The sequence below is a fragment of the Zootoca vivipara genome, chromosome 4, assembly GCF_963506605.1.
Source record: "Zootoca vivipara chromosome 4, rZooViv1.1, whole genome shotgun sequence".
In the NCBI taxonomy this organism is placed as follows: Eukaryota; Metazoa; Chordata; class Lepidosauria; order Squamata; family Lacertidae; genus Zootoca; species Zootoca vivipara.
Window position 1 is genome coordinate 29,787,306 of NC_083279.1, and position 144,179 is coordinate 29,931,484.

At 43.7% G+C, this 144,179-nt stretch overlaps 2 protein-coding genes across 8 annotated transcripts; one reads left to right on the top strand and one right to left on the bottom strand.

Moving 5' to 3' along the window:
* The first annotated feature begins 21,610 nt into the window (after positions 1–21,610).
* On the top strand, positions 21,611–37,295 carry CNGA3 (cyclic nucleotide gated channel subunit alpha 3). 2 transcript variants are annotated; one of them, XM_060273452.1, is made up of 8 exons: positions 21,611–21,714; positions 22,873–22,992; positions 25,204–25,374; positions 28,001–28,054; positions 30,579–30,701; positions 32,907–33,014; positions 34,013–34,119; positions 35,080–37,295. In XM_060273452.1, the coding sequence occupies exons 1-8, from the start codon at positions 21,611–21,613 to the stop codon at positions 36,480–36,482; spliced, it is 2,190 nt and encodes a 729-aa protein (XP_060129435.1). In that variant the 3' UTR covers positions 36,483–37,295. The 2 variants fall into 2 exon arrangements, with proteins under 2 accessions (XP_060129435.1, XP_060129434.1); XM_060273451.1 differs by lacking the exons at positions 28,001–28,054; positions 30,579–30,701.
* Positions 37,296–53,738: 16,443 nt separating this feature from the next.
* Positions 53,739–87,660, bottom strand: UBE3A (ubiquitin protein ligase E3A). 6 transcript variants are annotated; one of them, XM_035114768.2, is made up of 14 exons: positions 87,151–87,659; positions 79,847–79,914; positions 77,082–77,245; positions 75,009–75,125; positions 73,423–73,467; positions 69,230–69,540; positions 67,186–68,438; positions 59,263–59,407; positions 58,108–58,313; positions 56,692–56,856; positions 55,525–55,680; positions 55,360–55,433; positions 54,413–54,556; positions 53,739–53,950 (listed from the first exon to the last, which is right to left on the bottom strand). In XM_035114768.2, exons 4-14 carry the CDS (start codon positions 75,026–75,028, stop codon positions 53,830–53,832), a joined length of 2,640 nt encoding a protein of 879 aa, XP_034970659.1. In that variant the 5' UTR covers positions 75,029–75,125; positions 77,082–77,245; positions 79,847–79,914; positions 87,151–87,659; the 3' UTR covers positions 53,739–53,829. The 6 variants fall into 6 exon arrangements, with proteins under 6 accessions (XP_034970659.1, XP_034970656.1, XP_060129437.1 ...); XM_035114765.2 differs by lacking the exon at positions 77,082–77,245 and adding an exon at positions 85,577–85,691 and having other exon boundaries at positions 87,151–87,238; XM_060273454.1 differs by lacking the exon at positions 87,151–87,659 and adding an exon at positions 85,577–87,133.
* Positions 87,661–144,179: the final 56,519 nt, after the last annotated feature.

Consider the following 144,179-nt stretch of genomic DNA (forward strand, 5'->3'; position numbering starts at 1 on the left):
TTGAGGATTCATGTCTTAGATATGTCTAAGAAAGGGATGGAGTATCTCTGATTTTGGAGGACTACAACTCCTATATACCCTGCCCATTGGCCTTGCTGGCCGGGACTGATGGGACTTGGAACCCACCAACATCTAAGCAGGTGAGTGTTACCATAAATGTTAATGTTTTTCCAATGAGTCAACAGTGAAGCCAGAAGAATCCGCACTTGGATCTTCCAGAACATGTGAGAGGGATAGCTCAATTGGGAGAGCATGAGACTTTTAATATGAGGGTCAGGGGTTGAAGCCTCATGTTGGACAAAAGGTTCCTGCGTTGCTGGGGGTTGGGCTAGATGACCCTGGTGGTCCCTTCCAGTTCTACAATTCTATGATTCAAACCCATTACTTTAGCTGCTAGATTGTGCTGACTCTGCCAGTCAATTTGAATTGCAGGACTGGCTTTCTAGCGGTCCTGGGAACTATAATGCAGAACCTAAATATCCTTGATTCTTTGCACTTGTTTTTATTGGCTAGGAAAGGAAGTTAAGATGGCTGGATCTCATGGTGTTTTCTTGGTTTTGTGATGGAAGCTGACTCTAAGCTAAAGTGCTAAGTTAGGATGTGGGTAACTGTTTAGAAAAGCTAACTGAAAGCCACACAAAACCACGGTGGATATGGCCGAATTCACAGAAAGACAAACACTTCTTGATGGCTTAAGCATGGAGAACAGGAAAGATCTGGAAATACTTGTATTCCATTGTGCCTTTAAAAACAACGGTGTAAGAGGAAGGGATTGCTGGTAAATTCTGCATCCGATTGCTGAACTCCAGGCACATCCCTGGTTTGTCACGCGCATTGCTACTGCAGATTGCATCCTCAATGGCAGCACAATATTATACCCTTTTAAATACCTGTGAAAGCAGTAGTTCTGTGCCCCAGCTGCAGGAGAATGAACACTAAAGGCATGACACAGTTCATGCTGGGATTTAGAACAACAACTGCTGTCCTCCTGGCCAGAAATATCATACCAGTACGGTGTCTTTACCTCTAATGCCTTTCCAGCTCCCCCTCCTTTTTATGTCACTAATGGGTGTCACTAATGGATTATTGGGTAGCCTGCAACCACTAGAGTTTGTGTACCTGTGGAGAGAAGTAAAGGTACCCTCAAACAGTAAGTAACCCCCCTGAAAGGTGAGGCTGCAATTCCAGCGTACAAAGAGGTTAAGGAGTTTGGGCTTATTATATGTTCTGGCAGCAAGCAATATATTTTTTTTCTTTGTTGAATTGTGACTCACTCTCCACAGAGCAACAGCTGAGCTGGATCCAATGAAGCTGAGTGTTGGAAGATTCAGACCAGGAAAAAATAAAAAAATAAAGCACTTATTCACACAGCACAAGGAAAACCAAGGAATTTGCTCGCACAAGATATAGTTACGGCCACCAACTTGGATGGTTTTAAAAGAGGATTAGACAAATTCATGGAGAATAAGGCTACCAACTCTGACGGCTATATTTTATCTCCACTGTCGGAGGCAGTGAGGTTTAAAGACTGTCTCAAGGCAAATTTTTAAAAAATGTAGTATAAATACCAACAATTGGGAAACACTTGCCTACGAGCGCTCCAATTGGAGAACAGCCTTTACCAAAGATGTCATGGGCTTTGGAAACACTTGAACTCAGGACATAAGGGAAAAACGTGCTCCACACCATGATCAATTCCCAAGAATACTAGAATCATAGAATCGTAGAATTGGAAGAGACCCCAAGGGTCATCTAGTCCAACCCCCTGCAATGCAGGAATCTCAGCTAAAGCATCCATGACAGAGAATCTTTAGAGGCCTAGTAGGAGTCTTTATAGGCCTAACTTGGTGCAAGAAGTAAAACAATCATTCCTGGGAACACTGAAAAGAATGGCATAAATACAAAAATCTTAAACACATGTACCTCCCTTTTTGAAACTGGCATTTTTTATTGTGTTCCAAGAAATGGGGGCTACAATGACTCTCACCCCTAGAACCCCTTCAGATGAAACCATACAGGCACCAGAGTAAGGTCATTTCACACATCACTTTCCTCAGGTGCGCACTAAGATGTTCTAAAGATCCCTTTCTTAATCTCGTGCCCTCTGGATATTTTGGAACACAGCTCCCATCATTTTGGGCATTGGCCTTGCTGGCTGGGCTGGGTCTGGTGGGAATTGGAATGTGAAACAGTTGGAGGTCACCAGGTTGGGAGCAGCAGTTTTAAAGTGTACACCTAAAAATGCATGAACACTGTGCAAACAAAAAGCCCTGAACAAAACAAGTTTGCAAAGCTAGCATCATGATAGGGAACCAGGACGCCTTGCAACTTCCTGTTGAGAGTATTTTCAGTGGCAAACCAAAGTTTTGCTTCTTCATTTTCTTCAAAGCTGCCAACAGTAAACTGGTGGTGGGAGCAGACTAGGTAGATTTTTTCCCCAGGGGCAAGAATTCAGAAGCTAGTTTAATGAAGACATTGGTTGAAAACAGACGCTGTGAATTCCCCCCTTACCCAAATATCACCGAAAGCTTCATCTCCGCCCTCCAAAAGCTTGGGGGAGAGATGGAGTTTTGCTGTCTGAAGGCGTCCTCGGACTCAATGAGCGCTGAAGGTGTGGGCGGGCTCGTTGGACTGCGTGCTGCCTTGCTGGGGCAGATTAAGGCGCAAAAGGACAGAGGGAGGAAGGCGCTCTTGGTAGCAGGAAGGAGAGCGCAGGCAACCGAGACTGACGAGGCTGTTGCGCCCGCCGCCGCCGCCGCCGCCGCCGCCGCCGCCGCCACCACCACCACAATAAAGCAAAACGCACGCGCAACGCGTCTGTTCCCTGCCTCCCGCTTGGAGCTGTCCAATGCTGCTGGTGCTGAAACAGCGCGCGGATCCCAACCCCTGCGCCCAGTGACCAGAGATAAAGAGGGAAGCCGGTCAGAATCTCCACTGTTCTGGGCAACGGGCGCCAGCAAGGTTGTGAGTTTCCAGAGAAGCGAAGTGAAGCGTTCCTGTTTAAAAAAGACTCCCGTCACAGAAAAGGACTCGGAGCTGCCTTCATAGGACCAGCGTGGGAAAGCGCCCCTCGGGATGGATCTGACCGGACGCGCTCCCTTAGGGCGAGCTTGAAGGCTGCCCTTGGATATTTTAAATATTATTATTATTAATCTCGCGGTTTCACCACTTTGGTTTTGTTTCTCCTCTTCCTTCCTCGTGTCGAAGAGGCCATGTCCCCGCAGTCTGCGCACACCAAGCAAGAGCAGGTAGGAAACTTCGTAACTTTTCTGCAAAGTAGCCGCGACGGTGCATGAGCTTAAGGGAAACGGAACTTCTCTACTTGCTGGTGGAAGGCGTTAAATTGAGGGGCTCGGCTGTATTGCAAAAAGCGGTGTGTATGTGTGTGTCGGAAATCCCAAGAGCGACAGGGTAGTAGACTGGGGGCATCAAAGACGCGCCTGTGCTCTTTTTTTTTATCTCAAAGAGAGGAGCACCATATAGTTCACAGCATAACTATTATTATACGAATCGAGTAGGATACAGAACGCCCCTAAATCTTTCTTTATTTTCAGTGCTACGGCTCAGATTTGAGACACCTGGAAGAAAACGGTGCCGTTGAGCACGTGCAAAAGGCTGGCATAGCGTAGAAGGGCTTGTGTGACTCAGTGGTGCTTTTTTAAAATTTTAGAAAGTAAACATTGGGGGCAAGTCTCTCCAACTATACCGAATCCTTCTCCAGGCAAGGAGAGCATCTAAGCCCATACATTGAAGGTGGCCAGAAATGTGCGTAGAACAAGCCAATTGCCTGACATTTTGATCCCTGTAAAGACCTTAACAGGATAGCAAAAGCCTAGAGCTGCTTTTCCTTTTAGCCGGTCTTACTCTTAGTCTCTCTCTGTAATCTTAATGCGCCAGGCACTGGGCTTGTCATGCAGAGCCCAGCTCTTCCTCAGCCTGCCTCCTCTGTTGCTCCGGGAAGCGGGTCGCTCCATCGCCACCCCTCCCTTCTCTCAGAGCTTAGCCTGGAATGGGACTTGCTTCTAGCCTCCCATTTGCTTTGGAGAACATCCCAGGTTCTCCTGCTAATTGAGCATGTGCCGCTGAAACGGACTCCTTCCAGAGGATGCCTCTCTCGTGTTACTTTTTGGTTGACACTGGTTCCCTTTTGCATAAAGATTTACTGTAAAGTTTTGCTGAGAACAGAATGCAGACAGAGGCAGTTCTGATGGGAAGGTTGCAGTGAATGGAGTTGGAAGGGTTACCCTTCCTTCTTTAGCTGGGACCCCACCCCGCAACCAAAATCCTCCCGATACACGACAATTGGGCTTTTAAAATGCCCAATTGACTCTAATTAAAACTTAACACCCCCCCCAAAAAAACCCTCCAAAAAACGAACCAAATTATTTCCTGGGAAGGGGGAAGACAAGATGAGAAGACTATCTGGGTCAAATGGGGAACTATTGAGGACCGCTGGTCAGATTGACCAACCTGCATTAAGGCAGATAAAATGAAGGGCAGGATGACAGGAGAATTTATTCTTCTTAAGAAACAAGTGTGGCACAAAGAAGATTGTGGAGTTTGCAAAACTGCTTGGAGTGTATGTGTGTTTTCTTCTGTAGCTGTCCATGTTGACTTCCCCCAAAATGCATGTCTTCCTGCAACGTTTTCACCCACTGCCCTTCTACCTTTCAGATAGCTATTTTAGAAGTGCATGAGAAAAGTAAAATGATGGTTTTTCAGCAATGGGGATTTCATTTCCCCCCCTGGATGCAGAATATAATGCAGAGATGGGGAACTTGTGGTCTTCCAGCTGTTGCTGGACTTATGTCAGTCCCAGCCAGCATGGCCAAGCCCATGTCTATGAGTTCTGTTTTGTTACATTCTGTCATTGTATAAGAAATTAAAGCCAAGGCAGTGCTGTTCCAATGAAGGAGCAGAACATCACAAAATAAAGGCTAATCCCTTATTGAGTTCCGTGGAACAAAAAAAGCAGCAGGGACATAATGGAAGAGAAGCAAAGCATTGTCCCAGGCAGTCTTGCCAGTAATATACTGGCCCTTTCTACAGTTGTCCCACCTGTCGAAAGGCCAAACCTTTCAATATGTATATATCTAAAGGTCCATTGTTTTTGAACTAGGAGTGAGGCTGTGGAAAGTGTCTGTGGCAGCCTTGAGAAGGCATTCTCCTCACCTATCTTTGCTGCCCATGTCTTAGGAAGATGGCGATGCCTTGGGTGAGGGTTGTGAGATGAGGAGACAAAGAAATGGCTCTGGACTCCATCCTAGGTATCACAATTGTCATATTGACTATGTTTGATTGAGGAAAGACTCTTTTCACCTGTCTTTCTGACATGGAACTGGGGATGGCAAGATAGCGGGAATAGCAGTTCCACCAATTCACTTCATTGCCATTCACTGAAGATACTGCCCACATCAGTAGTTGTGGTACCCATCCTGTTTTTTTGGGAACAGAGTTGGTTGCTGCCAGTGGAGGGAGCTGAAAGGCAGCCTGCTTTGAACTGAGTAGGAGGTGGGCAGATTTTCCTTCTCGCTTCTCGCTTCTCCCTCTCCCCATCCCCTTGTGCTTGACCTGGAGTGAAGGTGGGTTGGAGGTGGGTTGTCATGACCAGCCTGACTCCACAGTAAGCAGAATGCCAGAGAAGACTGAGATTGAATGTCTCTGGCTGATGTGTCTTCGCCACGCTTTGGGAATTCTTGCATTACACACTTAAGGTTTAGGAAATACAACTAAAAATTTAGGGGGAGGGCATGCCTTTATTTAAAAAGCAGATTACGTGACTATAAATAGCTACCCTCTTCCTGACTAGACAGTGGGAGGCTACAAAAATGCACAAACGTGCTTAGAACAGGCTTCCAAAAGTGCCCAATAATAGTTTTTGTATGTGTAAAAAAAAAAGCTATTATTTTGCAGTGCTATCTCTTTGACTAGAGAGAGGATAGCTGCATAGAAGAAATAAGAGGGTACACCAGAGTTGGGGGACTTGTGGTCTTCCAGCTATTTTTAGACCCTCAGCTCAGCTCCCATCAGCATAGCCAGTGGTCAGGAATGATGGGAGTTGTAGTCAAGCAACACCTGGGGGACCAAAGCAGGGGCAAACTTTGGCCTTTCAAATTTCAGTGGTGCCCTGTGTGAGGCCAAAATTGGGCACCTCCACCTCTCACCTTCCGTTCTGCTCAATTCACTATGCCATGGTTCCGATGCCCTGCAGTGCCCCTAGGCTCAGCGCCCAGTGTGACAGACCCAGTCGCGCTGCTCTAAATCTGCCTCTGACCAAAGTTTCCCCACTCTGCTTCCCCACGCAATGGGCAACCATAGTCCCAGGTAATCTTCACTTCTTTCATATACTATTATCTGTCTCCAGCCGATGTTGCTAATTTGAGCCACTTTGTTAATACAGTATGTGAAAAAAGACAACCCTCTCTCTTCATTTTTGTCTGATGTTGAGATGCTTTATGATGAGTTATGATGAGTTATTTAAAGGTTTCTTTGAGTTATTTATGTTTCTTTGAGTATTTAATTATGGTTATGCAATTAGTTAGTTCAGCTTCACTATATTCTTCACTTTAATTCTAGACATCTCATTTTAGGGTTCTTTCATGGTGTAGACTCGTTCTGTGCTCATTATATTCCCGTGATTGTATTTTTCGCTATCGTACAGTTTGGGAGTTGGCAACAAATACAGGCTTGGGTTCGAGTTTGCCATCACTTTGCTGATGGGAAATAGTGGACTCTGCTGATGGAAAACGAGTCACATCACTGGTTCACATTCCACGTATCTGAAGAAGTGTGCATGCACACAAAAGCTCATACCAAAATAAAAACTTAGTTGGTCTTTAAGGTGCTACTGAAGGAATTTTTTTATTTCACATTCCACGCTTTGCATTCAGGCAGAAAACAAATGGTTCTTTCATGCATGCGAGAAGCATATGAACTTAGAAAGCTCACAGATCTATCCCAGCTTTTCCAATATCTAATTTCTGTAATGAGAGCTTCCCAGACTAATAACACTCGCCTAAAAGTCATAGGGCTGTAAGTGATTAAATCTTCTCAGAGCAGAAATGTTGAAACCAGTGGACTTGAATCTGTTGTGACGAACATTAAGTCCATTGATTTTGGTGGATACCTGAGTATAATTTAGTGGACATAACCCATGCCATCTGAACTCAATGCCCTTCCTTCAGATTCTGATGGCTAGTTGTGGATATTCAGTGTGAAGAAAAGACAGTCCATGCATGCTTGAAATCACTCTCTTCTTTATTATTGCTCCATAGAAATTAGCATACACCCTGGAATTAAAGCTAGATTAAACCAAAGTCACATACATATTGTATCGTTCTCAACAGTGTTGGTAGTTGTGGAACTGAATTTGTACTAGTGCCACTGAGAAATGAGTACCACTTAGACCCTTGGGGTCTGCAATTTAAAGCAAAATATGTTCTACCTTTTTTCATCTTACGATAGACAAAACTGCCAAGGGAGTTTTCACATTTAAGGCTTCAATCCTATATCTACTCTTCTGGGAGTAAACACCACTGAACTCCATGGAATTTACTTCTGAGTAGAAATGAGTAGGAGTGTCCTCGCATCAGTATGGCAGCATTCTACTGATCCATAACACCTTGCCAATAGTGTGCCAGATAATATTTCACACCTGTGCAAATGGCACACTCCTCTTACTGTAGTGTGGAAGAAGCCACACTCTTAAGGAAAAAAAGCTCATACATTTTGTTTCTCTATAGTAAAACTAAAAGATGATCAGCAGGGTATCTTTAAGCTTTTGATAAGATTCCAAGGGACCCTAAGTTTCTCTGGGAAATGGCTGATGCAGAAGGTTAGCACAAACACATGCTAACTTGCTGACTTTTAAGTTCTGCTGCCCAGAAAAAGCTTAGCATGACTTCCCTATTCCTCTTCACAAGCCAGTGGGAAAAATGTTTTTTTCCCCTCTGTGTGATCCTTGGATTCTCGGTGTGATCCATGAGACATGGGAACTATGACAACCTGACAACCTTGTAGTAAATAGACTGCAAAAAGGGAGCTCATTATTCTAGAAATTGCTCACAGCCAGACACATCTGCTGTGACTGAAAACCCACAATCTATAATTTCTTATTGGTAGAAGTGTTTGCCCTGTCCTATCCTGTCCTAGTTTTTTTCCAGAGAGATTGTGAGTCCAAGCCACCTGAGGACGATCATCCTTCCCTATATATGAGGATCGCAATATTTGGACTGCAACCCCATAGCACCTTCTCTACAGCAATTCTCTTTGAAAACAGTGGGGCTTATTTCTGAGCAGGCACAATTGGTTTGCACTTTTCCAGTGGGTGTGTATATGCTTAGTTTTTCCTCATTTGCTCATCTCTCTCTCTTCTCCTGTTGTTTCCCATGTGTTACAGTTTAGATTCTATGCTCTGCAGGGCAGGGACCCAGTATCTTGCCCTCCATAAAGCGCTGTGCACACTGATTGATGGTGCAATAGCAAAACCAATGAGCAACAAGGACCACCTTAAAAGGTGGCATTTTCCTTTCTTTCTCTCACATACAGGAGAAATGCCTCTTCTAAGGTGCTGCCTGCTATGATGTGTTTGCACCATCCAAAACTGAAGAAAGTATTGCTTCGGAGATATTGGTTTCCCTGATATGCAAATATAATTCATAGGTGAATCAATTAGATGTCATGTGATGAATTGATTGGTAGTTCTTTAATCAGATTGCATTAAGGTCTGTGTGCCAAGGCTTGTTCCATATTCCCTCTTTTTCTATTGCCGTTTTAGCCATGCCCTGATGCAATAGACTAGAGTTTCCTTGGTCTTGGATCTTGCATTTATGCAGCACCCTGACTACACCACTGCCTGGGAACGACACTACAGCTAAAGTTCCCTGTGCCCTTACCAAACTAAGATTCCCAGGATTCTCTGGGGGAAGCATTGTCTGTTAAATACCGTAGTATAGAAGTGTGTTGTGTGATGTGACCATTCCATGCATAGTTTCCTCAGGCTACTGCTTTTTGTTGCTGTTTCATTGCTTTTAGCTCGCTTGCCTCTTCACCCCAACTTTGTAGCTCTCCCCTCTTGCTCTCTCCATGCAACATACAATACCTCCTGACTCCATTTCCCGCCCATTTCCTCGTGCCTCATTTGCACCTACCCTTCTTGCAGGTTCATCTTCCTCAGTACACTGTTCTGCACTCTTCTTTCAGTCTTCTTTCTCTTGGGTGTTAATTACTCAGCTTCCCAACCTCCTGGTATTTCTTCCCAGTTCCTTTGCCTGTGTGATATATTATTTCAAGCCAAGCTGACATTTTTTCCTTCCCTCACAGAATTTGAACTGCAAATGGTTTTGCTTTCTCGTGATAACTGAATGTTTCATGCCAGTCAGTGTCAGAGGCTTCTCTGATACAAGCACCACTAAACAATGTAGTTGTTTTTTTATGTTTTGTGCTTCTCTCTCTTTTTCCCCCAGTCTCTTTGAATGGAAAACACAATACACAAAACTGAAACCACAGAATGTGTGTGTGTGTGTGTGAGAGAGAGAGAGAGAGAGACTACCTATACCATACGGAAATGTGTATCTTGACCTATGTAGCTGATAAGACACAATAATATTGGAGGAGAAAGTTCTTCTGAAATGAATGGGATTGAGGTTTAGTCAAATAGGTATGGGCTTGAGAAGGATATTGACATAATGGGGTCAAGGCACCCCACATGGGCTCTCTGCAGTAGCATGTATGGATCAGCTGTTCTTTCCTCTGGTTCTCAAACATTTCCTGTGAGGTGTAATTTCAATGGGATTGTGACACTTGCCTTTTTCTGGCTTGTACTGTACTCAATAATCATTCTAATGAAGCAGGTTTTGCATGCATTCAGAACATGCTGGCATTAACACCTGGCATCTGTGGACAGCTGTTGGAGCTGCATCACTCCGACAGGGTTCACTGCGAACTCCTGCTCTACCCCCTGCCTTTATTCATTTTTTGGTCCAGGGGTGAGGAACCTGTAGCCCTTCGGATATTGTTAAGACTCCTGCTCTCATCCTGCTTTTAATGTTTGATTGATTTCTGTATTTTAATATTTTGTTGGAAGCCGCCCAGAGTGGCTGGGGGAACCCGGCCAGATGGGCGGGGTATAAATAATAAATTATTATTATTATTATTATTATTATTATTATTATTATTATTATTATCAGCCCCAGTGTCAGGGACTGGTCTGAGGAGGAATGGTGGAGACTGCCTCTCCCTCCTCCTGCACCTTCCCGGAGAGGAGGGAGACAGTATAGATTTAGAACAGTGGTTTGCAGAGGGTCATAGTTCAGAGGCTGCAGAGGGGATAAGCTAGGAAATATTGGGAGAGGTGCAGGAAGAAGAAGAACCAGGGGAGAGACAGCTGGCAGACTCGGTGTCTTTGGACAGCATTCCTGACCGCACCCCTCTCCCAGGACCTGGCATGCATTGAGAATGGAAGAACAGAAAGCTCAGAGGCAGAAAGCACAGATCAGCCGGTGCAGGGATGACATAGAATAGAAGAGACAGAGTGGGTGGGACTTTACTCGGAGCAATGCCATTACCTGAGAGGCAACAGCATCTCCATCTCTCTGTGAATATTAAATAAAATACCATGGTAAGAACATCTTGTTTTCCCATTTCTGGCTGCCAGCCGTGTCGGAGGGGATCGGATTCCCTGAAGCCTGACACCCAGTCAGCCTTGTTAATGGTCAGAGATGATGGGAGTTGTGGGCCAGCAATGTCTAGAGGAAGGCCACAAGTTATGCACTTCTGCTCTAAGGCATCATGAGAGATGAAAGCGGTGACCCTCAGGCACATGCCACAGCTGCAGTGCAAGCCTGCAAGGGCTCACCATCGGAGTTGGGGGGAAGGTCCACCAGAATGCGCTTTTGGGCAGAGCCTCTTCAAATCAAGAGGTATCTCTGGGAGATCAAGGATGAGCTGGATAAAGGAGGCACATTTTCACCCAGATGTGTGTTCCCAGCTTAATTCACCTAGCTGGACCTCAAGATCTCCCTCCCTCCTTCAAGCCTTCCATACCACATATAACTTTACCAATTAACAGGTTGTACCGGTTGGAGTTCACTTCGTTTAGTGGTCTGCCTGCAAATACACTAGCTTGAGCAATATGAACCAATTGTACTAAAGATCCTTGTGTTGGGCCCAGAGGGAAAGCTTCACAATGGGGGGAGGGGCGGCATCTCTAAATAAATTCCTTTGTCCTACAAAGCCCTTTATCTGCCATCTTCACGAAGGATAAAGTTATCAATGCTTCCTAGCCACGATAGCTATGTTCTGCCTCCATGGTCAGAGGCAGGAATGCTTCTGAATAACAGCTGCTGGAAACCATGGGAGGGGCAGAGGGGCAGAGGGAGGGTGCTCTAGTACACAGGTCCTGCTTGCGGTTGCTCTGGTTATCTCCTGCTTGAATTACTGCAATGCTCTCTACGTGGGGCTACCTTTGAAGGTGATCCGGAAACTGCAATTAAACCAGAATGTGGCAGCTAGACTGGTGACTGGGAGTGGCCGCCAGGACCACATAACACCGGTCCTGAGAGATCTACATTGGCTCCCAGTACGTTTCCGAACACAATTCAAAGTGTCGGTGTCGACCTTTAAACCCCTAAATGGCCTCGGCCCAGTATACCTGAAGGAGCGTCTCCACCCCCATCGTTCAGCCCGGACACTGAGGTCCAGCGCCTTCTGCCGGTTCCCTCATTGCGAGAAGTGAGGTTACAGAGAACCAGACAGAGGGCCTTCTCAGTAGTGGCACCCGCCCTGTGGAACACCCTTCCATCAGATGTCAAGGAAATAAGCAGCTATCCTATTTTTAAAAGACATCTGAAGGCAGCCCTGTTTAGGGAAGTTTTTAATATCTAATGCTGTATTGTTTTAATATTCAATTGGGAGCCGCCCAGAGTGGCTGGGGAGACTCAGCCAGATGGGCGGGGTACAAATAATAAATTATTATAAATTATTATATTGTGGATTCTCAGACTGCCCTTTCCTCCAGGCCCATACAACACAGAGTTGCTCATTCTGCTGTGTTTCCCTTTATTCATGAGTCCATTAAGGATTCACTGTAATTCGATGAACCAGTGGTCAGAAATGAAGATGGGGGAGGCTCTGAAAGAAACACGGGAATTTGGGCAAAACCATCATTTAAACAGCTGCGATGAGACAGCCAATTTAAATGCAAACAGGCCAAAGTTACATCGTCCTTATTAATGATGATCACTCCCAGGAACTGATCCCCTCCCTGTGGCAGGACAAAAATTCAGTGTTAGAAAGCAACCAGTTCTGCTCTGCAGCAGGGAGATTCAGTGTGGCACAAAAACTAATGTAGAGAAGTTTGCTTCGACCCCTGCCACAATGTGGAACTGCTTCAGAGGAGCTATGGCCTTCCTAAGTTCACTCAGCATCAGCAGATATCAAATCAGATTGCTTAATATCTTTGCTTTGGAACCTAAAGGACTCTTGGCAACTTAGATGTACAGTCATACCTCGGTTTAAGTACACCTCGGTTTGAGTATTTTCAGTTTAAGTACTCCGTGGACCTGTCTGGAACAGATTAATCCACTTTCCATTACTTTCAATGGGAAAGTTCACTTCAGGTTAAGTACAGACTTCCGGAACCAATTGCGTTTGTAAACCGAGGTACCACTGTACCGAAAATTGGGGAGGGGTTGGATTTTGCCAGGTGAAAACCTTGAGGGATTTCTAAAAATGCCCTTGAGGAGGAACAGAAGGGTGACAAGCAGTGCCACGCACTGGACTGGTTGTAAGTAGGAAAGTGGGCAGCTGACTGAGAGCAGAATGAGATAGGTGGGGCAGTACCCCATTTGCCTCAATAGACCAACCTTTGCTGTCTCAAGGTAATTCATACTGAGCGCCAAAGGACTTATTTCTCACCAGAAATGTATAGGATTTGACTGTGTGAATGAAGATATGAAATAGAAGTTATAGTGGCTCTTCTAAAACATTAATTAAGCTGCAATGTTTATCCAATCTTTGATTTAAAATTTGGCGCCCCCTGTGTATAAAAAAAGTATAAAAAAGGTAGATTAAATTCAGTCTTCTGCTGAATTCATTACGTCATAGTTAGAATGCCCTGTGGGGCCCCCACCCAGTGTGGCAGAACCAGTCTTGTTGCCCTAAACCCACCTCTGCTTTGGGTCTCTTCCCTTCTCCATTAGCCATTCTGTTTTTATCCACTATGGTTTTATTCCATGAGCTGTAGCCTGTAAGGTCAAAAGGGGTATGGAAGACAAAAGAGGAGTGTAGTGGAACACTCTGTTAATTTTCTTCATTTGAGGCCTTATGCCCTTATACTCCCTCCATGATGAATATAAATAAATATAAATAAATTAAAAGAGGATCAGAGATCAGAAAGCACGTTTGATTTGAACAATACAAATAAGGAGATGAATTCACAGGGAAGCATCACTTCCATATAGCAATGCACATCAGATCCAGAAGACAACAGAATTTTAAAAAGGTAGATTAAATTACTATTTACTTTTTTTTAAAAAAGAGCTTTTCTGGCCTTTATTTTAGTGAAAAATTTCAAATCACAGCATGAAAATTAATTGTTCTGGAAATGTTTGATTCAATATTTAGCCTGGCCAAATCTGCAAGACATTCCTGAGGCATTGTAGAGCTTAAATAATTCTTAATTAGCTGAAGTTTGCTAAATGACCTCTCTCCAGAAGCTGCTGTTTCTGACATGGTTAATAGCATTCTTAAGCAAAACACAAACATTTTGGAATCAGGCCACCAAGTTTGAACTCTGCTAACAAGTTCAACAGATCTAATGGCTTTAACTATGAATTTATGAGATTTGGTTTATGTATTGAGGATAAATGTTGCATTTCTTTCCCAAAATCATCAGCATTAAGGTCAGCAGGATATTGCTCTAATAAAGATAAAGCTTTTCTCTCCTCATCCCTTTTGGATGTGGTGATATATTTCCACAATAAATTACCCCCCCCCCCGGCTAACTGCTTAACAGCAAATGTAAAAATAATAATAATACATTTTCTGAAGTAGACTCCTTCTGGAGTACCACCTGTATCATTTCATTTCTTCCCAGTTTGCATAGGTGTCCTGTCATCCTCCAGCCTTGCCCTCTTGCACTAAACTCCATCACATTTACAGGAGAGTTTTATTACTGTACAGTATTTAGGTTGTTTGATGCCACCAATTCGGCTTCATTCCACAAGTGTTTCCTGTTGTTTTGAAGTTTTGTCAGCTGTGTGAGGAGAGCTTCTACAGTGGCTACTTCAACATCCAGTGTTGCCTCTCTAGTGTTGCAAATATCTATGCCAGCTAATATTTTGTACCACACAGATGACATTAACACACTGGCAAAAGATGTCAAGCATAGGAAAAACACTGTGGACTTTGTTTCTTGTTTTGGCCGTCAAATTTAGCTCTAGGAGGTTTTCCAGTACTAATTCACTGCCAGGCAAGTGAGCTGCAAAAAAGCTTGCACATTCATTTAGTACAGGGGTCTGCAACCTTTAAGACAAAAAGAGCCACTTGGACCCGTTTCCGAAGAAAAAAAATAAACTAGGAGCCGCAAAACAGGGACGTAATTAGAAATCAGATGGCCCCATAGCAAAATTTGCTATGCCCAATAATCAATGCCCCAAAATGCCATAGAAAATTAATCAGGGCCCCAGTGTACCATAAATCATAATCAGTGCCTGATGTAAATAATAATTAATAATGAGGGCCCAATGTCATCCTCGTCATTATAAAAATAACTTTGAGTTTGGGCTGCCTTGATTACTGGGAATGGGCACCAGCAACCACTGCCTTATGAGTTTGGGCTGCCTTGATTACTGGGAATGGGCAAAACTCTGACTCCCTTATTATGGTATGGTTTCATGTGTGTTGCTCCCATCAAGTGAACTTATAAAATTTCCTCATATTGAATCAACCCATTGATTAATACATCTACCTCAATCTCCTGACCAGGCCGGCAGGAGGCCACAGGCAGGCCGCAGGCAGGAGCAGCAGCAGCAGTAAACACGCGCTCCGAGCCCGCAAGCCTTTTCTGCTGCTGGGCGGGAAGAAGCGCGCCCGTTTAAAAAAATAAATAATTCCGCCCCCGCACCCCCGTGAGCCTATTGGCTGCAGAAATGTGGCGGGGAGGGGCTGATGCAGGGAGGGGGGCGACCACGCTCCCCGGGCTGCTAACGTCACCTTGCGTCGTTTTTGCACAGCGCACGCGCACAGCGGAGTTGTAGACTCCAGCGGGCGCCGTGCGGGGCGCAGGCGCACAGCGCGCCGCCGCAGCTGTGTGCTCCAGCGGCGGTGGGCACCACACGGGTGTCTGGTGGGCGTGGCGGGCGCCGCCGCATGGCTCAGGCGGCGCATGGCTCAGGCGGTGCATGGCTCGGACGCCTCCTCCCCTCGTATCCGCTCCGGAGCCGCAGCAAAGGTGTAAAAGAGCCACATGCGGCTCCGGAGCCGCAGGTTGCAGACCCCTGATTTAGTAGTAGAAGAAGTGGTAAAGACTAGTAGTAATATTTCGGTACTTTAGTAATCAAAAGTGTACCAAAGGTGGTGCTTTAGTACCAAATGTGGCAACTCTGTGTTAGATTCTATCATGTAAAATAGTGCTGAAGTGGTTGCCATGGTGACATAGAAAAATGGACCAGTGGTGGGGTAAACAGGACCCCACTTATCCATTTAAGTAGGGTCACTTAAAGTGATGCATTGATGCTATGATAAAAGAAAATAATACTATTCATTATACCTCCGCATTTCCCAATACTACACAATATTATGGATCGTAATTTCTGTGAATTACAATACATAAAACCATATAGGCTCACACAAAACGAGCGCGCTAGTATTTAAGACCTGCAATCAAAATCAACACCTTTTGACAGAAAAAGTCCAAATTAAAATACATGGAGAAAATACATCCAGTCTTCTATTCAATGTATTAATAAAGCAGAGCACTATTAAATATCGTAGGGGAGTGGGTTGGGTGGGTTATTTTGCTTTTGCCTTCATTACACCTTTGGAAATACAATTTGAACTGATGCAAATATTAACCACCTCCTGATTCTTAGGAGGGTTGTTTGGAAAAGGTAATTTTACCAGGTGTAGTCAGTTCTTCATCCATTCATGATAATGATGGTGGCAATGAGCTACTTCGCCCAGCGCTCTTAGTGCCAACACTCACTGCCCTTCCCTGGCAGATGACCATTTCCTTAGTAGGCGGAGTCTGTCGCCTGCAGGAGAGGCAAGGCAAGCCCACCTTCTCACGCTGTCTTTTGCCAGGACTTCAGCGCCACCTCTCTGGATAGCCTAGGCCCCAGGGGAAGTAGGCTGGGGCATGTTGGCAGAAGAGGAAGTGAGCAGGAAAAGAAATCTCATAGCATTTTATGTAGGCTTGCACAAAATGTAAATGCTGGTCTTCACACAATATGCACAAATGTTTTCTGAGGTTTCAGGGAATTTCTGGCTCCCCTCCTTTGGCTCCGGGGACCCCTTTTCTACCCTGGACAGGGTGATGATGTACCCCTTGTACCCTCCCCTCTTGGGCCCTGCATGGCATTTGAACTCAAGCTGCTGGCTGTTTTCAAGCTACCTGTGTGAATTCTCCATCCATCAGCTGATGGGCGGGGGTTTCAAGCCTGCTTTCTGCAGGGTTTGGGTACATGAGAGACTTCTCTATTTCACACCCCCAAGGCAAACAGTGTCCCCACCTGTTGTGTTCTTGGAATCACATATAATATCGGTTGTGGGGGCTGGTGCGCATGGAAAACAGCTTAAAGAGCCAAATGGAGTTAGGTGGGCCAAATTTGGCCAGCAGGCCAGAAGTTCTCTGCCCCTTTGGTTGAGCATTATCTGCAAACCAAGCCATTGTCTCCACAGTCTGGCAACTGCTCTTTCTTGGTCTTTCTCTCATTCCTTTCCCTTGGTCCTGCTCTCGTTCCACTTGTATTGTGCTGAGAGGATCCTTTGATTCCCATTCACAAGCAATGTGTGACCCAAAGGAAGTCGAAAGAAGTGGCAGGCAGTTCCTTCAGCTCTGGATTCCTTTCTTACATTTCTGCTCCACTTATTATCTTTGACGTGCTTTTCCAGCATTTGACTTCCTGTCTGTCTGGGATTTGCATCGTCAGTGGCTTCTTCTGGTTAACTAATAATAATAATAATAATAATAATAATAATAATAATAATACATTTTTATTTATACCCCGCCCTTCCGGGTTTAGAAACCGGGCTCAGGATGGCTAACAACAAATATAAAACATCAACCAAAAACAACTTTAAAACAATGTAAAATTCACATCAATATACCATCACCAGGGCAACTGGCCAAGTTAGTCCTGCTAAGGCCAGCAAGGAGACCAGGGAAATTTTTGATGTGGGGACCCAGAAGGGTTTCTTCATAAAAAAAGAAAGGGAGAATGGATGACAGATCAGGCTAAATTGAAGGCCAGGCAGAATAACTCTGTCTTACAGGCCCTGCGGAAGGAGGTCAAGTCCCGCAGGGCCCTAGTCACATTCCACCAGGTCGGTGCCATCACTGAAAAGGCTCTGGCCCTTGTGGAGGACAGTCTTTAGGGCCTGGGACCCTTAAGCTGTTTGTGGACCTTAAGGTCCTCTGCGGGGCATACCAGGAGAAGCGGTCCCATAAGTACGAGGGTCCTAGGCCGCATAGGGCTTTAAAGGTCAAAACCAGCACCTTAAACCTGACCTGGTACTCCACGGGGAGCCAGTGCAGCTGGTAAAGCACTGGGTGAATATGCTCCCATGGCAAGGTCCCTGTAAGGAGCCTCGCTGCAGCATTCTGCACCCTATTCTATACTGCCCTATTCATTTGGACCTGATTCTTGGCTTGTCAGACCTGAACCCCAACCTAAGGCACTTCCACACAACCCATTTATTGAGCTTTCATCCTGTTTTGTTTGTAGGCAGGTTAGATGATGCTGGCTACTCAATGAGCATTCGTTCTGATTTGTTTACAGGGAAATGATCCAGCACATTTCTCCATCATGCTTCTTATTGCACCACCTCCCCATTTTGGGAGACTGGGTGGGTTTGTGGTGCAAGACCACACAACCAGCTATTATTGTGCAACCTGAATTGGCGATTGAATCCCACCCAAAATAGTGACAGTCTGAAACAGCGTCCTATTCTCTGTGTAATCCAGACACTCCAATGACATATTGCCTTTGGTGAGACTGCGAAAAGCCCTGATACATAAATTAATAAGTGCTTTGCAGAGTAGCAACAACAAGCCCTCCATGTGTCCCTATTTTCCAGGGACAGTACCAGATTTACAGAAGCCATCCCAGTTTCTGATTTGATTTCGGAATGTCCCGCTTTTCCTTAGGATGTCGCTATTTTCATTGGAGAAATGTTGGAGGGTATGGTAGGACCAGGGCTTTTTTCAGCTGGAACTTGCCGGAACTCAGTTTCAGCATCTCTCAGGTGGGCGCCATTGCCATTATAAGAGAGCAAGGGAGGCATTCGTTGTGATTTCTGGCACCTCTTTCTAGAAAAACAGCACTGGGTAGGACGTCCCTATTTTCATCAGAGAAATGTTGGAGGGTAAAGATACAAGCTAATGACTGTAAAGCACTTTGTTGACTAAAAACTACTGTGGCAAGAGTGGGGAACCTCAGGTCTTGGACGCAAGTGCAACTGTCACGGTCCGGGCTGTTTACGAGCGAAGTCCCAGCAAGGAGCGTTGGGACCGGGGGCAAGATGGTAGGCATGAACGTCCGAAGAGCAGAGGTCCAAGGGTCAAGAAGCACAAGGGAAGAAGTCACAGTCCGAAGGTCGAAGCACAAAGTCACAGTCCGAGGGTCAAAGCACAAAGTCACAGTCTGGGGGTCAGAGCACGAAGTCAGTCCGGGGGTCAGGGCACGAAGTCACGGTCAAAAGGTAAGGAGGCACACGGTGAGGCAGAGAGTGTGTTGCTGTGGCAAAGAGCTGAGGGGAAATGCTGGCCTTATATCCCCTGCCGGCTCTTGCCACCAGGTGCAGCGAATACCAAGTGGCCTCACCTGTGCGGCCGTGCCCTGCCTCTCCGGAACAAGCCGAAGAGGATTCCAGTCCTGCAAAGCCCTGCTGGTCCCAGGGCCCAGCTCCTGCACAAACTCCTGACAGCAACCTCTATCTCTGCCCTCTGGGGCTCTCCTCAGACATCCTCCTTTCCTGATACCACACCCCTTATCAGCCCTATTTCATACCCGCCTTGAGTATGTACTGCTGTCCCTAAAACCCTGGAGAGCTGCTGTCAGTGGGTATAGATAACAGTGAGCCAGATGTGAAAAGCAACATCCCACATTCCTAAGTGATCAGCATGCAAATCAGGATCTCAGCTGCAAGGGGCATCTGTTTACTTACTCTGCGGTGAAATAAATGACTGCGACCTCAGGTGCCAAAAAAAAGCACTCTACTCCTTTCAGTAGGGTAAGTATCTTCCCTAGGGCTGCGGATAAACAAGGCCAGGATAAATTGGTGAGCGGCTTGTGCCTCTTGAAGCCGTTCTTATGTTGACATTCTATAAATTACATGGGATTTGTATTATGAGACACAGCACATTCTTTTCTGAAAGGTGAGCAGCAGGTTTTAGAAAGCAAGTCTTTCATTTTCAGCAAGACCAGTGACGCTACCTAATTTCCTTACAGGTACTTGGGCTTGTGCCTAGCCTTTCTTCAAATTCAATGGATTTTACAGAAAACAGAAGTGTTTCATGCAATTGATCTGCAGAGATTAGGGGGTGATGTGCTGATTTGCCTTGATATGCTGAGTCACCACTTGTTGATGCCATCATGGAGTCTTTGAATAGTTTCCTTTTTCTTTAGTCTGCAGTTAAAGATGGGAGAGGATTTCATTTGATCGGCATTTTTAAACACACTGATTTAATTCACACCTCTTGGTCTAAGACACAGATTGGAAAGTAATTATCCTTCAGATTACGCACTTCTGCAGAACTTTACAGTACAGTTCTCTGCTCAGGAAGAGAATGTGTAACTTTATTTTATTCATTGCATATTTTAGGATAAAATACATTTAGAAAGGCATACGTTGAGATAAAATGTATGCATTGAAATGGTGTTTTGAAATAAAACATTTAAATTTTCATATGGATTTTTAAATTATTATCATCACAGTTAAATGTGGAGACACCAGATGGGATTGATTTATGACTGAATATGTGAGAAACAGATCCAGACTGGAAACTGATCGATCCATCTGTATTTAGAGGCAGCCCTAAATGCGTGTGTTTATAATAATGGCATACCTTCCAATTGTAAACTGTGCACAGTACTTCAACGGAGCAAAATTTAGTGCTCCAGCTTATTCAAGCTGAATAATTTAAGGCAATGGAAGACTAATGCAGATGTTTTACTTCTTGAATGGAAAGTTTGCACAAGAATTGATATTTGTGCTGGCCTCTTTAAATGCAAACATTGCTTCCTGGCCAGGAGGCCCTAAGCCAGGCTTCCTACAGGTCCAAGGGGTCTTCCAACAGGGTTTGGGTTGACAAAATTGCTTTTTCTTTCATTTCTTGTGGCTGTTTCTCTCTTCTTACTGAGCAACGTTAATATTACATTGCTGGTTTAGAATTGCATTTTGTGTTCTTCTAAGTCATTATTTATTTTCTTCAGGGATGTGGAACATAACATTTTAAATAAATAAAACACATTAATTTGTGCAGGTCGAAGGCTCTTGCTTCGGTCCCGTAGAAATAAATGGGACAAATTCTTCATGTGACACAAGTCCCATTGGTTCAAATTGGACTAAAGAGTGTTGGACTTATAGGGTAAAATCTGCACTGTACATTTGAGACATTCACTCCTGGTTCTCTGCCTTCTGCCTGTTTTTATTAATCTCAGTCTTCTTGTTTGGGAGCCAGGTGCAAAAGTGGCCAGGGCTCTTGCATCTTTAACAACGGATGCAATTCCCTCTTCTATACAACTATTAAAAGTCTAGGAGCCCTACCTTCTTTTGCACCTGGCCACCCAAATTTTTGTTCTTGCTACTATTAAATGGTTGGAAGTTATAAGCCTTGCGAATCACTCAGAGATCTACCTTCTGTCCTCCTTGACGCCACCTTTATTCACTTGTGTTGAACATTCTCGGGGTAGCCAGTGTGGTGACCCCCAGATGTGGATTCCAGATGTGCATTATAGCTCCCACCATCCCTGATTGTTGGCTGGGGCCGTGGTCCAGCAACACCAGGAGAAGCAATCCAACAACATCTGGAGGACACCAGGTCCTTTGCCTGTGTTCTGTGCGATAGGCCTATTGAAGAGCCAATAACTAGGCGAATGATAAAAAGAAACATGCATGGATATGTAATGGTATGATTAATGTCACTTCTAGTTTGCTGAGACGGCTGTCCTAAATGTTAGGGAGCAAAGTCCCTTTGAACTTTAGGAATGACTTCTCAGAAAAATAATGCTATGATTTCTCTACATAAGTTCCCCGTCTCCTTTTGGTATTTTTATTCTGTTGATTTTTTTAAAAAAAGAACTTTAAAGTCTCTTCTCTGCAATGCAGGATTCACAATGCATTCTTTGTGTATTTCAGGTACGGTTTGGAGGCTGATATGTAAAGCAAAATGGCTAAAGTGGATACCTATCACTCCTGTCCTGCGATCCACAGGCTGTCTCTGAAGACTATCAACGATGACCCTGATGATAAGCTTGAAAATGGATTTTCCAGGTAAACTAGGTTCTGTATCTTTCAACATAGCCTGACTCCCAAATAAAGCACAACCTGAAACCCAAGCGTTATAGGAATATAGTTTACAAAGGTTGCCAACATGGTGCCTATAGGGACAATAATGCCCTTGAGGCCCACTGCCTGCTGCTCAGAAAATCTCTGAACCCCCCCCCCACTCACTGCCCACTTGGTCATGAGAATATGTCTCCTGGTACAGTCATACCTTGGGTTAAGTACGCTTCAGGTTGAGTACTTTCAATTTAAGTACTCCGCGGACCCGTCTGGAACGGATTAATCCACTTTCCATTACTTTCAATGGGAAAGTTCACTTCAGCGTTAAGTATGCTTCAGGTTAAGTACGGACTTCCAGAACCAATTAAGTACTTAACCTGAGTTACCACTGTATTCATTTGCTGTCTGCACACCCCACCACAGCCTCACTGTGCCTGGGCCCAGAAATGGCTACGTCAGATCATAAATACAAATGCCAGCCCACTAATTTATCTCGTCATGCACTCCTATGCAGATCTACCCAGAAATAAGCCCCATTTAAATCCATAGGATGCATTCTACCCCATCTACCGTAAGTAAGTCTCGAACTGTAGCCTTAACAGTGCAATCCTACCCATGGCTGATCAAAAGTATTGCATTCAATGGGACCGACTCCCAGATAAGTGGCTTCAGGTTTGCATTCTGAGCCATATAATGGATTTCCTCCTTTACCTTTGTCTCAGAATGGATTTTAGTATCTGTTGGTTTTTTGTTTTTGTTTTAGCATGTGGGCTTTGATTCTGACTGGCTGTCTACAATCCACAACCCACCCACCCACCCCGGCTCACCTATTGTTTTCTGCTTTGACCATCTAGGATGGGTCTGGCAGAAAAATCTAATACATGCGAAGACAATGCATCTGTCAGTAAGTTCCGCCTGGCAAAATTCTTGTGGACATCAAGCGATGCGGAACTGAGGCAGATTATTATTAATGTCCTGCGTTTTTCACAACGTCACCCGTGACAGTAATAGCACTTGTGACTTCGGAAGGAATGCATGTTCCTCCACGGTTGTCGCCTAATTGGGAGAGCTCGAGGAATAGCAAGTGCGCGTCAAATGGGGGCTGAATGTGGTTCTTCTTTCGTGTTTTACTCTTTGATTCTCAAGGACCCGCTCGCTGTGTGAGGAGGGCACGTCTCCCGAATTGCACAGAGTCATTTCCATGGAGACGGGCGGCCTGCCTGAATCTCGAAGAAGCTCGTTCGCAGGCAGCGGAGCGATGGCTAGGTAAGCTACGTTTGGGAGATGGCATGGCAGTGAGTGACCTTGCAAGAGGTTAATGGGATCTTGCACTGGAAGCAAAGGGGCAGGGCAGGGCTGGCCAGCGAAAATGCCTAAGGAACAAATTTTTGTTCATATCAAGCTATTATAAAAGAAATGGAAGATAAATTGATCACTATCTGCACTATTAGGATCATAGGAGCCAGCTCCTAGGGGCCAATGGGTCTTTGTCCCGTCCCCCCCCCATAAAATGTTTGAGTGTGCCAGGCCACCCCAAAGTTGATGGGCATTGCCATTCAAATGGTGTGTGTGCACTGCGTCATATGATTGACTATGCTTAGCTTCCCCTCCCAATATTTTATTGAAGTTGGCACCCCTGATCAGTATTGAGGACGTGCTGTATTGGGCGATTAAGGTGGTATTCGAAGCATGTTCTTTTTAGTTCCTAGAGAGAATGTAAAATTGAGAGTGAAATCTTGGTGAAACCTTTTTCGGTTTTCTATCAGAGGTCATGTTTTGTATTTGGCATAACTCCCACTTCAACAGTTTTTCCATGGGAGGTGGTGGGGGACCACAATCTTCTGAGAGGTCTCAATGCCACCATGGGGCTTGTCTCAACACCAGCTAAAATGAGGTTGTGTGGAGCAGCGCTAAGTCCTTGCAAAATGTTACGTTCTCTTCAATGTTTTGTTGATTGTGCGTCTGACGTATGGGAAAGCATCCAGCTTTGCAAATATTGGCACAAAAATGCTGGGGCGGTTCCCTTTTATCACCACGGGGGGTTTCTTTCTCCAGAATATAATTTGGACAAAAGCAAAATGTTCACTGTGCAACTTTGACAAAGAATTGTTACTTATCATGTAAGCGGTTTTAGGTTATGTGAAGGAGAGTGTTCTGTTATTGTTGTTGGAGAAACCCATGTTAGCAAAAATAGCTTTGTCTCTGCAACAGTAGTGGGGAGAACACAGAGTGTGAAAGCTTTTCATTGGCTTCCTTTGGACTTAATCCGTCCTATGAATACTTCAATAGCGCAAGGTTCAGCCACACATTTACAGTATGGGGCCATGCAGGAACAGCCCTACTTTTAGCCAAGTAGGGAGGCCACCTTGGGCAGATGCATTGGGGTGTCATGAAATGGTAAAGGTAAAGGTAAAGGGACCCCAGACTATTAGGTCCAGTCATGACCGACTCTGGGGTTGCAGCGCTCATCTCTCGTTATTGGCCGAGGGAGCCGGTGTACAGCTTCCAGGTCATGTGGCCAGCATGATAAAGCTGCTTCTGGCGAACCAGAGCAGCACATGGAAACGCCGTTTACCTTCCCGCTGGAGTGGTACCTATTTATCTACTTGCACTTCGACGTGCTTTCGAACTGCTAGGTTGGCAGGAGCTGGGACCGAGCAACGGGAGCTCACCCTGTCGCGGGGTTTCGAACTGCTAACCTTCTGATCGGCAAGCCCTAGGCTCTGTGGTCTAACCCACCAGCGCCACCCATGTCCCTGCTTCATGAAATGGTAGCAAATGCTATTTATTATCTTTGTTCCCTAGGAAAAGGAGAAATCATGTAGGATTTTCTGGCTGCAGTGCCATAATAACTTGAATAGCCCTGATTAGATGTGACAAATTATACATATATCTCCCTATGCACATATGTGTAATATTTACTTCAGTTGTTGAAATGTAAAGATGTTTTATATTGAGGTGTATAGACACCCACCTCATCAAATGGAAATACATCAAAATGGAAGGAGTCAGGTGTTGGTGCTGACCTTTAAAGCCCTAAACGGCCTCGGCCCAGTATACCTGAAGGAGCGTCTCTACTCCCATCGTCCAGCCTGGACACTGAGGTCCTCTTCTGAGGGTCTTCTGCTGGTTCCTTCACTGCAAGAAGAGAACTTAGAGGGAATCAGGCAGAGGGCCTTCCCTGTTTTGGGAAGCTTTTAATGTTTGATGTTTTACTATGTTTTAATATATGCTGCAAGCTTCCCAGAGTGGCTTGGGAAACCCAGCCAGATGAGAGGGGTATTAAATAATAATAATAGTAATAATAAAAAAATGGGTTCTGCATGCACCATGTGTTTAGTTTGTGAAAGTTTCAAACAGACCTTCAATGACACAATTACAAGGGAATGCTACCCTTAGGAAACCTTCTGAAGTATACAGTTGTTCACTTTCCCCTGGTTGGTTCGTACTGCCTAACTGTTCCCTCCATCCTTTCAGGTTATCATGGTTCATCTTATCATTGCGATCCTGGGCCAGGAGGAACTTACATCATGAAGACCAAAGGCCAGATTCCTTTCTTGAGCGGATCCGAGGGCCAGAGCTCAAAGACATTCCCAGTAGAGACAGCAACACCCAGCTGAACTACGATGAGGCAGATGGCTTGAAAAAGTAAGAGGATACAGCTTCTGTGGGAAGATATTTGCTTGGAATGTTGTGTTTACAGAGGAAGAATGATGCTGCCTGTGGCAGAGGGATACTTAGTGCAAGTGCTATTCTCCTAGGAAAAAGGGTGTTGGTACTCACCATGCAAGGGAAGATTCTGGGATCCTACCAGAACATCATGCCTCCTTCCCTAAGTAGGGCAGAAGCTTCCTGGGCTTTGTGAAGGAGGTACGATGCTCTGATTTCAAGAAAAAAAAAGCATTGCTTAGTGCAGTACTGATAGGTACTGAATATTGTATGGGGAAACCTTGGCCCTCCAAAAGTTTTTAGGTTTCAACTCCCATCATCCCTGACCACTGGCCATGCTGGCTGGGGCTGATGGGAGTTGGAGTCCAGCATCCTCTGGAGGACCAGAGCTTCCTTGGCCCTGCTGTAGACAATCCCGAAAATAAATTGGAAGTCTTGCCATTAGCTTTAATGTGATGTGACTTGCACCTGTCATGTAGAAGGGCTACAAGTCTATATCAATAGTTTTCGGTGAATGAACCCATTCAGTCATACTCCTGATCATGTAGATTTATGGCTGGATCCTTTCTATGACTCCCGCCCTAGGCTTCCAGACTGAACTTGCTTGCCCATTTTGAAATATGGATGGTCTGCAATGCATGGCAAACAGAGCTGTTTACTCAACCTTCCATATTTTACACCAGGGCTGAGGAACCTGTGACCATGCAGGTGCTGCTGGCTGCAACTCCCATAATCCCTGCCCTTTGACCCTGCTGTCTGGGACTGATTGGGCTTGCAGTTCACCAAGTTCCCCCAGTCCTGTTTGATGCCAAATGAAACCAAACTTCTGCAGTGAGAATAACAACGCAGATGAAATAAATTTGCAGAGATAAATAAATTTTGCCTCTTCTGCAAAAATGTCCATACATCCAAGATTCTTTTCTTTTCTCCCCCCCCTTTCCCCCCCAAAAAAGCTCACACTGTTGGGCAGGAAACAATGAGTGGAAAGTGAGAAAAGAGGGGCATAGAGGCTGGGATCTGACCATTGGTAGAATTGAGGGAGCAGAGAATGGAAGCTGCTGGGGAAAATGAGGACAGGACACAGCACAGGAAGCTGTGTTGTCCCAAGTCAGGCCATTGGTTCATCTTGTTCGGTATTGTCTGCACTGACTGGCAGCAGCTCTTCAGAGTTTCCCAACCCTAGCAGGAGATGACAGGAATTGAACCTGAGACTTTCTGGGTGCATATAATGTGCCCTACCAACCCATGCAACTACCATTCTCCGGCAGCCTTGTCCATTGACATTGGAACCTTGCCCGGGCCTCTGTGGTATCTCAGCTTTCCCCAAATATTGTTTATTTAGGTTTTCAACTGTTCCTCGCCACTTGGACTACCCAATCAGAAGCGAGTCCTTAGAATGCTGAATTGTGTGGCACAGGAATGCAGAGTCTGTGACCCCCCCTCCCCACAATGCTATTGGCTTCCATCTCCCATCAGCCCCAGCTAGTATGGTCCATTGTGAGGAATGATGGGAGTTGCAGTCCAACAGCATCTGGAAGGTCACATTCCTGGTGCAGTAGATATCACAGAATGTGCTCAGGACTGTTTGTCAGGTCCCTGAGCTTGTAGAATGTCTACACCTTATTCAGTCAAGGAGATATTTCTAAACGTTTGCTCTCTGTGTTGACGATATTCAACCATTTTAAGTAGTAGCCCCTGGATGATTAAAAGAGGGCATAGGATCTTAGAATTGTAGAGTTGGAAGGGACCAAGGGGGCCGTCCAGTCCAGCCCCCTGCAATGCAGGAATCTTTTGCCCAGCGTGGGGCTCGAACTCACGACCCTGAGATTAAGAGTCTCATGCTCTGCCAACCAAGGTGTGATACCCCAGTAATCTGTGTTCTGTATATCTAGCACTATCCGCTGTGGATTACAAGGTTTCAGAGACCAATCTGGGCGCTCCTTAACTGCAGGCTTCATATGTTCATTTCAGTCTAGAATTGTGAGTCTTCACCTATCGCAGGCACGGAATCAAAAGCGTGCACTACTGATGCTACCGCGATGTCCCTCTCTCCCACAAACGATAAGCGTTGAACTTGGACTCTCCAATAGATAACATTCCCCTTCCTTTCGAAGTTCCAGATTTGCAGCGTTCCAGCCATGTCTCTGCTCTGCCGCGGTGTTTGCAGCAGCAGTAAATATGTCTGCTTTCTGCCAAGCCAGTCTTGGCACTGCTCCTGCGAGGATGACTGGAACGGCTTGAGGAACACTTAAAGAGTCGCAGCCAAATGGATGCTATAAATAGCCGGATCCTCCACCGTCGAGCATTAGGGCGCCTGAGACCAGGCTAAAGTGCTTCAGGCACCAGGCATGGCCACAAACGTGTGTGAGCTGCACGTGAACATGGGTGCCCGGTGCCCTGGATAGTTACGCAAAGGAGCTTAGTGCTGCGGTCAAAGTTGACCTCCTTAATCTTGTCAGAATCTGGGAAGGCCTAACAGTGCAATGAATGGTGGAGGTAAGGATAGATGCACACAGTGATGACCAGTGTATTAAATGCTGCTTTCCTTTCTGCATTGCTCTTTTATTCATCCATGTATTTGCTTGTTAATTTCAACTCACGGTAGTCAATGGGCTCTGGCCAGATTTAACATCAACTACTCCAACAACACAAATGAAGAGTAAGTACGTAGATGACCTGTGCCTTGCCTAGTCCCTCCCCACTGCTGCAAAACATGCTCCTCACAACTGTAGACCAATTGTCCTCCCACCCCACCCCCTCTTTTTAAACCCTCTTTCAGCTGCTATGCTTTTGTGGAAAATCTCTTCCTTGTAGATCTATCCCTTTCCTTCTAGTTAGTGATGCTGCTAGTTGGCACACCATAGTACTTTTTTTGGGGGGGGGAACCCCATGCTCTTGTATTTATAGCCTTACTTTGAATCGTAGTCTCCTTGCTGATTTTGTGGAGCTTTTCCCATGTAAATTTATAGATAAAATCTATCCGTTCTTTTAAGTGGGCTGCGTTTTGGCATAACACTGGACTCGCACCACATTTAAGCAAACTGGCTGATGTGTTAGCTGTGTCACCCTCCTCATTTCACCCATTTCTTAGTTGTATGGGAAAAACAAGCCACTTGGCTTCGTATTACATCCAAACCTGGGCTCGTATTTTTGTTTCTCTCCAAACAAACCATGATCTGGAGCCAAGGTTTCACCCTTGGCTTTCCGATCATGGATTGTTTGAGAGAAGCAAACCATCAGCACTGGTTTGGATGTAATGGGCGCCAAGTCAGCTGCTCTGTAGTTTGTTTCACCACACAACTTAGAGGAGGAACAAAGTGGGAGTGCATGAGCTGTGTGCGCATCCGTGTGCAACTCATGCTCAGGCTAACTTGCTTAACTACGGTTCAATCAGGAATGTGGCTCCTCTCTGCTGCTGTGTGGGTCTCTGAGCAGCTTCCCCCTTCTCACAAAGCACCTGCATTGCTCAAAGAAACCATAGTACTGTTTGTCATGTTATCTGAACCCAGACCACAGTTTGTTTCAAACAAAGCGCAAGAGACAAGCCAGAAACACATCGAGGACAAACCATAGTTTATTTATGGCTTACCGCTCAAGCATTGTTTGAAACAAACAATAGCCTTGGTTTGGACAAGATGACAAGCAATCCTGTGTCTTGGTTGAGCTGCATGGGGCAGACAATGAACCCATCTGGCAGTGGGAAGGTACTTCCATGGGTAAGCCTGGTTTAAAACAAACTGCGGCTTATTGTGATGTTCGTGCCAGGCCTAAGTCTCTCTTTTACCATCTCTCTCATGTTTAATGTCTAGGGTTGCCAGACTCAATAGAGGACAGGACTTCTGTGCCTTTAATTGCCCTGCTCTCTTTTGAGTCTGGAAACCTTAAAGAGAAACCAGCAGACCCTTTGCTTGGAAATTAAACAAAGGGTCTGCTGGTTTCTCTTTAAAAGAGAGCTGGTTTCTCTTTAAAAGAGAGCAGGGCAATTAAAGGCACAGAAGTCCTGTCCTCTATTGAGTCTGGCAACCCTATCAATATCATGTCTTTTAGTTTGAGTAATCCAGAATGCTTTAAGGCAGACTGGATTTTCCTGGTATTTCTCCTCAATCACATACAAAATAGTCTTGTAAAAGGTAAAAGTAATGTTTACTCACTCAGAATACGTGTTGCAGAATCACAGATGGTATATCGGTTACAAAGTCCAGCTTAAAAAGGAGTCTGAGCATGGAGCTTGGATTTAGCAGATGTCACAGAAGAGAGGAAGAGAATGTGCCCAGGCAGGGAGGAGAATATATCGCTACATCTTCCCCCTGTCAGGGCACAGCAGGCGGGTCTCTCACAGAGTCTTCTCTAGCAAACTTACAGGAAGACTCTGTGAGCTTCAACTCCTATCATGCGCCTATCTAGCGAAACATGAAACATGTGGTTTGACCGCAAGTTAAATAACCCACGTATGGCTTTATAATTGTCAGAGAAGTAGATTGGGCAGGGAACAATCTTCAGGCGCTATTCATTCCAGCTGGGCAGACATTCTTGGTTTAATGATAGGAGTCTTACAGCTGCTCTGAAGAAAGAAACAGCAGCACATACTATCTAGGTCAGGCATCCCCAAACTGCGGCCCTCCAGATGTTTTGACCTACAACTCCCATGATCCCTAACTTACAGGACCAGTGGTCTGGGAAGATGGGAATTGTAGTCCAAAACATCTGGAGGGCCAAAGTTTGGGGATGCCTGATCTAGGTAATGGTGCAGAGGGACAACTTGACACAAACTCTCTATAGAGATTTCTTATACTTCATCAGACTTTATTTCCCCACCCCACCCCAAAGATAGGTGTCAGAATGATTCCTTAGCACACCAGGCCAAATAGATAAATTCTGGGCTGTTGTGTGAAAGATTTATTGCTGGCAAATGTATAAAGTGTGTACTAAGCTCTTTCAAAATCAGCCACATTTTGTGTGTGTGTGTGTGTGTGTGTGTGTGTGTGTGTGGTGTTGCGTTCCTGATATTCACCAACTATTGTGATGTGCGCAATATTTTGTAATAAACAATGCAAGTAGCCATTTGGGTAAACTTTAGACTGGCCTCCTCTAGTCTTCCTGAACCTGCTCCCTGCTTGCTAGCTCTCCAGCTGCTGATGAGCCAACCACGTTTTGCTAAGTTCGTTGCACACTGTGTTATGCAGAAAGAAGGAAGAAAAGAAAGATGATAAGGAGGAGAAAAAGGAGGAAAAGAAAGAGGAGAAAAAGGAGGAAAAGAAAGAGGAGAAAAAGGATGACAAAAAAGATGATAAAAAGAAGGAAGAAGAGTAAGTATAAATTAGGAGGACTGTATCTTTACAGCAAACTTCCTGCTCTGTACAGAATTGAATGGTATAATCAACTAACTGCTCCTGAGTCGTTTAGCTCTTGAGTGATTGTCGTGTCGAAACCTACAATCAGCTTTGGCTCTGGAATATTCAAACGGCGCATTCTAGAATGCTGCAGCCACTCAGGGAACCTTCCGCAACTTACAGAGAATTAGGGCCACCTCTCCCAGAACTTTGCGCAAACATGGGATAACTCTGGCGCCTATGCAGAAACATCGCAGCTATCATTTGGTGCCGAGAGCTCCTTTTACAGGTGACAGCAGGTCCCCTGTGCATTTTCCTCACCATGTTGCTTTCCTGTATAAAGGCTTGCAGCTCTGAGTGTTAGTGCACAACTCCTGTGACTCGCCCTGTCCAGCTGGCCACAGACCTTTTAAAACAGAAAATAGCAGCACCGCTGTAAGATGTATTTTTTAAAAAAAGGTGGCCTCCGGAGTGTAAACATATAAAGGATATGCAAGTCAGGCTTGGCACAGCCTGTGTTTTCTGGTTGTCCCCTTAGAGCAGTTTTAGGAAGCGTTGACCCCACTTTCCCTCCTCTCCCTACTTTCTGGTTCCTCGGCACATTGGCCAGTTAGGGCAGCAAAACGAGCTGTGAGGGTGAGAGAGGAATGTATTGCAGCAGTCTTTGGTAGGCTGCTGCACTCCAAATGAATTGGACTACAACTCCCATCCTCCCCAGCCGGGAGGGTACCAGGTTGGCAAAGGCTGTGCTACAGGAAGGAAGCTCCTGCTAACCCCACCCTTTGAATTTCTTGCACACAACTGGCCACAGTGGCCGGAGGATTTGGCACACCATGCCACTGATGTGCCAGTGTGGGAAAAAATCAGGATGATAGCTGAGGCTTCAAATACTAAGGTCATGTGTACTGCTGGCGTGAACAGATGGGGCAACATTGATATAGCCTATTTGCACTTCTACAAAGCGCAAGGCTGTGCATGCATTCTTGGAGATAAATGAATCCCACTGTCTTCAGCAAGACTTCCTTGGAAGGAAGCGTGCCTAGCATGGCAGCCTTGCAGTTCAATCCTACGCAGGTTTACTCAGACATGGCCATGGGATTCGCCCTTTGGGTCACTACCTAAGCTTTGTGCCCACCAATGAGGATCAACTTCCTTGCAACACCATGTCAAGGAAGCTTCGAAAGAAATAGAATGCTCAAAAGGCAAAGCAGATAATTGATTCCAAGAAGTGTGTTGCAAAGATTGCATCTCAACTATGCTACTGATGTGAAAAAACAAAGCAACAATGGTGGTAACTGTGTACTTTGCGTGCTGTAAACTTGTAGTCACAATACCTGCTGCTGTACTATAGTAGTAGTGATTGTGCAGGTAGTGAAAGCTGGTTAAAAAAAAGAGATGTCTAGCTTCTGCCCTGTTCTGCATTTACTGGCAAGGTTGTAAATGTAATGCTGATAGTTTGGTGAGCAAAGTCTTTCACACCTGTATGGACCATCTGTTCAATACCCTGTTCAGTTCAAGCCTCAAGTTGCTGTGAATGAAGCATCCTCAATTTAAGCACAGGATGAGACCATTTTAGCTGATGACAAGCACTGACTGATGGTAGGATCAGTTATACATCTGAGAATTCCCAGACATGTCCTCTTTTGGGGGTCCTACATGACCACCCAGGGAGAAATTTTACATTTTAAAGCAAATGTCCTGGATTTTGGGTTAAAATAAAAATAATAATAAATTGTGCATGGGCGGTTTTGGGTCTAGGTCTGGGTCAGGTTCTGGCGGGGGTGGCCTGGGATCTGGCATGGGCGACTCAGGCTCAGTGGCGGAGCTATTGGGCGATTACCCTGAAAAATACTCAACTTTTTGGTGACCCTAAGATAAACTTGCTGATTCCAATTTATGAATGTATATGTGGGTGCCACGTTGGGCCATGCCAGATGGGCCAATGCTGGCTATAATGTATTCCTTTACTAATTGCAGCCTTCAGCGTACTGGAAGCAGGGTCTCTCTGGGACACGAGAAGCGCCTGTGATCAATGGAATTTCATGTGCTCACACCTGCATATTCTTATTGCCATCTCAGGGCGGTTCGCAGATAAAATACAAGTTAGAACAACAACAACAAGTAAAGCATTAAAACAAAAACAACAAAACAATAACACCCCCCCTTTCCCCTTCTTTTCAGGAAGAAGAAAGATGTCTTTGTGATGGACCCTTCAAGCGATCTGTACTATAGGTGGTTGACAATCATTGCAACACCCGTATTCTATAACTGGTGTTTGATAGTGTGTAGGTGAGGATTATTCATTGGTGGGTACTTCTGTTGTCTTTGCCTGTTTTGGTCCTTTGTCTTTACTACTGCACACGTTAGATCTTCTAAAAAAAAACCCCACAGCAAATATTTGTACCGGAGTGCAACATTGGTTGATTTTTCCTTTTCCAACTCTTGTCCTGGTGTTTGGTTCCCCCCCCCCAAAATTCATTTTTAAAGTGCTCATTTATTTATTTATTGGCATTCTTTCTTCTGAGACAGTTGTGCAGATCAAAATGGTAGCAGTTTTCAAATCTGCTGACTACAGTATACCGTATATGAAATCATATGCCTACCTAGCTTGCTTTGAATGTCACTGTAGCTCATTTCTGCCTCTTTTCCTCTCAATTTAATGCAAGATGCTACAACCTTGTTTTGCTCAATATAACCTTTCAGGCTAATTTTACATATATTCATGTTTTATTAATATTTTTCGGGTGCCATTCACTTTCAACTTGCTCTGAAATCTGGAATGCCAGCCTTAGCTATCTCTTGCTCATTAGATCCAGCTGTCTGCCTGTCTATCAGCAAGTCTATTCAAGTGGTTTATATTAGCCCTACAGTTCTATACTTTCATCTATACATAGCTCTTTCTGAAGCAGGAACTACTGCCCTCCCCACTCATCTCGTTTGCAGAAATCTCTTGCCACTTGTAACAACCTGTTACCGCCATCTGGTGGGCAGAGTAGACCTGCAGTTCGCAGATCATGAATTTTGATAGGCTGTGCCCTTTGCACAGTTGTTCTTGGATTATTTGCTCAGTGTAGTTCCACTAAATTGATTTCTGCTCTCTACTCTCTTTACCAGTATCAGGAAGATAAGCACAGGGAGAATTACAACCTCAGAGGTTTATATGGGAGATGAAAGCAGGCGATGTTTTAACATAAAGTTGAACGTGTGGTTTGCTCTCCCCCAGTGCAACCTGCCTTGAACCGGTTGTTAGCTCTAAGCAAATCTTCCATTCTTTTCTGTTTGTTTAGAGCCTGTTTCGATGAGCTTCAACTGGAAAATATTACACTTTGGCTGATCTTGGACTATTCCTCTGATGTCATCTACATCCTGGACACATTAGTCAGGTTCAGAACAGGTGAGTTGTTTGAGCAGTTTCAAACTATGGAATCACATCATGAATGGTAGCAGATTCTGTGCCTTTGTCTGTCTTTGTGAATCTGGACTCAGTTAAATTAGGGGGGTGGGATTCAGGTTGGCTTTGCCTCAGTTGTGTTCCCAGATATACTTGTTGTTTATTTTTGTCATCTTGGGCAAATCAAGAACCCTTGCTTTGCTTTTACTGCCAAAATAAAGCCTATGTGTGAGCAGAAAGGACTTGACTATCCTGCAGTCCGCCGTCCGCCCCCGTGCACTCTCAAAACCTGCTCTGTATGACTGAGGGACCCTTCAGATTTTGGGGGTGCAAAGGAAGGCGAGAAAGGTGAAGTTCTGTTGGGTGAGCAGAAATCTGCTCATGCGATGTTGGATTCTGCCCACTGATGTTAAGATGAGAACTATATAAGATGAGTAATGTCATGTTTTACCATTTTCGTGTTTACCACCCTGGGCTCTTTGGGGAAGAAGAGCAGAATAGAAATTTAATAAATGAAATGAGTGTGGCAATGCCTGGTATACAGCCGTACCTCGGAAGTTGAATAGAATCCATTCCAGAAGTCTGTTCGACTTCCAAAACATTAGACTTCCAAAAGCCTGGCTTCTGATTGGCTGCAGGAAGCTCCTGCAGCCAATCGGAAGCTGCGGAAGCCCCGTTGGACTTCGACTTTCAAAAGAACGTTCAAAACTGGAACATTCATTTTCAGTTTCCGATTGTTTGGGAGCTGGAACGTTCGACTCACAAGGCATTCAGGAGCCGAGGCACGACTGTATTTTATTTATTTCTATAAATATTGATGGCAATACAATATTTTGCTATAGATGGTCACAAAAAAGTTAACATATTGAAAATAAATATATTTGAAAACCCATGAGCAGCTTTCCGGGGTAGACAGTTCTGCTTAAGCAATCTCTTGCCTTCTCTGTTCTTTTGCTTTTTCAGGTTTCCTGGAACAAGGACTACTAGTTCGCGATGAAAAAAAATTAAGACTGAATTATCAATCCACTAGACAGTTCAAGCTGGACTTGCTCTCTCTTGTCCCAACAGACCTGGGCTATTTAAAATTTGGGATTAACTATCCTGAGCTGCGCTTTAATCGGCTGCTGAGAATTGCTAGGCTATTTGAGTTTTTTGACCGTACAGAAACGAGAACAAACTACCCAAACATGTTCCGAATTGGGAACCTTGTCTTGTACATTCTTATCATTATCCACTGGAATGCATGCATATTTTTTGCTATTTCCAAGCAGATTGGATTTGGAACAGACACCTGGGTCTATCCCAATATATCCCATCCAGAACATGGACGTCTGTCCAGGAAATACATTTACAGTTTATATTGGTCAACGTTGACATTGACAACCATTGGCGAGACTCCACCTCCTGTGAAAGATGTAGAGTATCTGTTTGTGGTCATGGACTTCCTGGTTGGTGTGCTCATCTTTGCTACCATTGTCGGTAACGTAGGCTCTATGATCTCCAACATGAATGCCTCTAGGGCAGAGTTCCAGGCAAAGGTTGATTCTATCAAACAGTACTTGCAGTTCCGAAAAGTCACCAAAGACTTGGAAAACAGGGTTATTAAATGGTTTGATTACCTGTGGACCAACAAGAAAACGGTGGAAGAGAAAGAAGTTCTCAAGTACCTCCCTGATAAACTGAAGGCTGAAATTGCCATCAATGTCCACTTAGACACGCTAAGGAAGGTACGCATCTTCCAAGACTGTGAAGCTGGACTCCTTATTGAGCTGGTGTTGAAGCTAAGACCCACGGTCTTCAGTCCTGGAGATTATATCTGCAAGAAAGGGGACATCGGAAGGGATATGTATATCATTAAAGAAGGGAAGCTGGCTGTCGTGGCTGATGATGGTGTGACCCAGTTTGTGGTCCTAAGTGATGGCAGCTACTTTGGAGAAATCAGCATCTTAAATATCAAAGGCAGCAAATCTGGCAACAGGAGGACAGCCAATATCAGGAGCATAGGCTACTCTGACCTGTTCTGCTTATCTAAAGATGACCTCATGGAAGCTCTCACTGAGTACCCTGACGCCAAAAAGGCGCTAGAAGAAAAAGGACGGCAGATTTTGATGAAAGACAATTTGATTGATGAGGAAGCAGCTAAAGCGGGAGCAGATCCCAAAGACCTGGAGGAGAAAATAGAAAAGCTGGAAGCTGCCCTGGACATTCTCCAGACCAGGTTCGCTAGACTCCACGGAGAGTACACTGCGTCTCAAGCCAAAGTCAAGCAGAGACTTGTAAAAGTGGAGACAAAGGTGAAGAAATATGGAAGTGGTACACTGTCAGGCGACGAGGGTGAAAAACCAGAGGAAGAGAAAAAGAATTAAGTGGGCACTTTGATCATCTTCATTCAGCTCAGAATATTGCATCAGAGCAAAGATATGCACATGAAAATATGTAAACAAGGCTATTTTTATATGGACCCAAATCAATGGCATTTGTAGCATTTTTAACTGAAGCAATTGTCATGTAAATAGGAAATTCTTACGTTTTATGATATTTTTTTTAGAAACAGTTCTTCACTTCCTTTTCGTCGTTGTTCATTTTGTATTGGTTACGGGTTTCTTATGAGTCATGATCAGACCTCCTTGACGGTAGAGTGTGTGCAGGTCTGACAGCATTTGTGATTGACACCTTTCACTATGTATTTGGCGCCAAGGAGGTCTTCTGTAAACTAATAAGTTAGTGGACTGATCAAACAGATGCATACATATAAATAAGAACGCTACTTGCACCATTTCTGCTTTGAAATCATGGCAGCCTCCCGGTGAATATAATTTATCCACTTTCACATGAATTTATTCTACTCATTTTGAAGACACTAGACACCATATAGAACCATCTATATAGTACTTGCTGAATGTGGCATGTGTGAATGAGCTACTTGTATACTTATTTGTCACAAATCTCCATATAGTTCTACTTACAATATTATTTGGTTGTTAGAAGGGCCTGACAGAGTTCTAATTTCTCTCCCTCAGAGAATTACAGATAGGCACAATTGGAGCAGTAAGTTGGGTTGCTGTGGCAATGCCTTCCCGTAATTTTGTTCAGACGTATAATATTCATTCCAGAACTGAGCTGAAAAGAAACCAGTTTCTCAGTTTTGCAGTAGAAACTGGTTGTGCACAGTGCTGATTGGCTGGTGCCTGTAATGTCATGAATCCATAATCCCCCTTCTCCCCCTGTGGCTGTTTTTTGTTTGGTTTAAAAAGGCAGTGAATGAAATTTTAATTGCACAAAGTGACCCTTTGAATAATAAGGCAGATAGATAGCCTTGAAGCCTGGGAAAAGGGGACAAGACTGCACCACCAATGACCACCACTTTCTGGGAATGTATAGAAACGAGAAGAACCATGCTGCATTATTCTGATGCTCATCCCATATTCCTGGCACTCTTTCTCTGTTCATTGCCCCTAAATTTACTATTCACTTTGGGTTTTTAACAAAATGCAGGGTTTTTTAATAGCTTTTATGCCAGGCATCCCCAAACTGCGGCCCTCCAGATGTTTTTGGCCTACAACTCCCATGATCCCTAGCTAACAGGACCAGTGGTCGGGGAAGATGGGAATTGTAATCCAAAACATCTGGAGGGCCAAAGTTTGGGGATGCCTGTTTTATGCACTGCCCTCTGTAGTTTCCTTGTCGTTTTTCTACTGTGCAACAGAAGTCAGCAAGTCATACAATATTTGCAAGCCTTTACAGTCAGGCAGCACTATAAGACAACCCAGCCATGTGAAATAAGTTCCCCCACATTCTTCTTTCTCTTTCTCTCTTTTCCATGTTGATGCCATTCCTTACATCCCTTTCTATGCTAATGCATAACACTGAAGCTGTTAAGCAGAGGAATGGTGATTCCCTCTCGTCTTGCCCTGTTGCCTGTCAATTTCACAGCCATTGCATAAAAGTGTGTTCATTTTCTTCAGGCATGTCCTTTTACTGCTTCCAGGGGAAAGTTTAGTTTCCAGTAACTTGTAACAGGCTGTGAACTGTAAAAAAGAAAAGGAAGGAAGTTAAAATGTGCTGTAATTTATAAATTCATTTCTCATAATTAAAAGTGCAGCATGCATATTTAGTCAGAAGTATGTTCCAGTGGGTGGTATTCCACTAAGCTTTCCTCAGAGTAGACCTATTGGAATTAATGCAGCTATCTTATTTTCATTAATTTCAATGGCTCTACTCTGATTAATTTTTTTGCTTGATGCTGCGCCTCTCCCCTGTGAGTTGGATCCAATTTAAGTTAGTTGCACGCAGTGCTATTTTTCTAGGGAAAAAACCTGCCAGAACTCACCGTGAATACCACCCTTGTTCTCTTATAATGGCAATGGCACTCACCTGAGAAGGGCTGGAACTGAGTTCCAGTGAGTGCTGGCTGAAAAAAAAAAGCCCTGGTTGCACATCGGTCCCGTTGAACTCAATGTGAAAACGTAAACATGACTAACTTAATTGCCATTGACTCAGTGTGACCCAATTGCAATGAATCTGGGGCTAGAACCCAACTCTCAGTTTCTAACATGGCGTCTTCCTTAATACAGTTGTTTAGAACTGCAGCCTGAGTTTGTTTGATGGTCTGAGATGGAGCAAATGTAACTGCTAGAATTGTACCTGAAAGTTATGCATGGTACTACCTCATGACATCGATGTGGGAAAACATCAAAAGGAATGCTGGGTTGCTTTGAGGATGCTGCCTTGGCAGCCTCAAAGCGCTCCTGAGGTGAAACCATAACACAATCACGAGGAGCTGAGGTGACTTAAGGCAAAGGAATCACTTGCTTTAGTTGCTCACTTATGACAGAGGCAAGGATTCTGTGTCCTGCCAGTCAGAATAGCCAATAGTCAGGGATGATGGAAGCCGCAGTCCAACAACTTCTGTGGTAATTATACTTTACAGAGTTGTGCGGAAGTTGCCCTGGATCGTTTGTCCCTTTTGAATCGTTCTCTTTCTCCCTCCTAGGAAAAAGAAAACCACCTTATGCAACACATTTTGTTTTAAAGTTTAAAAATAACATGACTTTTACTCGCTGTATTTGCTCCTGTCAAATTGAAAATGTACAAGAGAGGCAGGTAATACTTAGGTTACCGAAACCTATTTACATGAATAATTGGGTCTGAGACGGACTCGTATTTAAAGGCCAACCCCGAGGCAGACAGCAGCATGACACAACATACGTGCTGCTCTAACAGTTAAAACTCATGCAGCCAGTGGATAACTGAACTAACTTGGGGGGGGGGTTTGCGGCCTCAGGCATAAAACACCACAAGATTCTATGCTACAGATTTCACCCTTTGCATAGTATCTTGGGTGCACCATTGCCACATGAAATGTATCAGGTTGGGGGAAGCCAGTCTATCTAGTCAAGCATTTTGTGACCAGGATTGACAGGTCAGTGACTTCATGAAGTGTATTTAGGAACCTTAAGAAGCTGCCTTGGGTTATTGGTCCACTTCACTCAGTATGTCTACACAGACCGCCAGCGGCTCCTCATGCCAAACCCGACCTTGAGATGATGAGGACTGAACCTGGGACGCTGCGCACTGAGCTGCGGCCCTTCCCCTTGGCTCCCGGTTTAGAAAGTAAGATGGCAAACGCTCACTTGAAGCGGATGTAGCTCGAGACTTCTCTCAGAAAGCAAGTGCAGTGTAGTGACTAAAGAGATAAAGCTGCAATCCTAATCCCATTTAACCGGGAGCAAGTCTCATTGAATTCAGTAGGACTTAATTCTGAGCAGGCTTGATTAGAATTGCACTGCAAGCTATATGCCAGCTATTCTCCCTCTCTCTCTCTCTCTCTCTCTCTCTCTCCCTCCCTCCCTACATTTACCATACATTTACATTTACCTTACATTATTGTTTTTAAGGATTTAAATTAGCTGATGCATGATGTGAGGTGCTTTGAACACCTGAAGGCACCATACATTGTATGTAATCCATGGGAAAGCTTCTTATCTTCAGATTTTTTGAAAAGATAGTGTGTTTCACTTCATATTATCTTGATATGTCTTTCCCATGCAGAGATTGCAAAATCAATCTCAAGTGAGGTGGAAAATCTGGTCAATTCATGACACTGCATATTAAAATGCAGATTTAAAATGTGTTTAGCACAAAGCACATACTGTCTTGCTTATATATGAGGTACAGTCTGTAGGACACTTAAATGTTGTTTTTTAAAAAAAATTCACAGAGCCTTACACTGGGTAGAAGGGAAAGACTGTTAGCTATATATAGTTATTTATTTATAAATGCAGTAGTAACAGTGAATTCTAGCTTTATCCTTATCAAGAGACTTTATTGCAGCAACTGTTTGCAACATTACTTAACAGGGAAGGGATAGAGACAGGCAGAATGACTGTGTACTAACTTTTGGCTTGTGATGATTGTAAATTGTGTGAACCACTTAGAGATTTTTGTTACATTAGATTAGGTGGCATATAAGTTATTAAAATGCATAAAATGTACGACTCATCCAAGTAGCCAACAATTAAAATCAAACGATGATTCTTAAGATGCTATCCAACTAAGGCATACTCAGAAAGGATCTGCTGATTTCAGTTGGTCTACTCCGAGTTGGACTTAATGCTGGCTGTCACCCTTGTCATTTAGTGATGTATGCTTGCATTTGCTGACAGAGCTGCATAGATGTTGTAGAAATTTTGAATTTAAACATGTCTATTATCCACAGGTAGTCCATACAGGGCAACCACTACATGGAGGGGACGTGAAATAACACCTGTGTGATGGACCCCCCCCATCCTGATTTTGCAGTTGTGTAAAATTGTATAACAACCACCTTTTTTATTTGTGATGCCGACTCTGGCAGATTCCCCACAGTGAAATTGAGACATGCAGTACAATCCTATACATGTGACCACTGAGTTCTGTGTGATTTACTGCCAGGTGAGTGACAGTGGTATTCCGGTCACAGTATGTGATGATTTCAGTGTGAAACCTCTCCATATGTTACAGCCACTGTCTGGAACACATATATGGGCAAAGTCATTGATAACACATACGGCTGGTCCCAAGAGGTCACCAGGGAAGAATGTTGTGGAAGGCCTCTGTCCCCTTATTGCATTACCAACTGTCCATTTTTAATCTTTCCTTTTCATGATCCAAGCTCTTTAAACCACCTGCAGTTTGAAGAAAATTGGGCATTCCCGCCACCTTCCGGTTTTGGTGCATCAGATTGGCTTTTCTTCCAAAATCCCATGGTAGATTTTTCGTAAATGTATGGCATTGACAAATAAACCATCAGTTCAGAACCCAGCAGCTCTGGTTCTTTATTTGGCTCTTTAGAACCAACATATAATGAGAAAAATCAGATTCTTAAAGCTTCCAAGAAAGAGAGGCACCAAAGAGCTAAGAGCTAAGAGCATAATCTGGAGAATATTCACTGTTGATCCTCATGAATCCCAGCGGGACTCTCAATAATTCAGGACAACTCAGAATCCTGCGTCCAGTTCTGAACTCAGAAAGAATGGCTCAGGAACATGCATGCTAAGACAGCTTTTGGATATTACACTGAACCCTGAAGCTAAGCGGCAACTCAAGAAAAAAAAAATGCTACATATGGGAGAAAATGAGGAGGCAGGATACGGTGGCCGCTCTCAAATCATTCACATTTCCCCTTGCAAAACCAAGACTGAATCTGCCAGCTACGCTCGATTAGTTTGCCTTGCCTCTTGGCAATTCTCTTTGTGGTCCATTAGGCTGGAATATAGGATTCTACTTAGCAGGCTTTCAGCTACCGAGACCACATCAGCCAGCTTCTTGTTAGGAATCCAAATAGACACAGCGCACCGCTGTGAACAGCCTCTCCTACTTGTGCTAGCAAGTCTACATTGGCATATTCCAAAGCAGTGCAGCAATTTGCATTTTCTTCATAGCCTATCAGATGTTTTCGACACTGACAATGAGAGAGGCAGATGGCAAGGCTTCCGAATGAAAACTCACCCCCTTTAATATCCCTGTGCTGCTGAAACATTGGACGCATCATGGCAGAGTTTCCCAAACTTGGGTCTTCAGCTGTGTTTGGACTACAACTCCCATCCTCCCTAGCTGGCAGAAGCAGTGGTCAGGGATGATGGAAACTGTGGTCCAAAAACACGGAAAGATTGGGAAACACTGGTGCAGATGGAATGTAGTGCATATGTGTCATTTGCCAGGGCACAAGGGTCATTGCTGAGTTTTCATCATCTGTGCAGGGATTATGTTGCAGGAGTAATAGACTATAGCACTCATGTGGGGGTTATGTTCTGGCACCCCACACTCATAAGCGAAAAGTGCACAACTGGGGAGCACCCTCTAAAAACCTGTCTAAACTGCTCTCTGCTCTCTCACCAATCCAGTTCAGAAATACTATTAAAAAACCCCACAACTAAAATGGAAGCTCTGGGGCTGGTGGGAGAGTGGAGGATGTGCTCCAGTCACGCATATGTGGGAGGCGCTCGCTCGCATACACACACACACACAAAAAAATCAAATTGCAGCATTAGATTTTGGACATGTTCAATACTGGATAACAAAAACTGTGTGGATTGTACCATGTCACGTAAAACTACCTCTCTCTCAATCTTCCCCTGTTGGATGCAAACCAGCATCTTTGTATTGTGGTTCCTTATTATTGCCTAATTCTCTTATCATACAGAACTTCTTATCTGCCCCGAGCAAGTGCAATAGAAACGACTACATGTCACTTATCTGTTTCCTCTGACACTCCTTCCTCCATGGTGAATATTAACCTGGAAGCTGCTCAGGAAAAGGGACCTCTCTGGAAAATGCTTTGCATGCTGATGGTGCCATACACAATTAATAAACTAACAGCATAATACAATAATAGCAACGATAATGTGGGCGCCATTCTACAGTTGTTTAAATTATGCATAATGACTCTTTGTATTTTAAAAATCCTTTTATTACTCTGCCTTTAGCATTCTGTTGTTCTTTGATTTTGTTTTCATGTCTCACTACCTGCCTTGAGCTCAGTTGCACTTGCAGAAGGATCACATGACTCGGACCATTTACACAACTGCCCCCAAGTCCCCTCTCCCATTTCCTAGAGTCTTCTGGGCTCCCTGGTGTACCTCAGGGCAATGAAACATCGTGCTTGAATGCAAGTGGAGAAAAACTTCAGAGGAAGGCATCGAACACTGGTGCATGCTCATAACCAAGGCTACTCAGTGGCAAAGAAGTTGGAAAAGGAGGTATCCTTTGCTGCCATCGTGGCATCCTCATAGGTATCTAAAGCACCACCATATGCAGAGAGGTGGTAGTGGAAAAATTTAGGGAAAATACTGTAGGCGCTTCAAATTCATATCCATTACAGTGGTACCTCGCTAGATGAATGCCCCGTTAGACGAATTTTTCGCTAGACGAATGGGTTTTGCGATCGGAGGTTGCCTCGCAAGACAAATTCGTTTTGTGAAAAATTCGTCTAGCGAATCGCAGTTTCCTATAGGAATGCATTGAAATTCAATTAATGCGTTCCTATGGGCAACCCCCCCCCAACAATTCAATGCATTCCTATGGGATTTGCAAGACTAATTTTTCGCAAATCGAATGGACTCACAGAACGAATTAAATTCGTCTTGCGAGGCACCACTGTATTTGACTTCACGGGTCTCCAGTGTGGTGCCATTGGACCCGCAGGGGTTCACTGCCATCAACAGGGTCCTCTCCCTCTGCTGAAAGGAGTGATATGTGATAGCCAATAGCAGGTACGGGGAACCTTTTTCTGCCCGAGGGAGGCATTTCCTTCTAGGCCATCTTCCAAGGGCCACACGCCAGTGGCCGGTGTGAGCAGAGGCAAAAGTGGGCGGAGTGATGCATGCAAATTTTACCTTTGTCCAGTAGGCTAGTTTCTACACGTATGCACCCGTCCATGCCTAGCCTCTACCTGGATCAGTAAGAGGCATGATCAGAATTCAAGGACACATCCCACAAGGGTGCAAAGCAGGGCAAACGAGAGTTGTGGTGCGGGGAGAGAAAAGTTAAAGAGGTCTTTAGGTCTGAGGTTCCCAGCCTCTGGCCAACAGATAGGTTTGCCATATTTCAAGCAGTGAAAATCTGGACACAAACAAATGGTTGACCTTTTTTCTTTTTGAAATTTGCTTTTCTGTTTAATCATATCATCAATGCGTACTGTGTTACAGTCAAACACAAGGTAATAAGAAAAAACAACTTAAATATAACACATAGGTATATGAGTAATAATCGTAATATAACTTATTCCTCCACTCTTATATTTTGTTGTTGTTGTTTAGTCGTTTAGTCGTGTCCGACTCTTCGTGACCCCATGGACCAGAGCACGCCAGGCACTCCTGTCTTGCACTGCCTCCCGCAGTTTGGTCAAACTCATGTTCGTAGCTTCGAGAACACTGTCCAACCATCTTGTCCTCTGTCGTCCCCTTCTCCTAGTGCCCTCCATCTTTCCCAACATCAGGGTCTTTTCCAAGGATTCTTCTCTTCTCATGAGGTGGCCAAAGTATTGGAGCCTCAGCTTCACGATCTGTCCTTCCAGGGAGCACTCAGGGCTGATTTCCTTAAGAATTGGTAGGTTTGATCTTCTTGCAGTCCATGGGACTCTCAAGAGTCTCCTCCAGCACCATAATTCAAAAGCATCAATTCTTCGGCGATCAGCCTTCTTTATGGTCCAACTCTCACTTCCATACATCACTACTGGGAAAACCATAGCTTTAACTATACGGACCTTTGTCGGCAAGGTGATGTCTCTGCTTTTTAAGATGCTGTCTAGGTTTGTCATTGCTTTTCTCCCAAGAAGCAGGCGTCTTTTAATTTCGTGACTGCTGTCACCATCTGCAGTGATCAAGGAGCCCAAGAAAGTAAAATCTCTCACTGCCTCCATTTCTTCCCCTTCTATTTGCCAGGAGGTGATGGGACCAGTGGCCATGATCTTGGTTTTTTTGATGTTGAGCTTCAGACCATATTTTGCGCTCCCCTCTTTCACCCTCATTAAAAGGTTCTTTAATTCCTCCTCGCTTTCTGCCATCAAGGTTGTGTCATCTGCATATCTGAGGTTGTTGATATTTCTTCCAGCAATCTTAATTCCGGCTTGGGATTCATCTAGTCCAGCCTTTCGCATGATGAATTCTGCATATAAGTTAAATAAGCAGGGAGACAATATACAACCTTGTCGTACTCCTTTCCCAATTTTGAACCAATCAGTTGTTCCATATCCAGATCTAACTGTAGCTTCTTGTCCCACATAGAGATTTCTCAGGAGACAGATGAGGTGATCAGGCACTCCCATTTCTTTAAGAACTTGCCATAGTTTGCTGTGGTCGACACAGTCAAAGGCTTTTGCAGTCAATGAAGCAGAAGTAGACGTTTTTCTGGAACTCTCTAGCTTTCTCCATAATCCAGCGCATGTTTGCTATTTGGTCTCTGGTTCCTCTGCCCTTTCGAAATCCAGCTTGCACTTCTGGGAGTTCTCGGTCCACATACTGCCTAAGCCTGCCTTGTAGAATTTTAAGCATAACCTTGCTAGCGTGTGAAATGAGCGCAATTGTGCGGTAGTTGCAGCATTCTTTGGCACTGCCCTTCTTTGGAATTGGGATGTAGACTGATCTTCTCCAATCCTCTGGCCATTGCTGAGTTTTCCAAACTTGCTGGCATATTGGGTGTAGCACCTTAACAGCATCATCTTTTAAAATTTTAAACAGTTCAGCTGGAATATCATCACTTCCACTGGCCTTGTTATTAGCAATGCTTTCTAAGGCCCATTTGACTTCACTCTCCAAGATGTCTGGCTCAAGGTCAGCAACCACACTTATATACCTTGACTTTAACTTCCCTTCCGCTCTTTCCCTGGTTTCCTATCTGATATCTTTTCAAACTGCACTTTCTTACTAAATTGTTTTCATTACCATTCCCTGAGTATTTTTTCAGTTTCTCACACTTATTTTCCTGTTATAATATTGTTTCCATATAATCAATATATAATGTCTTCTTTTTTAGTTTCTTATCATCTTTATTTCTTCATCTGTTTGTCATGCGGGCGAGTTCTATATAATATAATATTTTAAGGTGCCATTCTTCTCGTGATGGTATTGTATCTGTTCTCTACTTTTGTGTTACCAGAGTTTGGGCCACTGTAGCCACATACATCTATAATGCAGAGTAATTTTTTGAGATTTCTGTTGTTATTATTCCCAGAAGGAAAAGCTTCTGGGTTTTTAGGAAATGTTCTTTTAAACATTTTATTAAGTTCATTATAAACCATCTCCCAGAAATCTTTTATTATTCTGCAAGACCATCATGAATGATAAAATAAACATTTTGGAGTCAATGTTATTGTTGACCTTTTAAAAGAAAATTCCCAAAGTTGCAGAGCATTATTATTATTATTTTAAAAATGCCAACGTTGTTGAGGACAAATGAGTTTTTCAAAATGTGTTTTTTGGTTATGTTGACAAAAATCCAGGACGAACTGTCGCTTTTCAGAAATTCCCTCCCAGATGTCACTTCCACCATTGAAATCAGGCATGGCTCTAGGTGTAGTCCCGGTGGTGCGGGGCGACAGGGCGCCGGGCCGGCAGGGGGGGGGGGGCGTTCGCTGCAAAGCCGCACGGGAGCCGTGCTGTGCGCTGCGAGGGCAGGGGGGCTGGAGCGATCTCCACGCCTCAGCGCCGGGGCGCCCGGCCTGCTTGAGACAGCCCTGATTGAAATCCAGGTAATGTCCAGGAAAATCATGATTTATGGCAACCCTACAAAAGAGCAGGTTGTGTGTGGTGCCCAGTTTCTCTGATTTGCAAATGTGCCCACAGGTCTGAAAAGGTTGGCACCCTGTTTGACATGGTCTGACTGTGCTAACGTCAACAAATTGGTTTCTGTTCACAAGGCATTTGACTTCCCTCCTTTGAGTGAGAAGACTCTAGCATTTATAGAAACTGTAGCATTGTCCTGCAAGAAATATTTACTCAGTTTAATGTGTCCATTCATAGGAAGAACCAAACTAATAAAGCTACCATCCACGGTGATTCCCATCTTTGAAAAGGCGGCTTTCATTTTTTGCTTCCTTAACAACGCAGATTAGGAACTCGATCTCATCAACAAACCCTTGACTGTTGGCGTCACACTTCAATACGTCTTGAGATTTAAGAACACCCTTGGAGTAAAGTCAAAGGCTTCTTCCACAGTCCCGGCAACAGAAAACTGCAAAAGGCTAAATATGATCCTCTGTGGAAAGGAGAAAAAGCAGCCAGAAACGAATTAAATCCAAGCACTTGTCTGGTTTCATATATAAAATTTCAACCTTCTCTTACACAATGGTTGTAAGGCGTAAGTTCAAAGATGGAGAGAAAATGCAGCTGGCTTTGTTTTGCAATGTCAAGGAGGAGATCCTGTTAAACAAGCAGCTTAGGATCTTGGAGTCCATGAAGAAGCAGGCAGAAACCTCCTTCACTCTTGATCAAAGAATCTTGTACAACAGATTCAGCCTCAAGCTCAGGAGGTCAGAAGTGGCTCATGCCAAACTGCACGGCAACAGAGACCTTGCCAAACAGCTTTCCCGGAGCCTCTTTCCAAATCTGCATACGGTTGTGACGGATGGTAGCAAAAAGGCGGTGAGAGTTATATTGCAGAACAAGGAAGCCTCCAGGGCTGTTTCAGCTCCGTGCAGAATCCAGACTCATCTGGCTCCAGTCTCAGTTGCCAAGAACCAGAGCTGCCAAGACTTGCACGGTAAGGAAGCAGAGATTAAGGATCCACAGAACTACCGGTGCCTTGGAGCTACTAAGGAAATTGATGCACAAAGAGGGTATCGCAGTAAGGATATATCAGCTGCTAAAAAGGTTTCCATTTGCAAAAGGCAAACTGACTTAAGTGAGCCTATTGGCGTTCTTGGATACAAAAGGCCCTTCACTGCCTACCATCAGAAGCACGACAGGCTGTCCGATGTGAATTACAGATATCAAGGGATTTTGGAGAGAACTTATTCACAGCTACAGCATCCACAAACTGAGGCTACAGATCATAACATGTCTTTGTGCCCTGAAGGACTTGTAAATAAAGGACTGAAGGAAGGCTTTCTGGAGCAAAAAAAAAGTAGCAAGGGGGAAAGAAATAAAAAATGGAGACCTAACTCTAGGAATCTTTTCTTGGGGTTGGACAACACGCCACTGGGAAGATACTGCGGCATGGAAAATCATGTGATGGTAAACAATCATGGCAGTTTTAATAACAAAGTCAAGCTTTTTGTACAGAAGATTGCAGCTTTAAAAAAGGAGGGAGACTCTACTCTACAAGATTATTATTCTGAGCGACTGGTAGAAAATTTAGGGAGTCAGGTAAAACAGGATTTTCTATGGGATACTCAACAGGAGCAGGCAAAATGGAATTCAGTAGGTCCGGAAACCTATCACCGAAGCATTACAATAAAGAATTTGGACAGGGATTTTATGAGAAAGGAAAGTCCTTCAGAAATTCTGATATGGGAATATTACAATGAGATTATTACTAAAGAGAACCTCATTGAAAGAAAGTGGGTGAACAATAATCCTTATCAACTGATTGTAAACTAAGGTTTGGAGTTTCCAAGCAGTTCATCTTTCACCCCTCCCCTCCCCCAGTATTTAGCCCATATGATTTCAAGAAAAAAAATGTGCTGGTAACTGTTGCTTAAAACCAGAAAGAGCCTTCCTTACCTGAAGGGGTAGGATTTACTCAATATTTCTAATTACATGCACTCCCAATACTTGCCTTAAGTGCTCAGTGATCTACACTTATTCTGTAAGGCCCAATGTATCATTTGCCAGTTTGTCAAGGGGAGGTAAATTTCGATCCCAGTTCGAGATTGATAATACGAGCAAACATAACGTATGCATATGAAGATCTGCTTAAGTGGGGTAATTTAATGTAATTGCAGAAAATTACTTCAGTTGGGGCTGGAGACCTACAAGCAACTTACAAATGGGCAAATATGTCATGTCCTGATAATAAAATTCTTCCTAATAATTATCAAGATGTTTACAGTCTGAGCGATTATTACAGTAAATGTATTAGGGTAAAGGTGATAGGTGGCATCAGATTTGTTTGTGCAGCAGGATTTCCTTTCTCTCCTCCCCTTGACAGACCCCCCCAAGCCCCACTCAAGAGTTAGCATACCATATGGAACAGGTATCTGCAAGGGACAGAGGGAGGGAAGTCCTGTTGTACAAGTAGAACTCCACTCATGCAATATTGGACATGACCCAGTTCTTCCACCAAAGGAGAGAGGCACATAGGCTAGAATAACTCTTCCAACGTGCCACTTTACTAACCTTATACTGACATGAAACTGTGCCTTCTTCCAGATTCCCTTCTGCCTCTTTTCCATAATACCAAACTCAGTGTCTGTTGTTCTCTCCAAACTCAGTTGTTCTATCCACAGCTAGATTATATTGCGGAGGGAGGATGTGGCTCAAGTCACCTTTCAGAATCCAGGGCTCTTTTCCTGCTGCCACTGAGGTTGTTGCTATTTGTTGTACCGTATTAACGGTTCTGTCAGCTGCCATTAATGCAGCAGTATCAGGGAGAATGATAAGTCTTCCTTCTGGCCTTTACTTACACAGGTGGAAGCATCAAGGACTCCAATCCCAATTAATCCTTGTATTGGTTGTCTTCACCCTAATTTATGCTAAAATGTGTAACAGTCCTCTCCTGAGCCACCTGAACGGAAATTGCTCCCTTATAAGAGGACAGGGTCTTGGGTATGGGAGTTAAACAGACCCAAAGCCTTGATTTTTTCCTCAAAAAAACACACGGCTTATTTTCAGGGGATGTCTTATTTTTTTTATTAAGTATGGCCTATCACTATGGCTTATTTTCGGGGTATGGCTTATTTTCGGAGAAACACGGTAGGTACGGTACTTATTCTAAGAAAGAAAATCTAATAGAATTGGCTGCCCTAGACCCATCCTTTTATCGAGTCACAATGTTGTCTAGAGAAGTTGTATTTGCAACCTGGAATTTAACACAGAAAGCTCCCCACAGAAGGGAATCTCTCTGCCCCAATTAAGTGTTCATGTGAAGCTGCCTTACAACCAGGGATGGAGAACCTGCCCCATCAGCCAAAAGTGGCCTGCCAGGCCTTTTTGGGGCATGCCATGGACTTAATTTGTGAACTCAAGTGAATGACAGGTGGGAAGCCTTGCCTAACTTGTCAAATCTAACCCTTGGAGCCAAAACGGTTCTGCACCCCTGCCTCACATCAGATCAGGATACAGTAAAATACACAGCAAGAGTCATAGAATTGTAGAGTTGGGACACCAAGAGTAATCTAGTCCAACCCCCTCTCCCCAGTATCAACTATCTTATAATTGGCAGGAACCCAGTTAGCAAGGCCACCGCTGGGTAATATCTGGCTGGTGCCGATTTGGAACAGAGTCTCCTCAGTAGCAGCTCTCTTCCTATGGAATGCTCTCCCTCATTAGTCACACCTGGGCAGAACAAAATACATCGTCTTCCCAGGTGTTTGATGGCTAAAATATATTGTTCAAGATTGCCAGGGTCTTGTTTAGCTGTGAGAATACAGGATTGTTTTAAAATTGTTTTTAAAAGTTCATTTCTCTTTGCTACTTTGCTGCCCTGGACTCCTTTGGTGGAAGGCCAGGACAGAAATTTAACGAATAGAAAGTAGTGTTTATATATAGTATTACAAATGACCATTTACTGTACAGAGTCCTAGATAAAAAGCACGGCCTGCTATCTCTCATCAATGTGCTACTAATAAACAGTATTGTATTCTTTAAAAAGGAGACATAGAAGTACAGTGGTACCTTGGTAGTCGAATGGCTTGGCTCCCGAACAAATCAGCTCCCGAACGCCGCAAACCCAGAAGTGAGTGTTCTAGTTTCCGAATGTTTTTCATAAGCCGAACATCCGACGTGGCTTTCAATTGAGTGCAGGAAGCTTTTGCAGCTCATCAGAAGCCGCGCCTTGGTTTTCAAACCATTTCGGGAGTTGAACAGACTCCCGGAACGGATTAAGTCCGAGAACCAAGGTACCACTGTACAGGTAAACAGGCTCATGTTACAGAAACTAGTACTATACAAAAGAGGCCCACCGCAAAATGCCAGTGTGTATCCTCCCTCCTAACAGGAGTGCTCCTCTCCAGAGCTTTGTGGTATTGGAAGGAGGCCTAGTGTAAGAACTGAAAAACCAATTAAAGGTAGGTGACTTCAGCTACAACCCTCAACACGCATAATTACAACACAGCGTTAGTCACGCTGAACAAATGGGACTCGCTTCTGAGTCGGCCTGCATAACAGCACTGTTAAGAGGAAATAGATCAATACAACATCTAGTGCCTGGAGTCCCCAGAAAAGCACATCATTTACCTATTAACATAGGAAATTGTTTCAGTCATCAGAACTTCATCCCTTCAGGTGCCTATTTTAAAATTGCTTGTTAATTGAGGCATATACAAATAATCACAGAAATTATATGCTTAGCTCCCCCCACCCCCTGCTCTCATCTATGAGTAAAAAGCCCCACTAATGTCATGACACATTTGAGAGTGGTAAAGGCTGTCAGTTTAAAATGAATTGTTAAGAACAGCTTTATACCAAAGGGAGTCAATAATAATAATAATAATAATACCAGTAATAATGATAATTTTATTGTCATTGTACAACCTGTGTACAATGAAATTAAACAAGCCTCCCCTCCCCTCAATCTCTTATCGAACAACACACCACCTCGCAAGTCAATTTTGCTATGTTATTTTCCCGTCAACAGCCTAACAGCCCACAAATAGAAGCTATTTTTTAGCCTGTTGGTACGGCTGATTATACTTCTATATCTCCTGCCCGAGGGTAGAAGATTAAAGAGGTGATGGATGGGGTGCGAGTCATCCCTGACGATCTCTTGTGATGTCATCTAGCGAACTCAAGGGACAGCCCATGATATCATGTGCTGTATACACCACCTTCTGTAGAGACTTTCCGGCAGTTTAAATCAAACTCACTCCAACGATACCAGGGTTAACTTACGAAACTAAGAAAATCACTTTTCTTCTTTTGTCACTGGACCATGGTGGAAAACATCACTGTTTTATTTAGCATTATTGGTACATAACAGTTGCCTGTATCTATTACTAAAAAATAATAATAAAATAATCCTGAAAGACACATTTTCTCTCTCCCTCAAATGAAATAATATCAATTCTGCACAAATCAAGCTGATTTGTTGTGTGTAGTAGTCAGGCATAGCAATCACCAAGGCACAAGCTCAGATCTGCACATCAGTTGTCACTTGCAGTTAAGATGAGGTATGCCAATTACATTGTCTTGGTTAAAAATGTAGTCCCTTTATTTTATATTGTTACAGCGGCGATCACCAGCGTGCAGAAACAATCTGTAGAAAGGGGTAAGGGATCCGTCCCTCTGATGTAGGATGCAGACTTAAAATACTCCAAACCTATGGCATGTTATGTAAGAGATGAAAGTGAGCTCAGGGTTTATTTCCGAGACATACAATGAATAACTGGGGAGTATTACAATGCAAACTTGCCCTTAAGATGTTTAATTATTCCTCCACCATTGCTAAACTGGGGTGGGGGTGGGGAGGTGAAGAATCCCTTGGCTGCACTACTGATGATATGACTTGAAAAAGGAACAACAATTCATTAAAATAACTTGCAGGGAAGACTGGATTGTCTATTTAAAATGTCAACATAATAGGCAATTAAAATTTCATTTTAAGTGCACTTCACATGCTTTTGATTATAGACCCAACGTTCCGATTTCTCCAACAACACATTTCATTCTACTCTAATGCTGTTTGGCTGAAAATGCACTTTTCCCAGTAAACAACTTTTTTTCTTTTAAAAGAAAAGACAAAACCCAACCTAACTATGTTTACGCTTTCATACAGCCTTCATAAACCTTGCTAATTTCATAAACCTTGCTAATTAAAAACACTGTATGCTACAAGACAAGACATGTGAAAGACAACATATATATTGAAATGAGATTTTTTTTTTAATCGTTGTGCTGTGGCTAAAGTAAAAATTCTCAAGGCTGCAGTTAAACATTCCAAAGTTCTCCCTTCCATTTTTATTGAGTCTAAAGATTTTTCCACACATTTCTTTGGGGGCTAGAACAGCAGTCATTGCATCACACCATTTTGCTTTCCAAGACTTCAGGTTCCAAAAGCAAAACTGTCCAAAAAAGCACAGTTCTTGATTTTTGATTTGATTAAACCGGGACGAAAAATATAGCACATACTGTACTTAAAAAGGTTACACAATCTACAAATGATGGCAATATTTTTCCTCGGGAGAGTACAGTTTCGTTTTCTTGTAAATACTCAAAAAAGAAAAAAAGAAGAAGAAAAAGGCTCAACTTCAAGCAGTAATAAACACAAGCAAAAGTGATTTAACCCTTTAAAATAAATATTCAGGAAAACCTCTCTGTACATACAAGTGAAAGAATATGTAACACTTTCACACTAAAAGAAAAATAATTTGTTCATAGAAGCAGCTGAAATCTGCTGTTCCAGCCCAATGTCCCCAAGTGAAGAAGGGGGCAAAAACACAAGTGACTACTGTAGCTCTCATTTATCTTATGGCCTTTTTGTGGGGTGGGGGGGTGGGGGTTATTTTATTTATTTATTTTGGACAGGGACACCATCACCACCAAATCTTTTTAATCCCTTTTGTTATTTTATTTATTTTCATTACAGCATGCCAAATCCTTTGGCATATGTGATGGCCTTCAACAATCTCTCTTTAAGTTTTTCTTTGCTGGAGTACTCTGGAAGCAGAAGGACATTAAAGCATGTGTGAGACGTCGGTAACCTACGGAGAAAGGGAAGAGGAGAAAATGATCAGGTCGCGGGAGAGCAGAACACAAAACGCGCAAGCCATTACTGTCGATTTTCTCAAATCAACAACTAGTACAGTCGTGCCTCAGAAGTGGAACGGAATCCGTGCCGGAAGTCCGTTCGACTTCCAAAACGTTCGGAAACTAAGGCACAGATTCCGATTGGCTGCAGGAAGCTCCTGCAGCCAATTGGAAGCCGCATCGGACATTCGGGTTCCAAAGAACCTTCGCAAACAGGAACACACACTTCCGGGTTTGCAGCATTAGGGAGCCAAAAGGTTGGACTCGCAAGGCGTTTGACTTCTGAGGTACGACTGTAGCAGGGACTGAGAGGGAACTCACTCAGAAAGAGGCTTAAAACGTATTTTTTTACACTTGCAGCATGATACACTTGCATTTCTGAGTTTTAAAGTAAGATTTACGTCAAACGAGTTTACCTTTCTGTGTCAGGGCCATTTTTGGCTATAATCATCTTTAGTTTTCCGAGTCCTCCTACTGGGGCTCTGTCTGTGCCTGTTGTAAACTGGAGGAATAGTCTTTTTTGCTCGTCTGTAAATGAATGGACTATTTCCCAAAATTCTCTGTTGAAGCAAAAATGAAAATAAATAAATATTCTGGGCAGAGCTAAACGTCTTGTGCTGCTTATACCTTGCCCTTAACCTTGGAAGTAGCAAATGCAACTGTACTGTATCAATATATTGTTTACGGGTGTTTTCAAATGCACAAATACATATATCTCAATCCATACATATATCTCAATCCAGGTAGGGGAATATAGTGCTTCTGAATGTATATTCCTAGCATGCTGAAGAACTGCATTCACATTTCCTCAAAATCCTACAGACTTCTACCCAGCTGCAGCAGTCTGTTTTAGGGCTTTGGGTGGGAGTGAGGACAGTGGGTGGCAGTCTACCTTCTCATTTCCCACACTGCCTAAGTTACTTAACGCTCCCCCTTTCTCATTACTATCCTTAGCTGTTGAGAGCGCTAGCATGTGCACACTAGCACGCCATGCAAAATTTGAGAATGGGAAAACTGGTGGGTCCTCCACTGTTTTTGGCAAGTACAAAACTTTTCACAAATAAGGGGACAATAAATATTTTGGGGTGGGGAGCATCCCCTCCCCTTTGCTACTCTTGAAGTCATCCTTCTACATGCGATTTTTTGACCTATGTCCAAGACATCAGATCTTCTGGTTTAACCACAGAATGGACAAGAAAAAAAGATCTAGTATATTTTAAAACTGGAAGCCTTAAACATATATCTTTTTTTTTTTTAAACTGTGCATTATCTGGTACATTTGCGTCGTAATTTAGCTATTCACACCACTTGCTAACAGGCAGAGTTTTCTCCATTCACCCACAGAAAAACATAACCCTCCTACCTAATAATTAGAGAGTCTCTGGTATAGCCGCCATCATACTCTGTAGTTTCTTCTAGAGCTTGAAAGTCTAGATTCTATAAATACAAGAAATTGTATCACCACCTCAGACTTTAGATATTCAGCAGAGAGCAATTTATTGTCTTTTGCACATTTCAGGTGCCTTACCCTACTTCCGCAAATGAGCAATTCAATCTCTTCAGGTCTAAATAAATATTTTAAGGGAGATTCGTTGGTTACCATGTGGAATCCTCTCCGAAAGGCCTTAAACTGCTTCTCCACTGATTTGTTGAGAATGTAGTCAGAATACAGATTCACAAATTCCTGTTTAATAAAAAGACAAACAATGCAAGGTTTCCTTAGTGGTCAAGTGCGAATCTTTGTTTCAACTAACAAGTGGCTACAGGTGAGAAATAGGAAGAACTGCTGCCCAAAATCAGAACAGACTTCCTCCCATTTAATAAACAGTGGTCTCAAAGCACATCAGTTTTCGTATGAGATTAGTTAACTTATATTTATATCATTCGGGCTGCTAATAATTTTGAGCTTTCCCCAAATAAATCCTATTTCTTTTCACTCCATCCACAAAATCAAGTGGTTTACAAAACAAGCCACAGAGAATGTTTCACATCATCATCTACGTCTAATAAAGGTATTTTAAAATCTAATAATAACAATAACAACAACAATTTATACCCCGCCTATCTTGCTGCATTTTCCCAGCAACTCTGGGCAGCTTCGAGCAGAATATAAAAACATAATAAAACATCAAAATGTTAAAAACTTCTCAATACAGGGCTGCCTTCAGATGTCTTGCACAGTTCTTTATCTCCTTGACATCTGATGGGAGGGTATTCCACAGGGAGGGCAATACCGCAAGAATTTCTCCCCAAATCACTTCTCAAAATAACATTTTATCAGAATCCCTTTCTCAGTGGTTCATCATATACTCCCTCTCTCCTTATCTTTTGCTGGCAGGCAGAGATGCTTTCATTCATATAGCCCTTTGGCCTTACATGTTGACTTGTTATGGCAATTTTAAGTCTGCTGAAATTAGTTGAACTTGTGGCATTTTTTTTATAAGTTTCACTTAATTTATTTTCACGCTTTTGATTTATTTTGCTTTGTATTTTATGGCTGTTAGTCACCTTGAGCACTATTTGTTATCATACAAATTTAGCAAATGAGAAAATACAACTTTCTGACAGCCTCAGCAGAGATCATGCAAATGAGCTTAATTTATATAAACACAAACAAGGTGTGTTTCTATCTGTTCTCCTGGAATATTGATCAAGTAATCACTCCGCAACTGGTGGCATTGCCCATTCAAATTACCTTTCTGTTTTCATTTGTAATAGGGATTTTATCTCCATTTTCCTTTAAATCGTGCATCATTGGATTACCAAAGAGATCTGTATGAGATATCTGAAAGGTTATCATCATATCATCTTCCACGCTTCCCTCATACTGCAACAAGTCTCTTAAGCTTTGATAGAGAACCTAAAATGAAATGAGACATATTTTATAAGGCTTTAAAGCCCCAGCAACAGACCTGGTAATTATGCAGTATGCATGAACATTAGGGGTCAAACTGTATGTTTTTACTTACACCCATGTCAGTTTCCAGATTTAAATGAAAAGCAGCTATAGGATACTGTGAATCAGATCACAGCAACTGCGGAGGAAGAGAGAGCTCTTTAATCTTTTATTCAAAGGCTGTTTTTCCTATCAAAATCACTTTCATGTGCTGCTTTTCCACAGGCAGGGAAGAGATCCCCACATCCCGATAGGTGGAAAAGCAGCAAGGGGAGGACAATTTTGAATGGAAAAAGCCCTTTACAACTCCTTGTCTACTCTTCTGATCAAGGTTGCTGCCTCCCAGAGCTGCCTTTCATTTTTTAAAAAATGGACACATTAAGATACTGTCTTAGGCAAGTGTGTGGTAACAACGGCTACAAGTGCAGTCTGATAAAGAGCGGGGGAAACGACGGGATGACACACACCTCCTTTTGCATTTGGAGAAGAAATCGTCCTATTTTTACCATCCATAATTTCCAATAGATTTTCAACTAAAGGAAACTTTGGAACAGATGCAAGTTTCTGTTTTCGAATGAAATAACACTGAGAACATCACTGGCATTGTTTGCTTTCACAACTACATTGTGAAGTTTCAGAAAGCTAGTTTTGAAACTGTTGTGATTGTCCATATAACTCAGCTGCAATATGACTTGCCGCCACCCTATACATTTAAGATCTCAGCTGCTTAGATAAGACAAACAGGTTAAGTGACCCAGTCGCCCTCCCTTCCACACACACACACTCCCCTCTTCTCCAGTACCGGCAAAGCACATTTGTGTTGACAGTACAGGTCTCTTGACACTGCACATTGTGCAGCCTTTTCCTTGAGCACCTGACATCATGTTCTGTATATTTAACAGGTGACTAGAAGTGTTGCTAAATGCTGACTTTTCTAAAATGCCCATTAAGCAAACTTTCACAGGACTAAGAGCTGGTGTGGATATGTGTAGTGAAGCTGCAAACAGTGGGAGCTGTGAAGTCACCAGTTTAAACATTGCCTCTGTGATGAACTACTAAGCAAGCAACACTCTCAACTTTGGTTCCTATTATGCAATTTTGAGACATTGGCTACTGATGCTTCATGCAAGAGAACACTCAGAGAGTGTCACACTGCCAACAACAACAACAACTCAGAATGTAAGTACAGATTTCCAAACGTAATTATCAACTTACAGGGTGAGAGTCTGCCAGGTCACGGAAAGTTCCTTTTTTGCCCATTAGTTTCCTGTAGACAACCATTGGGAAATGGACATCCAGAATACAGTTATTGTAAATGGCCAGACCCAGCACAATTCCAATCAGTGTAAACTGCCCCTCAGTTTCAAAAGATGATGGGTTAAACCAAAACAATTTTGTAGACTCGTCGTAAGTGAACATTCCTATAAAAAAGCATGTCAAAATTAATACTGATGAATTGAATAGTAAGACTTTTTTAAAAAGAAAAAAATGAAAGCTTAATTTTTATTATTACCGTTATTTAATAAATTTGTATACCACCCTTCAGCCGAAGATTGCAGGGCAGTTCACAACATAACAACATAAAAAACACATAAAATACATAATAAAATTAAGAACAACCAACCAATAATTTCCCCTCCCAGAACACATTTAAAAGGGCATTGGATGTCAATAAGTGAAAGGCCTGGTGGAAGAAGAACATTTTCACCTGGTGCCTAAAGATGTATAAACCCTAAGGGAGAGCATTCCACAAATGGGGAGCCATTGTAGAAAAGGCCTGTTTTCATGTTGTCACCTTCTGGGCCTCTTGTGGAGGAGGCACATGAAGAAATCCACCTGTTATTTAGTCGCAGCTTAGTTCAAAGCACCATCTGGACTTGATTCAAAAGTCCCCATGTATAATAAAGTTACCATAATATCCCAAAATCCACTGGAACAGTGTGTGTGTGTGTGTGTGTGTGTGTGAGAGAGAGAGAGAGAGAGAGAGAGAGAGAGAGAGAGAGAGAGAGAGAGAGAGAGAGAGAGAGAGATGCTTGAACATTTCATGACACACACACTACCTGCACAAGAAGAGCTAACATTTTAGGTTTAGGCAGCTAGCTACAGCTGGCTTCTGGTGGGCAGGTGAGCACTCAAAACCAAGGCACACTTTCATGTGAAAAAGGTGTACCATCCCCTAGAAGGGCTGTAACGTGATTTTGCTGACTTGTCACAAGATGGTGTCCGAGGTTGGGATACACAAGCTACAAAAACAAAAACAAAACCTAGAAAGATGCGTTTTCATATGGCTCAGGAAAGAGTAGATAACTGTTAAGACGACGAGACACAAACCATCTTCCATATTAAATAAATACAAAGTTAATTACGTACCAATATCTGGGTTGAAGATTTCCTCTACAACTAGCTGGAAAAACTCTTTGGAAACTCCTCCTTCATCAACCCCTTGTTCTCCTTCAAATTCCACATACAATTGTTTTTTCAAATCTGCTGGGTTTTCCATGGCAATCATTTCTAACTATTGAATAAGAAACAAAACGTTCCTTTAGTACATCCTATTTCATAGGTCACCATGCACAAGCAAAAACAAAAGCTGCTGATTTATCTTAGAAATATATTTTAACGGACGTAAGGAATAGCGAGACTCAGAAAACGAAGCAGTTTGTTACAAGTGATTCAGGGTAACGGTCACAATAAATACTTGCCACAGAAAATATTTATAGTCTGTTATACAGAACAGCAGGGGACATAATGAGGTTCACAGTGAGGGGGTGGCCAATGTGACCCACTTTTGGCTCATCCCATTGTGCTGTCTAAGGCAAAAAAAGGAGGGGATGAAGTTGACTGGGAAGGCCTGCAAGCACTGTGCACATGCCTGGAGAATGTTTTGGATGGCTCTGCTAGACCGGGATGGAGGAATATAACAACTACAACAACTTATTATTTCTACCCAGCCACTTGGGGTGGCTTCCAACGAAAGATTAAAAATACATTAAAACATCAGTCATTAAATACTTCCCTAAACAGGGAAAGGTAAGAAAGAGAGGAAACAGGGTTCCCAAAGTGCCCAAGGGTAGGAACCACACTGTTCTCCTAGTTGCTGCTTCAGAATTTGACTTTTGGCTCAGAGTTTGAGGGGATTACTGTCATCTCCAGCGACTGGTACCCTTCCCGCAGCAATAGCTGAGAATGACTTCTATTGTCTCAAAGCCTTGTACAAATCCTACAAGAGAGCTCTCCTCTCCTCCCCAATTCTTTCCTTTAGGATGCACAACAGTTTTAACTTTTAGATTCAAACTTAAAAATAGCCCACAGGATCTTAGAGTACATCTTCCAAGTTCATATTCTGCATAAGCCTTAAAAGGAACCTTGAAGATAGACATGACAGTATCCACAAAGGATCAGAACCCACGATCTACAAAGTGGCTTGAATCCTTAGACAAGGAACTTCACAGAATAAATGCTTCTCATTCCCTCCACCCCAGCTACTTATCACAAAATCTTCTGGAGCCCTCCCACACATCCCTCTAGAGAGGCATTTTGGGTTGCATAAGTGTCCATAGGGGAAGAAAAATGTTTCTTCTGCAAGATTCCTTAAGATACCTTGATTTCTATCCTAGACTTGTAGAGTTGGAAGGGACCACGAGGGTCATCTAGTCCAAGACCCGGCAATGCAGGAATGTTTTGCCAACATGGGACTTGAACCCACAACCTGGAGATGAATAGTCTCATGCGCTACCGATGGTAAGTTAACCAGTACCGTATTTCCCCCCGTTTTTTTCCTAAAAAATAATGTCAAAAATTAGGGGGCGTCTTATACTCTGGGCCATCTTCCCCCATTTTCTTAAATCTGAGTTCCCCAAAATCTTATACATGGGGGCGTCTTATAGACGGAAAAATACGGTGAATATTTAAATTCCAATCCAGCTGTAAAAGGAAGGAGTAGACCAGGGAGCTTGCTGGTTTGTTAAGACAACTGCTGCTCCATGTGTCATTGATTAAGCTGAGCATTGTGTGCAGGTGAGAGTGAACAAACACTAAATGCTTCAGGTCAGAATTGGCACCTCTCTGTTGAGCACACACGAAGGCAACACATGAGGCTCAAGGTGGCTTCTTCATGTGGCACTAAACTATGGTTCAGCGCATGTGAGCAAAATTTTGTAGCGTTGGGGCACATTTAATACAACTCATGCCCATATACTTGCATTTCTCCCAGTTTCTTGAAATTTTTCTTCTGCACCAGTGGATTGGATATTTATATGTAGCCTTCAAAGTAGAAGACTTAAAATATCTATTTAAACAAGGCCTACCGAATCTGAACTGACACCGTCAACACTTCAATATGATTAAGAAAACTGGCAACTGGTTCCAACCCAAGTGAACCATGCTACTCCTTGCTACAGAAGATGGCAAAAAAGTCACCAGCTCGTCTAGCCAGGAGCAAGTTTTATTCCAAAGAACACCACCACCCACCCAACTGCAGACATAAAAACCACTAAGATTATCAAGAGGAAGTTCTCTCTCTATTGCACAACACTTTGTACTGCCCAGTTTCTCATTGCTAAGTTTTCTGAAGCCTTACAGGGGAAAGAACTGCAGAGAATGATCTTCTGACCCCCATGGGACGCAATTAATGCCATTACTGGGTTAACACAAACTTTCTTGACTCCTCTAAGAAGGAAACGTAACACAGAGAATGTGTACCATCACTGAAATTGGGGCAACGTTTTACTTTTGTACCTCGGAAAGGTATCTCATTTAATCTAGCCACTTGGAACAAAATCATTAAATCACATACTAAGAATATGATTGGAGCAATTAAATATAAAAAGGCGATAAAGAACTTTGCTTTATGAGTAGACATTTTTACTGACACAAGATATGCAAGAAGAGTTTTATGGAGTGAAGCTGTATGCAAATCAATCAGTTAGGCCTTGTTCTCACATCCCAGCAAACCACAGTTAATGGTTTATGGCAGGGGTTTTCAACCTTTTTGAGTCCTTGGCTCTCTTGACCAACCACATTCTTTCTGCAACACCCCTGGAGGCTCAGGAGCCCAGTTATTGCTTGCAGAGCTGGCAGCCTCTCACCTTTTTTCGAACACCCTACTGTGTGGAGTGTTCCCTCAGCCTCCTCTTCTCTCCTTCGGAGTCCTCCAGGCAGTTGCTGCAGCCGTCCCTGGTCTCTGAGCTGCCCCCTCCGTGCCCCAAAGAGAGGTGCCTCCCAGAGACACCATTCGCCTGGAGAGCTGCAAGAAAACAGCTGTGCGTGTCTTTGGGAGGCAGGGACTCAAGAAGGCATCAGACGGAGGGAGGGAAGGAAGGAAAAAGGGACAGAGGCCACTATTGCCCATGGCACCCCTGACCATCATTTAAGGCATCCCAGGGTGCCACAGCACAGTGGTAGAAAACCACTGGTTTATTGTGAACACACTGATCTTGGCCACTTTGCTTCTCTGCAGCTTATGCTGGGAGGAAACAAAACTGAACTACTGCCTAAGTGTTACATTTAAAGCAGGGATTGTAGTTTGTTTCACTCCCTGACCAGGATGTGTAGTCAAGGTTTGTTTTTGTCTTAATGTAGCTTGTTGGGAGCAAAACAGTCCATGCCTCCTGGTTTTGACATAATGCAAAGTCACGAATCCTGGTTTATATCCTCTGTGCGCCAGCAGATGAGAGTCATATTGTCCAGATATGCACATTCATATCAAACTATTACCTAGTTTCCAAAGACATGTGAATTGGGCTAATATATTCTATATCAGTGAGGAGGAACCTTCAGATCATAGGTCCGCAAGGCAATTTCCCCACCTGCCCCGCACCTTACATAATATGAAATCAGGTGAAGGGCAGGTAAGGTCACAGCTACACAAAAGCAACTGGGAGTCTTAGAATGCACCCCCAATTCTTCTTCTGCAAATAGGGCTTGCATCCAGAGGCTTTAAAATTTGGTACCAAATGCAAGCACTTGCGAACTCCCGATCAGAGCTCCTGAATGGAGCCAATCCCTGTTGAATGCAAGCCACACTTTCAGCAGGAGTCTTTGCAGCCTTGGCTTGAATGTAAGCCATGACTGCAAAGAAACACCTGGGAGAGCACTTAGAAGTGTCAAATTACTTGATATCTGGTGCTTAGTGGAGAACCGGGCAGTTCCCACTCCCTTGAGCTACAAGTTTTAGGCACTAGGTTGCCAAAGGCTGCTTTAATTGAACATCTGTTTTGAATCTAGAGCAAGGTTACTCTGTGATGGTTACAAAGCCTTGAAGAACGGAAGCAAATTAGTTATTTCTTAAATACAAATGAAACCAAATTTTCAAACAAATATTAGACCGAGTCTGACCATGAATGCACAAGAATTAAAAGTTTATAAGGGCACTTTGTCAGCATTCAGAGTAGGAAGGTAGTTGCCCAGTAATTAGGAAAGTTTATTGTTTCAGGATGCATCTTGGGTGTAGTAAGGGACATGATACATACTTGACAATTTAATGGTGGTACTCAGTCACAATGTAAATGTGTTGTACATAAAAAAGCCAATGCAATTCTGGGCTGCATCAATAGGAGTATAGCATCTAGATCAAGGGAAGTAATAGTACCACTATATTCTGCTCTGGTCAGACCTCACCTGGAGTACTGTGTCCAGTTCTGGGCACCACAGTTCAAGAAGGATACTGACAAACTGGAACGTGTCCAGAGGAGGGCAACCAAAATGGTCAAAGGCCTGGAAACAATGCCTTATGAGGAACGGCTTAGGGAGCTGGGTATGTTTAGCCTGGAGAAGGTTAAGGGGTGATATGATAGCCATGTTCAAATATATGAAAGGATGTCATATGGAGGAGGGAGAAAGATTGTTTTCTGCTGCTCCAGAGAAGCGGACACAGAGCAATGGATTCAAACTACAAGAAAGAAGATTCCACCTAAACATTAGGAAGAACTTCCTGACAGTAAGAGCTGTTCGGCAGTGGAATTTGCTACCAAGGAGTGTGGTGGAGTCTCCTTCTTTGGAGGACTTTAAGCAGGCTTGACAGGCATATGTCAAGAATGCTTTGATGGTGTTTCCTGCTTGGCAGGGGTTGGACTGGATGGCCCTTGTGGTCTCTTCCAACTCTAGGATTCTATGATTCTATGATAAAAAGGAAAGGCTAACAAAAGGCAGCCAATATCCAAGGCTGAGGAAAAATTTACTTGCAGAACAGGAATAGGATTTCTGATACTATAAATCCAACTGCACTGCTGAGCAAATGAAAAACAAAAGACATCTAGCTTAGAATAGAGCTGAGTCAAACTAGATAAACACACACGTTAAATATAGCAGCCTTAAACTAGGTTTTATAGAACACAATGTAACCAAGTGAATTATAGATTTGCAAGAGCTGAATGTGAGCTGTAATGCAGCTTTCTCCTGTAGCCACTGGATCAGGGCATGTGCACGCCCACCATTGTGGAACAGAATGCCGGAATCAAAACAAGTTGTGATCAAGGTTATCCTTTCAGCCACTGGCAATCATTTAGATGCTCAAAGCGCAATTGCAGGATTGTTGCCATGGCAAATACAAGTTTTACTGCAATTCCAAATTCTGCGACTGCCAGTAAAAACTCGGTTCTGGTGTGTGTGTGTGTGTGTGTGTGTAGGGATGCAGTGTGCATGTGTGTGGAGTGGCCACAACAAATGCAGGCATGGAGGATTGGCCAAGGATCAACACATCCCTTGGACAGAAAAAGGCTTGCCATTCCTGATGCACTTCCTACCAATACTTCTGGAATTCAACCACCAAAGAGGGATCAAATTATCCCACTCATAGGGGCATACGAGGGAGCCTTTTCACTCTTAATGAAATAGCACATGCAACAAATTTAAAATCTCAAACTTTCAGACCAGTGTAAAGCTACAGATTCATGTTTCCCCCTCACACACATGAAAAATTATCTGAGATAAACAGCAGCTGGCTTCCTCAGCTTCACTCAGGATTTTCCTGACAACACCAAAGTCTTCAAACCAACCCAAAGCTTTGCACTATTTTTGACTTGATCAAGTTAGCAGGTCTAAATACGGAGAGTGTTATCACTGCTGCATAAAATGTTAAAGTTTTTGATGATTGCTGGAAATGTTTTCTCCCGAGCCTTTTCAAATGAGTCTATTTCTGCAGTTTTGATTATTGCTGGTTTTATGATTTAATACTGGTTTATTATCTATATCATGTTTTATATTCTATTTCTATGCAGCAAAAAATATATAACCTAGTTTAAATGAAGTCAAGTCAAATGAATGTAATTAGAAGGCAGTGGGTTGCATCCAGTGTGAGTGGAAGACCACTTGCACAATGCGACTTCCAAATCTTCCCTATAGGGTCTACCAGTGGGGGGGCTGAAGGAGAGAAGGGAGAAGGGGAAAGCTCTGTTTCACTAGTGGAGCAGGACCACTTGACACCACTCAATGTTAATGCAACTGAGTATTATTCTTACACGTTAGATGCTAGCATCAGCACCAGAATTGCAGTTAAACTCTTTAAGCTAAGTGACACAGGTCTCGGGAGAATTGATTCATGGCTCCTTCCCCTTATCAGGGACTGCTCATCTTTTCTATCACAAACTGAAGAACCTGCATTCTAGGAAAAAAGAACGAACCATATTTTCTATTCCTCTAACCCAGATATAGTCAACCTTTTTATACCTAACGCCCACTAATGCATCTTTCTTGATGGTAAAATTTCCTTACTGCCCACCAGTGCTTGATGGAAGGGGGATTCAGCTTGTGCTGTAGAATCCCCTACCACCCACCTAGAATCCTGAAATGCCCACTAGTGGGCGGTAAGGAACAGGTTGACCACCTCTGCTCTAACCAAACAAAAGGTCACTGCTGGAAAGCTACTGTGAAACTTTAGTAACCGACACAACGGAGATGCAAAGTTCAGGACAGTACTCCGTGAAGCTTTTGTTCCCCAGATGTTAGGTTGTTAACCCAAGACATGTGTTCAGAAAACCACAAATTTGCCAACACCTCTTGGTGCTATGTAGACCACTGGTTTGAAGACTAGCTTTATTAAGACTCAATTGGAAAATTTTAATGATTTGTTACAGCTTTGTGAAGGGCAGGTTGAACTTCAAACATTTAAGATGAATCACAGAAAGCCTTGCGATGAAGGGGCTATGGGTTTATACCACCAGTTCTGTGGGGCAAATTGTTTCTTCTCTACAAGAAAGGAAATTCTGACTAAACATCAGGAAGAACTTTCTGACAGTTAATAGCTCTTCGGCAGTGGAACGGTCTCCCTTGGTCGTGGTCTCTCCTTCACTGGTGGTTTTTAAGCAGAGGTTGGATGTCCATCTGTCATGGATGCTTTAGCTGAGATTCCTGCATTGCAGGGGGTTGGATTGGATGGCCACCAGGGTCCCTTTCAATTTTGCTTGTGTCGTTTGAAATCAAACTGCACGGGTCAAGGCACAGTGCTTTGTAGGTGTTGATGCCTCTGCTGATCGCTAGTGCTTGTGAAGCCCTGTGTTACAGGGGCAAATGTGATTATCATCGGTGCTTGCACGGGATCATGGTTTTGCAAGCAGCACCAGCTAGCTGAACTGACAGTGCCTGAAAATTCCACTTTTGGCAGGGAGCTGAATCTTTTTACCTGCAACAGGGGTGTAGAAGGTAGGTGTGGCTTGGTCAAAATGGCTTCACAGGACAAAGAGGGAGGCTCACACGCTGGAGTACCTGACTGCTGCTTTATACCACAAACTGTTTCATGTGACGATTGCCCATGAATGTGGCCAGATTATGGGGACACTCTGAAACGGATAGTTAAACGAGTATTGCCAACCGATACACCCCATCAAATGCACCCCTGAAATAAAGCAGTGTAATTTCCCCACCACCACTGTCACAACATGCAATGTACCATTATCCATCAATGAACTTCCAAGAACCTCAAGTCTCTTTCTGAATGATCATCTGAGGATAAAAGCCATAGTGTGCCAAATCAAAATATTCTAGGAACATTTGTGCAGAGATTAAAATTCTAACGTGACAGCCTTTTGGTTTTAGCAAAAGAAAAGCCATACACGTTTTACATAGGTTCAAATGTTTTTCCAAGAGTAATTCTGGGAATGATACGACACATACCTGTGTACATGGCAGGTTCCTCCTCCACACATCAGTCCCACAAAGCAGCAGTAACCTCAACTAGTGCTTATAATACTTCAGACACCAGGAAACCTGAGTCGATAACATAGTAACAATCTGGCTTCTAGCTATTTTATTTTCAAACATGGGCAGTCAAACACCTTTTTACACCAATACGCCACTTACCCGGACAAGAGCATCATCTATGATGTGATCCCGTCTCACTTTGAGTCGCAAATACGGATTTAACTGCTGTCCTTGAACTAAACTGTAGAGTACGGTGATGCGCCGTTCACTGTACATACGGATTCTGTTGTCATAATACAATCCCAGGTTTTTCGTAACAGCATTCAATATAAAGGGGCACGTCATAAAGGAGAATTTGTTTTCTGTTTCTACCTTGAAGAAGGTGTAATCTTTGTCCATTTCTAGAACGTCATTCAGTGGCTCATTGATAAACTCTTCAAAGGGTATAAGTGGTTTTCGGCAATCTATAGTTTTTACACCAAGTTCCGTTTCCAGTGGGTCTACTCGGGGTCCTTTTTTATTTCTTCTCTCCTCGCCCAGCAGTTCCTGAAGCGTTAGCTCGCTGGATTCTGGGATTGGCTCTTCGTCTTCCTCCTCATTGTGATCCGTGTCCACATCCCCTCCCACTACATTTGCATAGTAAACCATTTTTAAGCACTTTGAAGCAGCGACAATGGCATCGTCATCATTCACTAAGTTGCGACTGTTGAACTCATTGCTTATGACCTTGTAGGTTATAAGTTGCTGAAACGTTTCCATCATCCGTCGGATCTGGTCTGCGCTATACTTTGACCACAATCTGACCAGCTTCGCTTGAGCTGCTAAAGGTAGCTTACTCATTGCTTTGCAAAACAATGGCAGTGCCATTTCCAGATATTCAGGACTGTGAAGATTACCATTTTCCATTACAATAATAAACAAGTTGAGATAGTTAGGATCTCGAGAGTACACATTATGGTAAGTCAAGTCACATTCCACATTGGGCGACAAGTACACAAGTGCATTTAAAAAGGCAGATTCTATTTTTTCGTTAGAAAGCAATCTATTGTAGACCCGTCTGACTGCATCAATGTCTACAGACACTTCTTCTGGGCCTAATTTTTGTAGGTTGTTATCCCCCTGCGCGGCATCGCCTGTTCTGGATGATGATGATGATGGTGCAACCGAATCTTCTTCCATGGCAGAAGAACAGGCAGCTTTTTCCTTTTCATCTTCATCCTTATCTTCATCCTTTCCTTGAAGAGATTTCAGTTCTTCCTTAGTATGCTGCTTGGCTTTTCGAAAGCTCTGTACCAAAGCTTCAGCGCTAGAAAACACTCTCCCGATGACACGGATTAAAGGTGAATAGTCCTCTTTTTCTCTACATAGCTCAAGGATTTCATAGACTTTGTCTTCTGTTAAGAATGTCACATCTACAATGTTAAACACAAAGCAGAAAACCTCTGTTGAACTTAGGTTAAAAAAGCAGAAGGCATTAAGAGACCCACTATTTACCAACTTCAGCAGACATACAACAACTTTGGCACTTTATTATGACAAAAGAAGATTGAATGAGAAACTAGGGCTGTGTTCAGTGTTACGATAAACCATTCCCTTGGTCTCACAAACTCCCACTCTGCTCTGGCACAGCTGTTACGGGGGAGCTGCAAAGCTTTCACTTTTAATTTCAATTAACCAGGTTAACACGTCAGAATTCTAAATGGTGGTTCAACAAACCATGGTTTGTTGAAACAAGCCGCCTTATTGTATTTTATTTATTCAAATATTTATAGCCTGCCCTATACTGCTTGATCTCAGGTCAGTGTAATTCATTTAAAACAAGGATTCATCAAACAAAAATAACGTATGTAAAAAAACCAACAGCACTCATCTTAAAACACAAAATGGAACACAGTATAAAGCAACAGATATGCCCGACTGAATAATCGGTTCTTAATCAGGCAACAAAGCAAGGTGCCTGTTTCTGAAGGGAGGGTTTTCCATCACTGGGCACAGGCAAAGATATGACCCTCTTCCCCATCTCCACATAATGTACAGCCTCTAAAACTGGGAGGCAAAGGAAAGCCTCACTGGCTACTTTAATGCATGGGCAGGTTGATGCTCCTTCAAGTGCCTAGGTCTCCACTTGTTTAAGACTTACCGCTAACACCTTGAAACTGGACCTGAAGCATATTGGCAGCCAGTGTTCAAGGTAATGCCTTACCTTTAAAGTCATCTCTTGGGCCTTGCATTTCCTTCTTGTTCATTTTTCTGTCAGTGCAGGAGTTGTTGTGGGCACCTTTGGAATTGTTTTCTAGGTAAGCTGAGCTTGTTCCTTTCTTGGAGGGATGAGGATCACAGAGTTTTGCATTAATCTTATAAAGCTCGAGGGCTTTAATGGCTGCTGCATTGTTATCCATACGGAGGAAAGTTGGACAGGAAGCACAAAATTCATTCGTGCAGGCTTCATTTCCACAGCCCTCAGTTAACTGATGGTAGTAGCGTTCTATTAGATGCTTTGCAGCTGCTCGCTTCCTGTACCAAACATCCAAACAGTAAGCACAAGGATTAGTATGGCTTTCATATACAAGCTCATTCAAATGGTTGGCAAAGCACAGATTAGTGAGGCTCTGAAGTAATCTCTCTCAATTTAAGAGATATTGCACATCAAGAGATCCTGAAATGCAAAATGTAGCTGCTAAATAATAATAATAATAATAATAATAATAATAATAATAATAATAGGTCTGATGCACAGTATAGTTTGTAAATGTGTAAACTAGTCTGCTGTTTCTTTAAAAAATGTAGATTATCAAAGTCTGGAGCAAGACCCTCCCCAAGCTCAGCATTTCAATGTGATTACTTTCAACTGGAAAGATTGAAGTAACAGAACTTTCAAAAGTAGCTAATTAGGACAGGGTTATGGTCAATACTTGTCATAGTTTGGTTCCAACAAATCATTCAGTTACAAGAATTACTAAGCTCCTCATATATATACACACTCCTCATTATATTGACATCCACAATAATGTAGAAATTTAGTACAGTAAGTGTATGACTAGAACCTGGCTCCTCCAAATGATATGGACTATGAGTCTCATCATCTATCATTATTGGCCATGCTGCTGGGGCTTCCATGCCTCATATGCAAATATATCAGTCTGTGTTATAATTTCATGCTGCCATACTATACTAAAACAATTTTTTCCTAGTTGCCAGTTTTTAACAGGGATATTAAATGGTTAAGCCAAGTTCAAATCAAGGTTTAAGATCCTGGCTTGCTCTTAAGCTGGTGACCATAGTTTCCTGGTTTGGATGAAACAGGGAACAATGGTTAATTAGAGACTCAATGATGAGAACTGATGATTAAAGAACTCAATGATGAGTTTCCAATAGCTGGAATGCTATTAATGCTTCAGTTTCTCTTAATGCTTCAGTTTTGCTGGGTAGTACATGGAGCAAAAATGCTCAATATTTCTGCTAGTCTGAGCAAAAACTTGAAGTTACGTCTTAAATAAAATTGTTAAAATATTATTGGGATCATTCCAATTCACCATCAAAGTCAAGACTACAGGAGTTGTAAATCTCTTACATAGAACACGTCTGAATAAACTGATGTCTCAAAATATAGTGCCCACTAGGCTAAGAATATATAAGTGAACTCCAAAACAAAACTCTCCATTTTATTTGGAATTATTTTAATTCCAAATAAAACCTTCCAGAACTACCCCAAGCAGATCTTTATGATATGGACCTAATAACAAGATTTTGCATGCAAAAGACATTCCAAGGAGAGAATATAATTTGATATTAGCCATGCTGTTAACTATTTGCAGTTTAAAACAAATAAAAAACAACCTTTAAGTGTATGAATCCTCACAAAATTCCCCTTAGTTTCATAAAGTAATTTTTTTCTAGAGGATTTGTGGGTTTGTGTTCTAAGAAATACTAGCCTAAGCCCCTCTGTTTCAAATGATGGCTGCTATACAGATTTATTATAACAATTTCATACAAACAAGGAAATAAACTAAGCAAAATAGAATGTGTAATTACGTACTGATATTCTTGAGATGATTTATATCCCAAACATCTATTGCAACTGGAATACTCAGCACAACTATCATTGCAGCACAATTACATTATGGCTGTTTGCTTCTGAGTAGTTTTCACTGGGACAGTTACGATCTTGAAAATCCTAAAGGGCCTGGGACTAATTATCTGAAAGGCTGCCCAATCTTGTTTGAATCTACCTATATACTGAGCTCTTCTACAGAGTGTTCCCATCATGAGAGCAGATGGTTAACTGTAGATAGGGCCTCTTCTACTGTGGCACGCAACTTTTGGAATATCACTCCATGGTATACCAATGACGTGCTGCGTTGTAACTTTTTAGGTGCCAGGCAAAACAATAATTTTGTCTCCAGCTTTTGGTGGCACATGACGGATACTTATTTTGTGGTTTTGTCTGTGGTTGCTGGGTCTGCTTCTTGGTTTTTTTTTTAGTATCTTGCTTTAATCTAAAAGGAACAGACGCTACTCTATATTCTGGAAGAACAGTTTTCGGAAGACAGCAAAGGAAACAAATACGTTGTTAAATTTTATGGGAATGCACGCACTGGCAATTAAATACAATATATTATGGGCCTGACTATTCATTTACTAGCATCAGTATTCTTAGGTTTGGCAAGTATTTTATTATCATTCTTCAAATGCATAAATTAGGAATTACTGAAATCTAACTAATCAACCAGTGTTAGAGTTAAGTGACACAATCATCATGAGTTTAGTTACATATTAATACTAAACCATGGTTTAGTGCTGTGTCAACGAGCCCAAAGCAAAGCCTTGGTCTCATATATATCTCATGCACTCAGGAGAATGACTTTGCCAGCACTTTCTTTCCATTTCCCCAGTCCTACCTTGTTGTTCTGTGAGAATCAGAGATTGTGGTTTAAACGAACTTTGTTCAGTTATAGAGCAAGCCAGCTTCAAATCATGGATTATGAAACTGGCTTGTCTAACTGATTGAAGTTATAATCCTGGATCTCTGGTTCATACACAAGCCAGAATTCGAAGCAACAAAGTAAACACTAGTGAAGTCCTTCTCCTAGCTGTGTGGGAGGAGAGAGGAGTATGCAAACTTGTAGCCTCACTTGGGCTCTTCCCTGCTTCTGTACATACATAACCATGGTTTAGTGTTACATGCAAACCAGCTTTGGTACTCCCTTTAGCTCTGAACGTCACAGTTAACAAAAAAGCAAAGTAAGGTTCTCAGACGAAGCTGGTTAAAAATGTCTGATATTTTGACTCATTTTCCCCTTGGTCCTCCTTCTAACCAAGTTACACATCAACAATATTTGTCATCAGTTGTTTCCACTCTATCAAATCTTTTAGAACAGGAAGAGCGTTAATTGCTTTCTTCTTTTCAGTATTATCTAGACTAATGAATGGATTTTGCCCACTTACAGTTTAACTTCATATTACAGTTAATGTAGTTGAGCCGTTGGCAAATAAAAGAATCTGAGTTGAATTATTCTGATCTAATAAATAAGATGGAATTAAATTGCAGCTGTAGCTTCAAAAATTAGATTATTTCAAGTTACAATAATATGAAAAGCACAAGTATAATAAAGCAAATTATTTACAGTTATTAATACTAGTATTACAATGTATAGCCTGCCTTTCAACCTGAAGGTTTCCAATGTGGTCCGTTACAAAATATAAAATATATAAATCACCACAAAAAAGCCACAGAATATAAACCAGATATCATAAACCAGAAACACTGAAATAACAAGAAGCAGAAATTACAAACAGTCTGGTAGCTAGACCAGTACCTTTTCTACTCATGAGCCTGACCTAGTATTTTCTGTATCACTAAACAATTGGACACTGCTTAATTTTAGTTGTATATAATAAGAGTTGAAGAAGCCTCTGATTGCGATCCAGAGCAATCATTTATATTCCCATGCAGAATGAGCACAGGGCGGGCAATGTAACATTTTTTCACTAGCACAGTTTACCCGCCAAGGCAGCAAGCTGTAATTCAACTTTAGGGGCAGCTTGCGTTATTGGCTCTGGGAACTGTCATAGCAAAAACATCAAAGAGATCTATGGATTGGGTCCTTTCCAAGTTAGCTGCACTTAGATTCCACTGAAATCAATGGGAAAAGTCAGGTCATGACTAACGTGATTTCCCATTGATTTCAACATACCTAATCTAGGCAAATGATTGTGTTCTCAATGTACCTAATCTGGGCAAACCATCATGTTGAAGAAGTGAACAATGAATATTTTTTCTCAAGTACAACTTAAAGGTAGCTGTTGAAGAATGTAGGTAATGCAACTCTGATGTTGCATCTGGGTTTCACACAAAATATACCAAATGGACTCTTTTGATATGCTGGTTATACTTACATTCGGCTAGCTTCAATATTTTCAGAGTGAGGTTCTCCTGGTGATCTGTAAAGGTTTAAATAAAAATGTGAGTGTTTCATATGCAGCTAAGAGGAAAAGTGATACGACTACTAGCATATTATGTGATTCATTAATACCAATAACATATTCTCTTAGAAGCCAGTCCTACTGATTTCAAATGAAAGTTACCTATAGGTTAAGGCTGCTTGCAACCATACAAGCACAGATATAAGCTGCTCATCATACACTCACAGCTGTCTACTTTTGCAATTATCAACTTTTACATATTGTACACCTTTTTTACATAGTACTTTCTATTCTCTCATGAAATGCTTCATAAAAACCACTATTTACAATACTTCCACATTTTTAGGTGTCCCAATAATTTGTCATTTTCTTATTATCATAATTTTGCCAGTACCAGGTCAGCTGAGCTATATTAATCCTTGTGCTATATTAAAAAGTGGCCTTGGTATGTTTCTAGATTCCAACAAGCCTATGTTTCTAAGATTTCCAGAAGCTCAGCTAACAGTGTTTTATTATTAGTAAGTATAAAGCAGCTTTTTATGTTGTTCTGTGCTAGTTAAAACTTTATTCTACAACAGTGCTGGTTTTCTACAAGGACACAGCCTTTTCTGTGATGACCCTGCATTTGTAGAATACCCTCCCCAGGGAAATATTTTGACCTCTTCTTTATTCTAGCCAGCATTTGAAAAAAAATTATGGAATGTTTTTAAAGAATTGTTTTATCTGCTATCTTTTAAATGTCATTTTATTGGTTTTTAAAAAAAAATATTATGGAATTTCAGTGTATCAATGTTGTTACATGATGCTGAAAACTGCCTTGTAGAGAACAGATTCTCTGAAAGGTAAGTTAACAGCCATTAAATAAATAGTGTATATATTTGTTTATTTGAACAAATTTTTTTTAACATTAAATATAACATGCTTAAGAAGTTTAGAAAACATAAAAGTTATCATTATTTAGCTCACCCCTGCCAAAACCAAAAGGTTTGCTTTTGTTTAATAAATTTCGTTACAAGTGCTTAGTTTTCAGCCCCGAATAGCACTGCAGAAAGCATGATCGCAACACACCCACCCACTAATCTGAACACTGCAGCATGAGCTAGCAATTTCATATGGTGGCTCAATTCCAATGCCACTCAAAGCAACTTCTCCATTCTGCAAGAAGTTGCCTCCACTGTAACTCCTAGGATAGAAAAAGCAAAGGCACGCAAGTCTGCTGCACTAGGCAAGTTCACCAAGTTTCTGGAACAAAATAATTGTTTTAGCTAAATTGAGCACCCATTGTCAGCAAGATACCATTAAGATCTCTCCCCAAATCTGTGCATTCTTTCATTTTCTTCTAAGGTCGGACTGTGGTGGACTGCTTCTGGCAATTACTGAACCAGAGACAGTCTTCCCTATATAACAACTGGGGGGGGGCATTTTATAGAATATTAACACTGATATTCAGAGCAATATAAAGTAAGGATAGTCACTTCAAAGTATTTGCCTCGATGGTGTCCTCCTAAAGACTACTTGCTAATTAAGCTGTTATGGAAGCAAAAGTTCATGACATTTACCTTTTACAAGCTGTGGCCATTCGGTGACATTGGGGTGATCACAATTTTGTGTTGTTGATTATAAAAACAGGTTGTCGCTGGTCCTCTTGTGCTGGGCCAAGCATAGGCTTAATAGTGCTAAATGAATAAAGTTATGCTTAGTTAAACATCCTCAAGTTCATGTTTCAAACTAGGCATTTAAACAAACAATTGTGATCATTAGCCAACAAACGCTCTGTGTTGCAAGAAATCTTAACACAAATATATATAATCATTCTGCAGTCAAAACTAAGTTCCAGCCTTTACAAATCAACTTTTGAATTTGTCCAGATTCAATGGAATACATTTCCCAGAGTTCAGTCATAGTTGGGCGGTTCATTAAAGTTAGGCTATTGAAACGAAATCCATGAAAGACAGAAATGATGATGGCCAGAAAACCTTGTGGAATGGAGAATATATTTTTACTTCCACTATGGGTAGTGTTTAGCCATGCACTTTCACTCAGGCTTACAGTCATTCCTAGAGCTATGCATTGCAACTGTGCCTAGGAGAGCTTTCTACCAATTCCACTACCCTGCATTATTTTAGAAAGCACCATCCTTAACGATGGCTCAAAATATTAAGCTGGTTTAAGGTTAATTCCAAAAACTGCTTTCTGATGTAGGTCATAAGAAAACATGTTACAATAAAGATCTAGAGATTAAATTTGTTCCCTATTGACCTCCAGGATCAATTCAAGGTGTGGTTCATGATAGAAAAAGATCTACAATAGGCTATACCCCAATATACCCAGAGGCCATCTCCAGTCTTGTGCATTACTATGAAATTTTAAGAGTGTCCTCTTTCATTATTCATGTGTCAACTTAGGAATGTAAGGAATACAGAGGTGGCTAACCTGCAATTACAGGTTACAGGTTTGCCCTTGAGACTCACTAAGACAAATCCATACATTTCCTAGAAGCGCATATTATCTTTTATATAGGTTGGCCTTTGATGGCCCAGGTTAGAATGGCCAGAAGGTCTATTTTAATATTGGTAAAGGCTGTATTTCTGGCATCACCCACTTCAGCCTATGAGACGAGGCCACTATACAACACATTTCTATGTAAAATATGATACTGACACCAGTCACAATTTTATTACAATTAATTAGTAATTCCACCACAAGGTACTTCACCACTAGATTCAGCTTTAGTGGCCATTAAAACTTCAAAGACGAAAATACAGCCTATTACAACCATGGCTCTTTATATACAAGGGAGATGCAAGAACCTCTCACCCCTTCTCAGACCTGTTTTTGCAGAAATCACGAGGCAGCTAGTGGGTAGAATGCTGACCCACTCCTTTCTAATTACAGCAAGAACAGCTGTATGGACCCTGCCCCACCATGACATGGGGTGATTAATGAGTAACTGCCTATTTTTTAGAATGGACTTTTGAATCCCAGTAGTCCTCTCACAGGAAACACCTATCACACCAATGTCCTAGTCTCTCAGGACCACTTCAGACATCACATACGTCAAGCATCTCCAATACTTTGGCCACCTCATGAGAAGAGAAGACTCCCTGGAAAAGACCCTGATGTTGGGAAAGATTGAGGGCACTAGGAGAAGGGGACGACAGAGGACGAGATGGTTGGACAGTGTTCTCGAAGCTACGAACATGAGTTTGACCAAACTGTGGGAGGCAGTGGAACACAGGAGTGCCTGGCGTGCTCTGGTCCATGGGGTCACAAAGAGTCGGACACGACTAAACGACAACATCAAGCATCTTAGATGTATGCCTAAAAAAATGTGAAGTATGAGTGCAACGAACATGTGCTTGCAAATGTATGTATCAAGAGACCTGAGACTGGCTGAACCTTCCTGCTGAGTGTTTACTTGGTGGAAACGTGGGGTTTGATTCCATGAGATTTGCGGTGGCCCTTGGACGGCTTCAGTTGACCTTGACAAGGTTTAATAGCCACTGTTCTAAAAATTTCCCACAATGCAAACTAATAATAAACACAGGATGAAAATAATGCAGTTTACAATGGTTGGACTCTTTCTTTTCAGCAACCCATTTGTAGTGGACATTTCCATTTCAAAATTTTACCTGTCAACTGTCTCCTGTGATCTGGCTTCTCTGGTATAAGATGTAAGGCTGATCTTCTACTCTGTCATGTCGCTGTCAGCCAGTGATTATTCAGCAACACTCGTACCCACAGCACCCCGAGGCCACCCACTGGCTTTTTGCTCTCCAGCTGAAGACTTCCATTGCTGAAACGGAACCAATTAATGTCTTACCTAATTCTATAATCTGATCTTATCTGTTCTTACGTACAAAATTTTAAACCCTTAACCTGGGGCGGGGGGGGGGCACTAAATTTTCTCAACTCACTCTTTCCAGATCTGAGGAAAGTAAGAATGACTATAAAGCATTTGGTAAATAAGAATATTCTGAAGTATGAGTGATATCTGAATGTGGTGTCCCGCTTGCACAACAGACATCTTCTTGTGTAAACCGGACTTAAGACTCCCTTTCTTTTCCCCTGCAGTCCCCAATTTGCTTCGCTTTATCGGGATGGAGGGGAAGGAACGGGGATGAGAGGAATAGGAAATTCTGTTGCATCTATTGGTGTAGCACTGGATCTCTCCCTATAAACATTTTTTTTGCAGAAATCTGAAGCACTGTCTGCACCCAGGTTTAGGATAGCCGTGCACATCAGAACCCCGTTTACAGAGCAGAGCAAATGGATAGAAAGCAGTATTTCCCTAGCTAGCAAGACCAGTGGTCAGGGATGATGGGAACTGTAGTCCGAAAACAGCTTGAGAACTAAGTTTGGGAGACACTGTCTTAGAAGTAGTTTAAAATTGAGGATAGACAAAACACTTAAAATTTCCATCCAGTTCCCAGCTCGGGGTAGGCTGGCAATGTCCTGTGGCTGAAACCCTAGAAAGCTGCTGCCAGTCAGTGAAGACAGTACTAAGCTAGATGGGCCAAGGGTGTGACTCAGTATAAGGCAGCTTCCTATGCTCCTAATTGATAAAGCAATACTGTCCCTGTTATGGAGGACATTTTGCCATAGGGTACTTTTGGCTGTAGTCCCAAAACAACTGGAGACCCAAGTTCGGGAAACCCTGTACTAGTGTTTGGCTGAGCTGACCTAGTCCCAGAACATATTTATTCTTTGCCTATAGTATCCTAGAATAGAAACACTTCTGTTTATTTCTTCATAGCTTTTACCAATTTGCAATCCCTGTAAGTGACTGCTCTCTATGTATAAAATGTGATGCCTTTGGGGCGCAATGAAATATACTAATGAAACTTAAAACTGCCAGAATCCCTTGGCCAAAAACCAAATTTCATCATCTCTTATTTTATTCTACAGATAAACACATTTTCCAAGAGGTGAATTTATGCTTGAGAACAGGGTGCTCACATGAGCCTTGTGCCCTATATTCTATCATCTGGATAGAGCTGGCCCCATTGTTATACGAGTTTTAGCTCTCCAATTACATAACACAAGAAGTCAACTAGGGACCTAAAATAAGAGGCATGCAACACACGCCTCCAAATCCTCAAGCTGAGTGTGCAGAATGAAATTGTGCAAGGAATGAATGCATGGTCAATAGTGATCAACCTTGCCCATCTTATTAAAGTTGGGAGCAACTTTCTGGACAGCAAAGCAGGTGGGCTGACCCAGAGATGCTGTGAGTGCATGTGCAGCTGAGCAGTCACTGGCTGCCACCCGAGGTTCCAATCTCAGAAATCATCCAAGAACTGACAGATTATGCATGTGAAAGCAGCACAACAGACAAGAACAGTTTAAAAGTAAATTCAGCTTTCATAATCAGCGTCATTCCAACATAATTTTACTTTCACATAATAGCCGATATTGGGTGCAAAATACAATTTTCACAGTTAAGACCACCAGTAATTTACTGTCTGCAAACAGCCTCTGCTTGCAAAGGCTGCCTATTCATTTCGGTTGGGAGTGGGCTGGAAGGGGCACCTACAAACAGGTTTTCAACACACAGAATGCATTTAAGTGTCTGGACTGGGCAACCCTGTAAAGGAGATATAACTGTCTTGCTCTCTACTTAGGTGTCTTATCTTATTTCTCTTGTTCACAAACCAGTGCACAAAGGACATAATTTGGTAAGACTTCACAATTCCTACTATACCAAATTAAAAGCTGCTGTTGTACTGGAGATTTTAAAACCCCACCAACAGCAAGCTGCATGTCTAAATTTCAGCATGTATTTCATCATGCAACAATAAAATCAGACTGCAGTTAAAACTAGCTTGCTTTGTGGTTTTTCTGTGCTCCTTCGCCACCTGAAACCAGACTAAAACTGGTTACTTAATATAAGATGTTAAAATAAAGTGAATTAGGACTGTTTCCAGGAATGTGGTAGCAACATGAGATTTTTGACATTTAGCCAATTGACAAAAAGGTGATACTGGAAAAGAATAATACCAGATGAGCTGTCAAAAGTGTTCAGATTTACAATAGGTATGCCATTCATTATGCATACCAAAAGTTCATTCAGCAGTTAAGGAAAGACAAAACCTGATCCAATTTATATTCTGTCCACAAGCAACTAGCATACAGTAGTCAAGTCATTCTGAGTTTGTGGAGCAACTTGGAGGCTACATCATTCATATGGTTGACCTGCTAATTAATGGAAACTGCAATTTTTCAAAATACCATTGCACATGATATGGCAATCAAGTACTCAAGTATTCAGCACTTCATAATACTTTCATAAATATTGTTTTCTTTCATAAATTTGTTCTCCGTAAGGCAGTTTTATTAAGAGAAATTATTTCTGGTGATAAAAACACAACATCTAAGATAGAACTATTCTACATACCATGTTCTTCCAGGACTTCAGCAGGTTGCTCTTGCACGTTGCCAAACGGCCTTCAACTGGCTGCGGACCTACGATACAATATCTTACTTCAGTTTTTTTAATCAGTTATATAAAGATTAAGATCTCTAATGCATAAAATTTACATGATGCTCTTTTAGAAGAGTGCTGTACTATTTACTGCACTCAGAATGAATAAAAAAGATTGTAAAAAAAACCGACATCTAAAAAAATGAATTGGATTTTTACTCTTGTAAATGGTTTTTAAGTACTGAAAGTTTCTTATTTTCTAAAAAAACCCCAGCCTGCTTAAAATTAAATGTAGATCCAAGAATGTTATGCCGGTGTTTATAATTTCTTAAAACCAGAAAAAATGGTCACATGTCATGAACACTGGCCTGGTTCACATGCCACATTAAACCATAGACAAAATGACCTGGTTTCCTGTGAAGAACCAGCATGCTTCTGCTCATGGTTTGTTTGGACAGAAACAAACCATGAACTTAATTTGGATGATACAACAAGTCAGACCATGCTTTGTTTCCTGACAGTAGCAGGAGTGGGAGAGAAGCAAACTGCCTGCAATTTCAGCAGCTTGTACCAGCATGCTGCTTGTTCACATTAAACCATAGCTTAAAGTAACTACAACGAAGGGTTATAGCTCAGTGGTTGCAGAGCATATGCGAGAGATACCTCTCTGAAACCTTGCAGAGTGACTGCCAGGAGACTATACTGAGTCCAGATGGACCAATGATCTGACTCCAATTCATAAAAGGTAAAGGGACCCCTGACCATTAGGTCCAGTCGCGGATGGCTCTGGGTTTGTGGCGCTCATCTCGCTTTATTGGCCAAGCAAGCTGGCGTACAGCTTCTGGGTCATGTGGCCAGCATGACTAAACCGCTTCTGGCGAACCAGAACAGCACACGGAAACGCCGTTTAGCTTCCCGCCTATTTATCTACTTGCACTTTTTGACGTGCTTTCAAACTGCTAGGTTGGCAGGAGCAGGGACCGAGCAATGGGAGTTCACCCCGTCACAGGGATTCGAACCGCCGACCTTCTGATCGGCAAGCCCTAGGCTCTGTGGTTTAACCCACAGCGCCACCCGCGTCCCTTATTCTAATTCATAGCCAAGTTCTTTTGTATGAAATAAAGGTGAACAATGTTTTATAAAAACTTGTCTGATTTTGAGGTTACGTTTTCTTTTTGATTATGTTTGTTATGCAAATGACAAATGAGCCCTTGTTAAAAGAGAGAGAAAATACTATCTCCTTCCTCACTAGATCATCATCAAGTATACCTAACAGAGTGAACTTGCATTTTCCTATTTTTAAAGCTCTCTATCTGAGCACTGTGATTTTGCTCAGATCTCATTATGAACCTTTATAAACAAGTACACAATACCAGCTAGGGTATCTCTGTGGCTTACCTGGAGGGGGGGGCAGGGAGGCTGGAGCTGTACAGATGCATGAGCAGGAATGCTGGATTGGTTCTGCTGGTGCATCTGTGCAGCCCCAGGCTCACCAATGCCTTGCTCAGTCCAGCCTAGATGTTAGGAGTGGGGCTCCGCCACACCACACTAGTCACTGCTGGAAGTACATTTCCTTTTAGAAAAATAAATTGCTCTGCCTTAACCAACCCCAGCTTCTGGGAAGTTTGGAGGGCTTAGCTTTTTAAACAAAGGCCACATTCTCAAGTTACACTAAACTAAGGCTCGCCACAATATGCACGAATCGGAATAACCATGTGCATGTTTGAAATCACGTGGTTCTCCCACGCTCCCCTGTGTAACCAGAACAACAACTTCAGAGGCATTTACTTTCAGTTTCTATGAAACGCTACTTGTCATTCTGTTTAACCCAGGGTTGTGGTTTAACACCAACTATGGTCAGTTTCAAAGTAAGCCAATTTCAAACCATCGGTTATTAAGTCAGCTTATATAGAAAATGACCACAGTTAGTGATAAAATATGATCCCAGGTTCAGACAAAATGACAAGCACAGCTTAAGGGAAAATGAAGGTAAAAGCTTCTCCTTCCAGATGCATGAGAGGACAGGACATGAGCATCTAAGGATTGGTTGGGCTTGCTTTAGGTTTGCATTTCGTGGTTTAGCCTGATGTGCAAATGTGGCCAAAGACATATGGGCCAAAATGTCCATATTTATTGAGAAAATGTGTATCCAAGGCTTCATCAGAAGACCCCAGGGAAGATTACAATTCTAAAAAGAGTACGCTGCTTTATGTTTCTGGGGTTCACAAGGCAATAGTTAGGCAATACTAGAGAAGGAGTGGAAGTAAAACAGAAAGAAGCAACCTGGATACAAAGTTTAACCTTTCATATAGTGCTCTATTCATTTACAGCAAATACGACTAAGCAACTACATTAGCCAATTGGTATACAGCACGGTTTAGGAAAAATATTGTCAATGAGGGATTAGATTTAACTCTTCAATGATCCCACTGCAACCCTGAAGTATTATACCTGAAAGCTACCTGGAAGAATAAGTTGCAGTTTTACAAACTTTAGAAATAAAGCATAAGAGTAATAAAATTCAGACAGGAGGAAAGCCAGCAAGTTGATTAATCAGGAATAAAAAAACCCTTAAACACCTGGGCAAATAGGCATGTTTTGACTAGTTATTGGCACCAACCACATGTCTAAGGGAAGGACATCCCACAAACTACCATGTCCACTGCACAGGAGATTTCTCCTGGTGGTAAGCAGAAGAGAAGGGAGAGTAATAGGGGAACTGTTCAGTTTAGAATTAAATTGATTACAGTGGTACCTCGGTTTGCGAACGCAATCCGTTCCGCGGAGGCGTTTGCTTGCTGAACGGATTGCGTTCGCTCGCCGAGGCATTAGCTTGCCGAAGGCATGCTTCTGCGCATGCGTGAAGCACTGATAGAGCGCTTCAGCGCACGCACGCGCTGCGCAGATCGCATCTGCGCATCCGACGCCGCGGAACCCAGATGTAAACACTTTCGGGTCTGCGGCATTCGTAAACGGATGTTTTTGTAAATGGAGGTAGGTGTAAACCGAGGTTCCACTGTATAGACATCTGAGGACAGGCCAGAGAGATTTTGGATCTGGTCCGCTTTCACAAACAACACATCCTTGTAGAATTCTATCCATGACATTTTATCTATACAATCAGAACAAATTTCAGGAACCAAAAAGTCGTATTTAAAAATACGACTTTTGAGTGGCTGGCCCCCCAAATGGCAACTACACATACCGTTTTGGCAAGTGTACCCCTGGTTTAAGGAGCCATTTGGCTTATATATCCGAGTTTCCAACACCGTCCACAAGCAGAGCTGAATCAGGGTCTTTATTTATTGACTGAATTTACCATATATCTCACTTTTTTCTCCAAGGAGCTCAAGTTGGTGTACATTGTTCTCTCCTTTCTTATTTAACCCCCACAATAACCCTGTGAAGCAGGTTAGGCTTTCCTATTAGCAGAACATTCATTCTAGTTGGTAACTGCCTACTAGAACACTCAAACATCAGCAAATGAAGCAGATAGCACATTTGCGGGCAAAACTGCATGAAGATACACAAAACACCAGGAAGAGACTGAAGAGCTTAATTTACAACAGAAATATTATTTGCATTATCCTGCATATTTACTCTAAACTGCTTTACGTCTAAGATAAAAGCAGATAAACTTTTCTAAATAAAAATGGCATACTGGATACCTCACCCCTGAAAATAAAGTTAAAATCCAACTATTTTTTTTAAAAAAACAAGCAGAGAAAACAATTAAACCCTATGTCACACAAACTTATTAAGGAAACACAGGAGTTCAGAATTGTCTAACATTTTGTACCAATCTCAATTTTTCTATAAATAAAACAAAACCATGTGTTTACATTTCTGCTGCTTCCAATAACAGCCTAGTTCACACATAATGCTACACCATTGTTTGTTTATTCTAACTAAGGTTTTGTTTTATTATGTGAAACCAGCCCATGCCTATGGCTTGTTTTAACTATGGTTTGTCATCCTCTCAAAGCCCAACAGATTTGCTTAACCATGATTTGTTTGGCTACCTTAACTAGCTGCTTGCCAAGCAACAAAGGCACGTGGCAAGAACAGCTGGAAAACAAACCAAGTTATGGAGAAAGAAGCCATGGCTTGTTCACTCATCTGCTAGAAAATTTGTTGCTTGTTGAGCAAACCGTGGTTTGATGTTATGTGAGATCACAGCCCCAGTCAGGAAAGTTTAACAGAGTTTGACTGTGATAAGCCCTTTTCAGGTGTTTTGATTGCTTAATACAGTATGTAAATCACACACACAAGAAGGGGGTGTATATATCATTTGTACACAGTTTGGGACCCTACATGTGTGAGAGCAGGATGATCCAAAGCAGCAGGTATCCTCTATTCACAGAAGCTCCCCACTTCAGATCACTGATCATCTCATGCTCATGTACGGCTCTATCTCGTATATCAAGAGTCGGGAACATTTAGCCCTCAAGTTGTTGCTTAACGTAAGCTCCCATCAAGGCAGGGATGATGAGCCAACAATAAAAAGGAGGGGAGAGATATGATGGGAATGGAGAAAAGCCTTACAGCAAAGGCATCTGAAAAGACATTTAGGGCTCTTTCACAGCAAAGGAACTAGTTGCACTAGATATTTTTTCTAACATGTGGATCAGACTGTAGAACCATTTCCTTTATAGTTGCTGTGCTTAGAATAACACCCACAAATATAATATATATTGCCTTAAGTATTTTGAAATGTGAATATTACGTCCCCAATCCACCTCTAGTTGGCTTGTGTCGCATGTAGTAGCGACCCCTGAATCAGAATACATATCCCATGCATTTTATACTTTCAACAAGTACTTGGATTCACTTATGCACACATATCTCCTTTGCTGGAGAAAACTGCTCTCACTTTAGCAAGTGTTCTCTGCTTTAACACTTAGGTATTACTATTTTGAAGTCTGCCAGAATCAGGGCAATACATACAAGATGAAAACTGGTCACCAAATGGACTATGGACCAGGCTTATTTTTAACTCCCTCCTACTTCAGAACCCCTCCTGATCATACAGTTAATCCTTTTTGCTGCAATGGAGGGGTCATCCAAGCTAAATTACAACATCCAATGATGGTAGTGGAGATTCTATCTTTAGTGAAGAATACTAGGGACGGGACGGATGCAAGCCACACGTTCCCTCCCAGAGCTATTCAACAAAGAGTGCACATTCATTACCCTCAACCTCCCAAGAATATCCCATTAGTTGAGATTTGCGTGCCTACACTGAGACAGCTGAAGGAAAAGAAGTGGCATAGATCTGGCTGAAAGAGTTTCCGTCCCTTAATCAAAAACCCTGGACTATCTTTAGGGGTTGCAGTCATCAGATTCAGCAAACACTGCCACTAAAATCCACACCTGTGACACATTCATGGTATAAAAACTGTGAACAGAAAATTTCTTTAGCTTTAAGTTAACTATAACATCTTACATACATTATTAGCACCAGCTTGGTGTACTTTTTCTACTTCCTTCAGTCGAATAAATATCTAGTATGGGTTTATTTCCCTGTCAGACTTGTTTGTCAACCCAACTTGTAGAGTTTTACTTAAGTGAATTTGGACTTTTAAAAAACTAGCACAGGGGCATGCAACTGGATCAGACAGCTGGATGCATACATATCCAGCCCTTCATGAGCCACTTTGACAAGTGGGCGGGACTGCCCACCTGTCAGCCAGCTAATTGTACCTTCAATCCACAGCTGCAAAGGAGAAAATGGTGCATACTCTTGTGCTCCCAATTCTTCCTGCTTCAGACTGAATTCAAGCTGCAGCTGCAAAGGAAGAAGCAGCTGTGGCCAGAACTGCAAAGAAAGAATCTATAAGTCAGACATGGGAAAGGTGGTTCACCAAAAATAGCTTGGTGGGCCAACATTTTGAGGCTCAGTGGGCCTATCAGATCCATTGACTGGAGGCTCCCAAGGACTCATCTAGCACACAGCAGCAAAGTGGTGCTGGAGTTAATCCGAGGTTGATTTTGCGATGCTTGAACATGCTCTAAAATTGTGTTCACATTTTCCACATGTTTAGAAGAGATGTATTTTAAAAGTCAGTCATCCTCTTACTTCTGATGGTCGTTTCTACAGAACACGGAAAACAAGTCCCTTTACTGACCATATATACTGCCTTGCATAGAGGTTACCTGAGCTAAGGTCCAGCTTTCTAACTGGGAAATTTTCAGAAGTAACAGAACTGCCACTGCAGAAGCCCAAATTTGAATCCAAACAAATCTGCCCAGAGTTTGCAATTTCTTTAAAAAACATAGTTAAATGTAAACATTTGTTATGGAATATTTGTTTATAATGCTACATGAGGAACAGCTACAACGTTTTACACCAATTTCAGTTTAGGCACCTGCATCAAGCCTAGGATAGTAAGTAGCGATGAAGAGGTGAAAGGACAGCATCAATTATCCGATTAAACTAAGGGAGGGAATTGTGGCTTCTAGTCACCCAATTTAAAAAACGAAACAAAACCTTGTGGGGAAAGTGTGCACATTTCTGATTTCTAATTCCACTCGGAAACCATCAAGCTACACAATAGCCACCACAAAATTCAGCTCGATGGCAACTACACACAAACACAAGACCAACAGACATGCTACCCACGTGGACCAGGAGTCCCGCTCCTAACTCTCAGGGACAAATATTGCATGCAAACGTTTGTCGGAAGCCTGCTCGCAGGAGGATGAACAAAGGAAAAAGCAGGTTAGATCAGGCCAACAGCAGCAATGGAATAATAGACATCCCACCTAAATAACATCATATATTAATATATGTATATAATATAATAGCCTAGTGCACTGCTGGGGGAACAAGGCTGTGGGCTTATCAGACCTTTGGCCCCACTCGAAGAGGCAACTTTCCCGTCTTAAGGCCTTGATAAGCATGTTTTGTCTGGGGCGGGTGAGCGTGCGCAGCCAGGCCCAGCTTCCGATACGCGCGCCCAGGGGCTGCAGACACGGAGCACCCGGCACTTTTGCAATTCCCTCCCCGCCCCAAACAAACCCACTGCCTCTCCTCGCACTGTTGCAGAAAAAAACACACATAAAATTAAGAAGCAGCCCTTGGAGAAGCTGTGAACGGCGCTTCCTCGTCCGCCTCTCCTCCCTCGCTTCCCGCACAAGGGCGGAAAGTGCGGCCGGGGAAGGGAAGGGTCGGCCTCCTCAAACCCACGACCCCCCTCCCACACACGGGGGGCTGCGAAGGGGAACCAAGTGCCCGGGGCGGGGAGAGGCCGCCCTTCCTTCCCCCTGATACTCACCTGGTGCTGCCACTTCCCGCCTTGGGCCCAGCAGGCGCCGCTTGCAAGCAGGCCGGGCTGCCCCTGACAGCGAGACGCCGCCGCCGCCTAGCCTAGGCCGCTGTGCCGGAGCGCGCAGGGTGGTGGTAGCAGCCGCCGCCACCGCTGAGGGCTGTGAAGGAAGGGGAAGGCGCTAGGCCCGGCACGGCCTGGCTAGGCCTGCCTGAGAGCTGAGTGAGGGTTGGGGTGGGGAAAGGGGAAGGCCGCCTAGGCGCTCTAGGCGTGCGCGCGGCTGTCGAGATGGTTGGCGATGGCTGAGCAGGGGCCTCCGCGCTGCGCCTCCGCCTTCTCCCCCCTCTCGGGGTCACCCGGAGCCCAGCACCACCATGTTGGGAGGGCGGGAATGACGAGAGAGAGAGAGAAAGAGAAAGAGCGGCCGGGCAGGGGCAGGGAGGAGTGGGAAAAGAAGAAGGGGGGAGGGGGAAGAAAAGACCAGAGGCACGGGTGTCAAGCGCGGCGCAGCTTCGGAGGACTGGCGGGGAGGGAGGGGGTGGCCCAGCATGCACCGCGTGCGGGGCAGCGCTGCTCGGCGCTCTCTCTCTGTGCCTCTGTTTCTCTGGCGTGCTCGGCCGCTCTGCAAGGGCCCCGGACCATAGAAAGAGGGAGGCTGGGGAGGGGAGGGGCCTTCCCCGCCAGTAGCCATGTCAGGAGAGGCATCGGCTTCGCCACCGCGTAGCCTTTTCTGCCTTGTCCTTGCCATGCCCAGGTTTCTCGTCTGCTTTTGAGCGGCAGGGCAGCTCCGTGCCCGTGGGGCGGAGGCAGGCGAGGTGGAGTGAGGGGTCTGGCAGTGGGGAGCCAGCGAGGGGAAGAAATGAAATTCTCCGGATCAATAAAATCACCCCGGACGTTCAGAAATGTTGACATTGTTCACACAAGAGTGCAGATAACCGCCGCTATTTGTACTCCCTTAAAATGAAATGAAATGAAATAATAATATAAAATTGTACTCCCTCTCTCCATGGTGCAGCCATGCTCAAAGCTGCTCAAAATAACATGGAGAATGCAATAAAATAATCTCCCAAGAAGTGTGCATATATTAATCTATCACTCTCCTTCCCAAGTTTTAGACATACAGGTCAGTGAATGCGGACATTTATGTCGAGGTCCTTGTGGTGCCTGGTGCTCTTGGGGGCTTGTAGATTCCAAGGCTGGGAGACCCAACGCTGTCAACGAAAGGCTGAGCTAAGGCTGATGGCATAGTTCCCCATTTGCCCTATGGACCATCCTCCACCAGCTTTCAAAATTTTCCAGGCACCGGGTACATTTTGCACCTGGCTTGTGACGAAGTGAAGATGCACTGGCACTAAGATGGCGCCTGACGTCTCCACCGTCTAGAGGTGCATGCCTAGGGATCCTTGGATCTTGACTGTTTTCACACACTAGCAATACAACCTGTAGAACTCTATCCATTATATTTTATCTGCACAATCAGAACGAATTTCAGGAACTGAAAAGTTGTATTGAAAAATATTACTTTCGAGCTGTGTGGCCCCCAAATGCCAACTAGGCATTCAATTTTTGCCACAGTAACCCTGGTTCAATGAGCCATTTGGTGTCTAGCTTATATATCTGAGTTTCTAGCTGTGTCAACAATGCCCAGGGCAGCTTTACCTTTTGACAGTTCACAACATTTACCTCAGACGACTAACTTGACACATGAATGTGGACTTTCATTCAACACGTTTTGGGTTCTGACCAACACTTAATATAGCGATGTCTCTTACCCAATTATTCCTGGAAGAAATTAAGTGGCTTATGCTGTTTCAAGCTTTGGTGGAGCATTGCATCATAGTTTGAAATCGGCACCATATAGATCAGGCACGTCCAACAGGTAGATCGTGATCTACCGGTAGATCACTGGACGTCTGTGGTAGATCACTGGCTCCCCTCAAAGAAGCTCAACAACTTTGACCTGAACACCTAAAAAGGGGCTTTCCTCCCTTAAAAAAATCTCAAGAACCTGAACACTGCCTGTTTTTAACTCTGTGAGTAGATTGCAGTCTCTTGGGAGTTGGCCAATAGATTATTGTGGCAGAGGAGGACAGCACATCTGGAAGTTACAGGGCTTTTGCAGAAAGAAGGAAATACAGTATTTCTAGGAAGACATTATGTGAGGCTCTTCATATAGTGTCACCCTGAGATGCACGCAGAGGGGAGCTTAGCAAGGGGCTTTCTGGAAAGCTTAGCTTATATATAAAACTTATCACAGTAGATGGTGGCTAGGTGAATCTTACTATTATGGTTTGAATGCTAATAGTATTATGCATGTTAAAAGCATAAATAGAGAAAGATAGGCTGATGTTGATATACAGGTATAAGCATTCATTTTTATCCCCCAAGTTTATTTACTACTGAGCCTGTAGTTTATCTCTTGCTAGCAGTTCTGTCCTAACTATTGTTACTTAGAAGCATATCCCACGGAGCTCCACAGGTCTTCCTCCCAAGTAGATGTGGGTAGAATTGCAGCCATGGGTTAGTTGGCAATCATCATCTTGTCACATTCTGTCAGGTTAAATATGGGTTTTAGTGCCAGCAAGAATGTATAGTGAAAGGAATGGCCTGTGTAAGGTCACCTTTGAAAACAAGCCAGAGGAAAATCCATAGGCTTGTGTCCTCATATGACCTGGTAGATGACTTGCAGTACCTAAACTTTACAAGGCATTCAGAGAGCTGTTATTTATTGCAGCCGTTACATGGAGAAAGGGAACTCCAGGATGGCATTTGTATTAGCTGGTTGTGAGTTGTTCCTGCTGTATTTAACAGGAATAGTCATTTAAAAATTATCTAAGGTAAAGGACCCCTGTACGCTTAAGTCCAGTCAAAGGCAACTATGGGGTTGTGGCACTCATCTCGCTTTCAGGCCAAGAGAGCCAGTGTTTGTCCACAGACAGCATTCCGAATCATGTGGCCAGCATGACTTAACTGCTTCTGGCGCAACAGGACACCATGATGGAAGCCAGAGCGCATAGAAAAGCTGTTTTACCTTCCTGCCACAGCTATTTATTTACTAGCACTGGCATGCTTACAAACTGCTAGGTTGGGAGGAGCTGGGACAGAGCAACAAGAGCTCACCACCATCAAGTGGTTTTGAACCGCTGGCCTTCATAGCTGCCAAGTTCTCCCTTTTCTCGTGAGGAAGCCTATTCAGCATAAGGGAATTTCCCTTAAAAAAAGGGAGAACTTGGCAGCTATGCTGGCCTTCCGATCGGCAAGCCCAAGAGGCTCAGTGGTTTAGGCCACAGCGCCACCCGCATCCCTAACATTATCTGTAGCGCTGATGACAATATTGCCCCAAATGTAAGCTGAAGGGGTTCTAAAACAATAGGTGTTCTTTTGTGACTGGGGACAGCAATTACGGCTTGGGAGCTATACAACCCTCTCAGTTGCAGGCTTAGGGTCAGGGCCAGATTTAGATGAAGAGAGGCCCTAGGCTACTCCACTTGTGAGGCCCATCCCCATCCCCCACCCCCACAACTAGAAGAAAATGGAAGAGTGTTATAAACAAAACTGAGTGAAGCCAAGGATGATGACAGGTATTTAAAATTCAGACATTCACAATTTCTCCTCTAAAGGACATAAGTTGCAGTGAATTGGGTTGGAGACTCTCAGCTGCTCTGCATTAGTTGCACCTGGTAGAACAAGATTTTTTATTTTTATTTTTGCTTTGCAATAACTTAGAACTTTGTAAGCCTGGGCAGGTCGGGTCTTCCTGTTAATACCTGCTGGGATTGACAAGGCATCTGACCCTCACCTGAATATCATGGTAGCTCTCCTGACGAGTGCTTTGGTCTGCAGCCACAGTGTGGAAATAAAGGATGAGATTGCCCACCAGAAACCAGGCACTCTACCATTCAAATTAGGCCCCAGTGTTTTTGTTACAATCCCCTTCTCAATTAAGTAATCAATTTTAATCTAGAATTTAAATTCTCAAAATTTTCTTATTTGTTAATTCGAGCAAGTAAACTACTGCTCTCACTTCATTACAAACAGCATTTCTACCTGCAACACACTTGCAATTAACCAACTAGAAGGATTACTGTTAATAGCACCAGTTTTCCTATAACTTGATGTTGCTGGATAGCTTTGATGATCTGCAAGAGCATTTTTAGTTCGCTTTTTGTTGCCACCCTGCACAATCGAATGCCACGCAGAGAGCCGAAAATGAAACTTCAGGGGTTCCTTTCCCAACATTTCCCTTCCCTAGATCAGGCATCCCCAAACTTCGGCCCTCCAGATGTTTTGGACTACAATTCCCATCATCCCTGACCACTGGTCCTGTTAGCTAGGGCTGATGGGAGTTGTAGGCCAAAACATCTGGAGGACCGCAGTTTGGTGATGCCTGCCCTAGATTCTCACACAGGTGGAGAACATTCCTTTATTATACCAACTCAGCTAGAATAACTTTCCAGGGTTCCTTCCTTTGGTGGTGGGTGGTCTGTTCCTCAAAATCAGCTTTAACCTGAATTTGCCAAAATGTGTCTGAATCCCACCCCAAAATAGAAACAGCCTGGAAATGCCCTTATAGATAATCTTAGATTAAACAAGCATTTCCAGAGGAAAACTTAACAGTTATCTGGGTGATTCTTTGCCAGCCAATGCTGTTTCCTGGATACAACCACTTTTTTTTCTTGGTTAGTGCCTTGGTAACCACTCACTCAGAAAGCTCCCACTATTATAATTATATCTTTAGAAACAAACCGGCTATTAGACCAATCTTCTTGAACTGGAAGTAATTTTCTCCTCCAGTAATTCTTTGTAATGCACTGTCCCCAGCTCTTCATCACCATCTGTCAAGGAGCTAAATTTCAGCTGGGTTGCCACGCTGCTTCAAGCAGACAACTTTCACCCAAGGCTTTCTAGGCTGTGCCTAGAAATGCAGCACAAAAGGATGAGAACAATACCAGGGTGGTTCTATGCTCTCAATACTGTTGGCAACTGCAAAAGTTTTGGGGCAGACACACTGCTGCATTTCCAATCAGTGCATGCTGTGTAACTTCCTGCTAAAATCCTTCTTGTACCATAAACCTTCCAATTTACTTTTTTTTGCCAGTTTCCCATTGCACTGTAGTATAAGATTGTCCCTTCAGATGCATATTAATAAATCAATAATATTGGGGAAGCATCACAGAACAGCTAATAAAGCAGAATGCTGTGTGCAATATGAATTCACCACTAATGCACTATTGTTGCATCAGTGGCATGCTGCAGAATACCCATGCAGAAAGAAAAAAAACCCCCATGAGTCTAAGAGGGGCCCACAGAGTGGGAGAAGTGTTATAAATACTTCTTCACCACCTACCACTCCTTTACAAATCACACCATCTTTCTGTTGCTTTTCAGATGTTTGGGAATCAGGAGAGACTGGAGTCTTCCACCAAATGTAGTTTGTCAACAAGATTCCAACTGGTGCTAAATGCAGGTGAAAATTCCGTCTTCCTGCTGTCCATCTGCTGTACTTATAATAGTGGCCGCAGGCTGGCCTTGAATAATACAGCTGACCTCGTGAAAGCCGTTTTGGATGTGGTTAAGAGAATAAACATGACAACGATGCAAATTGTGGCCCCAGGTCAGTTTTTTTGCTCAGTGAAAACATACAGTTGCCTGAGAGCCTTGCAATTATAGACAGAATCGCTGAGCTTGCAATAATATGAGTCAGGGTAAAAGTGAAGCTGTGCCACTGGGATTATATTATACCGTAACTCAGAAAGGTTGCGCTGACATTGTTTCTGCAAAGGGAGTCAGAAAGCCCAACCGCTTGTGACTCCGTACGAAACGGCTGAGGGTTTAGCAAATGATTCTGATCTTAAAGCTTCCTTTCCTTTTAGCAAAAGGACAAGGTGCCTTTTTATGTACAAATCGCTCCGTATAAGTTACAGCTGTGATGAAAAGGTTATAACCCAGAAATATACTTCTTAACCTTCAGGCACCAATTCGAATGCCAGTCGTTGAATGGGTACCAATTGACCGGTACATTTTCCAGCTGGGGTTTGTGGCGCCTGTAAAGCTGGTGTTGGGCGAATGGAGCTGACGAATGCTAGTGAGAGTCACAGGAGATGATGCAGACATTTATAGATGGGACATCCGTACAACACTTTAAAATATCATTTGTACAGAATGTAACTCAGAATGGCTTTAGGTGGTCATCTCTTGCACTTTCCTACGGACCCTGCTCCATAAAGCATTGCCACGGGCAACCAGAACTCCTTTTTCTGCCCCTCCTTTTCACTGACACCAAGAACCCACCTTCCTAAGACAGAGCATAAGGAAGGAAAAGCGTAACTCATTCCCGTCCCCACCCCTCTCTCCTTCCCCAAATGCTGAAGCATCTCTACACTTAGCTCACTGCACCACCCTAGTCTGATACACCCCCCCCCCCAGCCCTAGATCTATGCTCCCCAATGTGGGGCACACCCTCAGAAGTCACCTCTGCACCAGCCTTGACTCCCTGCCTCTACCATTTTAAAATTATTATTTTTAAAGTGAGGACTTTGGGGGGGAGGGTTGTTTGGTTGGTGAGGTTGGCTGCTTTTTTGTCTGTGTTTTATGCATGTAAAAGTTTTGCATGGGCTTTTTTTAAAAAAAAAAGAAGGAGGAGCTCTGAGCATCACCAGTTTTTCATCTGTGAAATGGGCATACATCATTCTGGTGACTTATTTGTTCGGTGGCTATGGCAATAGGATAAAGAGATGCACATGAAAAGTGCCCTCAGCTGTAGCCATTAACAATACCGGTAATTTCACTAACATGACTCGCGTGTGTTCCTTTCCAATAACCATACATGTCGGTGTGTTGTTATTAGACACAAGGCAAAAGGCCAGTTGCTCTTGGGTAGGTTAGTGGGCTCTGTTTAACAAGCCCAGCCATGTCCCATTGTTCTGTGTAAATATTATAACCCATTCACGGCCTGTTATAACCTCAGGGAAAGCATATTGAAGATGATGTACAGATGGCACCAAACCCCGGAAAAACTTGCCTAAATGTATAAAAGGTATAAAAATATATCATCTACATGTGGGAGATGTAATAGAGAAATTGGGTCTTACTTGCGTATGTGGTGAAACTGTACAGACATCTGTGTATTTTGCAACAATATATATGAAGAACTTAAGAAATTATTTAAATTCACATTTAAAAAAAGGCCAGAACTATTTCTACTAAGTATATTGCCAAACGAAATAGGGAAATCGAAAAGAACATTGTTCATGTATGGGATAACGGCGGCCAGAATCTTAGTAGCAAGAAACTGGAAAAATACAACAATACAGCAGATTGGCAAATGCTAATGGTAGAATACCTGTAGCTAGCAAAGGCGACAGGAAGGATAAGAGGACAAACAAAACAAATAGTCTATAAGGAGTGGAGAATTTTTAAAGAATGCTTTTAAAATTATGGTATAAAAGGAAACCTTTTGGCAGAACTAGACTGACCCTTGTATTGTATAAATATAAGCTCATAGAAATGTATAAAGAAGCTATACAAGAAATATGTAACTGTGCGGTATAAGGTAATCAATAGACAAAGTACAGTGAGACTAATTGGAAGTCACTTTTAACTTTTTTCTTTACAAGTTTTAAAATTATTTGCATTGTTGGGTGTATAAATGATATATGTTATATTAATTTTGCTGATTCTGATATTGTTGTTATTTGTTGCTTTCTTTTATTGTTTGTTTGTTTGTTTGTATACTTGTTTATTTACATAGCTGCCAAGTCTCCTGTTTTTCGCGGGAAACCCCCGGATTTTAATCCGTTTCCCGCTGTTATCCCGAATAGAAAAAAATCCCAGAAATCCCCCGGATTTCCTACCTGCCAGGAAGGCTCCATTTCGGGTGCTGCTCTGCACATGTCTGGGCACCAGAAATCGGGCAGAGCGGCACCAGAAGTTGCTTCTACGCATGTCTAGACATGCGTAGACGCAACTTCCGGTGCTGTGCCGCTGCTTATCCCACATTTTTCAGCAGGAGACTTGGCAGCTATGGTTTATTTGTTGTTTGTTTTCTTCCATTTCCGTTCTGTAAATGTATTTATTTTAAAACAATAAAGATATATACCACAAACAAGCCCAGCCATGTCCTTGTTGGAGCGATACAGCAATCCAAACAGAACTGTTTAAAAGGCTTAAGATCTCTAAGGGAGCAGTTGAAACCAAGAGGTTCCTACTTTTGGTGTCGTGCTTTATATTTGTCATGTTTTAACTATGGAACATAACTGGAAGGGGAAAGCGAGGTCTTGGGTTTAACCTGACAGTTTTGAAACACTCTGTTGGCACACTCTGTGCATATTTGTAGCATTTGCATTTGCAGAGCTCTCCGGGGCGCAAGCCTGGGCAGAGTGTATGGAGGTCCTGGGATGCCCCATCTTGGCCTTTCTGATGTGGTCCAAAGGAAAGGACAGCAATACATTTGGCACCGGCTTGGCTGCAGGAGTTGCCAGAAGGGGGCATACAAGATACCACCCAACCACCTTAGGGACTCCACTAGGGATTTTTGTGTAGGGTTTCAGGTTTGAGTCCAGTTCAGATCTTGTACCTGTTTTCCAGGCAGCTAGGAATGATTGAAGCTCATTGGAATGCAATAGCTGCCTTGAGCCCTAAAAAATCTCCGAGGGAAATTGGTTTGTAAAGTTTGTGAACTCCAGCTTGAACTCCCCAGCTGTTTTCAATCTGGCTCTTTGTTATGAAACGGGGCCTCTCAAACATTGCACTTTATTAGTTTAACAGGGGAACATAATTCCATGCTAAGAGCAATTTCAGCCTATAAACCTGGCCATGCTGATCTGCCCTTGCACAGCCTAGCGAGAGGCATCGTACGTAAGGAAAGAAAACAAACTCTCGGCAAGAGACGAATGCAGAGCCTTCCATGGTAGAGGACCCACATTTGCTCAAGCAAATTCCCACTTAGAGTTGAGCACCTGATTTGGGTAAGGGCTGATCTGAGAGACCTTGGTTTCGCACTGTAAGCTGTTGGGTCGAGTTAATTCATTGCTCTCGGTGCTCTCAAAGTGCTTCCTAGACGGATGGCTGAAGCTTCATAGCACGTACCGTACATGGCTTGCACAGGTCAACTGGGTCAACTGGGATTTCTTGGTGGTGGTGTGGGTATGGAAGAGTGCCAAGTACATTGGCAGGAATGTCAATTCCAATGCCTTGTAAACAAGTTGTCTGCAGTTCAACCGTGAACAATGCAATTACGCTGATTACGTGCATGTTCCTCCATGTGAGCACAAGTGGCAGGTCAGGTTACTCAGAAACTTCTGCGCTGCGAAGTACAGAGTATTCAGCCGATTAGGCTAGGCTCGGACTGGACTTAGATCAGGATCTGGTTCCAGCCAATGACAAGCCTGCCAACATTTCTCTGATGAAAATAGGGACATCTCGTTCCATAATGATAATTTTACTATTTATACCCCACACACTCTACTGGGTTGCCCCAGCCACTCTGGGCAGCTTCCAAACATATAGAAAAACATAATAAAACATTAACTTTTTTTTTAAAAAAATCCCCATACAGGATTGCTTTCCAATGGCTCGGGGGTCGGATAACTCCATACCCCCCAATATTTCTCCAATAAAAGTAGGGGCATCCTAAGGAAAAGTGGGACATTACAGGATCAGAAACTGGGATGGCTTCTCTAAATCAGGGACGTCCCTGGAAAACAGGGACATTTGGACTGTCTCCAATGAGGTGCCTTAAACATAAGCCTTTTCAGTTGTATTCTTCGTGCCAGTGTTGACTCCCAGGGCATATACAGGGAGAACGCTTCCTCCTCCACAGGTTAGTTTCACAGAGCCGTTTTATTCTCCATGCAGTAGGCCACTCGCACATTTAGTTCCCCACCTTCACGCTGAGGAGATCCTTCAGTAACAGATGCTTCAATGTGCTGATCACGTATTCCCGAAAGGGGCATTTCCACACGAGGCTCAAAGCAGCTCTTGCACAAATCACTTGGAGATACGCAGATATAAAGCGTGCATCACTTGCATTCCAAGTTCATCTCCTTTGCGTTAACCTTGGGTTTAGATGTTCGCAATAAGCAGAGCAAAAAAAAACGCAAGGGCGGATTAAGCCTCATTTGTTAGCATGGTTTCAGGCTGCAAGCCTATGTGCAGTTACCTGGGAGTAGGCCTCATTGAAATGACTTAGGCTGACTTCTAAGTAGACATGCGTAGACTGCAAGCAGCAGGGCCTTGCTAACGCCACCTGTCAAGCTGTTTACTTGGAGCCCTTTCCCTTTTCTGCCCCACCTCCACAGTCCTTCCTTACTCATGTGATGTTGGCAAACCTAGCATACAGAGGGCCTTGCTTGTCATTCGCTGAACCAAAGCGAGGCAGGACCTATTCATATATTTTTTCTCCCACACTCCAGCCGTTTTCTTGGAAGAGAGATTTTAGTTTGTCAACAGCACTGGCAAGGGGGACAGAGGTTTGGTTTTCACCACGAGGGCACGGGGCACTACTGAGCTCAAAAGACAAGCAAACTGCTCACATTCAACAGACCACTAATGTCAGGAGCTAAATATATCAGACTTGGCTTGTTTCATGCGAGTGTTGCATATGAACCACTCCCTCCTAGATTTGAAGGGGGAACACGACACGTTTATCTTTATACTACAGCAGGCATCCCCAAACTTCGGCCCTCCAGATGTTTTGGACTACAATTCCCATCATCCCTGACCACTGGTCCTGTTAGCTAGGGATCATGGGAGTTGTAGGCCAAAACATCTGGAGGGCCACAGTTTGGGGATGCCTGTACTACAGCATGACTGAACCCAGCAGCTGGGATATGATATCTTAGCCCCAGGGTTAAGGATGAGGGCGAGGAGAGCAGGAGGTGAAGAGAAATCATGCTGCAGGCAATTTACAGATTTGTGCCTGCAGAGACACCATACATTTAAAGCACACCCAGACTAGAATTCTGGGAAATGTAGCTTACGCTGCACAGAGATACAATTCCTAGCACCCTTGACAAGCTACAGTTCCCAGGATTGTTTGGGGAGAAAATGCACTTTAAATGTGTGGTGTGCCAACTGGGTCAAACTGGGAGCTATGTGGGTGTGGCGGTAGCTTTTTATGCCACCAGGGCTACTGGGAGTCAGAGAAGGCAAAACTACAGGTAGTTTGAAGCACACCCTCCAACTTTTCTCCAATGAAAATAGGGACGCCCTAAATAAATTAATAAGGGACATGGGTGGCGCTGTGGGTTAAACCACAGAGCCCCTAGGGCTTGCCGATCAGAAGGTTGGCGGTTCGAATCCCCGCGACGGGGTGAGCTCCCGTTGCTCGGTCCCAGCTCCTGCCATCCTAGCAGTTCGAAAGCACGTCAAAGTGCAAGTAGATAAATAGGGACCGCTCCGGCGGGAAGGTAAACGGCGCTTCCATGTGCTGCTCTGGTTCACCAGAAGTGGCTTAGTCATGCTGGCCGCATGACCTGGAAGCTGTACACCAGCTCCCTTGGCCAATAAAGCGAGATGAGCGCCGCAACCCCAGAGTCGGTCACGACTGGACCTAATGGTCAGGGGTATCTTTACATTTAAATAAAATAATAATAATAATAATAATAATAATACCCTGCCCATCTGACTAGGTTGCCCCAGCCACTCTGTGCAGCTTCCAACATATATAAAACCATAACCAAACATTAAACATTTTAAAACTTTCCTATACAGGGCTGCCTTCAGATGTCTTCTAAAGGCTGTATAGTTACTTATCTCCTTGGCTTTTTTTGGGGGGGGGGGGGTCGCATAACTCCATACCTTCCTACATTTCTCTGATGAAAACAGGGACATCCTAAGGACATCCTAAGGAAAAGCTGGACATTCTGGGATCAAATCAGAAACCAGGACAGCTTCTGGGACTGTCCCTGCAAAAATGGAACACTTGAAGGGTCTGCAATTTGCACCCATGGATCTGACCTTAACTGCTCGTGTGCAGGCCGTTTGTTGGATGGCTGCTGTATTGATGTTGCAAATTTCCTTACAATTGGGCAAAAGTAGATAGCCAATGACAGGTGCATCCTCTGAGCCCAGCTCCCCCAAACCCAGTATGTCAGGCAGTTGCTTGGGTCGCCTGCCCCTAAATTCAGCCTTGGGTAGTTTCAAATGTGATGATGAGCAAAAATATAAATCACTCCTGCTTCCTCTTACTACACCTCCGGGTCTTGTCCAAATCTGTGAGATACACACATCTCTGAGCTGCAGATGGGAATTTGGAAGCATGAGTCATTCATGCTGCCCATCCCCGTCCAAAATCACCCACTGTAATCCATTTACAGTAAATACTCTAAGATTGAGCCTGTGTGGTGATAACTGCACAAGCAATTGTAATCATTTCACAGGGTCTTAAGGCTATACCTCCTCAGACAAATGTAACACAATAGTCAAGTTAATCCAATTACTGCTGTGTGGCGCTTCTTACTGTGCAACTACACTTTCTCACTACAGATCACATAGTGTCAAGTTTAATATAGCATGACTTTTCGTGAGCCAAAAAGTTAATGAAATACATGGGGAAAGAACTTGGCTCTGTGCCCCAATTATGTTTTCCACGTTCAAAGTCATTAAAAATATATATTAAAAAACCCGAAAGGCGTAAGAGGCAGCAGACCTGTGACACAAAAAGCATTTGCACTTCATTTCTGATTTACAGCACAGTGCCAATTTGCAAAGCAGCTGGTTGCTCAATCATCCCTAGCAATCTCTGGATGCTCAGGAAGCAGCATGCCAACTGTAAATTGTTTTTCACCCTTATTGTTTCCAACTGGGAGTATGCCCTATGCTTAACAAAAGGGGGTAACATCATTTACATCCTTGGCCACATTAGGCTTTGATGAAGGAGGGCAGGCGATGATGCTTCCTACAGATCAGGATCTATAGTTGCCCTTTGACTGTGAAGTGGGGGGATATCACTACTTAGATTTAGCCATGGTTTATGGATGAGAGGCCCCAAGCAACACAGGAATAAAGGGATCCTGTAGTCTATATATGGCCTAGCTTATGGTTCTGGCTTACGTGCTTTCACAGAGCCAGGCATCAAACAGCTTTGTAACACATGCAGTCTCCGAGAAAGGGGGAGGGAGATTGGCACAGTGCAAACACACCGACAGGATTGGCTCTGCCCGTGTGTTTGCACCATCCAGACCTCCCACCATCTCACCCCTCTTCCTCCCTGTACGTGACAACCTACCTGCTGGGAAACTGGCAGAGCAGTTCTGCCCCACTCTGTGAGACACTTCCAGGTCACACACGAGGGAAGTATGAAACACAGCACCATGGGAAATAAAACATGGCATCGATCAGATATATTACAAGGCCAAGGCCTTTGCCACCAGCAATGCCAAAGGGGTGGCAGGAGAGGCCCAGGCAAACGTCAAACCCAATGGGCCCCTGAGTGGGTTCCATTCCAGTTTCTGACACCATACCTGCTTGTGTGCCTGCCCCAGCTGAATTCCAGGCCCTCTAAGTGTCCCTGTTTTCCCAGATTTACAGAAGCTGTCTTGGTTTCTGATTTGATCCCAGAATGTCCCGCTTTTCCTTAGGGCGCCCCTATTTTCATCAGAGAAATTTTGGAGGGTATTGAGTTATGCGACCCCCTGAGCCAAGGAGATAAAGAACCGCACAACCTTTAGAAGACATCTGAAGGCAGCCCTGCATAGGGAAGGGGTTTTTTTATGTTTAATGTTTTATTATGTTTATATATGTTGGAAGCTGCACAGAGTGGCTGGGTCAACCTAGTCAGATGGTCAAGGTAATAATAATAATAATAATAATAATAATAATAATAATAATAATAATGGGGACATCCCTATTTTCATCAGAGAAATGTTGGAGGGTATGTGGTTGGGCAATACATACACACACACACACACACACACACACACACACACACACACACAGAGAGAGAGAGAGAGAGAGAGACAGACAGACAGACAGACAGACAGACAGACAGACAGACAGACAGACAGACAGACAGGATCAGCAGCCTCTGTGCTCTGCTGGCTGAACTTTTGACTCTGACAGGTGAACAAAGCCAGGTCTGTACATGTTTGGGCTGGGCATCCTTGGCAGGCCCATGGCCTACCCACACCCCAGAATGAAGCAAGTTTTTTTTTAGCCTGGATAGGAATGAAATAAGGAAAATGGAATGTGACCTTGCAGCTTCCACCCTGTCCTCATGGGGTACCTAAGCACTGGCTAACCTTGGCATACAAAATAATCTGTTGCCATATCTACTGCATACCCACCTACACATGCATTTCAAATTAATCCTTTACCTGGCAGCAGAGCTTCAGTCAGAGGCAGGGAACCCAGCCGCAACTTCCCTGTTGGAAGCACTTGTCCCTGGAAGTAGAAGGGGGCGGGATTGCAACTGAGCCTGCATCTGAGCATGTGCAGGGTTTCTTCTTTGTATTAAATAACTGGAGTCAGCTCTCCGGAATTAGGAGCAGAACTGGTCAGTCCTGAAAACAAGCCTTATTTATCCTCTGCTCTGAGTAAGGGGCATGCACCAGCTATAAGATTCAACTTGCATCTGGGCTCTGATGTTGTTGGACTGCAGCCAATGGTCAGGAATGATGGGAGATGTAGTCCTACAACATCTGGAGGGCCACAGGTCCCCCATCCCTGATCCAATTCAAGATTGCAGTGTAGGTACGACTAATGTGCACCAGGCATAGGGCAGGTACTCTCCCTACCAAAAAGAAGGCGCCGCGTTACTTTGGGAATGGCGGAGCTCTACTTTCTAGCTTTGTGAAAATTTGGTGTCAGCTGAGCCCTAATGCAATTAATAAGAGCTTCCTTCCTTCTCAAGAGCCAACCTCCTGAGTGCTCATTAGCAGTGCCGCAACTTTGAAACCACAACTTAAAAGGCACTGTTATGATCACAGCAGATACATTTTCATTAACAGTGCTTTCAGCTGCCAAGCGGGCAAAAAGAGGAATAGGAAGTAGAACACGGATTGAAAAATAGGAAAGAAAGCAAAATAAGAAACATACTTATCATTGAATTCTACCAATAACGTGTGTGTGTGTGTGTGTGTGTGTGTGTGTGTGTGTGTGTGTGTGTGTATCTGTGTACCTTTCCTGATAAGTGTGTAGCAGTAAGTGGGAACATTCGTTCTAAGCTCAGAGTCAAGCTGTGATGGAGAGAAGAGACTCATCTGATATTTCTATATGTCAGGTGGGGGCCTGGTTTATGGTAGAACATTCTGATGGTTCAATAAGTGGAAGCTTCAGGAGGAGAGCAGAGTGGCCCCTTCTCTATGACCTTCAGATCTCCTTTTCACCTTCTCCTTGGGTGCCAGAACGGGATGCACCCTGTCCCCTTTCCCTTCTTCAAGACTGCTGGAGCTATCAGATTATATATGACACCCCCCCACTCCCACCCATCCGCTCCATGTTTTCCCAAAGCTTCTCATCTGGACAAGCATCTCAACTCCTGGACCTTCAAGGAGCAGGGCTCTTGGCATTCCCAACACCAGAGGTCCGGATATCAGTGCACCCCAGCTACCCAGTTATCCTGATGGAGCCCCTATCATATGGATTATGCAAAAAGGGAGCCATGCTAGGGATGATTTCCCCACTTCTCCTGATTTATTGCCAGAGAAATAACTTCAGCTGCACATTCCAGTTTCTTAAAAAACGCCTCTCTCTCTCTCTGGCTGAAGAGAGAAACAAGTTAATTACTTGATCATCATTATGGTAGCTGATTATTAAGGACTCCACTTCTCTGTGGATGATGCAGTAATTGCTCTCTCGGGCATGAAAGGAACTTTTCATTTCATCCGAAGAAACAGGCGCGTCTAAAATGTGTAGCCTTTGATTTGGACCACTAACTACACCATAAGGATTAAAATATTGATATATATTGATACACAAAAAAATGAAGGGAATTTGCCTTCATTACACCCATGCTGGCATCTCGTACTTCATTATCCTATGTGTATTGATTAAATAAGAATAAGGGAGGGAGCTAAGCTGTGGTGGAATCGGATTCAAGGGTGAAAAAACAGCTGGTGTGGAGATTTCATGAGTGTGGACAGAAGTCATATGGGTTTGAGCTAAACCTGGAACCGCTTTTCCTAGTGATTACAAACTAGGTCAGCTTTGGTTTCAGTCAAAGACTGGTGTTTTACTGTGGGTGTATCCTGCAACATGTTCCTTACGAAGAAATTGTATCTTAGTGGTGGATTTAGTCTGCTTCAGTTTGTTCTGCGGTGCTTCCTCACTACCACATTGCTGACACAGATTTTTTTTTTAAAAAAACTTACCTTATAATAATGTTATAGTAGTGTTTTCCTCTTATAATAAACTAACAATCTCACACACGTTTCAGATGTGAAACACATTTTTTTCTCTTGTACAGTTGTACCTTGGAAGTCAAACAGCTTAGTTCCAGAATGTTTTGGCTCCCGAACGTCGTAAACCCAGAAGTGACTGTTCCAGTTTGCAAACTATTTTTGGAAGCTGAACATCCGACGGCGCTTCCGCGGCTTCCAATTGGCTGCAGGAGCTTCCTGCAGCCAATCTGAAGCTGCGCTTAGTTTTTCGAACATTTTTGAAGTCGAACAGACTTCCAGAGCAGATTCCGTTTGACTTCCAAGGTACACAACTGTATTTTCCATTCACTGCTGCATTTTCTTGAACTAAATAACACAAAGTAGTCCACTGCAACACCTGCAGTATCCACTTCTCTTTTCACACAAGCGGTAAATTCATAGAATCCTAGAATTATAGAGTTGAAAGAGACCCCAAGGGTCATCAAGTCGAACCCCCTGCTTTTCCAGGAATCTCAGCTAAAGCACCCCTGACATATGACAATCCAACCTCTGCTTTCAAACATCCAAGGAAGGAGAGTCCACAACCTCCTGAAGGAAACTGTTCCACTATCAAACAGCTCTTCCTGATGTTTAGTCGGAATCTCCTTTCTTGTAACTTTGTAAATTGACCCAATGTATTCACAGCCAATTTAACCCAATTTAAACCACAGAGCCTAGGGTATGCTGATCAGAAGGTCGGTGGTTTGAACCCCCACGACAGGGTGAGCTCCCGTTGCTCGGTCCCAGCTCCTGCCAACCTAGCAGTTCGAAAGCACGTCAAAGCGCAAGTAGATAAATAGGTACCACTCCGGCAGGAAGGTACACAGTGTTTCCGTGTGCTGTTCTGGTTCGTCAGAAGCGGCTTTGTCATGCTGGCCACATGACCCGGAAGCTGTACGCCGGCTCCCTCGGGCAATAAAGCGAGATGAGCGCGCAACCCCAGAGTCGGTCACGACTGGACCTAATGGTCAGGGGCCCCTTTACCTTTACCTTTTATTCAACATTATTTATTTAGAAACAAAAGTGGGACAATAAATTAACCAGAACATAGTGTAAAAAGTTACGGTATTTCAGCAGGAAGTTACAGGGTATGCACTGATTGGAACTGATGCAATGTGACTGCCCCAATATCACCATGAGCACAAATGCTGAATGTGCAATAAAGAGGATGTCTGGGGAGGCCCTAAATCACCCAACATATATTGATCCTTGCCAGATACAAATAAGGAAGAATTATGTTCCACCCCAAAATTATGTTCCTCAAAGTAACATGGCTCAGGGCATGGCCTGAAGGCATGGAATTAAACTGCAGTGAGTCTGATCAGTAATTGTTTAGGATTCTACATACACTGCCTTGAAATCTTTGGAGGAATAGAGATTTTCAGCCTCAGTGATATTCCAGTGAGCAAGCATATTATTGGTTAAATCAGTACAGCTGGCAAGTAAGCTTTCCTGTTAGGTTCAGATTTAGCCCACATCAAGTTAATGTGCTTTTGATGGTATACTAGATACTTCCCCACCCCTTTAACATAGGAATAAGCAAATCACCCTCCTATGTTATTTGCTTTGGACTATTTCTATTGGGATGCGGGTGGCGCTGTGGGTTAAACCACAGAGCCTAGGGCTTGCCGATCAGAAGGTCGGCGGTTCGAATCCCCGCGACGGGGTGAGCTCCCGTTGCTCGGTCCCAGCTCCTGCCAAATTAGCAGTTCAAAAGCACGTCAAAGTGCAAGTAGATAAATAGGTACCGCTACAGCGGGAAGGTAAACGGCGTTTCCGTGCACTGCTCTGGTTTGCCAGAAGTGGCTTTGTCATGCTGGCCACATGACATGGAAGCTGTACGCTGGCTCCCTCGGCCAATAACGTGATATGAGCGCCGCAACCCCAGAGTTGGTCATGACTGGACCTAATGGTCAGGGGTCCCTTTACCTTTTTATTTCTAGCTATATCAGGCAGAATTTGTGGCTAGACCTTTGAGCAGCCCTGATGCCAACCATGTTCACTCAGAAGGAAGCCAGTGAAGATGTTGTCTTCCATGAGAACTGGGTAACAATTTCCTTGGTTTATTTCCGTTAAATACCTTTGCTTGCAGTGCAACCTAGCCAGTGTTTAGGATGACAGAGGAGAGCTGGATCCCTGACCTCTTGTGATGAATCCCTTAGCCTTTTTAGAAGGCTGGGAGATGGGGGACACAATTGGACTATAATCTGTCCATGACCAGCACCAGCTGTGACTGGAGCCTGACTCAAAAAGAATATAGTTTGTGTAGCCAAGCCTAATCTTCTTCTTTTTTAAATCATTGTGCGACTTCTAGATATCTTACAAACTCCCCCCATCCAACACTCTTCAGGTAGAAGTGATGTGCCCACGGTGTGTGTGTGTGTGTGTGTGTGTGAAAAGTAAGTTAATTATTCAATGGAATCTCACAATGCTGGCAAAACAAAAGCAATTTTCTTTTACAGGTGAAAATGATGTATCACTGAGTCGTTTCTAAACTTTTACCAGCAGATGTCACTGTCTGCATAATAAATAAAAACCCGACATCAGTTTCCAAGGAAATTAGATCCACTTGAAATTATTCTTTCCAACCATATGCTCTGAATTCTATGAGAGCTTTTGTTGCCAGTGATGGGCATCCGTCTCAATTATGTTGAAGTATATATAAAGTGAAGTGAACATGGAATATTGCTGAACGCATGGACTTTCCTTCTGAACCTATATAGATCTGAACCCTGGGTTATGGTCAGGCTGACCTCATGCAACAAGTTAGCAGGAGGGAAAAGGCAAGCTGCAGGCAGCACAATGTGTCAGTGTGTCTGGCTCTGCACCAGAAGGTTGGTGACGAGCCCACCCACGGAAGGATTCCTGCATTTCAGAGGGTTGGACTAGATGACCCTTGGGGAACCTTCCAACTCTAAAATTCTATGATTCTACTCTGTCAGTATGGTCCTCTCAATGAACAGGAGATGCTCAGGAAGGGAGAAGCAAAGCTAGATCCGAATCAGAGGTAGGGACATGGGCTGCAGTACCAAGGACAGCTCCCAAGTAGCAGACTATTGGCACCAACAAGAATGACTGAGCCCTTGTATCTCCATGTCCTCTTTGAGAAGTGGGAATCTTGAAGAGGTAGAGTGCAAGCCTAACTGAAGTCTGCACTTGATTGTAATTTAGTAGTTTCCTGATACATTTTGGTAAAATGGGGTGGGATGTATCAAGAAGATTATGTATTTGGAGTGGCAGTTACTCGGGGAGTGGTGGCTCAGTACTGGGTCTCCCCCTCCTATCCCTATACCAGTGGGATGTTCCAAAGATAGATTGCTGCTATTAGATTCAAACAAGAAGCATTTTTAATCCTTGATCACTACTATGCTTCCATGCCTTCGTAGCTTGAAACCAATAGGCTTGCTTGGGCTATTGGGTCTTGCAACAACTGATAGCCCTTTAAAGGGAAACTTAGGTGAATATTGCCCAAATGTGCTAGGGATGAAAGCTGTCGTGGGAACTGCTATAACAATATGCGGTTGGGGTTTCAGACGACTTTTGGCAATAGCTGCAAGCACCTTATGAGAAACATGTTTATGTGGATGGCCCTGGAAGTGTTTGTGAATGGAAGTCAACCAACATGGGAAAAGCTGGTCTGTCTGTCAAGTAATCTGGCAATGTGAATCTAAGTACTATTCATCATTTTATCTAAGGCATGCTTGGCATCTCCATGTATATAACTTGATTTCTTTAACTTGATGGTTGTACATTTAGTGGGCTGGATCCAGACTAATTTAGCTGGACTGAAGTTCCTTTGAAATCAATGAGTTCCCATTGGTCAGTGGGCCTTAAGCACAATGAACATAGTTTGATCCAATCCAATGGCTGGCAGCTGAATTTGTGAATGAACACCATTGAAAAATCATTGTGTTTGGGGAGATGAGAGCATTCTCTGTGTTGTATCTGTGGTGGCCCATTAGTCAATGACCTGCATGTGTGTCTGGTCTGATCCTTAGATATAGCATGGATACATCTCTAGCTGGAAGATTCTTGTGAAGTATGGTGGTTGGCCTTGCCATTCTTCTAATTTCACACTGCAGTAATGTAATTATCACACCACTCTGTTAAATTCACTTAGATCAGGAATAGGGAATCTGTGACCTCAGATGTTGTTGGACTTCAACTCCCATCACCCCTGATCATTGGTTGTACCGGCTGCAGCTGATGGAATCTGGAGTCCAACAACACCTGGCGAGTCATAGAGTCCCTACCCCTGATTTAGATCCCAATGAGAATGTGATCATTATAATTAACAAAGGAGATCAGGAGCAGTTCTGTTAATTCTGCATGTGCAATGTGATGTTTTCTGGCAATGAGCTTTTGATCCACAGCGAAGGTTCTTTGAACACTGCATTGGGCATTCAGAAAGCCGGCTGGCTTTGTGATGAGCTGAGTGTTTTCACTTTGGGGGATACAGGGTTGTCTCCACACACACACACACACACACACACACACACACTGTAATGCATTTTGTTTCTGAATTAACACAGTTTTGTGTTTGATATTAACAAGTTAATATACAGCTAATGCATTGCACCATTTCCATTACTTCAAAGATTCTCTCACAAAATAATGTATGTGGCTTTCGTGTCCCTTGAGGAAGGCTCCTTACTTGATATATGTTCACCACTCTCAGCTCCACTGAAGGTCATTAGAAAGTGCCTTCCACTCTTTGCAAAATGCATGTCTGATGCACTCAAAGGCACATTTCTGCTCTAAGGATTGAACTGTAATTAGAATATACCACAGTGAATAAATTAAACTCAAGGGAGACTGTAGCAAGAGATATGAATTTGTCTGTGTTTAGGAGGGTAAATTAGGCCAGATTCAGACCTAGAAAAGACAGAAATATTACATCTAATCTATTTAGGCTGCAATCCCATGCATACTTACTGAAAATAAATTCTGATTGACTGAAGACAGTGGGAATTACTGTGATGTGAGCATGCAAGATATGAGACGGTGTGGATGAATGAAAATGACAAATACTTAGTTGGGGCCAAACTAAATTGATATTAAATTCACCTTTGCATTCATCACCACATTTTTTAAAAATTGTAAGGATCAGTTATTTAGTGGGGGGAATTATAAGAATTGTAGCAGGTGGAGAGGGACAATTTAACTCTTTCATCCTTTGCTGTGGTCCTGACAAAAATATCCAAAGCTGCTGTTTGCATTGGAAGGAAATTCCTCATTGGCACCAATGGAGGATTTCTTCCGACTGAAAATAGCAGCTTCAGAGGTGAGATTTTCATCAGGACAGCTGCAGCAGAGAAAAATGCTAGTTCTAGTCCTCTTGATGTTGCAGGACTAAAAATCCCATCATTCCATGCTGCCTGGGGCCAACGCCAGTTAGAGCCCAACAATATCTGGAGGACCACAGCTTAGCTACCCCTGGGTTAAAAATCTTTCTCCTGCAACCTTGATAATTATCAGCCCTCCCCTGAAGATGACTGTTTTCATTTATTTTCATTTTAAAAAAATATGCTCTCTGAATACAAAGACCAAATCAACTTCACATCAATTTGGCCCTCAGTTTACAAACTTATAGTAAACTCTGCATTCTGATCACTGCAGGTAGCTTGATTTCTCAAGAATTTAGGAATTTTTCATGTCACCTAAAGAGATTTGTCTCCTGGTCATTAACTTCCATACCAGCCAATGCAGCATTTTTTAAAAAAGTATTATCTTACAATTGATTAGCATATCCAATTGCCCATTGACTCTCTCTTTTTCTTCGGGGAGTGGCATCAACAGAATTGTTAAGTCCTCCAGCTTCCCATTTTCCACACCACACAATGATTGCAAAAAACAACAACCAACTAAACGAACAAAGGAAAACCCGATGCTAATAATGTGGCCAGGCCAATAAATACAGAGCTGAAGCGATAATGAATCTTTATCAGACACAATGGTGTTCCAGATCAGCTAGGACCAGGGCCAAATCTGACATTAGATTTTCAAGGAGAGATAGTGTGTGTGTGTGTGTGTGTGTGTGTGTGTGTGTGCAGTCCAGTCAGAAGTCCTGTTTTCAATGCATAGGAGTGCCCTAGACACCAGAATGAAGCTGAGAAGGTCCATATGAAGACGTAGGGGTGGAAAGGATAATGCAGCCCACTACATCAAGAGGGGCACAGGTGTTTATAAGCAGGTAGATGCAATAGATCAATGTACAGAGCAGAAATCTTTTTAAAATGAGGACCCAGTGATTTGGTTTCGAGAGTTGGGTTCTGATTTCTCACCCAGTCATGAGGGCTTTAGTAGAACAAACATGTCTGCCTTCCTGGGCACAAGATTAAATCCCAAGTTCCTAAATTATTAACGTTAGCATCACTATTTTATTTTATTTTTAAAAAACCTGTTGGTGTGAAAGCGTTATCCAGGATTTTGCACCTGCAGCTAGAAGCAGCTGCTTCCCAGCAGCAGAATGGTAATTATGTAAACAAAATTCTAATGGAGCAGATGCATTTAAAACTCTCATCCACCCCCAGATTGAGTTTTGGAAGGAAAAATGTATTTGTATTTATTTGAAAATTAGCAAACATTGGCACCATCTTTCAAGTGGGAACTGTTTCAGGTATGGCTCCACTGCCCCTTTGAACAATGGCCATCACTCATGGCAAAAACAAAACAAAACAAAACAAAACAAAACAAAACAAGACCTTACTCAACAACTCAGGAAAACATATAGAATAGATATGCAATATAGAAGTCAACCAAACTACTCTTGAATGATTAAGCAAGTCTAGCCACTGACCAAATTAATAGTGCAATCCTACCTTCAATTTACATTGGCCAGGTGAGAACAGGATACCAGCTAAGGCTGGAACCCTAACTTCACTTACCTGGGAGTAAGTCCCATTGAATTCAGTGGGATCGACTTCTGAGTAGGCATAGTTAGGATTGCAGCTAAAGTCCCCATGTGCCGGCAGAACCTGAGGTTGCACCACTGTGGGATCTACACAAGTAAATAATCTGCCACAGATGTTTAATCTGCCCAAAGTGTTTCTGGATCACTTTGATAAAGAAGAACTAAGGGACAGGATACATGAAAAGCAAGCTGGAATACATATGGTAGGTTGCCACAAGAATCTAAATCTTCCCATTGACATCTCTCTCAAAAGGACCATCAAAGATCTAGATATTTAGAAGAACTGACTACTATCCTCCCACACAGGGCTTTCTAAGAATTATGCCTACATACAATGCCTTTTCCCATGTAGATACGGATCCTTGTCTCCCAAGAGATTTGCACCTGTAATTAGAAATAGGTGGAGAATGTAATCTATTACCAGTATATACAGTGGTACCTCGGGTTAAGAAATTATTTTGTTCTGGAGGTCCGTTCTTAACCTGAAACTGTTCTTAACCTGAGGTACCACTTTAGTTAATGGGGCCTCCCGCTGCCGCCGCGCCACCGCCGCGCAATTTCTGTTCTCATCCTGAAGCAAAGTTCTTAACCTGAGGTACTATTTCTGAGTTAGCAGAGTTTGTAACTGAAGCATCTGTAACCTGAAGCGTCCGTAACCCGAGGTACCACTGTATTGAAATTTCTTTTATATGGTGTTCCAAGGGAAACATCCTTCAGAATTGTTTTTACCTAGTTTAACAACTCACTCTGATCAAGAAATGTTCTCTTGCAGGACATCTATCCATTTGTGATGTATAGAACAACATTATATGCTATAGTTGCACAGTTATTATAGGAGACACTTGAGGGTTTTAAAGGATTCCCCCACCCCCAATTAATTCAAACTGTTTTTTCCCATTGGGTAAAAGGTTTTAGTATAATTATACTCTATATTAGCATTACTTCTTAGTTTATCTATTGGAAACCATAAATTGGAGCGTATATTTAGAAAAATATGTATAGGCTGCCGCCTCATATAAAATGTCAAGGCAGCATACAAGGAAACAAGCATTTCAAGAAAACATAGAATGCCATGAAAACAAAACACAACAACAACAACAGAGTTGTCAAGGTCAATGGCTAGCTAATACATGTGATCTTACCACTTTAAACAGTTTCTACACGGAATTCTGGAAACTGAAGATTTCTAAGAGTGCTGAGAATTGTTAAGAGACCCCCTTTCCCTTTACAGGACTACAATTTTCAGAGTTTCCTGGGAAGAGGGAACCACCCTTGGAAATGGAGGTCTTTTATAATCATATTCTAGATGAACCACAAGGCACAGTGTTTTGGGTGACATGACGGTTCCATCTATCCTGATTGCTCTGCGGTGTGTTTCTGTCCCAACAAGTAACCACTTGGTGCAGCAGTCATGAAGTGGCGGAATACTGCAAGTGAGAACATGCGAGGAGTGTCTTAAAGGGAGGAAGGCTTTCACGAGCCATTGCTCAGCAGCACAAGATATGAGCGGCCACGCACTCTGTTCCCCTCAGCCTTCAGCTCCCCACTTAATCCACCTTGCACCCAAACATAATTTTGCCACATCTTCCATTGTAAGCAATTACCCTGCTCATTAACAGAACAACGTTAATAAAAGGAGCGAAGCATAAACGACGTTTCCAAAATATGACTACACAAAGTCGTGCTTTGTCCCGGCGTATTTGGGATTTGTCAGCTATTATCAGGCAGCGAACAAGCATTTAATCAGCTTAAAAAAACATACCCCAGATAAATGATTAAGGAGTCTAATTATCAGCTGCCACTCTGTGAATGGCAGGCAGCTTATAAGGCATTTGTTTAGCATGGCGCTTTTGCAGCTGCTGGCTGTTCTGTCCGTCCATCTAAATGTTTACTTTCTTTACAGCTTACCGAGACTACAGAGCTCACCAGTCCCCTTCTATCAGTGATGCAAAGTAGCTGAAACTGGTGAACTCTGGGTGCCCATTTGTAGATACTGGGGAGAAGTGACCCAGAAACTGGGTGCAAGGAGGAACAGTGAAAAAGAGGGAGTAGGTTGCATAGTGTGTGAGGACTCAGCTACGCTCAGTCAGTTTATATTGTTGCAACTCCATTGTAAAGATTCGACACCAGATGGCGCTGTAGAGCAAAAAAATTGTCTATGCAATTTTACATAGGGTTCACCCCCCCTTTTGCTATAATGATCAGGGTAGTTTTTAATGGTTGATGTTTTACTGTGTTTTTAATATTTTGTTGGGAGCCGCTCAGAGCGGCAACCCAGTCAGCTGGGTGCTTAGCTGCCAAGTATCCCGTTTTTCGTGGGAAACCCCCGGATTTTACTCCGTTTCCCGCTGTTCTCCCGAATGGAGAAAAATCCCAGAAATCCCCCAGATTTCCTACCTGCCAGGGAGCCTCCACTTTGGGTGCTGCTCTGCCCATGTGTGGGCACCGGAAATAGGGCAGAGTGGCACCGGAAGTCGCTTCTACGCATGTCTGATGGCCATCTTGGTGGCGGCCGCATGGCGGCGACCGTCACCAAGATGGCCACCAGGCATGCGTAGAAGCAACTTCCGGTGCCGCTCTGCCCTATTTCCTGTGCCCACACATGGTCAGAGAGGCCCCAGAAGTTGCTTCTACGCAACTTCCGGTGCCGCGCCACTGCTGATCCCGCATTTTTCAGTGGGAGACTTGGCAGGTATGGCTGGGTGGCATATAAATAAATTGAATAGAGTGTTTGATTGTCCTCTGGCTCCCTCTTGCTCCCTACACCATTGGGGACTATCAGTTGGAAGAAGAAAGAACAGCAGGGCGTTTGATCTGGTTATGCTGTTACCACAGTCCAGAAGCTTCCTGGTCCTGGAATTCAGGAGACAGAAGAAAGCAAATCCTTTGCTGCTTTGGTTCATTTTGATCCATACTGTTTACCTGGAGTGGCAGTGGCTCTGCAGGGTTTCAGACAGGGGGCATTCCCAGCCCTAGCTGGGATGGAACGAGAGGACTTCGGCATAGAATTCAGATGGTCTTCCACTTTTCCCATCTGCTTTTCCTCAATGCCTGATGTAAAACTCCCATACCATTTATCATACCTTTTACCTTGTAAGGTAATAAAAGCTTTCTGGGAGATGATATACAATGAAATGAAAAAAATGCTTAAAATATCATTTGTTAAGAAACCAGAAGCTTTTCTATTAGGTATCCCAAAAGAACAGCAAATACTTTTTATGTATCGACCACAGCTGCCCGGATGCTACTAGCCCAGAGATGGGAATAAGACAAAGTCGCTACCAGAGAGGAGTGGCGAACCAAGCTGATGGACTATCCCAAAATGGCAAAACTGACTTGAAAACTCAGAAACCGAGAGGACAAAAACTTTATAAAAGAATGGGAAAAATCATGTTACTTATGAGACCACTGTAAATAGATGGAAACATTAGCAGGATTTTGATTCACTTGTAGTGCAACAATTACCATGGATAATATGGTTTGATATAAAAACTGGAGTATGGAAGAATATGTAGTAATAAATGTTTAAAATGGGACCCCATGGAGGGGTGGGGGAAATTAGGAGGAATCTCGTTATATGGATACTTTTTTCGTTCGTTGTTTATAATTTTGTATTTGTAAAACCAAATTTTAAAAAAACCAAAATTCCAAATTTGTAAAACCAATTTTTTTAAAAAACAAAATTTCAAATTTTATAAAACAATTTTTTTAAAAAAACAAAATTTCAAATTTGTAAAACCAATTTTTTTAAATAAAAAAATCCCACAAAACTCCCAGATCTGGCACATCCCACCAGCCTGGCCAAAATGTTGCTGAGCAGAAGCACCAGGAATTCCTCTGCATGGCTAAATGATTTGCCCGTCACCTGGAAGTAAACAGCAAAATTATTGTTACAGTATTTGGATAACAAGCTCTCTATTGATAATGTGAAACATGGGGGGGAAATGGTCTGTCCCCAATAGATGTTATGGATGGTGGTGAATTAAGTGGTTGAGCTGAATGCGAGCCCTCCCCTCGATATCACCGAGGGAAGGAGGAGACTGAGTAAAAGTGCCAGCTGAGGACAGCTGAGGACTGCTGGGAAGTGAGAGGTCTGAAAAACAAATACAGCTGAAAAGACCCTGCTCGGATTTACGAGAGAACACAGAGGCGCATGCTGAACCACAGAACAATTTCTGAGACTGATGGGGAAGATATGACAAAGGCCTAGGAGGCAGGTAATCGTTCTTACATAACAACGAAAAATCATAAAATGATGGAGCAATGTATCTCAAGGGATTAAAGCTAAAGCATTATAAATATAAGGAAAGCAGAAAGCAATGCCATTAGAAAACTATACACATGGTGCCTGGGTTTAGAGCGCATTCCTATCTAATGTTTTTTTTTGGGGGGGGAACTGTGGAAAACTTCAGGGGGAAATGAATGTGAATGCAGAAAATAGAAAATTGATGAGGGAGAAGGATGTTGACAGCAGCGTCTACGTAGAAGAAAAGAAATCGCTAACAATTTGAAAAGTTAGTAGAACAAACTTGGTAAGAAGTGCATAAAAAGCACTGAGTAGTATTGGGTATCCTTTGGGGATAAGGGGGGTATTTTCACACATATGGGGAGAATAATGTTCAGTTTAAGTTTGTATACAGTGCACAATAAAGTCTCATATAAACATGTCAGTTGGGGAGATCTATGGGATAAAAACTCATGAATGTTCCTAAAATGAATGACTCCCCCATGCTTTGTATTGGAGGGGGAAGGGTCTGGTGTATCCTGCAACATGTCAATAGTGCATTAGTGGTGGATTTAAATTGCACTGGCCACACATGATTCCACTTTATTCGTCGCTCTGCATTGATTCCTCAGTGTTATTGCACTATTGCCACCTGCAAGGACACTCTCTCATGACAGCGCAGTGGAAGCGGGGCAAACAAAAAGCCTGGCTATCTGTGGCTTAGAAAAGTGACAGGATTTCAAGCAGGGGATTACAGGACATGCACTGACTGAAAGCAAAACATTATCTCCGCCCCAAAATGTTTGCAAGTGCAAACGGAATGGAAAGTTGGACCGCCCCCAACGCCATCATGAGCAAAAATTGTCCCGAATGCACCCTGGAAAGCAATGCCTGGAGGGGCCCAAAGATATATTTTCAAAACTTTATTCGCAAAGAAAGAGAGAGAGGGAAACCCCCCCCCCCAAAGATCAACAACACAGGGCAGCCAATGTAGTCTCTTCCAGATGATATTGACTACAGCCCCTTTCAGAATATGACTTTCCTGATTATATATATTATGTGCGTGTAAGCACTAGAATCAAGAGACTTGGCAGGCATTTGCGTGGAGTATAGACCTTGGCAGAGATAGCCCAAAGTAGGTTTTCCAAGGTAAAAAAAAAAGCGCATGGTTTTAATCATCCTGGGAAACACTAGTCAGTCCCAGTTTATGTCATTTTCTATTTTTAAAACTGCTTCATTAGTGCATGCTACTTTATGCCTAATTACGTTTAGTTGCATATTCAGATTCTGGTTGCATAAGGCAAAGTGGGATTGTCCAAACAGAAAAGGAAACAGTGGCTGTCTTGAGACCAATGCACGTCATTCTGCTGCGGAACATCTGAATGTGTATACACATTTTGGTAGGGTATTTTCCTTAAGGGATTGTACGCAGATGTTCCCTCCAAACGTGTAATTTTCATTGCTGAACTAAAGAATGTGGACGCCAAAAAAGGGGAGGGGAATGACATTGAATATAGAGATTTGGGTCCCCCCCCAATATTTTATTCCTATAATTCACAAGAACACATTGCTGCAAGCCTATGATTAAACTACAAAACATGTTCCAGTTATTTCATTACTACTTCATATTATATATGGTCCTGATACCGCCAACTTAAACACTGAAGTCCAGTTGATTTGGATGAGAGAATTAGATTCCAGGAAATTTCTTTAAAATGCCTAACTTTGCCTTGAACGTGCTCTTTATTCCCATACCAGTGTTTATTCCCGCCCCCCCTTTTCAGAATCTCACCTTGAGGCCAAAGCCTCAAGACAGCTAACAACAGTAAATATAAAACAGAAGCCAAATGCTCCTTTAAAAGTCACTAAACAGAGCAGATAAAAGCAACAAATCATGTGCCCACTAAGGAATAAGCCCCAACGAATTCAGTGGAACTGGTACTTGCAAAGGTGCATAATGGCTGTGGCAGGTGGAGCGAAGGCCACAATAATGACACAGGAGACTGGTATTGGGTTGAAGTAGGCCACAACTTTACTGAATACGGGAAAGTGTATGGGCATGTATCCAGTATCAGACAACCTGCCTGCTACCTGATAAGAACCTGGTGGGGTTGAACTTGTGCTGGGGAGTCGCCTCCAACATGGATTAGATGCCACAACCCTGCACATTGGGAGAGATGTATTGGCCCCCTGGTCCCCAGTCACCCCCCTGGATCCCTCCAACGGGGTACCCTCTGACTAAGGATCCAGCCCAATGCCTTATCTGCCAAAGTTGTGATGGTTGCTATGAGGTAGGCAAAAATCTGGCCAATTTGCTTGCAGGAGAAAATTCCTCTCTGGCTCTGAATACGACGACCAAATAAACAATAGCAAGGTCCATAGGCAACATGCCCACTTCCACACCCCACCCCGGGTGGGCCCCTAAAGACTGGGTGGGTTGGTGGGAAAATCCCATTACAATCAGCCAAGAGGGCAGCTGACACGGCCTCCCCCTTAAATGGGCTAGGGGCAGGCTGGTCACAGCCCTCAAGCCCCTTCCTCAGATTGGCTGCCTGCCCTTACCTGAAGGTCCGATGCTGGAAGTGGGTGTAATAATCTCAGGCAGGCAAGCAAGCCTCGATAAGAGTTAATGACTCTTTGGCAGTTTTATGGTACATTTATTTATAGATTACATCACCTGCCGCTCTTGAAACGAGTTGATCAGTCTGAGTCTTTGCCCTCGTCACAGCAGGAAGGACGCCAAAGTCCAGCCTTTCCCCTTTTGCACTTCTGTTGCATTCTGACTTTCTCAGCTCTCCGGGAATGGAGAGAAGGAGGGTGTAACCCCCCCCAAAAGGCGAACTCTCTGTCCACTGCTGGTTTCCTAGCAACCCTCCCACTACTGCCTGTCTCTCTCCCTCTTCCTTCTTGTGAGCTGTCGTGTCTGCTGAGTCAGGGAACTCTTGATGAAGGGGGGTGGGGTGTCGAGCCCCCTTCCTCCTGCTCTGTCTGCGATCTTTCGTATCCAGAGTCGGACTCTGTCTCTCTTTGAACTAGCAATCTCTCATCTCCTGAGTCTGACTCTTCCCCATCGTTCAATTCAGCCATGTCCCTGACAGTGGGCAGCACCTGGTATCACACCACCCAGCCATGCCGGAAGATGGCAGCCTCCCTGGACCCACCACAGCCATGCTATGCAGCAATGGCCACCCACCGGGAGTCCCAGGTGAGCAGATGTTGTGATAGACATAGTGGGACTCACTTCTATTAGGGATGGGCAAGTCTGTCAGTTTGAGTTTCTCATTCTCTCTCATTCATACATGCATAGGCAGGTCATCTGAGTCGAGGGCTTTCTGGGTACAGCAGGTATTTGGATCTTCACCCTTCCCCATCTGGCACCAGTTGGCAGACCTCAAGTAAAAAATCAAAGTAGTTCCTGCAAATCTGAAGTTTGCTCCCACCTGCTTTAGAGGAGACGGTTGCTGCTTCCTTTGTAGGAAGCAACTCTTCTGGGCAGTTGCTTGCATTATAAGGAAGCAACTGTAGGTTCATATAATTCAGTAGACTTTTGTAAGGAATTATGGAACAAACATAGCTGAGAAGAACTCTTTGACAATGCAACCGAGGAGAACTCTTTGATACTCCATGCAGGAAGCAACTCTGCTGTGAACCCAACCAATGCTTTCCCCCCATTATTTCCCACTACATAGATACAAAAATAAGAATGAAATGTTGTTAAGCTAGGGTGCTCTGGGGCATGCTGAGAATCTCAGCTTTTCATCAGAACTAAATAATGTCATTTCTTTAAACTCGGGGTTGATCTCAAGGTTAGCATTGATTCATACCTCTGCCAGATGTTTACTGAGCATCTCCCAAACAGCCATGCATCACTACGCATGTTATAGCCTTGCTTCCTTCACATCTGATTGAGTCTGGGATTGATTGCTCAAGCTCCCATAGTGTCCTAGAAAGGCATGAATGGTTGTGTTCTATATTTCCTCTGTGAACAAGATGCCTGCCTCAGCATTAAGGCTCATTTTCCCCAGGTGATGTCATGCCCTTTTGTCATGCAGTTTACGGAACAACAGTGGGAAGGCTGAATGTGAAGAAAGCTTTTCTCCCAATTGTGATTCACAACTTATTTTCCTGCTAGGGGCTAGGGAGAATTTTGATTCCTTTGTCCTATACAAATACAAACACAGGTAGAGATAGGTAGACTCTCAGGATTGGGCTGGGAGCTGGAAGTCAGTGACCAAGCCAGCAGTGAGGATCAAAGAGCAAGTTAGGGCCAAAGGACAAGCCAGGAGGCAGAATCATGGAGCAAGCCAGAAGACAGGACCAAAGACACAGGAACATGCCAGAGCTAAGGAAGGCCGGTTAGCTGAACATCTCTTCTGGGAAACCTGGCAGAAAGCATTGCTCAAGAAAAAATTATCAAGCACATAGAAGAACAAGCCTTGTTGAAGAAAAACAAGCAGGGCTAGAAGAACAACCATCCAGTTCCATGGGAGCTTCAGGTTTGCAGGGGAACCAGGCAGACAAAGGGCTCAAGCAGACTCCTGCTTGTGTCCAGCCACTTTCCCCTGGGAAAACACAGTCTTTAACATTGAATCAGAGCTTGGATTCTGTGCTAAAGAGCTGGTCTCCCCAGGGAAAGTGGTGGCGTGAACAGAAAACCACTCAGGCCCATGGCAAGGGGCAAGCAGAATTGCGGGCAAGCCCTAAGTCAAGGAATGGACAGCTACAGGACCTTGGATAGCTCTGAGCAGCTCTTGCTGGCCAAAGCATTTTATTTCAAAGGCAATGTACTGTATGTATTGTCTTTGCAAAAGTGTTGTAAGGTCCACCTCCTAACACTGCCATTTTTTTACTTCTGTGAGGCTGCGGAGAAAGGAGTACTGCAGGGGACTCATCCTTCAAGTCAGAAGATGGTGGCAGAGCTGTCTCCTGCAGCTGAGAGGGCCCCGAATAAGATATTGACAGTTCTCACCCCAAGGAAGCATCCCGAATCTTTCCTCACCAGAGTCTTCTGCTTCACACTGCAACATCCCTGGGTTGTCTGGTACAGGCATGTATCTACTTGTCTGGAACAAAAGGGTCATTATTAGATCTGAGCCAAAATCTCTCAAAAATCTCTCCACAATTGTGATATGTTCTTCTTAGCCAGGCTTCCTCAACCTTGGCCCTCCAGATGTTTTTGGGCTACAACTCCCATGATCCCTAGCTAGTAGGACCAGTTGTCAGGGATGATGGGAATTGTAGTCTCAAAACATCTGGAGGGCCGAGGTTGAGAAAGCCTGTTCTTAGACTTTCCATCTACACATAGGGCAGGGTTTTTTTTGTGGATCCAACCCAGGATATTTTAATATTGTTGATTGTGCTCAGTCCATAGTCCAACATTTAAGTTTTCTCAGCAGAGAATTTTTGAGAAATCCTCTAAGATTTTTCTCTTTCTGGCTCCTACCCAACTGTTGAAGAATTTCAAGTCCTTCAAAAAATGATTCCATGAAATCCGCCCACCCTGCCCATCATTTCACCACCCCCTAAATAGCATGGAGAATTTTAGGAGATCATTTTTGCTCATCTGTTCATTGTCCAAGGTCCATAATGGATGTGTTTGCTGATACCAATAGACACATTAATCCTCCAGGGCTCCTTGTCACTTCTGATATCGTTGTTGTTGTTGTTGTTGTTGTTGTTGTTGTTGTTGTTGCATTTATATACCACTTAACATCATAGTGTTTAAGCAGTGTACACTGAGGTTACTAGAGAAATTCAGCAGAGATAGAATTAGTTAAAATCAACCATAAAATCAGAAAAGCTTCATTGACTTCTTGATGAAACAATTGTTTTTGAAAGTCTTCACTGAGTGTCTGAAATTTGGCAAGGAAGGGGAACTATTTGATCTCAGTTGAGAGGCAGTTCCACAGAATGGGACACACAATATTGAACCTATGGTTCTTGGGGCATGCATCTGGACTATGGGTGATCACTAAGACAGATACCCCCAGAGGGATTAGTGATTGAGCAGGAACTGGGATGGGAACAGGGCCAGGGTCAATGCCAATAAAGGTAAAGGGTAAATGGACCCCTGACCATTAGGTCCAGTCGTGACCGACTCTGGGATTGCGGAGGTCATCTCGCATTATTGGCCGGCATACAGCTTCCAGGTCATGTGGCCAGCATGACAAAGCCGCTTCTGGCAAACCAGAGCAGCACACGGAAACGCCGTTTACCTTCCCGCTGGAGCGGTACCTATTTATCTACTTGCACTTTGACATGCTTTCAAACTGCTAGGTGGGCAGGAGCTGGGACCAAACAATGGTAGCTCACCCCATCGTGGGGATTCGAACCGCCGACCTTCTGATCGGCAAGCCATATTTAAGAGTAACTTCTTAGCTATTCTGAGTGCCACAATTAAGTTCTTATATTTTTGTAGGCCATCAAAATAAAAATACTGTTACGTAAGCCTACCACAGCCAGATATCCCACCAATCCTTTTAAAAGAGGCTGTTCTCCAATGCCAATTAATTTCCTTGCAATTTAGCCAGCAGAAAATTACATGTCTTCTGAAAATTACACGTCTTCTGGCATGGATTTATGGAAATTGAAAAAGAACCTTTAATAGGAGACAGGGCAATGTCTCTTCCTGGCTCAGGCAGCACCTTCTGAAATGAGGCACATTGTTATGCCTGGCATCTTCTTATACATTGACAATTATGAGGATTGCCCAGATGAAGTAATAAAACCAGAAAGCATTAAATGTCACAAATAATCAAATCGAAGACACTTGACCCATCAATGCATATGGCTTCAGACTGAATGCTATAGCAGTGCAGTGTGCCATCCAGTGAGGGACTGGGCTCCTGTATTCCAAGGTAAGAGGAACTGGTTGATCTTAATTTCAGAAAGGGTTTTGACAAAGTCCTCCATGATATTCTTTCAGATAAGCTGGTAAAATGTGGGCTGGATGAGGTAACTGTTGGTGGATTTGTAGCTCGTAGAGTAACCAAACCCAAAGAGTGCTCACTAATGGTTCCTCACCATCCTGGAAGAAAATGACGGCAGGGTTCTGTCCCGAGCCCATTGTTGTTCAACGTCTTGGATGATGGAATTGAGGGGATGCTCATCAAATTTGCCCATGAAATCAAACTGGGATGGGGAGCTCAGGCTGCAGAATATGGAATCGGGATTCAAGATGACCGTAACAGTTTGGAGAATTAGGCCAAAACTAACAAAACACATTTCAATAGGGACAAATGTAAGGTTCTGTTAGGCAGGAAGAATCAGCTTGGGGGACACCTGCCTTGCCAGTAGTACACGTGAAAAGGATCTAGGGGTCTTAGCAGACCACAAACTTAACTTGAATCAATAGTGTGATGCAACAGCCCCCCAAAAGCAAATGCTGATCTAGGCTACATCAACAGAAGTATAATCTTCCAATCAAGGGAAGACATGTCCTGCTTTGTTCTGCCTTGGTCAAACCCTACCTGGAGTATTGTGTCTAGTTCTGGGCTGAAAGGCTGCTTCTGTTAAAAAAAAAATCCAGTTGTGCCTTGTATATTGGTTTTTGAAATCCCTCGCTGTCAATAATATTTCCCTGAGTGATAGAAATGTTGCATGAAGATGGAAGGGAACCTGTGACCCCCCCCCCGATATTGATGAATCATAACTTACAGCATCCTCGATGATTGGCAGGCTGATTGGGGCTAAGGGAGCTGGAGTCAAACAATGTGTCCTTCGTGTGCCTACTCTTCAAGAGGTCCGGAGGGTGGCAACACGAGAAGAGCCCTTCTCTGCAGTGGCTCCCCATCTGTGGAATGCTCTCCCTAGGGAAGTTCGCCTGGCGCCTTCATTATACACCTTTAGGTGCCAGGCAAAAATGTTCCTTTTTAACCAGGCCTTTGGTTGACCTGATGGACATCCTATACCTTTTAAAAATGTGGCTCTTTTGAGGGGACGTTATTGGGTTATTGTTTTTATTTTGTTTTTATATATTGTGATCTTTTCTGTGAACTCCCCTGAGTCCTCTGGGTATAGGGCGGTATATAAATTCAATAAATAATAATAATAAATAATAATGTATGCAGGGCCACAGTTTCCCCACCTCAGATGTGACCCAATGTTCTCTACTCTGACTGGCAGAAAGTCACCAAAATCTCAGTGGCGTTTAGAAAACAAGATATATAAGAACAGAAAATGGATAGGTTGAAATTAGTGAAAATGAAATTGAATGAGGTATAGTAACTAAATGGCCTCGATCCTGTATACCTGAAGGAGCGTCTCCACCCCCATCATTCAGCCTGGACACTGAAATCCAGCACCGAGGGCCTTCTGGCGGTTCCCTCATTGCGAGAAGTGAGGTTACAGGGAACCAGACAGAGGGCCTTCTCGGTAGTGGCACCCGCCCTGTGGAACGCCCTCCCAGCAGATGTCAAGGCAATAAGCAACTATTTTACTTTTAGAAGACAACTGTTTAGGGAAGTTTTTAATGTTTGATGCTGTACTGTTTTTAATATTTGGTTGGAAGCCGCCCAGAGTGGCTGTGGAAACCCAGCCAGATGGGCGGGGTATAAATAATAAATAATAAATTATTATTATTATTATTATTATTATTATTATTATTATTATTATCCAGTGGAATGACATTTTACACGTGACACAGGATGCTTCTGGGAAAAATGGCATAAAAACATTTGACTTTGCTTTGTTGAACCTGTAAGACAGGCATCCCCAAACTTCGGCCCTCCAGATGTTTTGGACTACAATTTCCACCATCCCTGACCACTGGTCCTCTTAGCTAGGGATCATGGGAGTTGTAGGCCAAAACATCTGGAGGGCCGCAGTTTGGGGATGCTTGCTGTAAGAAGTGCAGCAGCGAGAATCATTTAGTTTTTAACTTAAGGGTCACTTCAATGATCAGTAACCAAATGGGGGGGGGGAGGAGGAGGTGTGGCTTAGCAACCAGGCCGATGTTTGTTGATGTATCATGCATCCCGACTGGCTGTGCAGTTCTGAGGGAGCTATTCTTCTTTATATTTGGTTGACTGTCTCCCTGTTATGTACAAGGCCTGAAGGAAGAAAAACAAACCTTCTCTGTTTCTTTATCCTAAAATTATACCTTATTTATGTTCAGCTTCTTCAGGAAAGTGTTGTCAGGATTTCTTTTATCTCTGGACTCCATCTGCGTTATCTGACTTCGCTAACACAAGTATTGTCATGCCTCCCTCTTTACCTCAGTAGCACGAACTGACAGTGGGATTAGAGAATGAGCTAGTCATCCTTCCAAATCCTTTGTGAAGCTATTTCACAGAGGTATTATTAACCTGATGCTTATTTTACCAAATGCTATTATGTAACCTTCTTATTCGGGTTATTAATGATCGTTTCATTTTTCTATTGCAATCACTTCCATAGCAACCAATTATACTGCCTCTCATGGGGAGAAGATTATGAACTCCAATGGGAAATAAGCAGGAAGAGCGGTGGTTTTTCGTTTGTTTTTTAAAAAACCCCAAACAAACAGATCCCATCTTCATTAAAATGACTACAGTAATAAAATAAAAAAGAGAGATGTATGTGTGCAGTGAAATAGAGTATTTCCATTGAGACTGTTTCCCATAGATTGCCTTAGAAACAGCAAGATCACATGTTTAACTTAATTGATTGCCCAAACCTGATAGGCTCACTGTCTCCTCATAGCTTTGTTTCCACAGTCGCATAATTGCTTGTGATGACAAGTGGCTGTATTCTGTGTCAAGTTTCACACTCTCCTTATCAAGGGATAGCTGCAATCATCATGTGTATAATGTGTGATGTCGTCCATCTGAACTCCCACAAATGTTTCTTTTTAATGCCATCTAATAAACATGACATGCATGTCAGTTTCACAGAGACTTTGAGTATCAGACCAGTTTGTTCCTGGAAGATGGGCTTTGTATGCAGAAGGCCTCAGATTCAATCCCTGGAATCTCTTTAAAAAGAAAGAAAGAAAGATCTCATTTATCAGGACTAGGAAAGACTTTAGCTTGAAAACCTGGAAAACTGCAGTCAGTCAGTGAGTGCTGACAGCAATAGAATCAGACGGGCCAAGGACCTGACTGATATTCATTAAGATATCTCACCCTTTCCTCTGTGCCTAGTTCCAAAGGAAATGCAATACTGTACTCATTAAAGATATTGCGTTATCGGTCTTCCCCTGCATTACAAAAACCAGGCCGACATTTTAACACACCAATCTTACACATATTTTGAGTTCAGATGGGCTTATTCCCAGGTAAGTGTGTTATAGCACTGCAGTCGACGTCTGCCTGTATTAGGTCAGTGATGTTATTTTAGATCTACCAGAAGACGCTGTGACAGAGGGAGGAACAAAGCACTGAGCCTTTGAAAGTCTTCTGTTATTGTCGCGGCATTTTAGTTTGCCCGTATTTTCAAACCCAATGTTTTAGTGGTGAAGGCATGGTGAGATGAACTGCACTCATCTCTCCTAATATTTACTTTTCCTAGTGTTACTTTTTAATAGCCCACCGGAGTCCTTTCAGAAAGGAAAATAATATTAGACTGTTCCTCCAAGGGACCAGGGTCAACTAGAACGTGTCGTTATTCAGACATGGTGTGTGTTTGTGTGTTGATATTAGGGACAATACTAATGATCCCCAGGCATAGATACTGGGCAGGCCCAACACAAATATTGTCAGCTTGTGCCCAAGGATGAAATGGTAGCAAAAAATGAAAATTCTGGGAGCTTTTCCTTTGAGAAGTTTATTGCTACAGTACTAGGCTCTTGCATTTTAACAGATTTCTTTTGGGTTCTGTGAATGGCACACTTAAGTCTTCCTGACCTCCTAAAACAATTAACTCTCATTTAGACTTGTCGACTAGCTGCTTATTGGTAAATTGCTCTCTCTCTCTGACCAAAGGCACCTTGGTGATATGTAAGTGTTAAAAGTCAACAGCAAGAGCAACAATAAAATAATATTCGCTCACTCATTTTTGTTCATTATGTTTCTAAATTTGACCTTCATCCCAAAGGAATCCCATTGCAGTGAACAGCAAGCAAATAAATGCAGTATCACAGACCTCTTCTATAATTAAGAAATCAAGACAAATACAAAGAATTCAGCTCACCCTGCCCTCCCCAAATGCCTGATGGAGATACCTTTTCCTGGTGCTATCCAACTTCCAACATATCAATCAAATGTTTACCTGTCACTGGCAGAATGACATCAAGGATGTAGCCAGGTGGATCTGCTTTGCAGAGTAGCAGCGGTAGGAAAAGCTGTGGTTCTTGTCCCCACTGATCTCATGTTTTTATCCACTGTATAGTGTGCGTAACTGTGGAAACATCAACACAATTTGATACAGTGAGGAACATAGGAAACTGCCTTGTAGTGAATTACACCATTGGTCCATCTAGCTCATTATTTTCTACACCAGTGTTCTTCAATCTGGGGTCCCCAGACGTTGTTGGACTAAAACTCCAATCATTACCATTCAGTAGGAACATCTGAGGACCCAAGGTTGAAGAACACTGGTAGCAGCTCTCCAGGGTTTCACACAGGTCTTCCAGTCCTATCTGGAGAAGCCAGGAATTGAACCTGGGATCTTTTGCAGATTTCAGAGCTAGTCACAGACTGAGAATAGACAAGGTAATGGTGACTGTGGTCACTTCCAGATTGAGAATTCATTCCGATTTGTTTGTTGGGAGGTTAAATGATGCTGCAGCAAACAAGTATCGCCCCACACTTTCCAGTACATTTCCCCATCGCATTTCCCTTATCAAAAGAGGCCATTTTGGGGGGCGGGGGCAGAGAGAGGCTTTGTTGCTCAACTGCTCCCTATTAACTTCAGTAGGTGATTGAATCCCAGCCAAAGATAGCAACAGTTTATCGAATCACTCTGGATCTTTTGTCTTTTAATTACTTTTTTTTAAAGCAGCTGGGGTAGGGGATGGGTCAGGACTACAGTGCAGGGAGGAAAGCGAAGAATCCAAACCATGCCACATTCCCAATCTAAAAGAGCTCCCTCTGGCTATTTGCCCCATTTCAGAGAACATACATGTATGGCTGCTTTGTTTCCCCTTTGGGAGAGACTGTTGTTCAAAACATGTTGGGAATGAAATATACCTTTTGTCTTACAGTTGGTACATCTGCCGTTCCCCCCACAATTCATCCACAGAGTGAACTGGGCAGGCTTCTCAGAGAAATGTAACCTTTCGAGCCAAGACATATTATCCAGAGGTCAGCAAGAACTCAGGTGGGCACATGACCATCTTCCATTGAGCCATCTCAACACCACACCCATATAGGCTGTTCCCATCTACAAAACAAGGCCTCTTGTTTTGCTTTCCCCACCCTTCATACCCCTTGCCCATGATTTATTAGTGTCACAGCATCCCATATATTTATATTAATACTAGTGTATTGCTGCAGCTGCAGGGCTATTTCACACTAATAGTTGACGCCTCACCGTCAGAGAAGCCTTCCTAGCTTAATACCAACTGCTTTGGCCTTTTGCTGCAAAACACATTTCTGCCATTGGGCCGAATTTCCTCTGGGATTCCCTTCCAACTGATCCAGTACTACGGTAAATCCTGGGTTAAAATCCCAGGAGTATATGTGTGCATGTTTGAGATCAGTAGTGGCAGGAACTGGACAGGAAACTGCAACAAATTCTGGACACACATTGCTTTGGGATCATGACGATAACGCCCACCACCTCTGTATAACTGAAAGAAGTGATAAACACTTGTCTGTGTCTGTGTGGGTGAGCTGGAGCCTTTGAGATAGATAAGTAGCCTGGTGGCTTCATTCCAGCCTGAAAGCTTTCTGTGCTGCAGTTTCAGGTTGATTCTGGAAGCAATTAGAGTTAATCCTATTAGACATGCTACATGGAAGATTTGGGAGTGAACAAGGAGATTGCTTGGCGCTCGCTCTAAATTATCTATTCCCTCTTGCAGCTTAGAATATCACTTATCTGCTTTTAAACCTTAATGACATTTTCACTCATCTATTGAGGCATTAAAAGAGAGAGAGAGAGAGAAAGCAATGCAGGTTTTATTGACACCAATATCTTCATTTCCCCTTTCCTCAGTATTTCAATATTCTAAAAGAGCAGTCACATTGCTAAGACCCAGACATGGGATGTGTAGCAAATCTAGCTTCATTTTTTTTGAAAAAGGCTGTATTTTTAACTCCCGCCTTCCTTTGAGCAATTTCCTCCACTCTTGAATGCATTGATCATAGAGTGACCCAGTGCGATAGAAGGTAGAGCTCCTATTCCTGCAGATTTTCAGCAGGGACTTCCTGCTACCTCCACAAGCCCATCACAAGACAAATTGCGTGGCTGCACATTCCGTCATTGAAGCTGATCATTATTTCATCTCTGCTAACTATTTGAACTTTAGCACTTCTCTTGCTTTAATAAAGTTTTAATATTTAAACGAATAAACCAATTTCCTCTTACTGTATTTTCACAGTTGAGGTTAGTTTGGGGAAATTTGGGTGGGGGAAAGGTAGCAGTTGAAAATACTCAGATAATCTATAGGCATATTTGGATTTATTTGTATAGAATATCATACAGTGGTACCTCGGTTTACAAACACAATTGGTTCCGGAAGTCTGTACTTAACCTGAAGCGTACTTAACCTGAAGTGAACTTTCCCATTGAATGTAATGGAAAGTGGATTAATCCATTCCAGACGGTCCGTGAAGTACTTAAACTGAAGCGTACTTAACATGAAGCAAACTTTCCCATTGAAAGTAATGGAAAGTGGATTAATCTGTTCCAGATGGGTCCGCGGAGTACTCAACCTGAAGCGTACTTAACCCAAAGTATGAGTGTAATTGGTTCCGGAAGTCCGTACTTAACCTGAAGCGTACTTAACCTGAAGCGAACTTTCCCACTGGAAGCAATGGAAAGTGGATTAATCCGTTCCAGACAGGTCCGCGGAGTACTTAAACTTAAAATACTCAAACCAAGGCATACTTAAACCGAGGTATGACTGTAATTCCTTTTACTATATTAAACCTGTGCCAATTCATACTTAACAAGAACCTGTGTGGTGTAGTGGTTAGAGTGATGGACAAGGACCTGGGAGTTGTTTTGTTTAGTCGTCTTAGTCGGGTTCGACTCTCCGTGACCCCATGAACCAGAGCATGCCTTGGAAACTCTCACTTTCTTCTCAAAGCGTCTCCTTTTTTTTATGTCCATAGAGTTTTCTTGGCAAAATACTGGAGTGGTTTGCCAGTTCCTACTTCAGGTGGATAGCATTTAGTCTAAACTCTCAGCTATGACCTGTCCATCTTGGGTGGCCCTGCACGGCATAGCTCACAGCTTCTTGGAGTTATTCAAGCCCCTTCACCATGACAAGGCAGTGATCCATGAAGGGGAGGACCTGGGAGACCAGGGTTCAAATCCCCACTCGGCCATGAAACTCATTGGGTGACATTGGGCCAGTCACTACCTCTCAGCCTAACCTACCTCACAGGGTTGTTGTGGGGAATTACATGAGGAGCGGGAGAACCATGTATGCAGCCTTGAACTCCTTGGAGAACAACGGGGATAGAAATGAAACAAACATCACCAAGATGAGAGCCTCCAACCCATTACTTCTTTCACAACTCCAATATTGCATCTATGCTGGCAGGGCCAGTTGAAAGGCTTCTGTCCCCCTTGGACATCCTTCATGCACGTAATACTGGAATGATGTGCAAGGAAGCCCCTGAGTAGCAGTTCCAAGAGCACAGCCAGTAAATGTACCACTTGCGCCCCTATCCTTCTGTTGCTCTGCTGATATTGCACATAATGACTGGCTCCAAGTGTTTTTAGGTTGGGGCAAGACACATGGATTCAAGTAACTGCAGGGCGATGAAGAGAGGTTGCATATTAAGTGGGGAGGACATGGTTTGAACACACACTTGCTGCTTTCTCAAGTGCTTGGTTGTAAGACAGAGAATAGTCTGCTTCCCCACATACAATTACCCTCACAACTGCAGGGAGAAGAGAGGGGAGAACTTCCTGGATCTTTTACCATAGTAATATAGGATCCAAAAATGAGATGTGTGAATGGTATTATTTCAGAGCTTTAGATAGATCTCGAAAAACTCTCAAAGCAAATGCACTCCTTCACAAAACAAACATCAAGGAAATCTGTAGCTCGACAGATCGTTTTGATAGGAAAGCGACCTGCTTTCAATCACAGCTTCATATTTTGTTGCGAGAAGGCTATTGTACGGCTGCAGCATTCAGCAAACAGGGCAACCATCTGTTTCTCCCTTCAACTTTTTGCTGAGTGCTGTGAAAAGAGGCTACTCCTCAGTGGAGGTTAGAAAAATGCTGCTGTTTTGTACATGCAGGTCAAACGATGGCTACCTTACAGATCTTTTTATTTGTACAAGCAGCCAAGGTGCAAAGAAGACTGGAAGTGGTGCACATGAAACAACACTGATGCAAACAATTAGCCGAATTCCCAACACCTGTTGTGCTGTCCATTCCTCCTTCATGAAAATATCTTGAAGATAATAATAAATTCCATCTATAATAGGTGACTAATAGCCCCCACTTTTTTTTAAAAAAATGTTGCATTTCTATTGGACCTTTCCTCCAAGGAAAGGTTCTGGTTTCCTCATTATATCCTCAGAACAACCCTGTGAAGTAGGTTAGGCTAAGAGACTGTGACTGGCTTGGGGTCACTTCCTAGTTGAGTGGGGATTTGAGTCTCCCAGGTCCAGCACTCTAACCACGACAATACATTGCCGCCAACCACTACATGTAAATAAGATCATAATGGAGTAGACTTGTGAATGGGAAGGTCTCCATCTTGATAGCTCAGCTTGCTGGAGCATGGTGCTGATAAGGCCAAGGTTGCAGGTTTAATTCCCGTATGGGACAACTGCATATTCTTGCATTTGCAGGGGGTTGGATTTGTTGGCCCTCAGGCTCCCTTACAACTCTACAGTTCTATGATTCTTTGCTTCCTGTGTGCTGTTTGAAATGGACCAGCTAGCTATTTTTTTGGGAGAGCTCCATTTGCAGCTCATGTATCTGCTCACAGGCTTTTCAGGCGTGAATGGGACACATGGTGAAAGTAGGTACAGAATGTTCTAGAAGGAGGAAGGGTTCCTCCCGTCCTCCTGCTGGAAAAGAACTCCCTGGTTTGCAGAAGCTTTTTATTAGGAATTGTAGGTACTGAGATCCCAAAGGAGCAGAAAAGACTTTTTACGTATGCAACAACAGCCACACGGCTGTTACTAGCCCAGAGATGGAAAGAGGACAAAGTCCCTGTTATGTACTGAGCTGAATCCTAGAACAATAGGATTCAGAATCAGCGGGAGCTACCCAATCCAACTCCAGGTGGAAGTGAATCCGCAACCTGATTGGCCTGCTGGAGCAGCCAATCAGGCGGCTGGCAGAAGTGAATCTGCTACCTGATTGGCCTGTAGGAGCAGCCAATCAGGCTGCAGGCAGAAGTCAATCCACAATATAATTGGCCCACAGGTGTAGCCCTGAAGTAGCCAATCACGCAAGGCCCATTGTGTAAATAATGTATATAAGCAGATGGTTTTGGGAAAAGAGCCATTCGTCTTCTCTTCTTCTCCTTGATGAATATGAGCTGAATAAAGAGCATGAAATTCACTCTCGACTCCGAGTATATTTCACTGGCGACGAAGGTGGGATCCTGCTGAGCTGACCGCCACCACGCACTGCACCGCAGCACCGCCACCTGCTGCACCGCTGCATCGCACCGTGCATCCAGGCTTCAGCTCCAGGACCCAAGGAACCCAGAATGGCAACCGACAGCAGCTTCTTGCCATTCAAACCAGCATCAGGAGACTGGGAAGGGTACGCCGCCTGTTTCAACTTCCTCCTGCAAGCGAAAGAAGTCACCAACGATGCCATGAAGAGGGCGACATTCTTCAGCGTCTGTGGAGAGGAGACGTTTGAAATCGCCCGGGCTCTCCTTGCACCTAGAGATGTCGCTACCGTCTCTTACAAAACAATAATGGAACGGCTGAAGGAGCACTTTTCACCACAGCCCTCGGTGGTAGCTTGCCGAAATGCCTTCTACGCAAAGCGGCAAGCCCCAGGGGAAACCATAACTGGGTTTGTGACCTCCCTCCGCCAAGCCGCCCGGTTATGCAACTTCTCAGAGTTGGAGAACATGCTTCGTGACCGCCTCGTCGGTGGCCTGAGGGACGAGATGTTGCAACGACGCCTCTACGCCAAAAAAGACCTCACGTTCCAGATTGCTCTGGAGGAAGCCCTGGCAACCGAAGCCGCCGAGAGGTCAACGCAAGAGGCACGACCGGCCCCGCCATCCCAACCGAGGGTCTACCACGAAGACCTCACCGACGAATCCGAATCTGACAGGGAGGAAGTACACCGAGTACAGCGGCGCACTCAAGCAGCACACACACCACAGCAGCCTCGACGAGAAGGAGGGAACTGTGCAAGCTGCGGGGAGAACCACGAGAGGAGGACCTGTCGTTTCCGCAACGCAGAGTGCAGGCAGTGCAGAAAATTGGGACACATCGCCCGGGTGTGTCGGGCTCGACTCACCCGTCGACAAGCATCAGATGACCGATCCAGGAGCCCCAGGTCACACGGCACCATGCACCAAGGCAACTCGACGGAGATCACGGACTACCAGGTATTCCAGTTGCCCCATCCCAGCACAGAGAAAATTTATATAGAGGTACAGATAGAGGGAGCCCCATGCCGCATGGAGCTGGACACGGGTTCAACTCTATCCATAATCTCGGCCCGAACATTAAGGGAACTGTGCCCTAATGGGGGTCCCAAACTAAGGCCGGCCCCATTCACCCTCCGGGACTTCCAGAAACGTAAGGTCCCTACAATGGGGGTGGGGACCTTCAGGGTGCAATATCGAGGGCGAAAGCAACAATTGGACTTGCTGGTAGTTAAGGGCCCCTACGTTAGCTTACTGGGACTGGCATGGTTTGGACCTCTGGGGCTAGCCGTTACCGGGGTGAACCGCACTAGCTTACAAGTGGACGTGGACGCCATATGCAAAGAGTTTCCAGGGGTTTTCGATGGGGCATTGGGACGATATACAGGACCCCCCATTGCCCTACAGCTAGACCCCGCTGTACGACCCATCAGGCACAAGGCCCGCCGGGTCCCGTTCGCCCTGAAACCCCGCATAGACGAGGAATTGGACCGGCTCGTGGAGCAAGGAGTGCTGGAGCCGGTGCCCAACGCCCCCTGGGAAACTCCAATTGTCACACCCGTCAAGCCTATCGGTTCGGTCCGCATCTGTGCAGACTACAAATGCACCATAAACAAGGCTCTCACGGCCCATGCATACCCAGTGCCAGTGGTCAGCCATGTCCTCGCCACCCTGGCTGGGTCAAAAATCTTTGGCAAACTGGACTTGGCCCAAGCGTATCAACAGTTGCCTGTGGACGAAGCCACAGCAGAGGCTCAGACGATTGTGACGCACAGAGGGGCATTCAGAGTAAAGCGGCTGCAATTTGGCGTTAGCGTGGCACCAGGCATATTCCAGAATCTAATGGACTCTCTCCTTAAAGGGATTCCTGGCGTCACCCCCTTCTTTGATGATGTACTGATCGCCGGGCCCACACCAGAGGAATTTGAGGACCGCCTCCGCTCCGTCCTGTACCGTTTCCAGACGGCGGGCCTCAAGGTGAAGCGGGAAAAGTGTTTACTGGGAGTGCCGCAGGTGGACTTTCTGGGATTTAAGGTGGACGCAGAAGGGGTCCATCCAACCGGTGACAAGGTACGGGCCATTTGTGAGGCCCCAGCGCCCAAGAGCAAGCCCGAACTTCAGTCATTCTTGGGACTATTGAACTTTTACCATGCCTTCCTTCCCCATAAGGCAGCGGTAGCGGAGCCCCTACACAGACTCCTAGATAAAAGGGCCCCTTGGGTGTGGGGCCAGCGACAAAGGGCCGCATTCCAGGCAGTCAAGGACTTGCTCGTCTCGAACTCGGTCTTGGCACACTTCGACGAGAGGCTGCCAGTGGTGCTGGCATGCGACGCCTCTCCCTATGGCATCGGCGCTGTCCTGGGACACCAACTCCCGGATGGAAGAGAGGTGCCGGTGGCATACTTCTCCCAGACGCTTGCTGCAGCCGAACGAAACTACTCACAGATTGACAAGGAGGGTCTGGCAATCGTGAAGGGCGTAAAAAAATTCCATGATTTCTTGTACGGGCGGCCCTTTACCATAGTGACTGACCACAAGCCGTTGCTTGGCCTGTTTGCCCCCGAGAAGCAGACCCCCAAGTGTTGTCTCCACGTGTCCTCAGGTGGTCAATTTTCCTTGCCGGCTACCAGTATGCACTAATCCACCGCCCTGGGAAGGCGATGGGCCACGCAGACGCACTCAGCAGGCTACCACTACCAGAAACAGGCCCCGACCCAGCGCCTGCGCAAGAGGTTATGACCCTGGAGCTGCTTCCCGACCGACCCATTCAGGCACAAGAAGTTGCGCACCATTCCACAAAAGATAGGGTCATCTCCCGGGTCCTGGACAGGGTGTGGCGAGGATGGCCCAGCAGCAGCCCCGGGCCAGAATTCGCTGGCTACACAAACCGCAAACATGAACTGTCGGCCCACAAGGGGTGCCTGTTATGGGGAAGCAGGGTCGTTGTTCCCCAGCCCCTCCGCAAAAGGGTCCTCACAGCCCTACACGAGACACACCCAGGGGTAGTGAGGATGAAGGCCCTTGCCAGGAGTTATGTGTCGTGGCCGGGGATTGACAGAGAGATAGAGGCCTGGGTCCAACACTGCCAGACCTGCCAAGAATCCCGCCCGGATCCCCCAAGGGCCCCAGTCCAGCCCTGGGAGTCCGCCCGACATCCATGGTCACGCTTGCACGTGGACTTCGCTGGCCCCTTCCAGGGAAAAACATTCTTCATAGTGGTGGATTCCTACACCAAATGGCTGGAGGTCGCACTGGTACCGTCCACTTCTACGGCGCCAGCCATCCGGGTACTACGTAAGCTGTTTGCAACCCACGGGCTCCCTGACACCCTCGTCTCGGACAATGGAACCGCATTCACGTCAGAGGAGTTCCAGACCTTCACAGCGCAGAACGCCATCCGCCACATCCGCTCAGCACCATTCCACCCTGCCACCAATGGCCAAGCGGAGCGCATGGTGCGGACCACCAAGGACAGCCTCCGCCGCATAACACAAGGGGACTGGGAATACCGCCTTGCCGCATTTCTTCTAGCACAGCACAGCACCCCAAGCACAACGACGGGCCGGAGCCCAGCTGAACTACTCATGGGCCGGCGCCTTGCAACTAGACTGGACCGACTTCACCCCGACAGAGCTCAGGATGAGGTAGTGGTGGGGAAAGGCAGGAACCCCCGGACATTTGTGGCCCAGGACCCAGTGTATGCAAAGAATTTTGGGGCAGGCCCAGCATGGGTACCCGCCACAGTCACCAAGGTGACCGGTCCCGTGTCGTACGAGGTACTAACGGAAGGGGGGCAATGTTGGCGCCGCCACTGCGACCAGCTACGGCGACGATTCCCAGGAGGAACCCAGGAGGAGAGCGGGACAGAGGGGTCCCAAGGGGACAGCAGGGCAGTGAGGCCTGTAGAGCGAGAGGGGTGGGCAGGGGAAGCAGAAGCAGTAGGCACAGAGGGGCGCCCCGAGGCTGGAAGGACACCGGAACCAGAGTCACAACCTAGTGGTTCAGTGGCGCCAGACCAGACAGCCCCGGCACAGCCAGCAGCCTCGGAACACGAGCCAGAACCAGAACCCCTGACCAAGGAACACCCCAGGCCACAACGCACACGGAGGCGGCCAGCAGACCTTGGGGACTACGAATGCAACTTCCCGGGCAGGACTGGAACTTAGAGGGGAGGGGTGTTATGTACTGAGCTGAATCCTAGAACAATAGGATTCAGAATCAGCGGGAGCTACCCAATCCAACTCCAGGTGGAAGTGAATCCGCAACCTGATTGGCTTGCTGGAGCAGCCAATCAGGCGGCTGGCAGAAGTGAATCTGCTACCTGATTGGCCTGTAGGAGCAGCCAATCAGGCTGCAGGCAGAAGTCAATCCACAATATAATTGGCCCACAGGTGTAGCCCTGAAGTAGCCAATCACGCAAGGCCCATTGTGTAAATAATGTATATAAGCAGATGGTTTTGGGAAAAGAGCCATTCGTCTTCTCTTCTTCTCCTTGATGAATATGAGCTGAATAAAGAGCATGAAATTCACTCTCGACTCCGAGTATATTTCAGTCCCTATGGGAGAAGAATGGCAAACTAAGCAGTTGGACTTGGCAAATGGCAAAAGTGACCGGAAAGCTCAGGAACCAAGAAGACCAAAACTTCAATAAAGAATGGGGGAAAATTATAACTTACTTGAGAGACCACTGTAAGCAGATGAAAACATTTGCAGGATTACAATAACACTTGCAATGTAGAAGATATTATGGACAAAATGGAGAGACATAAAATTTGGATGATGAAATAATATGAGGTTGAAAAGGTTTATAATAGGACCCGTTGGGGGGTGGGAGTCTAGAGATTCGGAGAAATATCTAAATATCGATATGCATTTTGTATTGTTATAACTCTACATTTGTAAAATAAAATTATATATATATATATATATATATATATATATATATATATATATATATATAAACTGCCTGGTTTGTGTGGGATGTGTCAGTCAACTCCAACATTCCAAGAAGGACCAACTGTCATCTCTGGGTCAGTTTGTTTGGACCGTTGAACAGTTAAGCGGCTGCTGCTGATAGATACTATGAAGGAGTTGTTAAGACTCACTAATATGTAACATATAGTTTGTTTTGTAAGCTAAGTATGGATCTGACAGTAAACTAGTTTGTTTTATTGTTTAATTATAACACAGATCCATGTGTACAGTATTGTTTTTAAGTGGGATAAAAGGGATTCACAACTAAGAAAGACTCTAATGCAGGCATGTCAAACCTGCGGCCCTCCAGATGTTTTGGCCTACAACTCCCATGATCCCTAGCTAGCAGGACCAGCGGGTTGGGGAAGATGGGAATTGTAGTCCAAAACATCTGGAGGGCCGCAGGTTTGACATGCCTGCGTCTAACGAGTCAGCAAGCCGTTTTGCTGCTGTGACAGACCTCAGTAAGGAAACGTTTGACCCTGCAACTAAACTAAAGTATATTATAAATGTCCCTACAGTTTGACCTTACTTTTACAGCACAATCCTAGAGGCATGCCCTATTGAATTCAATGCGACTTACTCTCAGGTAAGTGGAGTTAAGAATGCAGCCTCAATGCAGGGCTACATTGGGGTGTTCCCAGATGAGTATGATGTAGCAGCACCCAGTCAGGGGCGTACGAAGGTGGGGACTGTCTGCCTTGGGTGCCATCTTGAGGGGGGGTGACATTTGGTGCCCCCCCTCCGGCGACTCGAGTCCGAAGCCTACAGTGAACGGCAAAGCCGCTTGCTGTACACTTGGGACTCGAGTCATGGGGGGGGGGAGGCACCGAATGCCACACACACCCCTTCAGGATGACACCCGGGGCACATAGAAATGCAACAAGGAAATGAAACGATTCTGCGCATCCTGGTGACAGCCTCTGGCTGTCCTGGCACTTGCCCTTCTCAATCATGGCCGCCTGGGAGAGAAAGCGCTGAGAGGCCTAAGAGGCAGCGGGGGTGGGGTGGGGTGGGCCACTCAGGTGATGGGAGACAAGATGGCTGCCTTCCCTTGGTAAAGGGAGCTTCCCGCTTTAATTCCCTTTTGTCTTGCAAAGCTTTGCTGACATGTTTGGGGCGGGATGGGTTCTTTTTATGAGCTTTCTGGTATTTATTATGATCTTTAATGGGAGGGCAGGAAGATATGGTACACCGGGCTCTAACAGGCTATGTGATGCTTAGCTGGTTAAGTTTTATTCTATCTTTTAAAGTTATTACTGATGACACGTTTGCAGCTCATTGCCTTTCACTGTGACCCCTGTGTAGGCCGTTAATTGTCTTCCAGCCTAGCCTACCTCACAGGATTGTCGTGAAGTTAAAATGGGGAGCAGGCAGAACCCATGCATGCCGCCGTGTTGAGCTCCTTGGAGGAAATGTGAGTTGTAAATGTATTAACAAATAAAATATCATGTGCCATTCTGGAAATCCTTAGCTGTGGTGAGACAGGCAGAAACGGGTGCATCTCTTGGGAATTGTAGGTGTGATGAGTCATGTGTTTGGTGAAATAAGCAGTGTTTAAAGCACAAAGCGGCTTTAACAGTAAAGTGGTTCTTGGTATCTTAAAACAAATCAACATTTATTGCAGTGTATATTTCCTTGGTCTGCAGCCTTCTTCATTGGCTGCATTATGTTAGCCTCATTTGGGATGTGTGCTTATGTGATACATAAAGAGGCAGCGTGGTGTAGTGGTTAGTTAGTGTATTGGACTAAGGCTGAGGGAAACCCAGTTTCAAATCCTCAGTCAGCCTAACCTACTGTATTAATTGTGAGGATAAAATGCCCCGATAAAAATGTCATTAAAAACAGAGAAAATCCAAAATAGGATCCAGTGGTAATGAAATAAAAAACATACAGTTTTGGCCTCTTCATTCAGTGGTGGGGTCTGCATGCCGAAGATTTGGGCTCTGGCTGGTATCTCCAGATTACAAGGATCTGATGTGAGACGATGGAAAAAAATTCTGCCTGAAATCCAGTCAAAATATCGGACTAGATCAGGGTTGGGGAACCTGTAGCCCTCCAGAAGATGTTCATGTCCTGTTCCCATCAACTTCAGCCAACATAGACAGGGAGTGGTCAGTTATGATGGGATTTGTAGTTCAATAAAATCTGGTAAGCCACAGGCTCCCCATCCCTGGGTTAGATGGTCAGGTAGTCTGATCTAGTATAAGGCAGCTTCCTATGTTTCATTGTTTTTCTCTGTACACGGACACCTCTAATTTTCACTTAACTTTCTTTATTTCGTAACATTGCATGTACAGACTGCCGACAAAAAGAGAAGCGTTGTCTATTGAGACAACAGGAACACTGCAAATTTGAAGCAAGATGTCTTGTGGGTTCTAACTGGAAAGAGAGGTTAGCGCAGGCATACTTGCAAAGTATGTCCATGATGCTGAATCATGGACAATTTGACATACATTCCCTGCACATTGAAATCTAGCATGTCAGGAAGAAGGTGCAGGCTGTTGTAAAGAGCTGCACCCACACCACAGTGCCATGAAAGTTTACTTGTCACCGAGGTGGTAAACTTGTGTCTGGACTGTACAGCAGCTAACTTCTCACTTGGTGGGTCAGTCCATGACTCCATGTCATTTCAAAGAGGTCATGTCACCCACCGTCTCGGATTTTGATGAAACTTGGTGTACACCCTTCCTTTATGGTTGAAAGAAACCCCCTTCCCCCCATCTCAAATGGTTTTAATTTTATAGCACTTCAAAGTTTCGTTAAATCTGCGTTGTCTGTCCCTCTTGAGACCCTCGGCACAAGATACCCTCATCATTTAATTGAGTTCTGTGTAAACTTTCAAAGAGATCTGATTATTGGTTATTGGGGGGGGGTGTACACAAGGGTATACTGTGCTGAGGGTCTCAAGAGGGACAGACAACACAGATTGAATGAAATTTCGAAGTGCTATAAAATTAAAACCATTTGAGATAGAGTGAAAAAAATTAAGGGTGTTTTTTTTAACCGCAAGGGAAGGCTGTACACCAAGTCTCATCAAAATCTGAGACAGTGGGTGACAAAACCCTTGTTTTTTTTCGTTGATTTGATGTGGATCGACCCTAGAACAGTTTGCTGTACAGCATGCATTCCCTGCACATGGACATCTAGCATGTCAGGCAGAAGGCTAGGCTAAAGCCCTGTCTGAAGTGAGCAGTTTTACCACCTCAGGAAGAACTGAAAGTACAGTTATTTTAGAAGTGTGAGAAGGAGGGCAGGGAGGCACTATATAGTATAACCTTTTTCATTAGATAATTGGATACTTTAAGGCAGGGGTGTGGAAACTGTTGGGTGTTGTAATCCAACAACATCTGGAGGTCCACAGCTTTCATGTTCTTGTGTTAGAGATCTGTGTGTTCCTCATGTTAGTTGTTTAGGTACTTTGGAATATATGTGCAATTTCAATATATATTTTTCTCCAGACCACTTGAGTTGCTGCTTGTCTTGCTGCTCTGTTGATTTGTATTAAGAATACACTGTGCCGATCCTCCTGGCCCTCAATAACTTTGGGAACCCCCTGTAAAAGCTCAACAACTTTGGGAACTCAATATTTGGCAGGAGGTCCTGTTGGGGGGTGACAAAAAAATTCTGCACCGGGTACCACCTGACCCTGCTACGCCACTGAATTGAGGTGTTCCCAGATGAGTATGATGTAGCAGCACCCAGTCATTGCTGTTCTGATTTCGGGTAGAAGCAGAAAAACAGCTTTGCTTCCAGCCTTCTAATTATCTAAAGGGCATGTGCATGAGGACTGAGTGTGCACAATGGTCACAGAATACTGATGGACTATTGTGGGGAGAGAATGGTGGGATCCCTTCATAGTGCAACATTTTGTGGCAGTTCCCACTAGTTATATAATAGAGTCTTCCCATTCAAAAATGTATTTTTTATGTAGATAGGGTTGAAATAAATAAAATCCCACTTTCTCTGAATATACAGTCTGTCTTGGCAAAGGAGAAAACAGAGTTCCCTGAAACTTCCGGTTGCCAAACATTCCGAACGACCAGTACCCTGGAGTTATGATTTGTGTTGTTCCGAGCGTTCAAAGCAAGCTGCATTCTAACTGCCTCAGAACTCCAAGGGGCAGTTGCTTCAGTGACCAGCTCAGACCCAGCTTCAGTCTTCTCAGGTCTCTTCTCTGAGGTCAGGTACACGTAAGAAAGACCTGGAAAAAGTCCTTGCGTACCAGAGAGTGGTTGAAGAACCAATTTTATGTAGGTACATATATTCAGTGCTCCTCTGTGGTCCACTAACATAGCAGTGTTTCATTAGATAAGAACGAGTTGACTTTAATTTCCTTATGTCCTGTCTGAATAATGGAGAGGGAAGGGAAAATAAGATGCAGAGGAGGAGAGGATTAAACAAAAGCTCCCTTATCTGCATGAAGGGGGTCCGTGCAACAAAAGAAGTTGTGAAGTCGTGCAGTTTTTTTCTGCCTCAGGTGTCTGAGCAAAGTGTCTACATCTGCAGGGAGAAAGGCTAGGTGCATAAACCTCTAGGCAGAAAGGGCTTTGGCTTCCACACTAGCCCATGTGTAAAAGCTTCACTGAAAAACCGAGGAAGTGTGATTCCTGGCACCTGTGATTGCAGATGCAGCAGACTTTCCCATTCGTATGTCTCAAGGTGGGAAATGTAGAATTTGCCCTAGAATAATGGCGTTGTTTTGGCTGCGCATCACTATTTGCTCAGACTTTAGGAGATGTCCATATGGCATTGTGCCTGAGTATCTAACTGTTGTCTTTTGTCTTTGTTTTTCTCCAGCATGCCTTCAGTTGCCCGCCTTGCCAGTATCCAAACGAAAGCACAGCCCCAGGCAGATTATGGCTCCTTTCCTGCACGGTTGCTGTGCAGGGTGTCTTGCCTCCAAGTAGGTGCCTTTGTCTTGGCTCTTATTGGCTGCTTTCTGTGCATCTGCTCCACAGCCGGTGTCCAATGGGGAATGTGGCATGTTGACAACATCATGGGCGGCAGCAGACCTGGCCTTGCAGGGATTGGGCTCTGGGTTGCCTGTTCTGCTCATAGAATTTCTATTAAGAAGATAAATGTTTTGTGCACAGCATTAGCTGATGATGAGTCCCTTCCCTCTGAAATAGTTATTGCTCAGGTCTTCATGCCCTTAGCCTCCATTGTGAATGCGGTGACCGTGTTTTGTATGGCCTTTCCATTATATAACGTTTTCAAGCCTGGAAAACATGGAGATTTTATCTCCCCCCCCCCCCCCCCACAGGAGTCATTCTGGAATTAGCTGCAGGAACATTTGTGCTCATTTCTGTTTCCTGGAATATGTATTCCATCCTAGCAAAGGAAGGAAGGAAGCTCCCTGACGTTTTGGGATTGCCTTTCGTTCCCAAAGAGCAATGTGTTGGAGCTGCTGCCGGGTATTTATGTGGGGTTCATTGCTGCAGGTTCACAGCTCTTAAGCGGAACCCTTGTTCTTGGTGAAAAATATTTCTGGAGATTCGGAGAAAGAGTCACTTCCAAGGAAGAAATTGTTATTGACCCTGAAATTGTGGAAAGTGAGAGCCCAACTCTGAGGCTAAAGTGTAGGGAGGATACCTGTACTACCGTATGAAACGGAAGTGTGAAGATCAACCCACTACTTTGGGGAGATATAGAAGGCATATGAAAAGAGAATCTATGCCAAGCTCATCAGGGATGTGGCTAAGGAATGGCTCCAATCCTGGAACTAGCTTTTTTAAAAAATGTTGGCATGTGGCATTGTAAAGATTTATTATCAAATTTGTTGGTTTTATCTGTTCTTACACAAAATGTAAGCATTTAGTACAATTTATACCTAAGTAATTAAGTATAATGTGATGTTTTGACGCAACACATAATATGAGTGGTGTTTTATTGTTTATTGTTTATGTTTACTTGTTTAGTACACCGTTTGCTTAATTGTTCCATATTATTTGTTCAAAACCATTGGTTTTTCATGTAAATTATCAACATGTTTTATCTTAAATAAATAAATATTGCAGAAAATAATAGTATGCAACTATTATTGCTCTACATAAAACCTAAAATATATGTTTATTAGTTCACAATTTAACATACTGAGAATAAATGAGTCAAATTCCTATGTTTTCATCACTCGTAGTGAGGCAAAATTTCAATCTGTAGGAGCAGGGTCTAAATATTATCTGATTTGTCCCAAATTTGAAATTTGACTATGTTTATACCATACGCCTGATATAAGTTCAAGGGAGGAAACATTTTTTTAAAAAAGTTTTTTATGACCCACCCTAGTAATGGCTATTCTCCAATTGGAGTCCTTGCAGGCCAGTGTTTCCCAGTTGTCAGTGTTTATACTACATTATATATATATATATATACATTTTAACACATCCTTAGCAGTTCATTGTTGCTTCCCAGGACCAAAAACAGGTGTGTGTGTGTGTGTGTGTGAGAGAGAGAGAGAGAGAGAGAGAGAGAGAGCGCACACACTACGCCCTAGCTCAGAATAGGCTTGCCACAAAATGAACTCTCATGCTTACTTCCCAATGCCGCTGCTTCGGCCCCTATCTGCTGGCCAGGGAAAATCAGGGCACCCCAGGATCAAGAAGAACCCAGGGTGCCTTTATGGAAATCATGGCTGCCCCGACAAAATGGGCTGTTGCAGGTTATGAGTTGGGGTGTGTGGCTTGACTGTCTCACTTCAATGTCAGCTGGGTGGAATGTTTTTGTTGTTATAAATACAGCTATCAGATTGTGGGAGTCAGTTTGGCATTTTCCTTTTAAATCATGTTTGAGAAAGAATAGTGACTTTTCTTCATTTTGCTTCTCTGCTGCCATGCCCCATCATGTAACCTATCTGGATTCTAAGCCTTGTTGGAGCTGCACAGCTTTGATAAACGCCCCCCCCCCATCTTCTCTACCGAGTCTCATAATTCTCTTTGGACTGATGTCAGTCTTATCCCACATCAAGAAAAAGAAGCTGTTGTTGTTCCTAACCAAAAGTGTGATAAGCTACTGCAGAATCCTCAAACTGAGAGAGGAACTGGCAACCACACCCAGCATTGTAGTCTATGCACTGACATGACAGCTTGTAGAAACTTCTGCCTTGCTTTCTGCTGTGTTTAGGTGTTGCCTTCCTGGGCGAGAGTCATGAACTGCACCTCACAGGACTACTAAAGTAGCCCTTCCAAGTGTCCTTATTTTTCAGGGACAGCCCCAGATTTACAGAAGCCATCCTGGTATCTGACTTGATCCCAGAAGGTCCTGCTTTTCCTTAGGGCCTCCCGATTTTTATCAGAGAAATGTTGGAAGGTATGGAATAGGATGTTCCTATTTGCATCAGAGAAATGATGGAGGGTATGAAATGAGTAGCCCTATTGGGCCTGGACTCTGAATTCTCCATACAGTATGAAGATGGGTTGAAGAGACTTGTGTAATGCTTTGCTTGGCCTCACCCTTGTCTGTGAGTCATCTCTCTCACAACAAGAGAGAAGCCCTGCACTGTGGCCACAGCATCACAGCAAGGAAATAAAACTAAAATGATTTCCAGGCTTGGCCATAATATCACTCATAGGGAACTTGATGCCACCACAGTGAGAGAGATGAATCTGGTGGACATTGGACTAAACAAACATATAAGCAAACACCCTGTTATGTAACCTCCAACATTTCTTTGATGAAAACAGGGATGCCCTATTCCTCCTCCTCCTCCTCCTCCTCCTCCTCCTCCTCCTCCTCTTCCTCCTCCTCCTCCTCCTCCTCCTCCTCCTCCTTCTTCTTCTTCTTCTTCTTCTTCTTCTTCTTCTTCTTCTTCTTCTTCTTCTTCTTCTTCTTCTTCTTCATACCTCACTCATCTGACTGGGTTGCCCCAGCCACTCTGGGTGGCTTCCAACATATATA

Bases quoted from the DNA above. Each gene is read 5' to 3' on its own strand.
- CNGA3 (XM_060273452.1), top strand. From the start codon at position 21,611: ATGGCTAAAGTGGATACCTATCACTCCTGTCCTGCGATCCACAGGCTG. The intron at 33,015-34,012 runs GTGAGGATTATT...CTGTTTGTTTAG, and splicing joins TGGTGTTTGATAGTGTGTAG to AGCCTGTTTCGATGAGCTTC. The intron at 34,120-35,079 runs GTGAGTTGTTTG...TTGCTTTTTCAG, and splicing joins ATTAGTCAGGTTCAGAACAG to GTTTCCTGGAACAAGGACTA.
- UBE3A (XM_035114766.2), bottom strand. From the start codon at position 75,028: ATGGCCACAGCTTGTAAAAG. The intron at 68,439-69,229 runs GTAAGGCATTAC...TTAACATTGTAG, and splicing joins CCCAAGAGATGACTTTAAAG to ATGTGACATTCTTAACAGAA. The intron at 55,681-56,691 runs GTAATTTGAATG...TTTATTAAACAG, and splicing joins TTACAAATGAAAACAGAAAG to GAATTTGTGAATCTGTATTC.